This window comes from Podarcis cretensis (assembly GCF_951804945.1).
Source record: "Podarcis cretensis genome assembly, chromosome: 1".
Classification (NCBI taxonomy): domain Eukaryota; kingdom Metazoa; phylum Chordata; class Lepidosauria; order Squamata; family Lacertidae; genus Podarcis; species Podarcis cretensis.
In genome coordinates, this window is record NC_137170.1 from 40,335,424 (window position 1) to 40,467,500 (window position 132,077).

General features: G+C 42.1%; 3 long non-coding RNA genes across 6 annotated transcripts; 1 reads left to right on the forward strand and 2 right to left on the reverse strand.

The window, feature by feature from the left end:
- Positions 1-20,539: 20,539 nt before the first annotated feature.
- LOC307204257 lies at positions 20,540-73,072 on the reverse strand. Of its 2 annotated transcripts, XR_013833550.1 has the most exons (5): positions 73,034-73,072; positions 68,943-69,051; positions 22,702-22,798; positions 21,624-21,828; positions 20,540-20,827 (listed from the first exon to the last, which is right to left on the reverse strand). It is a non-coding gene; the product is annotated as an uncharacterized lncRNA (long non-coding RNA). The 2 variants fall into 2 exon arrangements; XR_013833551.1 differs by having other exon boundaries at positions 20,540-21,828.
- On the forward strand, positions 38,453-112,062 carry LOC307204452. The gene is made up of 4 exons (XR_013833697.1): positions 38,453-38,806; positions 44,421-44,494; positions 110,114-110,237; positions 111,938-112,062. It is a non-coding gene; the product is annotated as an uncharacterized lncRNA (long non-coding RNA).
- On the reverse strand, positions 48,540-68,912 carry LOC307204157. Of its 3 annotated transcripts, none has more exons than XR_013833505.1 (4): positions 68,885-68,912; positions 50,438-50,529; positions 49,355-49,460; positions 48,540-49,005 (listed from the first exon to the last, which is right to left on the reverse strand). It is a non-coding gene; the product is annotated as an uncharacterized lncRNA (long non-coding RNA). The 3 variants fall into 3 exon arrangements; XR_013833506.1 differs by lacking the exon at positions 68,885-68,912 and adding an exon at positions 55,457-55,528; XR_013833507.1 differs by lacking the exon at positions 68,885-68,912 and adding an exon at positions 55,457-55,528 and having other exon boundaries at positions 49,346-49,460.
- Positions 112,063-132,077: the final 20,015 nt, after the last annotated feature.

Consider the following 132,077-nt stretch of genomic DNA (forward strand, 5'->3'; position numbering starts at 1 on the left):
GAATTGCATTGAACTGACAGCTTCAAACACAATATAGCTTACACAGTTTTCAAAGTATAAGATTGTTTCTATCTGTTGTAAAAATTGCGAACAGAGTTTATAATTTAAATACAGCATGGGAAAAATGCCTCAGGAACCAAGAAGAACATGTTATTTGAAACTGACACCATTATTTAGGGTAGATACCATCACCAAGACAAATTGTTGCTTGCAGTTCTCAGCAGGCATTTTAACATCACATTTCCCGGTGGATTCTTATGGCTAGTCAGAAAGCAGAGTTGAGAAGCAAAGGAACTGCCTACTCAGGAATAGCAGTGATGCAGATACTGGATGTGCTAATGCTCAGGTACATTATAAGGCTGGGGGCTGGACCCATCTACAGCCCTTGGTAACCCCAGTTCCTAATAGATGGACATTCTCAGGCCTGGGTCTCTATCTTGCCCTCAGGACTCTCCTCACATCACAGCCTCTCCTCAGCTGCATCCCCTATTCCCAGCCATGTCCTCACCAACCCACCTTTGCACCTTCTTTGAGCGTTTTTGTCTAGCTGGAATGTGTCCCTGAACTCCAGTAATGCCTCTTGCTTGCCTGGACTGAGGCTAGTAAGATGTGTATAGAAAGTAGCCAACAGCAGAAAGGGGAAAATTGTATTTGTTGCTCCATCCACTTTCACCTGTGACCCCAGCTCTCCACTGGCCTGTGGCTTCTCAGAAGGTTACCCAGAAGGGAATGCTGCTCTTGGGCGAAGAAGAAGAAGAAGAAGAAGAAGAAGAAGAAGAAGAAGAAGAAGAAGAAGAAGTTCTCCATCCCTGTTTTAAAAGAACTGTCCACTTTCCTCCTCATATATACTTGGTGCGATTTAGTCCCACTAGGTGTGATGGTTCTCATCGGCTTCATCTGTGTATGTGTGTGTGTGTGCTTGTGCCAGTGAAGGGAAGGTTGTATGTGGCTGTTGTGCCTCACAGCAGTAGTCATGTTCATAGAAGCATAGAACTGTAGAGTTGAAGGGACCCCGAGGACCAACTAGTCCAACCCACTGGATTGCAGGAATCACAGCTAAAGCAGCCCTTACAGATGGCCATCCAACTGAGGGAGCCTACTTCACTACCAAATAGCTCTCATCCTCGGAAAGTTCTTCCTAATGTTTAGTTGGAATCTCCTTTCTGGTAATTTGTTTTCTCTGTTCCAGGCTAAATATACCCAGCTCCCTCAACTGTTCCTAATAAGGCTTGGTTTCCAGACCCTTGATCATCTTGGTCGCCCTCCTCTGCACATGTTCCAGGTTGTCCATATCCTTCTTAAACTGTGGTGCCCAAAACTGGACATGGTATTTCAGGTGTGGTCTGACCAAGGCAAAATAGAGTGGGACTATTCCTTCACTTGGTTTTGAACACTGTACTACTGTTGATGTAGCTTAGAGTTGCATTAGCTTTTCTTAACCTTGTGGTCTACAAAGACCCCATATGCTTTTTCACTTGCACTGCTGTGAAGCCAGGTGCCCCTCATCCTATATCTGTGCATCTGATTTTTCTTGCCTAAGTGCAGAACCTTATATTTGTCCCCAGCTACAAATCCATCTAGGAGTAACATTGTCTAACCCACCTATTACCATCTCCGCTGCAATAATATTATAGGGGACTTTGACCAAAGTTTTACTGAAATCAAGACATGATACATCCACAGCATTCTGCTGATCCACTAAGCTTGTAACTCTATCAAAAAAGAAATAAGATTAGTCTGGCATGACTTGTTTTTGAGAAACCAATGCTGGCTCTAAGTAACCACAGCGTCCTTTTTAAGGCATTGCTCCCAATCAACAGAAAGCTGAACTTACTTGTCTCCACTGAATGCTGAGGTGAAGCAGCACCCATGAGGGAATGGAAGTTTGAGTATTCCACCCTTAGAACCCACAATAATTGAAAATATACAGAGGAGGCACTGCCTTTGCTCCTCCCCAATCAGACAATTTAGTCTGTCTTGTGGAACTAAATTGAGCCATAACAAATTTGCTCTCCTGTGCACACCCCAATCCATCTGTTGCAGTTCAATTTCTTATCTAAGCTAGTATGTGATAAAGAGACAGCTTTTTGAGAACTGGATGTTAAAGACATAGAAAATGCATATTGTGATTTAACAGTGCAGTCTGCTATTATATAATATGCTTCTATATTCCTTATTTTGTTTACCCTCACACCAACTTTGTGAGGCAGGCATACCATTGTTTGCCTTTTTTTTCAGAGACTGACAATGAAAACTGATAGGTGAATTACACAAGTATCTTTAGGGATGAACAATTATTCGATTGACACCAGATATCTGAGGTCGAAATCCAAATCCATAGTTGAGATTCCTGCATGGGGGGTGTGGAGTAGATGACCCTCAGAGTCCCTTCTAACTCTACAATTCTATGATTCTATGTTTCGGATTGAACCTGGGATATTTAGCAACTCAAGTATGTGCTCTGTAGCCCAGTGAATGCAGGTTATTTATCAGGGTGATCAAGGCCACCTTTTCCAAATCCCAAGTGGAAGCCCAAATGAAAGATATCCAGACAATTAAAATTGATAATTCACTCAATGATTTCATAGAGTCATAGAGTTGGAAGGGACCATGAGGGCCATCTAGTCCAACCCCTGCAATGCAGGAATCTTTCGCCCAACATGGGACTTGAACCCATGACCCTAAGATTAAGAGTCTCATGCTCTACTGACTGAGCTATTCAGGAGTTGATGCATTAATAAAATCCTTACCTGACTAGCTTTCACTAGCCAACAAGGATGGAGCAGTAGACACTAAAGAGTTTTGTGTGTATGTGTTTGTGTGCCAAGTACTTTGTTCATATCATCGGCTGAAACTCATCCAATGAGGCTGTGGATGCTCCCCTTATACGTTCTGTCCCCAAAGTGTAGCTGGGTCAGTGTGCTGAGGATGGAGGGGAAGAGCTGTGGCTCAGTGGAAGAGCATCTGCTTTGCACACAGACGGTCCCAGGTTCAATTCCTGGCATCTCCAGGGAGGACTGAGAGACCCTCCTGTCCGATACCTTGAATAGCCAGTCAGTGTAAATGATTCTGAGCAAGATAGATGAATGGTCTGACTCAGTTATAAGGCAGATTCCTATGTTCCCTAGCTTTATGTATAAATATATAAACCCACACTTATTCTGTGCATTGGGCATTCTCCTGATGTCTTGGGGAAATGCTTGAGGGAGGGAAAGGGGAAAATGTATAACAGAATAATGTTGCAGACAATTTAGGCAGACAGCCCTGCTGTCACTAGTCCATTGTAAGCTGTAGGAAGGGCCCTTCCAAGAAAGCCACCTCCAAGAGGGGGATGGTCTGCCATTCAGAGTGGATTCTTGCTGCTTTGCTATTTAGCATACTTAAAACAGTTGGCAACTTGTACTAGCTAATGGCACACACTGCTCCTTTTCATAGCAGCGCTGAAATGAAACCAGCAGCGATTCCTTCCAGTTCATCCCATGGAATCTTGCCCTGACCAGCATAGTTCCTGGAGCAAAACATACATCTTCCAGCTTCCCTGCTGCCCTTGGCAATTCTGACTCCAGCAGTATTTGGCTTTAGTGTTCCAGCATATTCAAAAGCTCAAGAGGAATTTAGCAGGCAAGGTATTTAACATCAATGCTTCCATATTTTTTTTGTGTGCGCTGAGAATGCCGACGAGTGCATAGAGATTTCAACAAATCACAGCCACACTATTAAGAATTTTCATTTGCTCCTCGAGTGTTAGAAACAGCAGGTTTAATTCAGTTAAGGCAAAATGCAATTAGAGGAAAGGATTGCCAGACCCTTCGGAGAAATGAATGGATGAACCCTTAAGTTGCTTTAGCTTCCAACTCTGGCAAACATTTCCCCTTTGGACATGTGTGGAATGAAAAGGGTCCAAGAAAACAAAACACACACACAAGTAAAAATGATAAATGGTGCCAGGACAAAAAAATATTTCTGCAAAGTGGTTTAGTGCAAGGCCCAGCTATTATTGTGCAGCCCTGGCAGTTTCAGCAAGGTCAGCTCACATCACCTCGGGGACATGTAGGTGATAGGCTTGCCTCCAGTCCCTGTTTTGAAACGGTCGTCTTTCAACTCAAGGGGCCGAGGTTGAATTAGTCAGAATGCATTAGGATCATAAGAAAATAGCCTTTCTAACAATCCAATTATTATGGAAGATCCTTTGAAGTCACTGTGATCTGGAATATTAGGGCCAAACTTGACATGAAGATAAATGAGTCACTTGCAACCACACCAGTGAAAAAATAATAAAAACAGCAGGTGAAGGAAGTTTTTTATTGAGAAAACAGTAAGAAGGGAAAGGGTTAAACTTCCCCTCCACACACATTGTGAACTTCATCAAAATCAGTTGCTCCCCATGACTGCTGCATGTGTGTGTGTGTTTATTTGTGTGTTTAGGATTGTTTTTGCTAGTATAGTTAGGCTCTAAATTAACAAGTTACCTGTCGGTGTTGCACCTTTGCCTCATCTGTAATGCTTATACAGAGGAAAGAGGAGCCATGTTGCTTAGGTGAAGATGTTTTCTTCCTGTACTAGCATGGCCTGTGGCAATATTGGCTTGGACCATATGGAAGTAACCTCCATGGTTTCCCATATCTGCCTAACTTTGAATGGTAAATGATTCCAACAACAACACACAGGTTGAAACAACTTAGGCAAAGGAAAATCGGGGGGGGGGGGGACATATTTAGAGATCCACCTCAGCCTATCTCCTTCTCTCAGAGGCAGAGGAAGAAGGGGGATAATAGCAATAGGACTGAGAAAAGGAAGTAGGTTAGACTGGAAGAGGGGATGGTGGCTTATTCTTCCACTTAGGCCCTTACTGAATGCAAGTGAAGCCAAAGATACAAATTTTCCACAAATTTTGGGAAGGGAAAGTGGAAGCTCAGGGAAAGAAGGACTGGAGGGGAGAAGGGTGCAGCTCAGGAGTGCCAAAAGACCAAAAGAGAGAATTGCTGGTGTGTGCAAGCGGTTATAGACTTGAGGGGTTTGCAAAAGAGGAGAGTCTGTGGATGGGACTTCCCAGGCTAAACTAAAAGAAACACCTTTGTCTTGGAGAGATGTGTAGGTGAGTCTACAAAGGAGTTCTCTTCTATTTAGGGTGTTGGGTTCAGAATTGTATGCAGTGCAAAGGGGTTGTGTGTACACCTTTTTGAGTGTGGGTCTTTGACCTTAATAAATGCTAATACATTCATGGTCCTGTTCTAGTTTCACTATGATTCCTATATGGTTTCTTCAACCTCTGGAAAAATAAAACAGAGGTGCTGTGTGGCAATTAGATTGGAACTGAGGAAAGAGGGGGGAATTCAACACATTCCAGAGTTCCTAAGCCTGCTGAATTAAAGGTGGAAAGGTCTAAAAGAGAGAAGCCCATGTATTCTTGCAATGCCTTCTGCCCCTGTTGATCAATGCTAGATTCAATCACATTCCCAAGTAGACTTCTTGCCACAAGTTGCCGCAATAACACACAAAGTAGCAAGGAAATGTGCTTCCTTGGCAACACCTGGCAGACTACACCGCGACTGATGCAGCAAAGAAATAGTTATGCTTAAAGAGAAACCCTGATCCAGACCTTGCGATTCTGTTTCAGCTTTCTCCTTCTCTCCCCCATTCCTGTTGGTCTCTTGTTAGAAACTTAGGACATTTGTATATATTTAAAGTAGATGGATTAAATGAGCAAATTAAGTTAATTAGGATATGCAGAAGATATTAAAAATAAATGTAAGGAACTGCAGAAAGAAATGTTAAAATGATTGTGAAATTAGTGAAATGTATAAACCTGAAAAGTATAAATAATTTTTTTAAAAAAGAAAAGGAAAAAGAAACTTAGGACATTCTTCGCCTGCTCAGGAGACCTCTTTCTCCTATAACTACCGCTTCAGTACCTTTCAGAAATCTAGCAAGCAGGAAGGGGGCATAGCTTGTGTGTGGGGTTGCAATACAATTTCCATTTGTGGACTCAGTTGGCTGCAGTATCCTTTTGATTCTTCTTCTGTTGCCTGGACTATTGCAGATCAGCACACACACACACACACACACACACACACACACACACACGAGGGCATCACTGAACCATCCCTATCAGCAAAAATCCTGCACAAGCATTTTCACCGGAGAAATGGGAATTTCCTCCCTACTCCCCTTGTGTCTCCCTGGAATCGTCTCAGGGTGTGGGGTTCAGGAGAAACCCCAGAACAGCACATAGGGAGAGGAGAGTGGGGACCATTCCATCTGGCAAGCTGCAGTGCTTGAACATATCTGAAGAGCTCAGCATAGAATTCTACCCCCTGTGTCATGCATTGAATGTGTGGAATGGTCACGTTCAAGCCCTGGAAAAACCTCCATATACAGTACATATTTTCTGTTAAAGGCTGTTCCACATATGCCTCTGCCAGCTCAACTGAAGTGAAACAGAACTGGAGGATCAAAGCTGTGGTTTTCTAATGGACTGAGTTTAGCAAGATGAGCAAGCACGTAAAGCAAGAAACTCATATATGACTTATCTATCCTGTCCTATGTCTACATTATATTTCGATAATCTGAGAGCCAGCTTTAGCCTGAGGAAAACTAGCTCCCCTTCTAGTTTTCATTTTTGCACTGTTTGGCACATTTATAGTTGTAAACAAGATAAACATATGGTTACATTTCTCATATGTGGTTTGTGGTTCATCAGATCAAGCCAGGAGAAAATCATTTTCGAAAAACAACAACAACCGAACAAAACTTGTGCTTTCCATTATAACCCTCTATTTGCAGGGGTTTATTACTCATCTGCAGGAGATGGGGGAAGATGGGGGAAGGCTTGAGGCTGAAACTCTGTAGACAAAGTCTCAGGCTAGGGGCAAACATTCTGTATGATATTTCAAACACATGGATAGCGTTGTCATAATCAAACGGTATCGTAATAGAACCCACTTAGATTGAAATTCCTTGTCACACTGACATATTACTGCAAGAGTGTAATATAGTGGGAAAGTAATAGCTTGATCCTCTGTCATGAATGGGGAATTGGTAGGTTTAAACTTCCTCCCTATGTTTTAAAGCTGGGCACAGGAATGTCTAGGAAACAAGGATTAATCTGAGACTCGACTTATCGGAGCTTAGCCTTGGAACCTTTTCCTAGTGAAAGAGTTCAGTCTGCAGCTTCTGAAACCAACAGAGCTCTGGGACACTGCTTGTCCACACTTCTGCTTGTCCCATGCCTAGAAAGCTTGGGTCCAAGAGGTTTTCCACTCATCACATGCTTTCTAGGCATGGTCTGAGAGGTTTTGCCTTTGCCTCCCACTGCTTTTCCCCAAGAATCCCATTCTTTAGGGCTAAATCGGAGCAAACATCAATCTGGAGAAAATCCAATTGACGTTTGCTCTGATTCAGTGGTAAACAGCAGGTTTCCTTGAGGGAAAGCCGTGGGGAAAGTGAAGTATGGATGGCCCTAGAGTGTGTGCAGATGGCTCTCAGCTATTCTGAAACATTAGACAATAGAAAAATTGATTGCGATACATCAAACACACTAGTACTGCCACAGTCTACTCTGGAAATAGGTAAGGAAAATGGTTTATTTTACTTAAGTTCTGGATGTTTGGAACATGATCCAATCTCAAAATTGTTTCCAGAGCAGATCAGACCCTGAAATCTGCAGCAGCTGTTTCAGGGAGACATTCCTGCCACTTTGCCCCCACCCCAAATTTTCTCAAAATAAGCAAAGTAGAGGAGAGAATGGCTTTGGGGAACTGCTGCTGTAGGGCTGAAGTCCCCCCAAAACTGCGTGCAGCTGATGGACTTACGTCATTTTTTGTGTTTCTGTGTTCTGCATGGAAGTACATTGGGAATATGGGTAGAGAATTGATCCCTTTTGCACACATTCGAGTGTGTTTATGAGTGGAATGGGGGAGCTGCTGCTGCAAATACATGCATTCAAGCGAGCATGGATGCATGCAAAGAGGCACAATGCGTCAATGTGTCTTGCTGTTAACCAGAAAGTTGGTGGTTTGAGCCAAACCAGGGATGGCAGTGGGCAGGATTTCTGCACTGCTGGGAGTTGGACTAAATGACCGTTGGGGTCCCTTCCAACTTTACAATTCTATATGTTGCCTCGAAGTAGGTAGGGGTGTGTGTGTGTGTGTGTGCAGAAGCCCTGCCCTCAGTGTCCCTACACATGCTGGCTCCACAACTGGGGACCCTGGAAGCATAGGAGGGTCACTGATAAAGCCAGCATTCACTGGGATGTTTGTGTGCTTGCCCATACCTCACTTTAAGCTTACATCCATTTTCCAGAATGCCTCCATAAGGCTTTGGGCTTTTTACTAATTTGGGGGTGGGGGAGAAGAAATCACCAGAGTTTGGGATTGTTGAGTGAACCAGCAGAGCTGCTGTTGTCGCATGCTGATCATGCGCTTTGTTGGTGCATATGGAAAAGAGACTGAATTGCCTTCTCATGCTCATTTCATGTCTGTTAGCTATTGGTTTTTGGTATATTGTCCACAACCAATTTGAAGTCCATATCATGATATCAGTTGCATATTTTTTGACCTGGCAATATATCGTGAATCATGATGTGTGTGCAAAAAACAATGACACAGGGGAAAACATGAAGCCAGCCAATGCATCTGCCTAACTCCATCCTTATTTCAGACATTGTGATATATCAGTATATTGTGATGTTTAGCTGGTGATATATCATGGTGTTGAAAACCAGATATTACCCAGCCCTAGTTCGTTACCATTTCTTAACTGTCTTCTCTTTTTGAAATTTCTTGCTAGAGCAGGAATATCTCAGTAAAGATGGGCAAACCTGTCCATTTTTGTTTCTTTCTGTTTTTCCAAACCTTAATCCAGTTCTCCACATTCCCACATATATTTTCTTTTAAAAAAGAAAAGTTCTCATGGAAATTTAGCAACATCTTAGTACAAATCTGCTGAAACACTTTTTTTTGCAGATCTGTTCCCTCTAATATAATGCATTTTATTTTCATGAATATATGCATTTTTATGCGCATTTTATTCCAATAGATGCCTGTTTGTACACATTGTGTGCCTGCAAAATTCAAAGAAAAGCAAAGATAAGAAACCTGGATGTGCTTTAGTTTGTGTACTGTTTTGGAAAGTGCACATTAGGTAGGTTCTCTTTAGATGCAAACTGAACCCAATGTCTCCCTCGTCCCTGTAGCTTGACGAACCTTATTGCTGCTCCATAGCAGTGAACACAGGTTTCCCCTCAGAAAGGACTGTCATGACGGGGCTCATCCATACTTCTGCTCTTCCCACACTTTCTAGGCACAGGTCTGAGAGGTTTATCATTTGCCCTGCCGTTCCCCCTGGGCAAACTCACTGTTTACCACTGAATTGCTAACTAATGCTAATTAGGTTTTCTGTGAATTGCAGTTTGTTCCAATTCAGCAGTAAACAGTGGGTTTTCCCAGGAAAGCAGACACATGCCTAGAAAGCATGGGGCAAGCAGAAGGAAACATGGGGCAATCAGAAGTGTGAATGAGCCCTTAGCTAGGTTCAGTTATGCACCCACACATCTTGGCAGGGGGTTGGACTTGATGGCCCTTGTGGTCTCTTCCAACTCTATGATTCTATGATCTCTTACTGAGCATGTCTACACACACAGACACAGACACTCTATTCTACTGGGAGGTGGAGAGAAATCCCTTTCACCCCTTCATAACTAGCTTAAAAATAATCATTCACCACCATTTAATAATCTTTTCATATCTATCCCCCACCCCCTCCAAATTTTATGCTGCAGGCTGCTGTTTTGTTATAAATGCGTGTTTCCACAGCTTTCTATGATACTGTATCATTGTGAGGTAAAATGTCAATATGGGTAATGACACAGCACAGTGAAAACACAATTTAATATTCAAAGGATTTGTGTAATTGTAAATTAGGCAGTGCCACCCGATATCATAACGTATTTCATGAGAAAAAGATGCTAAATTTACTTGACCTACTTTCATCTACATGTTTAGGAAACAGGGTATGATAAGTAAACAAAGTAGTTGAGCCTCATATACGAAATGATTATTGTTTGAATTTATGATTCATGCCTTCGGCAAAATTTTGTTTGTGGCCTCATTTGCAACCCTAATTTACAACTTTTCTAGGGATAGGCTGTGTACTTGGGAGGCTATATATTAGACATGCTTTGTACTGGAACTGTTTTCTAGCTTTGGGTGTAGTATATTCTGTGTTTCTGTTAGCTATAAAAATTCTTGGCATAACATTTATTGTAGTAAATATGGAAATTCTTTTTAAAAATTGCATTCCCCTTAGGAATGTCCTATTGTATTTACATCAGCGTGCTTATTATGGCTAAATCTAACTGGTATTTAAAGGGATTGTTAATCCTATAAAAATCTGTGCATGAATGCAAGAAAAATAACCATTTCAGTATCTCCAGAAGTACCTGACGCATGGATACTTAGTAAAAATCACTTTTTACATCATGAACTATCTGTATTTTAGGCTGTAGATGGCAATAGTAAACTATTATATATACATTAAAATCAAAGGATGTACTAGATACCTTTGGCTGATCCCTGCTTTAGAAAACTAGACAAAATAATAAATCTGGAAAGACAAACACTTGCAGAACATAGCACTTACACTTTTTAATACATGATATAGTCTTATCTCTTGCATTTAAAACACTTCTCTTAAAACCACAAATTCATGTTGTCTCCCAATCACTTGTACTTCATTACGTGCTGATCTTGTGCAATCCCTGCCATGCACTAAATTGTATTAGTGTCTTCTGTTACACAACTGGAAATGGTTCTATGCATGGTTCAATGATTGAGGAATAAAAGATAGGTATAGCACATGTTTGGTGCATGCTGAAGGGGATGCACCATGGACTGGAACTTTCCCACGATCAACAGGCACTGAAATGCTCGCAAAAATCAGGCTTAAGAACAGAAGTGATGTGCCAAATGTATTACAGGATGTTGCACAGTAATAAAATAATATGAACTTCGGTCAAAAGTTTGTAGCATCTAATTAAAGCATCTAATTAAAGTTTGAGTCCCACGTTGGGTGAAAGGTTCCTGTATTGCAGGGGGGTTGGACTAGATGAACCCTGTGGTTCCTGAAAACTCTACAAAGTCTGCCTGTCTATCTGAAATATTTCACAGCTGAGAATAGGGATCATATCCTGGACCCCTGCTATCACACGTAGAAAGCTGCCTCATACCAAGTGAGGCTATTTATCCATCTGGCTAAGTGTTGTCACCACATTCTCAGGCAGAGGACTTTCTACCTGTTATTCTTTTGAGTGGCTTACCAGGCAGTGGCATTGCATGGGGGAAGGGCACAAAGGTGGTTGCCCCGGCTGCAAAATTATTAGGGGTGCAAAATATCAACACCCGTACTGCCTCAAGCTGTGTTCTTCTGTCATTGGGCTCCATTGAAAATGGCTTCTCCATGAGAACCAGGAAGTGACCTCCCCAGACATCAGAAGAACTCTTCTTATTTCTGTGGCTGCGATCTCCTGGGTGACACCAATGCTGTTGGGCAGTTGAATGCGCATGCGTGCTCCGTCCATTCTCCTCTCTCCCCATGTCCCCTCCATGCAGCCCTGGGCACTGGCAACCCACTGGCATCTCAGAATAGAGTGATACCTGGAAAGAAGCACCATTGAACTCAGTGGGACATGTATAGCATTCCTCTGTACATTTCTGTAGAGATTAGGTTGGGGGCTGAAATTTGGGAAATGGCAAATCTAGTGATCTGCATTAATAACATTTTAATAAGGGTAATGACAGCATTAGGAGAAAGATATAGTAGGGGAGATGGGCCAGAAAACAGGGACCAGTCCCTGGTAAGTAAGAATGTTGTGAAAGTTTTATCATCTAACTGCAGCCCCATACTCAGGACCATCCCACAGTTGTTCAACTTTTAACCATCTGTAACCCCTCTTTATTCCTGCCAACCTAGCAGTTCAAAAGCACGTCAAAGTGCAAGTAGATAAATAGGTACCGCTCTGGCGGGAAGGTAAACGGTGTTTCCGTGCGCTGCTCTGGTTCGCCAGAAGTGGCTTAGTCATGCTGGCCACATGACCTGGAAGCTGTCTGTGGTCAAACGCCGGCTCCCTTGGCCTATAGAGCGAGATGAGCACACAATCCCAGAGTCGGTCACGACTGGACCTAATGGTCAGGGGTCCCTTTACCTTTACCTTAACCCCCCTTTATATTGGGACATGGGTGGTGCTGTGGTCTAAACCACTGAGCCTAGGGCTTCCCAATCAGAAGGACGGCGGTTCGAATCCCCGCGACGGGGTGAGCTCCGTTGCTCAGTTGCAGCTCCTGCCAACCTAGCAGTTCAAAAGAACGTCAAAGTGCAAGTAGATAAATAGGTACCACTCTGGTGGGAAGTTAAACAGCGTTTCCGTGTGCTGCTCTGGTTTCGTCACATGACCCAGAAAAACTGTCTGCGGACAAACGTCAACTCCTTCGACCAGTAAAGCGAGATGAGCACTGCAACACCAGAGTCATTCACGACTAGACTTAACTGTCAGGGGTCCTTTATCTTTACCTTTTTAACCCCCCCTTTAATTAATTTAATTAATTAGCATGGAATATAAGGTCATGGTTTGGTGCATAGTGTGCATATAGCCAACAGAAAGAACTGAAAGAACTTGAGATATTAAAAGGGCTAGCAAGTTGATAAACAATGCATGTTGTCTACGATCCAAATGATAGGCCCTTCTTTGTATTCCATTGGCCTCAAAATGGGCAAGAGATGACTGCCCACAAACCCACTGGCACTAGTCACAACCAGCAAGTGCATCTGGTCTATGAAATAACCACTGTGGATATGCAAAAGATGATGCGGTGATACTGTTACAAGGATGTTTGCCCTTTCCTCTCCAACTCGCCACTAGGTAACAGATATTTAGAATGGCCTCTATGGGAAGAAGTGGGTCATTTTACAGCAAGACCAAGGATGTTATATTTGGAACTCAACCTGTCCCAAGAGCCCAGAGTAAACTACAATGCAAGTCAGAGTAAATTACAATACAATGCTGCCTATCTTGGTATTCTTTTTTTAATAAATAAATAAATAAAATGGCTATAAATTCAGTTAGCATTGTGTTTGCACTGAAAGCAAAATGCCAGAATTATTTACAAAGAAAAGCATTTGCATTTTTTAACAAATACATTTCTCGAAAGGGCGAATATGAGGAAACAGCAACATAACAATCAAAAGCATTAGATATAATCGCTGCCATTTCCTTTTAACAAAAGGAAATTGTGGCATTACCTTCAAAATGACAAGTATAACAGCTCAAGGTCAAAATATAAAATCCTGACTTTAGCAGAGAGCATAGTTGGCATCATACACGAAAGGCAGTTGCTGGTTCTGTGCCTTGGTCATGCAAGGAACTGGAAACTGGCAGAGGGACTGGGCTCTGATGGTTAATTTGCATCTCCAATATGGAACTTGCTGCAAACAGCATCTGTAGGTGTCAGGGTGAGTCTTAATGTTGTGTCAGCCACATGGGAACTGGCTAAAATAGATTCAGTGTGATGGCGACCAGCCACGCTCAATACATGTAAGCCTAGCCATGTCCACCTTCTGTAGTGAGGTGAATAAAACTTTGCATGGTGTAGAGAAAGTGATCAGACAGAAGTTTTTCTCTGTGTCTCATAATACTAGAATCGGAGTCTTCCAATGAAGCTGAAGATTCAAGGCCAGGCAAAAGGAAGCTATAATCTTGATAGCTACAGACCCTCCAAGTGCCCCTATTTCCCAAGGATGTCCCTGATTAAGAGAAGCCGTCCCAGTTTCTGATTTGATCTTGGAATGTCCCACTTTTCCTTAGGATGTCCCTATTTTCATTGGAGAAATGTTGGAGGGTATGGAGTTATTTGGTCCCTGAGCCATCTGAAGGCAATCCTGTATAGGGAAGTTTTGTTTTTTTAAATGTTTAATGTTTTATTATGTTTTTATATATGTTGGAAGCTGCCCAGGGTGGCTGGGGCAACCTAGTCAGATGTGTGGGGTATAAATAGTAAAATTATCGTTATGGATGGGACGTCCCTATTTTCATCGGGCAAATGTTGGAGGGTATGTGGCCATATCGCCTCCAGTATCACGACACATTGTGCCTCCAAGAATTAGTTGCTGGGCATTGTGCTGTTGCACTCAAGCTCCGGTTGTGGACTTTGCAGAAGCATCTGGTTGGCTACTGAGATAGGATGCTGGATGAACATAAGAGGCTCGTTATCTGTCCTGCACCTATTACATATGTATTGATTTATAATACCTGGAGAGGGCTATTGCTGAGAGAGATGCTGAGCAGGAGGAAGAGCATCTCATTCCTAGTTCATTAGATGCCGCAAAATCTCAAAGACATGACATGCCCAATCCTGATGTAAGAACAATTTTGAAACTTGGTCCGGTGAAGAGGAAAGAGCTCCTCAGTACGGCTCTGTCAGTGACTGGGCAGAGGAGGAATGGTGGAGACTTCCAGAGAAGAAGAAGACAGTTCTGAATTACAACAGTGGGTTGAGGGACATCACAGCTCAGAGGAAGATGAGGAAGTTGGGAAAAGGAGGAGGAGGCAGAGCCTGAGCAGCTGGCTGACACATTATCATTAGAAAGCATTTCAGGCCCACCATCTCCCAGAACCTGGCAAGCCTTAAAAATAGGAGAGCAAAGGGCTCAGAAGCAAAGGGCCCTCAGTGCCAACTGTAGAAGGGATGACACATGAGAAGGGGAGGGGAGATTTACTAGGAGCAACACCATTACTCCAAGTGGCTGCAGTCTAAGCCTCTCTCTGTGAATATTGAATAAAAAGCATTGATAAGAACTTTCCTTGTCTTATCCTTCCTGGCAACCTGCTGTGGGGGTTGGATCCTCTGATGCCTGACAGGTTCAGTCCGAAGAAGAAGAAGAAGAAGAAGAAGAAGAAGACGACGAGGAGGAGGAGGAGTTTGGATTTGATATCCTACTTTATCACTACCCTAAGGAGTCTCAAAGCAGCTAACAATCTCCTTTCCTGTCCCCCAACAAACACTCTGTGAGGTGAGTGAGGCTGAGAGACTTCAGAGAAGTGTGACTGGCCCAAGGTCACCCAGCAGCTGCATGTGGAGGAGCGGAGATGCGAACCCGGTTCACCAGATTACGAGTCCATCGCTCTTAACCACTACACCACACTGGCTCTCTAGACTCTCTAGACTCTGGCCAGGTAGATGATATACCCTTCCCAAGTATTCTACCTTCCTTGGGGCTTTGTGCTGGTTTCAGAACACGTTTCTTGCACCCTTATGTGGAAATGCAAGGAAACGGACTCACTGACTGTTCCAATGGATAATGTTGCAAATGGTCGCCCAGATATTATCTTGTGTCATTTCATCCATGAAGGATGGACAATAGAGTGAGTAATAACCTTGCCCGGTGCTCTGCTTTTCAGATGTATGAAACACTCACACGTGAAGTTAATAGTCTAGTCTGGGGGAAGCCTAGAGATAGGAGTGCATTAAAATAATACAGTTATGGAAGAGGTTGCTTAAGTGTGAGAATTCCTGTGCTTGGATCCTCTTCTCTTCTGACTAGGCTGTTCCTTCTGCCACTACCCAGCTACAATTGTGACATTTTTCTTCTGAAAGGTTTTCCCTGCTGGACAAATGAGTCTGTGCGTTGGGTATCCAATTTGTATTTTTTTTAAAAAAACACATCAGCTGTTTTTATTGTACCTCTCCTTGAGATGCATGTGTGGAAGGCAAGAAATAAACACATACAAACCCATGCAGCTTTGTCTACTCTTTCATTAAGGCAGAAATGGCTTCAAAGCTGGGACTGGGCAGGACTATTCTCTTGTCATCTCTTTTTTGAAATGCCTACTACAAATACATGGCGGGAGGCTGTGTGTGAAGCTGCCCTGGGGGAGTGGCACATTGAATGCCCCATGATCCATGGCTTCCACGGAGAATGCACTCAACGGTGAGCCCCAGTTGGAGACAGGGCAGGTGAAATGTGGAAATTCCAGATTTATTGAGCTTTAGTTGTAGGTAGAGGCTCAGGCTGCCAATCTTGCCCTCCCTTCCTTAGGCAGTACAGTCCCAATGTCCCACGAGCTATTAGAGCAATAGCTATGTTCCTTCTCAGAACGTTTACCTTGCCCATCAGTGCCTAGTTTCTCTCTGGTGACATTCACTATAGGATCCAAGAGAGGAGGGGTTCCCTGCAGCCTCTGTTCCCCTCTTTTCTTCTCCAGCAGCCCAGTTTCCTTCCTTCCCCTGCTTACTGCCTCTTGGCTATTTAAGTTCTTGATGCCTTAGTGGTAGAATCTGCTTCCTGCCTTCCCTTCCTCTTTGCTGGTCTGACTGGCTCCTGCCCAGGCAGATTGGGGCTTTCTGAAAGGAGGATCTCCACATGGGAAGAAAGGTTTGCTCCCTCTTCTACATGCAGTAACACCCACTTTCCCAGCCACAATCATCTGAAGCACAAAAGTTTGTGTATCTTAAATCATCTGCATGAGACTAGGCATCTTATGCACCAATGCCAATTATGTTCTCTGGGGAGAGAAGAGGGAGGGAGAGAAAGAAAGAAAGGGGGAGATTGCATCAGTGATGGGGGCAATTTTCTATAGAAAGAATCTGCTTAATTGGACAAAAAGATCAATGTGTGATCTGGAATCATACAGCTCATAATTTCTATGGACTGCTATTTCATGATCCTAATTAAATTATAGATGAGAGTCAAAGACACAAGACCAAAACAGGCACTTCTCTTGGTTCACCTGATGAATTAACTGTTTACAAGCAAGCACCTGTATCTGTGAAGTCAATGCCGTTCTGTGCTTTTGTGTGTCAATGAAGGATGCACGACCGAAATATACGGTACATCGCTGTCCTTGCAGCATTTTCCCTACAGGTGGCAGCATTGTAAGGTTTTGCAGTTTGAAAACTAATGATTTTCCTCTGCTTTCCAAGCCTCTCCTTCCTGCTCCCCCCCCAATTGCTACATCATCAGGTCTTAGTTAACATCATTACATGTCTGTCAGGTAACATAAAATGTATTAAAATATCATAACACTCGTGCTCACTTCAAATTAGTTTCTGTTCTCTTTAGCTTGCTTCTGATTATATTTTTGATAATCTGATATGTTTGCTATTCTGACCTGTGTGAGTCTGGCATTAAGGAGTTCTTTCTGGCCTTGGTGTTAATCCGGTGGAAACCAGGGCTCTTCACAAAGACAACAAGGCGTGGTATCAAATTTACACTTTGGGGGTCATGCAGTTCCTTTCAGAACAGTGCAGCCAGAAGCTTGCTTTCAGAAAGCAAGCATGAGTACACGCCGCAGAATTAATCTCATTTACTAAGCATGTACTGTATGCACAATCTGAATTAATTATAATTTTTGCTTAAAGCAGGTCAGGGCACATTGCTTCCACGTGCTGCTTAGTCCAGATTTTGCTGTGGACAGTCATTTCTGCATCTAGCTGTGGTTTGGCTCCTTGTGCCTTTTCCTATAGCAGAAATGGTGTCAACAGAGAGTGGGTTTGTTCGTGTCAGTATATCTAAGGCGATGTCCCAAGAGTAGCCACTGGGACAAGACTGCTGGCAACATTTAATTTTAGGGTTATGGGTTCGACCCTCACATTGGGCAAAAGATTCCTGTATTGCAAGGAGTTGAGCTAGATGACCCTTGTCCTTTCCAACTCTACAGTTCTATGATTCTATGAATTTAATCACCAGATCATCAGATGAGGCCTTACTTCGGATACCATCTTTGTCCATAGCAGGGGTGTGGAAGCAACAAATCTCCAGACATTGCTGGACTACAGCTCCCATCATTCCTGAACATTTTGATTGGGGCTGATGGGAGCTGCAGTCCAATAATATATTGATGGCCAAGGATTCTCCAGCCAGGTCTGGCCCAACTGTTAGCCAGAGTGAGGCAGCTGCTTCAGGCGGCTGGTTTTGAGTGTCACAAAAGGGCAGCAAACTGTTGGTTATTATTGTTGTTGTATTTTACTGTTCGGACGTGGGTGGTGCTGTGGTGTAAAGTAAACCACTGAGCCTTGGGCTTGCTGATCGGAAAGTCGGCGGTTCGATTCCCCACGACGGGGTGAGCTCCCATTGTTCAGTCCCAGCTCCTGCCAACCTAGCAGTTTGAAAGCACGTCAAAGTGCAAGTAGATAAATAGGTACCGCTCCAGCGGGAAGGTAAACGGTGTTTCGTGTGCTGCTCTGGTTTTGCCAGAAGCAGCTTAGTCATGCTGGCCACATGACCCGGAAAAACTGTCTGCGGACAAACATAGGCTCCCTCAGCCAGTAAAATGAGATGAGCGCTGCAACCCCAGAGTCGTTCACGACTGGACTTAACTGTCAGGGGTCCTTTACCTTTACCTTTATTTTACTGTTATGGTGGAGATTTTGTGCCTTAGATTTCAGAAAAACTTGACTGGCCATTTTATGCTTGACTTGCCCCACCCCTGATCTGAAGTTATATTTCATACCCTCCAACATTTGTCTGATGAAAATAGGGATGTTCAAAGGAAAAGCGAGACATTCTGGAATCAAATCAGGAAGCAGGATGCCTTCTGTAAATCTGGGACTGTCCCTGTAAAATGGGGAACATTGGAGGGTCTGATATTGGTGACTATAAGTAGGTGGAGAGGTATAGGACATTTTCAGGCATGGGTCCCCCAATGTAAAACTCCCTTCTTAGTATAGCTTGCCTGTTCTGTTCCTTTTTAATTTTCAGGAAAACAAGAATTTTAAATGCAATTTTAACTGAGAAGCCATTCTTTCTTGCAGTTTCTTTTATTATTAGTTTTTAATTTGCACTTTCATATTACTGTTTTATGCTGTATTTCTGTTATGCTGGCATACCAGAGTTATGCACCAAAGCTATGCACACGTACATGAAAGTCCCATTGAACCAATGGAATTTAATTCCGAGTAGACATGAATAGGGCCTGGGTTTTCTCCAGTCCTGTCCACTAACCACTTCAATCAGGTTTTATACCACATATAATAATCAGGCACTGCTGCTATTGTGCATCTGACAACAGGTGCTGTTGCAGGATTGGCGGGCTTAGGGCGCTACTAGATGGGTGTTTAATATGAGACAGTTGCCTCTCCTGTGTGCAAGGTCTGGGGGTCTCTCTCTCTCTCTCTCTCTCTCTCCAGTGCCCATGCAACATCATTAGCATCAAAACACTAGTCCATATTCCCCCATCCTCAGTTTTATTTGGATTTGTCCTCATCAGGAAAGATCTGATGAATAAATAAATAAATAAATAAATAAATAAATAAATACCTGTTGCCAACTATATCTGAATGACCCTTTGCAATATTAATAAGCACAAATAATGTGCACAATATCTGGAAACACACTCAGACCCTCCAAGTGTCCCTATTTTCCAGGGATGTCCCTGATGTAGAGAAGGCATCCTGGATTCTGATTTGATCCTGGAATGCCCCTCATTTCCTTAGAATGTCCCTATTTTCACTAGAGAAATGTTGGAGGGTATGGCGTTATCCAACCCCTGAGCTGTCTGAAGGCAATCCTATATAGGGAAGGTTTCTTTTTAATGTTTAATGTTTTATTAAGTTTTTATACATGTTGGAAGCTGCCCAGAGTGGCTGGGGCAACCTAGTCAGATGTGTATAAATAGTAAAATTATCATTATGGAATGGGATGTCCCTATTTTCACCAGAGAAATGTTGGAGGGTATGCACACTTAATTTGTGCTTTTGCACAGGTTCAATGCTCCGGGTCAGTTTCTGATGCCCCAAGTTGTAACACATGCTGGTGTTTAATCCAGGTGTTCCCAAGCTGTGGTCCTACCACCAGAGCTCCACAAAGTTCATTCAGCATTTCTGTCAAAATATAATTTAAAAATCATACAGCACCTAGCACAGTGCATTATAACTGCTACAACTGGCGGGGGGGGGGGGGATGAAGTGGTCTACCAGGACCCTCAGCATTTTCAAGTGGTCTGAGGAGGGGGAAGGAGTTAGGGAACCACTGGTTTAAACCTACATGCTGATTTGCTTGTGCAGCAACTTGTAAAATTTAGCCAATTTACTGAACTAGAGTAAAGTAGAGTTCAGTAAATTTATAGAGTTTTCATTCTCAAACCGAAATCTGATCGAGGAAATAGATTACAAATGTCTCCAATTCTTGAAAAAGAAACCTTTTGTCTATTTTACTTCTTGGTTTTAGGACGAGAAACCCTGTGTACTTAATGCAAGTGGCAGTAACATTTGATAAACAATATAAATAAAGTGATTCTGTGAGTGAGGCTGTAACCTTATCCAGTCTTCCCTGCAAGTAAGCCCCACTGAACTCAGAGTTACACACACGGAGTACAAGATTGCTCTGCAAGTAAATGCTGCTGCCTACAGTGATGCATCGTTGCTGGTTCTGCTACGTTTATGATATCATAGACTTCATTGCCTCTTTTGTGATGTCATAAATAAAGACACCATGAGGTCATGTGCCTTCTGATACCCAGGGAGAAGCCAATCTTGAGGTAAGGAATTGACAAAATTGTTTAAGGATTATTGAAAATATAAACCAAAATTGTTTCCTCGATAAATATAATTAGCTGCATATATTGCATTTTCGAGTGGAAGCAGCGATGTTGGGACCAGCTCTTTAAATAAAATAGGACCTCAGTGGTCTCCAGAGAGAACATGCATAAAGCAAAGTAAATGATTTTCTGTCAACACTAAGTAGACAGGTGCTTACATTGAACAGCATCCTAATATGTCTCTGAATATTTATGTCTTCTTTTTCAAATGCATTGCCCATGAATGTCATAGCTGTCAAACGTCTGTATACAAGAAGATAAAAAATGAAATTAATAAAAGGCAGATCAACATTTTGTTTGTTTAGAACACTTTTTCTCCCTGCTGCCTCTTCCTTTTTCTTTTTTCTTTTTAGGTTAGCAATATTTGGGTTTCTTAGTTTGTTACTCTGAAGGGGCAACATTTCCGACTATTCAATAACAGCAAGGAAAGTACAGTTGGTGTGGTAAGCAAAGGATGCCTGTAGTGCTAAATTGGTATGATCCAAATTCTCTGGTTTAACAGGTTTGTCACTTATTTAGCAGATGGCAAAAATCAGTGGCATCTCACATCAATCTAGGACCTCATGTTATTTCTGTGATTTTACTTTGGGTTTGTTGTAATTCAGCCTTGTATTTAAGCACACCCATGATAGTCACTGGTGAAAATAAATTGCATGCAAGTGAGTTTCTCTCCCCTCACCTAAATGAAGAAACCAGGTGAGCTGCTAGAGGAAGGAAGTTCTTGGCTTTGCACCAGCTCTCTCCATCCCTTACCTGCCAACCCCAGCAGGCTAGTAGATATTTTTTTTTACAGGTTATTAACTTCTATGAGTTTGTTTTAAGGCCATTAGAATTGGATTACATATTTTATGTAAACTGATTTGAGTGTTTTGGAAAGGTAGCCTAGAAATGTTTGAAACCAGCAAATAATATAATGCAGTCAGCGCCCTAGATCTCTTGAACATCTATCTTCCTTGACAATAGTTAAGGATATATCACTACCTGCTCCTTGCTTCTGATAGGGAAGGTGATAATAACCCCTCTGCTGGGGCTCGCTCACCAAAGAGCACTTGTCCCAGACTTGGGTCTTGGCTGCCAGGATTCCAACACAAAACCTCAAATGTTGCAACTTCCTCATGCAAAAGCTGCTCCATGCCCTTGATCATTTCCCTTGCCCTGTTCTGAAACTTTTCTAGCTCTGCAGTGTCCTTTTGGAGGTGAGGCAACCAGAATTGTACACAGTATTCCAGGTGTGGTTGCAAGCACTGAAATGACATCGCAGCCAATGCCTGCCTTATTTGAAAGCCAACTTGTTTGGCTTGGATGTAACTGAGAAACAGAGTTGGGATGTCAGCAATGTACTAATGACACCATTCTCCAAGTCCTGTAGGGGATTCTCCCAACAACTTCACGCAGATTATCATGATTATTTATTAAATTTGCAGATCCCAGGACGGTTCACAACACAAAGATACAATATATAAAAAGCCCCCCCCCCAAATACATAATAAAAAGTACCCAAACCCTCCCTCTCCCCACAGCATATTTAAAAGGGTACCAGATGTCATCAGCCAAAGACCTGACTGAAGAGGGATGTTTTTTGCCTGATGTTAAACAGCAGATATGGAGTTTGGAATAATTAAGTGAGAAAGATTTTTTTTTGGGGGGGGGGAGCAGGGCATGGTTGCTTACCTTCAGCTGACTGCAGTGAGTTTTGTTTGTGTGTGGGGAGAGGGGTTGTTGGGTCAAGTTAGCCATATTGATTTGTATGCTGTCGGTGGGTTCTTATCTTGTTGCGCTGTAATAAAAACAAATGAAATGAAATGAAAGTACACAGTATGCGTCATGCATAGTGGTTTTGGTAAAGTAACTACAGCCACAAACTGCCCACTCAAAATTGTGCTCCCAGCCCCACCGACATGATGGCAAAGTTTAGAAAATTGTTCCCATTGGTTCCAATGGGAACATTTTGAATAAGCTTCATAGCCATTCAGGGGGCAATAATCGGGGGAGGGGTGTGTGGCTGGGCTAGGAAGGGAAAAAAACCTCTCCCTGTGCCCTGAAATCCTAATAATAATTGGACACACATGCACATACACACAGAGTGGTAATTTAACAAAACTGAGACATATTTGTACCCGATGCATTAAGCAGAATGCGTAGTTTGTACTTGAATTCTCTGTCTGGACACAGTAGAGCACCTGGGGATTCTAGCACATGGGTCCGAAGAGCATCCTAGAAACAAAACAAAATTCGAATTCCAGTGTTGTTGTTTTTTAACTTTAGTCTTTGGCTAAATATGCTGTCACATTGGGACTGCTGAGTTTGCATTACCTACAGCCAAATACCAAACAAAGAGTAGTTTGTGTTCCGAAAGTGCTCCAAAGTTATACATGTTTATTTTTCATCCTTTTTCTTCACAACTACATGCCAAAAACTGGCTTCTGCATTAATAGGCACAGTGTAGTTTTTGAGGAAATTAGTCATAAGAACCCAATGAACCTTCTGCTATTCAACAACGAGGAAACTACGGCAATGGAAATTCCATCAAAGAGCAGAAAGAAGGGAGAAGAGTCAGCTCAATGTTATTTGTCCATTTTTAAAAACATGTCTCTTTTGTATGCCCATCTTGGGCAAACAACAACAACAACAAAAACCCTTTGAATCCTGTATCACAGAAACTCCATGCAAAATATTCCCCAAACCCCAAGTTCCTCTTTATTTGTGGCTATTGTGGTCATTCATACATGTAACACTTCCCTGGCAGCAACAAGAGCTAGATCTCTCCATCACAAGGCAGTTGCTTCCACACTTATAAGCCTGAACAGCAGTTTCCAACCATGTTTTTATTTAAATAGAAGCAGGAAATAATAGCATAGAGTTTCAACTGATTTTGTAGAATGATCTGCATCTACAAACGTGAAAAGGCCAGCATAGGTTTCTGTTTTGTTTTTAATGAACGACAACAGATCTTGTGGCACCTTAAAATGCTAACAAATTTGTTGTGGCATAAGCTTAAGGAGCCCCAAGAGTCTTTGTTGTTTTTGCTGCAACAGAGTCACAGCGCTACCCCTTTGGTACTTTCCGTACTGAACCTAAGCTTAGACTTCGTAAGGAGAAATTGCTCCTAGGCACACAGTTGATATGCAGCCTCTGATTATTTGGATTGCTGTTTGTACAGCCAAAGGGAAAAGGCATAGACTGGGGCCAAGGGACTCTGTTTTCACTACCAAAAAACCTGGGGGTGAAGGAAGGCCTTGTGAGTCAATTTGAGATCTTTTATTTTGTTTGTGGAAGAGCCAAATACTGCTGTCTAAGCACACACACACACACACACACACACACACACACAGAGAGAGAGAGAGAGAGAGAGAGAGAGATTAGTCCTTCAACTGGTAGGTTCCCAGGGCATCAAACAAAGACTTAACTCTAAAAAAAAGTAGAAGTGTCCTGAGAACTTCTTGGATCTCAGCTCATGAATGACAGCTTGGGAGGGACAAAATTCTAAGTCAACTTGGATTTTTTTTTGTAGTAGGAAACAAGCAAATGCAATGCAATACAGTACAGTACAATACAATACAATACAATACAATACAATACAATACAATACAATACAATACAATACAATACAATACAAACAAGTAGAGTTAGTAACATGTATTGCAGGAACAGAGAGGATCATGCAGTTGTAAGAGAGTGTTGCCATTGAGCAAGACTACCTGCAAGGGAGGAAGGATGAAAGGGTGTAGGCTGGTGGCTGAAGAAGAGCACCCACTGGTAGGGGGCACTAAGTGGTGGCGAGTGCTGGGTCTGAGGCCAACACTGGGTGAGTTTGTACTTGTATTTCATTTGAATGATTCCTTAGAACACCCACATGTGAGAGAATGACAACGCTGCTGCTAACTTGCACCACAACTATTTACCCGCCCCCCCTTCTTAGAGGTTAAGGAAGATAAGAGAATAAATTGCAGAAAGCTTTGCATATCCAGTTCCCGTTCTGCCATTTTCTCTCTTCCTGAAGCTGGGATGATGAGATTCTAGGATTTTCAGTATAAATTGGCCAAGATGAAAAAGCAGATGTTGGCGATGTTTGGCTATGATTAGGACTGGCTCGTGAATTCTAAGGTTCATAAGTTCATTTCAATTCAGACAAACATCCACATGTTTTGTTGCTTATTCAAATGTAACTATTCCTCTTTAAGTTGGATATATGGCTGGAAACATCATACTTCTTGGTACGAGCCATGTCAGTAACACTCTTGCGAAGAGAAGTTCATCTGCTTCTGATTAACAAAACCAGAAAATACAGAAATGCATAAAAATGAGAGACTTCTCTGGATGGGCCTTATTATTTAATCCCTTTTTTCAATGCGGCGGCATATATGATTTTCCTTTTGATCCAAAAAATATGGCTATAGTTTGCAAAATGTGTTTGCCATATTAGGAGAACTGAAATATAGAGGTAATGGGAAGGGTTTCTTTCCTTCTTTCTTTTTTAAAAAGATCCCTATAGACTCTTTGCCACAAACAATCCCTTGCTGTTAAGTGTAAATAAAAAGCTTTTGTGTGGTTTCTAACAGAACACAGCATAAAAATTAGGATTCCATTCTGTTCTTTGTTTCTACAGTATGTAAAAGTAATTCAGCAGAAATACTGATAGCTTGTTCCAACCCTAGGTAAAATCCCATTTGGCCTGAGCAAATTCCCCTGCAGGTGAGTTTAAACCTAAATATAGGTTATGTGAAAATACTCTTAGATGACTATTTAAGAAGTTCTAGACATGGGTCTGCTGCCAAAAACACAGCACAGCTCTGTGTCTCATTCTCTCTTGAAAATATCTAGGTCTTAGTTTTACCCCTAAGATATAAAGGGGGAGCCAGTGTTGCCCAGATGTTGTCACACTGCCCACTCTCATCATGCCTGACTGTTGGTCATGCTGGCTGGAGCTGAAAGGAATTGGAGTCCCACATCTGGAAGACCACAGGTTCTCCATCCCTGCCCTAAAATCTACTGCAACGTATTGTTTGACGTGGCACTGTCATAGTGTGGACATTGTCACACTGGAGGGAACCTCCCACAGTGATAGTTCCATGCAAAGAGGTGGACTGTAGAAGATGTTACAATGGACAACCAAGATGAGGACAGCCTTGTGTAGTGGCAACCATACTTTGTTCTTCGCACTTGAAAAAGGGAGGTGAGAAATGCAGCCTTTCTTCTCTGTGCTGGCATATCGCTGGATAAGCTTGTTTCACTGACTTCTCATATATGTGTGTACAAGAATATGAGGAGTCTTGTATCTCGTTCAGAGGCCCTTGGCTCTCTGACATGTGTGAGTCTCTCGCCCGTGGCAACACTGCCTTGGGGGGGGGGGACAGAAAGACGATGCCAGGGCAATATAAAGGCAAAGCTAAAATGATTGAGTCTAAGTGGCAGAACCTATATGTGTCTTTTAAGAAATCTGACAGCCAAACTGCACATCCCAAGTTATACTCAGGCACATAATTAGAGATGACAGAGAAGTTCTTTAGAGCCAGTCTAAGAGATCAACTCTGAGGGATGGTAAAGCCCCTATCAAACAAGAGAGAAACTTTTAAAGCCCTCAAATTATTTGCCTTCTCAGATCCAAATCTGAGCCGAAGAATTCTGAGTGTCATACCTATTGGATATTCTGTGTGAGAGAGAATAATTTGTTCCCGAAACAGGGAAGAACAGAGAAGAAGTTTCAAGAAGCAGCAAAAGGCTGAGATTGTTTTGTCTATGCAAGGACATTTTCTGTGGGAACTGTTCTTTGGACATGTGCAGTGTGACAGGAAGTACTGATATCAATGGTTATGTGTAACTTGTTGCAACTTGCTGTGAGTCTCTTGCTTGTGTCTTGCGGTGAGAGAAGCAGAGAGAGAGAGTCTTGGACTCTTGTTGGACTCTAAGCATGCCTTGACCATGACAGTCTGTATATATTTGCTACCAATATGCTTTTGTGCCTGTCAAGTAAACCTCTACACATGACTGAATCTTCATGGTGTCCATGAGTGTTTATTGCCTACTGCGTGTACCTTCAACCCCAAAGACCCTTCCAAGGAAGGAGCTGCATTGAGATGTAACTATGCTGAGTAGGGATCCTGGCACACACACACAGCAAAAGTGACGCCAGACCCAATCCTTCTAAATCACCCATCAGAGGTTGATGGATTGATCCAGCAATACCACTCCCTGTTTGCTAGTCCTCACTATTCCCCCCAAACCCCCACCTTGCTCACCCATGACCTCCAAAACACACTCTCCCCCCATACTTACATGAAAAGCAGTAATTGTGGGAATAGCTGTTGGTAGTGAATGGTGAGAGGAAGTAGATTTCTTTCATTCCCACCCTTTTTATTTGTTGCCCTTATGCTCCTGATAGTACAGTACACAGGAAAACCTTCTGAGGACCATGGAATAGCTCCATAGTTCCTAGACTTTGGGTTCTAGGCTACTGTTACCAGTGCATGAGAGGTGCAGAGGGGGGGGAGAGAACAAACCTACCTTTTTGCTCTACGTGCTTCTAGCAAAACAACAAACAAGCCTATGGTCACGTAAAGCATACTCAATAAACACACAAGACGTAACCAGCTGTGTTCTTAGATAAATAAGGTATACTATTCATAGTATCAAATCATAAATTTCAACAGAAGTAACGCATAAAAGTTCAACAAACGAACAAAGCAGAAGACCCAGTGAATCAGATCATGCAGTTCATGCATAAGGTCAATCCGTATAATAGTGTCTATTCCACCTGTCTGTTCATAAGGTCCTAACAAACCACATGTTGTTACAGTTCCACAGAATCCTTTCGCAGCCACTACTTTCAGGGAAGGGAGAATGCGTTTTCCAAGCTCAAGAAAATTATTTCAATTTTCCTGATTCCCCCACCCCTGTAATCCCCCCCCCCGAGTTAATCTAGTGAGAGATTTGGGGAGCTCACTCAGCTTTACACACATTGTACCTCCTTCCAATGGCTTCTATTGTTGGTAGGGATCATTATGCCTGTACTTCCATTGGGAAACCACATATTGTGAAACTATGTGTGATGGCAGAGAGACTTCTGATCTACAGTACTTTATTTTTATTTTTATTTTATTAAATTTCTATGCTGCTTTTCATTCACGGATCATAGCGCTCCATACCAAGGGTCATATTCAGATGTAAAACAGCCATGGTTTGGTGTGTTTTATTAATTTTTATTTATTTCACAAAATTTATATACCACTTGATAAAGCGGTTTGTAAACTGTGTTATCATTAAACTGCTAGTACCTTCAAAACCAATATTTGTCTTAAAAAATTAATTTCAGTCTCTATATTGTAGGAGTCAGAGGATTGAAAGTGTGTGTGTGTGTGTGTGTGTCCCCGACTAGTGTAAAATACAAATGTGCTGAGTGACTTCCGGGTTAGCGCTGCCGATTAATGGCGGATTCCCTCCGAGCTCCGGAGGGAATCGGCTCCGCAGGATCGGGTCTTGTCCGCGCCGGCGACGCGGGGACCCTTAAAAATCACAGGCGCTGATGCCTGTGAACGTGGTGACTCGGCGGGCACCATTTGCGCCCCCCCAAACCGCGAAGGAGCCTTTTTAAAGGCTCAGGAACGGGACGGGGGACAGCGCGGTGCTGTGAGTCGATTGCTCCTTCTGCGGAGCGAAGCCGCATGCCATTGTCGGAGAAGCGCTGACTTTTTCCTTGGAACATTCGGACTTAAAAACAAGAACCCGTGAGTAAATATGGAATTTGGATCTTAAACAAATTTTTTCTGAATTGGGAACGAGCGGGGAAGGGTCAAAAAGGAAGTCGCCCCCCCCCTTTGAGTAGATATTCTAACGCAAAGAGCTTGCAACTTAAGGTCGAGAGAACTCTTTTTTTTATAAAAAAAACAACCTTCACGGCTTGACGCTATAAACTTTACTGGAGGATAAACTTAACGTTTGGAGCTAAAGTTTCACCCCCCCAGAACCCGGGGGCGCCCCGTGAGAGAACCTGTTGAGGAACTATTGAAGATTTTGACAGCTGTCAAAATAGCTGTCAAAAGGAAAGGATAAAGGGAACTTTGTCTTTGTTGCATCCGCTGGCTATATTTGTTGCAACTTCTAGAAAATAAGGGAGAGCAGCTACAAATTAACTTACTGACTGGTTTTTAAACTGAGAGACACTGCAAAAATGGCTGAAAGAAGCAATAATCAGACTAAACTCAACAAAATACTGGCTCTCCTGGGAAAGTTACAAGATCAGACAGATGTTTTGACTACAAATGCGAACACTCTGGCCCTGGCAGTAAACAACATTGTTGAAGCTGACAGGGAGTGGAGGCAGGAAGTTTATATACATCAACAACAAGAGGAATTTGAGAGCCATGAGACTGTGGATTTTGAGGAAAAGGAAGGTGGACTGGTAATTTTGCAGATGTCAAGGGAGAATTACAGTTTGGGGCCTGGCATGCAGACAACAAAGGAGAATAAAAATTTGAGGTGGAAAGTTTGGACTGAGTTGGAAATTGCAAATTTGAGAGTGGAGCACCTCATTAGTATTAATCTTAAATATGGAGGGCCAACTGGAAAAATCATGGATCTTGTTGGGTCAGAGCCCCTTCGAGCCTTGGGGCTTAACCTAAAGGACTATCCAAGAGGCCGGCAGAGAGGAACTGAGGGTGACTTGAGAGCCTCGGACGTGAGATCTCCAGGTTAAACAGTATTGATTGATGAACATTTATTGGGGACCAAACCGGGAAAGGGGGGTTGGAGTTTGGTAATCCAAAGGGTACAGAATTCTTAATTACTTACTTTTAATTTGTTTTGATATTTGTATGGAAGTTGGGAAAGCCATGGAAGGGAAATATTGACTTTAAGAAATATGTTAAAGAATAAGAAATGATGTATAAGATGTTTAAGATTAGATAAGCTAAAATTGGTGTCTAAAATGGTTAAAATGAAATGAAAATGAGGAATGCAATAATAATTTTATGGAAGAATGAGGAAAGGTAAAATTACAGTATGTTAAAATTATTAAGTTTAAGGTTGAGAATTAAGTAATAAGGATTTGCAGGACTAATAACTTGAACTGGAATACAAGAAGGGGAGGGGAGAGGAGGTCTAAGAAAGAAGTTATATGAAAATAAGCAATTGAAATTTCATTTGTTTTTAATTGTTTTCTTTTTCTAAATTCTTGTATTTTTTGTTATTTTTTCTTTTTTGTGTGTGTGTGTCTATGTGTATTATTGAAATGCTAATAAATATTTATTAAAAAAAAATAAAATACAAATGTGCTGAAAGGAAGCAAAGTTTGCAAAATTTAGGAAATACTATAATTAATGCTGTCCCACCAGGGATCATGATGCAGTCTGTGTTTCGTCTTTTGTAAGACACCTTCTATCTTCTGTGCACAGGAAGGACAAACAGGGAAGCAGGAGGTTGCATGGGCAACTATAAATCTGACATTTCCTGACTCAATCTGCAACCTAAACAACATCCTTTTAAAATAGGTGTGGAGCGTTTTATTTAACAGTAATAATATGTACAGCTTCCCCCTCCCCCCCCCCCCCGTTTTAATGGAACTCTGCCAGTTAATACCAGCTGATATGCCGGTCTTTTGATTTTTATTCCCAGAGGCCTCAACTATACACCAAAATTACTTCACCTGCCCCTGAACTGTGGACATTTCTGGTGTTGAATGAACATGGCACCTCTTTAACAGAGCATTTTGATGAATGTGGTCTATATGCTGTTCAATAGGTCAGGGGAGGAAAAGGAAGAGACGAGGTAGCCAAAACTACAGGAAAAATGTTATTACGTAGAATAGATCAACTCAGATTGGAATTCGTCCAGCATGCTGGGGACGGAGGCTGTTAAAACTATTAGCAGAATTGGTAAACTTCAGAAGTTGTAACATTATGTTGTTTATGTGCAGCCAGTTTTTAAACCATCATGTCCTTTCTTGTGCCCTTTTCTTCTATTGATGCTAAGTATTGTCCTTTGGTTTTGAAAGGTTTTCTTTAAGCTGTTTCTTTTTCCTGAAGAGTCAGCTTCCTCTCCTTATGGAAGAATTTAGCTCTCCTCCTTCACTGGTATAGTTGCCTTTGCCTTTTACAATTTGTTTATCCAGTGCATATAATAAACACGGACTTCATGGCTTTGCAATATGAGTCAATGCACTGCAGCAGCAGTTCATGGGATCTAGCATTCAACATGTTAAGCTAAAACTGACTAAAAGTTTGAAACTTGGGATTCATCCATACTTTAATATGGTGTCCATAAGCAATGCCCCTTCAAGGGCCAGCAAGGACAGTTAAGCCTAAAATTGCACATTTAAACAATTTTGGTATGGATCACAATAAGCAATGCTGCCTGGGCTGAGAGTGACATGTGTGCATTTTTGTTCTTTGCTCACTTTATGCTTCAAGCCTGCGATGAACCTCTTGGTGCTATCTTTACACCACAACCTTCAGCCTGCTATACACCACCTCCTCCTATCTGTATCCTGTTACAGTGATACCTTGGGTTAAGTACTTAATTCATTCCGGAAGTCCGTTCTTAACCTGAAACTGTTCTTAACCTGAAGCACCACTTTAGCTAATGGGGCCTCCTGCTGCCGCCGCGCTGCTAGAGCATGATTTCTGTTCTCATTCTGAAGCAAAGTTCTTAACCTGAAGCACTATTTCTGGGTTAGCAGAGTCTGTAACCTGAAACGTATGTAACCTGAAGCGTATGTAACCTGAGGTACCACTGTACTCTCAGCTGCAGCTCTTGTGCTCCACACATTGTAAAAGAGTCGAGATACAGGGCTGTGCTGAGTCCTTTAGGAATGGTTTTGTGTTGCCTTCAGGGGCGTTTTCTACGGAAGAAGGTGCAGAAAGGAATGGTGTTGGCCACACACCAAGAATTCTGCTTTGGGTGGTTTGTGGTGCACAAAACAAAGTACCCATTCTCTACAATACAGAATCAGGTCCATGAACAAGGAAACACCTTGTCCACCTTGTTCATCTCTGGGAAAGACTAAAAGTGAGCTTGGGATGCATGTAACATCACAGATGCATTTCTGACATGGACAGAAGCACCAACATGCATGCTTGACAATACTATGATGCCTCTTGAAAGGTATGTAGTCCTTCTGCATGATAGAACCAATGGATTGTGCAAAGTCAGTGAGGCAAGGCACCATCTGTTTTCAAGAAGGTCACAATCCCCAGAGACTATTCCGCAGGTGGCTCTCAAATAGCACACACTGCATACAATCTGTTGAAGAGATCTATGTTACCAAGTCTTGCAGTCTGGGGTTGGGAAAAGAAACATGGATCTCAGGGGCTGGCAACCAAAGTGGACAATTCTTGACCAAGCTCAGAAAAGGTGGTATGAACTAATATTTCTTTATATATTGCTTGATTGTAATAAAACCTCTAAGCAGTTTATGATAAATATTAACATTATCAATAAAAGCAGCTAAACATAATTAAAAACGGAGGTAATTAAAATCAGCAACAAAAAAGATTAAAACACTTTAACACCTGCATGTCTGGATAGACTTGCCTAAAACACTAATAATGATAATGATAATAATAATAATAATAATAATAATAATAATTTATACCTCTCTCATCTGGTTGGGTTTCCTCAGCCACTCTGGGCAGCTTCCAACAAAATATTAAAAATACAATGAAACATCAAACATTAAAAACTTCTCTAAACAGGACTGCCTTCAGATGTTTTCTCAAAGTCAAATAGTTGTTTATTTCCTTGACAAGCCCTCTACCTGGTTCCCTGTAACCTCACTTCTCACAGTGAGGGAACCTCCAGAAGGCCCTCAGAACTGGACCACTGTGTCTGTGCTGAATGATGGGGGTGGAGACGCTCCTTCAGGTATACTTAAAATACTTTAAGCAGACACCAAAATGATGAAAGCGAAGGCACCTGCCTGGTGTAACCAGGCAGGGAGTTTCAAAGAATAGGTGCAACCACACTAAAATATGTATTTTTGGCTCCCGAAATGGGCCCAGTTCTACAGATCAAAGTGCTCAGGTGTGCATAGATGCGGTAAGACTATCTCACAAGTAAACTTAACCAAGCTATTAAGGGCTTCATATACTACAGGTAACATCTTCAACTTGGCCCAGTGCAGCTCTCAGATCAGAGGTGTTATATGCTGACAGGGTTTCCTGTTGGCAACTGTGCTGCAGGATTCTATACTAACTGCAGCATCCAGATCAAGCACAAAGGTAGCTCCGCGCAGAGCGCATTACAGTAATCCAATCTGGATGCTATAATGGCTGGAATAAGTGCTACAAGGCCAGTCTTAATTGCACTGCTCTTTATCACTGTGAACGAAACCATTTTCAGGAATGATTCAAGTTGAATCCACAGCAGCTACACATTCTTCACAAGAGTGCGCATTTGGCATAAACAGAACACATTTCTAGGTTTCTAGTCGATAAAATAGGTACATGACTATATATCATATTACACGGTATCGATCTATACACACAAACAAGAAGTTTGTAAATTTATTTTTGGATTATGAATCTTTAGTATTAATATTAGCTTGGTGTTTAATATAAACTGGTTTTTCAGAAACAGTACCCAACCCGGTTTAGCCGTTTGTGTATATTTATTGTCTATGCACATCCATTTTGTATTTGTCATCCAAATATTTTCAGTCATGACCGATCACTGTTGGAGACATGTTCTTGGCACAGGGGATATTTGTTTATAAGTGAATTAAAACTCATATATGTCATGGTGGATCCATATCAGGAAACGTTTGGGCATTATCACGGCATGTCCATGATGCCCTATTTGATCAGAAATCCCAGCTGATCAGCTGCACTATATGTGCTAAATACAGACCAGCATTAGGATTCCACACTAGGAAGCAGTCGTTGACCTTGCTGTGCTGTGGTAAAGGAGAGCCGTGCAAAAACTATTGCATCATACCATGAAAGCAAGTCATGTTGATTCCAGAGGTTTATAGATCTGGTTGTCACCAATTGCTTTGGCATTTGAGTACCTATGGACCTAACACTGTGATCTGAAAGAAACATCTGCGACCAAGAAAAGCCCAGTTTGGCTGAAATGGAAAATCTGTGGCTGATCTACAGACAGCAGATGGGGACTAATAAAATGGAGAATTTTGATCATTTGCTCACAACTCTGGTTTAGGATTAAATGTGTGCTGTTTAGGAGAAGGGGAGAAATGTGGATTGCTGTGCATTTTCATGTAAACGTACTGAATTTGAACTTAATGAAGCAATATGCAAAGCGAAACAAAATTCTCTGAATTTCTGAGTGCTGTTCTGCTGCCAAAAATGTGTACCAGAATGAGTATATTAGAAGAAAGCATGCATACCAATGCATATATAAGGGAAAATAACACACAAAACTGCATTATATTTGACAAAATTGCAAAAATGTGCATGGTAAGAGGAATAGACACTAAATTGATGAATTTTCATGAGCAGTTAAAACATTGTAAACTGATGCAGAAATGTGGAAAACTGAACTTAAGGCTTGGAAACTGAGAAACTAGAACTGAAAGATTTGTCCATCTCCAGCTGACACTTAATGTTATATTGGAGGCATCTTATGTTTTCAGCAGATCTGGCTTAGAAACATATATTTATATAGTGAATTTCTACTTAAACAAAGTATGAGTTTTATGACATCTAAGAATATAGTGAAAATATTGGAATCTATGAGAAGGATTAAAGTTGCCTATGAAACAGGGCTGAAATTACACATTTTGTTAGCTCAGTCATCTTTAAGGTCTTCTGGTTTTGCCCAACCACCTCCTGCCCCTGCGGCTGATAGTAAATATGAAGATTAACATTAATGCATTAATACAAATCAAAGGAAAATCCCCCCCCCCCATTCTCATAAATATAGTATGATAGTTTTGTGACTGCCCTTTCTAGCATTTGTAAAACAACCAGACAAATCTAAATGATTTTAGCAAAGGTATTTCAGATGTAATATTTCTGTATGGATGTAATATTTCTGTATGGATAATACCTGCTCGTTTTGTAATTATCATCAAATAATATGAAAATTACATTTTAAGAAACTCAACATGTTCTCAGTAAAAGGGCTGAATAAGGATGGGTTTTTTTAAAAAAAATCTTGACATCAAGCTAATTTGCATGAATTTGCATGGATTTTGTCTAATTCTCATCTTAAATCTCCCTCATCTGTTTCTGCTAAAAATATTCACCATGCTCTCATATTATATGCTTATTATTCTTATAATATTATATGCGTATTATACACATACACACCAGTTTTCCTAAAATAACAATCACATTAAGAGATACAACAATGCAGATATCTTTTAAAAAATACTTAATTATGCTGCGGAAATATAGCAGAGCATGGGGCATTGCTCTATTATATGTATTATATGTATAAGTATAATATATGTAATTTTGCATAGTTAGATTTTTTTTAAACCCCACAGCCAACAATGTACAAGTGGCTCCACATAAGTGGGTCCTTGAATAGTGATGATGATGATGATGATGATGATGATGATATTGTTGTTGTTGTTGTTGTTGTTGTTGTTGTTGTTGTTGTTGTTGTTATCCCCAAGTATTGGCCATGCTGGCTGGGGCAGATGGAAGTTGGAGTCTAACAACATCTGCAGGGCACCGGGTTGGGGAATGCTGCTTTGAATGATATCACAAGTCATTATGGGACTTGGATGCCATCACTGAAAGAAAAGAAGCTTGTGTTGTTATAAATTCAACAGGAAGTTTCCCTAAAGAAGAGTATACCAGAGACTCCTGTTCCAAGTATAGTAAGAAAATGGTAGGAGGATATCTTGGAACACAGTTGCTAGTTCCATTAATTCATTTATGTTGCTAGGCCTAGTTTACTTTTCAGTTTACTTTTCCTTAGGACTATTCTTTTAAAAATGCAGTACTTGTATCCTGGAAAGGTAGCAAACTAATATTGGACTTCCAGTTGGTAGAGCTAAAACCATATACCTTATAGTCTTTCCTGCAATGTATAGGTGGGGCAAAATTATTGTTTGCAGTTCCATGTTCTGAAATATGATGAAAGAGCCATCTAGAGATCTGCTCCTAGGCTCATAAAAGAAATCCAGCTTCATGGAGCTTGGCTCCTTCAGTCTTAAAAGAAATCCCAATCACAAGTATTAGCTCCATTTCTCAGAAAATGGGCCAGGTGGCTGGGATTTCTAGGAGTCCTGGGGGATTGTAAGTCATCTGTAGCAACTAGGGAAAAGCATTGAGTCAGTGATCCATTTGGGACAAGAGAGTTCCCCCAGCCTGATAAGATGTGTCCCTCTTATTTGGTATAGAGCGGCAAGCAGTGGCTAACATGTAGTGCTTGTTAGTCATATGCTCATTTTAGAAATTACTACTATTTCTGAAGTGCTGTACAGGGAAAATAGCAGCAGATTGCTTAGCAATTTCTAAAAGAAAATCATGCAGTTAAAAATGAAACCTGAAAAGCAAAACGTATTATCTATTTAGTAAGTATTCTTGATTGTGCCCGTAGATGAAAAACCATTCAACTACAGTAACCAGCTGGCAAAACTCTGTATTTAATACTCTATAAAAAGTATCAAATGTCTCACAGACTGGATATTCCACTAAGTAAGTAAATGAATTTATATTTTCTCCCCATCTGCTTTATTTAACCCAAATGGCCATAACGTTTCAGTTGACCAGTCAGTCCAGCACTGCTCAGAAGAGCACTTTGAATTTCTTTCTTATTGAAATCAATGCAGTCTTTAATAGTGAACGCTATCTCTGAAAAAATTTGATATTGGATTGTATCCAAAGTTAGCCATTCTCAGAGTGGACCCATTCAAATTAATGGACATGGCTAATTTAGGTCTATTAATCTCAGTGGGACTGCTTTAACTTAGTTGGATATAGCCATTGACACCCTCGTTTGACATTTTCACGCAAAGTGTTAGTGAGAGGAGCATGTAATAACCACCATTAAAAAAAAATCCATTGAAAATATACATCTCTGTTTGAACAATGTAGGATAGCAGTAATGTAGAAAGGCAGTAATTCTTTCAAATATTGGAGACCACAGGAAGGGAAAGTGCCGTTGTGCTCAGATCATGCATATAAATGGCCTCGGTCCAGTATACTGGAAGGAGCGTCTCCACCCCTATCGTTCTGCCTGGACACTGAGGTCCAGTGCCGAGGGCCTTCTGGCAGTTCCCTTGCTGCGAGAAGCCAAGTTACAGGGAACCAGGCAGAGGGCCTTCTGGGTGGTGGCACCCGCCCTGTGGAACGCCCTCCCAAATGTCAAAGAGAAAAACAACTACCAGACTTTTAGAAGACATCTGAAGGCAGCCCTGTTTAGGGAAGTTTTTAATGTTTAATAGGTTATTGTATTTTAGTGTTCTGTTGGAAGCCACCCAGAGTGGCTGGGGAAACCCAGCCAGATGGGCAGGGTATAAATATTATTATTATTATTATTATTATTATTATTATTATTATTATTATTATGCATCTAGTTGCCCACCCTGAAAACAGGATGCTGGACTAGATGGGCCATTGGCCTGATCCAGCCGGCTCATCTTAAGTTCTTATGTTAAGTAACTTTCAACTACACGGTCCATTAAGAAATGGTTGGGGTGTCAAGATTTTCATTCTCTCCCGTATTGCAGAGTGAGTGTGTGTGACTACTAGATCACATGCCCTGTGTGTTGGCATTCCATTCTTTGGAAGCGTGGGAATGGAAGGAACTGTGCGTCTTCTTTGTCCTTTGTTCTGTTCTGTTGTTCTGTCTCGGAGGAGAAGAGACACGCCATAATGGCTCTGTTCTTTATTTCAATCCTGTAAATAAATCACCACACCCAGATACTACATATCCTCAGTCTCAGCTTCTGCTAAGCTCTGCTGCTTGCTTGAACGTCTGGAAGAGTGAATGCTGTGTTATGCTTTCTGGACCGGTGCCGGGAGAAGGCCGTCTCCCACTGAGAAGCACCAACATGGATGGGTTGGTGGGAATATTGGAATTTGCCTCAGTGGACAAGCTGATATGCTACCTCAGAATGCAAAGCAAAGACAAGATACTTTTTTTGTAAGATAGATAGTTTATTAATTATAGTTGCAGAAAAAAGGCTTGTACCAAACATAGGATATGGATTTGCAATTCTTTAAAAAAAAACTACTTAAGATGTAAATGTGGCTAATAGATAAGATACTTCTAGGAATACCCTTATGTTTTCACAAATGAAGTATAAATTCTCATTAGAATATGTTGAATTGTTACCTTGGGTTAAATACTTAATTTGTTCTGGAGGTTGGTACTTAACCTGAAACTGTTCTTAACCTGAAGCACCACTTTAGCTAATGGGGCCTCCTGCTGCTGCTGCGCCGCTGGAGCACGATTTCTGTTCTCATCCTGAAGCAAAGTTCTTAACCTGAAGCACTATTTCTGGGTTAGCGGTGTCTGTAACCTGAAGCATATGTAACCTGAAACGTATGTAACCTGAGGTACCACTGTATTATGAGATTTTACGCTCAAAAGTACAACCAACATTTCAATCCAATGCTTGTAGGTCAAAACTGTGTGGTGGTTCCACCTGATTTATTCATTTATTTAAGTAATTGACCATACAGTTTTTACCTATGCACATTGGTAAAATGTACATGTGTAGGCCATATCAAGACACACTTCTTTGAAGTCTCTCAGCCCCACTTACCTCACAGAGTGTTTGTTGTGGGGGAGGAAGGGAAAGGAGAATATTAGCCGCTTTGAGACTCCTTCGGGTAGTGATAAATCTGGATATCAAATCCAAACTACTACTACTACTACTACTATTCTTCTTCTTCTTCTTCTTCTTCTTCTTCTTCTTCTTCTTCTTCTTCTTCTTCTTCTTCTTCTTCTACTGCAGCCTAAGCTGAACAGGATCCAGTAGGTTCTCTCTGCGATCTTGGTGTTATCAGTGCCATGCTCTAACCAACTGAGCTGTCCAGCTGTTCCCAGTGTTGCGTGACATGGTGATACCTTTGAACCATGCTAACTAAGGATGTTTCTACATATGCCTGGGAAGATGCAGAAGCTGCCTCAGACCAGTAATCTAGACTCTAGAACATGGCAGAAGGTTTAGAATGGAAAATATTGGAAAGCCCCCAAACTTTCTGCAGAGCAGCACTGCTGGTTTTGCCCAACAATAGTTAATGTCCTTGGCTGTGTATAACAGAGGCAACCTGAAGGCTATTGAACACATGCTATGGGAACCTACAGGTATGTGTTTTAAAATAAATTTGTGTACATTGCTTCTTTTTAAACAGCTGTGTATTTCCAGATAAAAGCCACATACACCCATCCAGTCAAGCCTGCATACTTTTCATTATCTGCCTAAAACACTAACAAAATAATGTATCTTCTCCTCAGGACTTATATTGATTCATCCTGCTGTGAATACAAATTATGGGGCTTGACAATAAGATAATAAAAGCGAGAGAGAGAGAGAGGGAGAGAGAGGGAGGAGGAGGAGGAGGAAAGTAGCATATATATATATATATATATATATATATATATATATATATATATATATTCTTTGTTTGCAAATGTGGAGCATTAATTGCATTCCTGTGCGGCAATCTGGACTGAGCTTCTGCTAGGCAAATTAGATATAAACTGAAGGTGAGGGCAAAAGGGTCACCACAGCAAGGGAGCATCGAGTGACAGGCACAGGGACCTCCGATGCATGGCTTGCAGAGCAGATGTTCACAAGGATGCAGTGATTATTGAACTGGTAATAAAAAAGCATCAGCTTACAGGCAGCCACGATGGATGCTGGTAATTATAAAGCATCCCCTGGGAGGAAAATGACACAAGTCAGCCGCATCTCTGCAATCACAGGGGCATAATTAAAGCTCCAGTAACAGTTGTTAATAGGGTGCAAATAAAACAGGGGGAAAATTTGAACGCAGTCTTTTTTTAGACAGACGGCAAAGGGCAATGTAATTACAGGGACTGCACATTTTATAATTTTACTATAGGTAGTAAAACAAAGAGTTTTAATATATATTATGGATACGGCGATAGCAACACGTACAAACACACACATGCAGTGTATAAACAATGCCAAAAGCATTTTGCTCTATGTCGTTTGGATGTAGAGAACAGATTTTTAAACAGAATGTTTATGTTTTTAATTCTTAGAATGAACTAAACAAAAACATAAAGAAAATAGAACATTCATAAATATTTGGCTATTGTATCTTCCAAGGAAGATCCATAAAGGTGCAATGTGCCAAGAGACATGAGCGCTGGCCATATAAATAAGCAGCCTTTGCTTAGGCCTTATTTAAATACGATGCAGAGAAAGCAGGGAGACTATACCCATTGTACAAGCCCCATTTAATCAATTGCTTTGCGTGTGGGTACACTGCTGCTCATAGCCAGGGTGGGCTGTGGCAACAGAATTATTGATAGCATGGGATGGCGTGTATGATATCATTTTTAATGTCAATAAATACTTCATTTTCTAACCTCAAGTAAGGAAATCAGCCCTGAATGCTCACTGGAAGGACAGATCCTGAAGCTGAGACTCCAATACTTTGGCCACCTCATGAGAAGAGAAGACTCCCTGGAAAAGACCCTGATGCTGGGAAAGATGGAGGGCACAAGGAGAAGGGGACGACGGAGGACGAGATGGCTGGACGGTGTTCTTGAAGCTGCCAGCATGAGTCTGACCAAACTGCGGGAGGCAGTGGAAGACAGGGGTGCCTGGCGTGCTCTGGTCCATGGGGTCACAAAGAGTCGGACACGACTAAACGACTGAACAACAACAACAACAAGAAGTTAGAAAAGGTGGTGGTTATTCCTTCATTAGAAGTTTTTAGTGGCCACCTTTCCGTGATGCTGTAGTAGTGGGTTTCCTGCATCAACAGGGGCTGGATTAGATCATAGAATAATAGAATTGTAGAGTTGGAAGGTACCTTGAGTGTCATCTAGTCCAACCCCTTGCAATGAAGGAATCTTAACTAAAACATCCATAACAGATGGCCATCCAAGCTCCGCTTAAAAACCTCCAAGGAAGGAGAGTCCACCACTTTTCATGGAAGTCTGTTCCACTGTCAAACAGCTCTTACCATCAGAAAGTTCTTCCTGATGTTTTGTCGAAATCCCCCCCTTTTGTAACTTGAATCCATTGGTTAGTGTCCTGCCCTACAGATCAGGAGAAAACTTGCTCGCTCCATCTTTCTTGTGACAGCCCTTTAGGTAATTGAAGATGGCTATCATATCTCCTCTCAGTCTCCTCTTTTGCAGGCGAAACATACCCAACACCCTCAGTAATTCCTCATAAAGCTTTCTTTCCAGACCCTTGATCAATTTGGTTGGCCTCCTCTGTACACATTCAGTGTCAATATACTTCTTAAATTGTGGCACCCCAAACTGGACACAATACTCCAGGTGTGGTCTGACCAAAGCAGAACAGAGTGGGTCTATTAATTCCCTTCATCCGGACATTATACTTCTGTTGATGCAATTTAGAATAACATTAGCTTTTTTTTTTTTGCTGCTGGATCACATTATTGACCCATGTTAAGCTTGTGGTCCACTAAGATCCCTAGATCCTTTTCATATGTAGTCTTCGGTAAATTTTTGGTTTCTCACATATCTAATTTTCCCAGTTAGTTTGTCCAATTCCACATAGTCTGTCAGTTTCATTCTCCATTCTTGTATCGTCGGTATTTCCTCTTGTTTCCATTTCTGGGCCAATAAAATTCTTGCTGCTGTAACTGCATACTGAAAAAGTTTACAATCCTTTCTTCTTATTTCTTTTCCTGTAATCCCTAAAAGAAAAGCTTCTGGTTTCTTTACAAAGGTATGGACTTTACATTTGTCTCTATTGAAATTCATTTTGTTAGTTTTGGCCCAGTTCTCCAATCTGTTAAGGCCATTTTGAATCCTGATTCTGTCCTCTGTGGCATTAGCTACCCTTTCCAGTTTGGTGTAACCAGAAGATTTGATTATCATCCCCTCAATTCCTTCATCCAAGTCATTTATAAAGATGTTGAACTACACTGGGCCTAGGACAGAACCCTGCAGCACCCCACTTGTCACTTTTTCTTTTCCTATCTTGGGCTGCAGCTCCCTCCTTGCATTGTTTATTCTGTTATCATCAGGTTGGGCACTGCTTTCCTTTTTGGTGAAGAAAGGGGCAAAGTAGGTGTTGACCAGTTCTGTTTTCTCTCTGTCACCCTATAGCATTTCTCCATCATCTCCACGCAGAGGACCTAGCACTTGCTTGTTCTTACTCCTGCTTCAAACATAGTTGAAGAAAACTTTTCAGGTATTTTAAACCTCTCTTGCAAACATGAGTTCCGTCTGAGCTTTAGCTTGTCTGACCTTGCTGCAACTGTTAGATAATGACAGTGGTGTCTTTAGGATATATGGTTTTATTAACGCATATCTACAACCTGAGTATATGATAGATGGTCTCACAGAATTAACACCCTGAAGATCTTGCTTCCTCATTCAGTTCCTATGGGATCCCTAGTCCAGCTCATAGCAGGACATGTCTGTCCCCAGCTTCTTCCAGCCTGCTATCATACACAACTCTCCATCCCAGCCTCCCTTTAGTCTTTTGTTCTCCATCACTTAGTTGTAGCTATTACAACCTTGCTCATTATTTTAGGTGCTGATGAGGCACTGACTGGATATTGTTTCTGTATGGTCCTTGAAGGGGATGGGTCTGCAACCTTTAGCTCCTGATGCAGGGAGTCAGAGTTCTGAATATGCAGATTGAACCTAAAACTTACTTTCCTTAAATTGACATTTTCTCCCGGATACCATCTGTTTTTGTGAAGGGGATGGTGATTAAGACCTTGGGAAGGTCCCACAGTATGGAATTCACTTCTCCTTGACACTCGGCTGATTAAAGCAACTGTCCCACATATGTTTTGAGTGTGTCCTGCTACTTTCAGAACAGAGTGACTACTAAATTGGTCTGGACATTGCCAAAGCATGTCATTTTGCCCATTTCCCATTAGCATTGGTTGCTATTCAAGATCAACATAGGAGTGAAGACAATGATAGTAGACAAAGACAGAAGCTCACCCGTGACAGTTTCATAATCACTATCCAGCATTTCTTTCCATTTGTTAAGCAGTCTTGAAAGCTGTGATATCTCCAGTAAGGAAAATGGAATTTATAGCAGTTAAGTTTCTCATCACTGAACAACTCACATGAAAATATCCATTGCAGGCAGAAGAAAATACCCATAACCTCTTCACTCCACACCCAGAGTCAAAGGTGCTGTTCATGTTAGGGTTCTCCTTCCTGAAGACGAATAAAGAGATAGCTGAATTTTCTCAGTGACATCTAATTTTATCATCCGGTTGATTTCAGCATCTCCTTGGTTCCCTAGTGCTAATGGGGCTTAAATGGCACATATATTTTTGGCAGCACATTTGGATCTATATTACATGATGTATTATATCCATAATGTATCCAAGCTCATTAAACACCTCATCAAATTCTTTAAGAATATCTTCTCCATTCTATTCAGGAGACATGTTATATATTCATTTGACCATTTCCAGCCTGCCCTTCAACCTAAGCAAACATGAAACTTCCTTTCCCAATATTTCACATACCACTGAGTGATATCGGTTCTTATATAAATATGCTATTAGAATTTTGCTAGTGGTCTCATTCGGAACCTCCAGCACGAAATAAGTTTAGTTTTATAAGTGAGGCACATAGGAGTAACTAATCTTCATTACAGTCTGCTTTCGTTCAGTTTTGAAATTCACATTTCCTCTGTATCTGGTTTCACATGCTAATTCCAAGTTCCAAGCTTCATTCTGCATATTTGTTGAAACCTAATAAAAATAATATCTCTGCCTCATCATCACCACAATCATCTTCAGTGGACCATGCTTGATTTTTCTTTTTTGTGCTTTTGCAGAAGTAAATTGTGAAATGGTTGCTTTATAAAGGAAATCACTTTATAACTTGTACTGGGTATCCTATTTGCAACATGTACAATTCTTTTGCATTCATCCACTTGCCTTCTCCTTAGTGAAGTCAGGTAAATTTTCAGAAGGACCTCTTCTGATCAGATTATCAACTGCACAAGAATTCTGATATGTCACTTTCTAATTTCATGAGTACCAGTCTCAGCTGGCACTATTTTTTTTTTTTTTTGAGACAAATATAAAACTAAATGTATTCAGTTTTATCAACTGTTTTGGATGGTAAATCTAGTAAATTGAGTGGTAAATCTGTATTGCTTCTGGACTTGTAAAAAGGGATGCAGATGGGATATTTAATCATCACCAGTATGAAGGGGCAGGATAGCAGTGACCCTTGATCCTTGTATAGCCCTGATCCAGCTAAAATCTGGTTTGACTAAACACAATGGAAAAGCATGGGAGTAGAGTTATTTGAAATGAATTTATTTCATTGGTCTCAATGGGACATAGTCAGCACTTTGTATATCCAAAGCGTCATCATCACCAGCCTTCAGCTGGCTTGCCTTCAGGACAGAAGCTTCTAAAGTATTATTTTATTCATCACATCTCCAAAACTCTGCTTTTGTGTGGTTTCACCAAAAAATGGGAATCCCTTGAACTGATAGGAGTCACTAAAGTATAATCACATGGCAACATGTGGTTACTTACCAATCTTTTTGGGTGGGGAAAGATGCTCAGTCCCCTCAGGACTATAACATGGATTTTGACTTAACTTTCTGTGATAGCCATACTCAAATAATAGATGCAGCATTCTCATAAAGATTTTGGTAGATGCCGACTTTCAGAATGCAAGATTTGTAGCAGCATAAGAAGAGCTCTTAACTGCGTCTTTCTTCGTATTTATTACTTCTGTATTTTAATTTCAGGTTTAAATTAATAACTGATTTGCCTCATGGAAGTCCGGTGGACTGAGGGAATTACATCTCCAGTCTCTTCACAGGTAGCCTACCTAATTAAAATATGACTCAAGGTATTACAAGTTAGCTTCCTTTGAATTAAAATATTCTGTTTCTTTCCTTTGTTTGAAAAAGTATCCCCCCACTCCCCGCTGCTACTGTAGGAGGATGCATGTGTTACTATAGACTCACATTTCATATGGGACTAATTGCCACTGGCTTAGGGCTGCTTGTCAAAATGCTCCCTCTGTATTCTCTCTCGTCTAAAGGCCAAATCATTGTGGGGGGACATGAGGTTAAGGCCTTCGCTGTATCATTGTTTAACCAAATGCTTGTTCTCAGTGGAAGTCCTTCATAATCCCTGCTTCTTACCAGCATTTTATGTGGCGCGTCTGATGTTAACAGCATCATATTACCTCCAATTTGCTTTGTTTGATATCCTCGTTGCGAACAGCAATCTCTTCTTAGAGCCTAATTTCGATATACTAACCCACAGCAGGGAAGGCTAATGGCACTAGGTGACTTTAGTAGCTGTACTTTATTCCCCCCTTCCCCTCTACGCTACAACCAGTTCTCCTGCCAGGTTGGAACGGCTTTCCCCCAAATGCATAATGGTCACCACCCACTGAGATCTAAGTCAGCCCTTGCTTCCTTGGATCCTGGCCAGATTCACACTGCTGAGAGTGGCACTTTGCTTCTTCCTCTGATGTGGAAAAGGGACTTTTAACAGTCAGCAAATCTCCCTAAATTGACACTCTTACAGTGGGATGCGAGTAGGAAACGTCCCTTAGAAGAAGAAATTGTTCGTATCTCTGTGTAAATGATATGTCAAAGCTGAGATCTAAAGGGAAGTTTTCATAACCAGATTAATAATTCTTTGTAGTTTAATGGGCAGCTAAATTCCCAGTGTTCCACTGAGGCAGTTCTGTAAATAGTGGCTCCCCTGCCCCATCCTGTTCAAATAATATTTCAAAACTTATAATCTGGTGATGCACCGCACCTTGTCAGAAACTGTGCATAACCCCCCCCCCCGAAAGAGAAACAAATAGGCTGAAAAGGCAATGCTGCAAGCAGTAGCGTAGTGTGGGGGGTGCAGGGGGGGCCGGCCGCACCGGGCGCAACATCTGGGGGTTAGGGTTAGAGGGCACAAATCCACAGGTTAGGGGGTGCAAATCCATGGGTTAGGGGGCGCAAATTACTTGCCTTGCCCTGGGTGCTGACAACCCACGCTACGCCACTGGCTGCAAGACCCTCAAGTTTCACTAAGACACTAGTGCCTTCAGCACAAGCATTTCTGCTGTGCCAGATGGAACAGTCTCCTATTTCCTCCCCCTGCACGGTGTCCTGGGGGTTCTCCCAACCCACCCAAGAGCTCATCAGGATGGCTCAGGGGCACATGGGGAGGGGGGGCGCAGAGGGGAATCTCTATTGCCCTAGTTGGACTCAAGGCACTGGCTCCAGCATTTGTTTAGTTGAACTTGGCACACTCTTATTTTTATACTGCTTTTTCCATATACATTTTATACCACTTAGTACCACCTACAGAAGTGGGATGGAGTTGGAAGGGTGAGAACAAGGAATGAAAAGGGGGACTCGCAGCAAAACATTGCACTATGGATCATTGGGGGGGGGGGGAGTGTTAGCCAGTCAGCCATGCCCTCTTCCAGGGCAAACCATTTAATTCCATTCTCCCCCAGTTTCCCATATTACCCTCCCCAGTTCCATCAGTGAGCCCCTATTGCATGGCCACTGAGCATGTTTACTCTTTGTCATTGGACACTTTTGGGGGAGAGGGTCCCCTTTTAGGTTTTTCATGTGCTTTCCTCCAAGTTGCTGATACCTCCTCCTCCTTAGGCATGAGTGGTGACATTTGGTTACACAAGGGTAAACTTGGAAAATGACTTTGCTTATACTATATAGGATTTACTGTAACCAAATGGGGTTCTTCCGCCCCCTGCCTACCAGTGAGCCCCACATTCAGATTACAGTGGTACCTCGGGTTACAGACGCTTCAGGTTACAGACTCCACTAACCCAGAAATATTACCTCGGGTTAAGAACTTTGCTTCAGGATGAGAACAGAAATCGCGTGGCAGCGGCGCAGCAGCAGCAGGAGGCCCCATTAGCTAAAGTGGTGCTTCAGGTTAAGAACAGTTTCAGGTTAAGAATGGACCTCCGGAATGAATTAAGTTCATAACCAGAGGTACCACTGTACTCTTTCTGTGCAGCAGAAGCCAGCCTATAGTGGTTCTATGCAAGCACTCTAGAAAGGTTTCTGTGGCATAGAAACTGTGTATTAGAATAGGAATGTGGTGTCCTTCTCTGACTTCATCTCTGCTAATACATCACAAACAATAATAAAACCTGAAAGCCTCATTATTACCTCATTCACTGGCAAAAACAAGTGGTCCATCTATTACCTAGGTGCCCCAGCAGATGGAGGGGGGGAAAGGCGACACCTGTACTGAGTTGGGAATGCTCCTTTTACCACCATTTTGACAATGCTGCTCTTTGAGGATGGTTGGCTTCCAGAAGTTATCAGGGAAAATGGAAGCACCTAAGTCAGGCTTCCTCAACCTCGGCCCTCCAGATGTTTTGAGACTACAATTCCCAGCATCCCTGACCACTGGTCCTGCTAGCTAGGGATCATGGGAGTTGTAGGCCAAAAACATCTGGAGGGCCAAGGTTGAGGAAGCCTGACCTAAGTAAAGCCTAAGGAATTTGGGGGAGTGGGGAGACTGAAGGGAGCAATAATTGTCAGTGCTAATGTGGGGCACAAATTTGCATGGTGACCACATTTTGGGTCCCCCCCATCTTCTGAGTCTCCATATGTCTGTTTATAAAATAGTCCTGTCAATTTAAAGAAACGCAATAAACACTTCCTCAGATTTGTGAGAATTTTCAGAGGGTCCCTGATTATGGCACAAATGGCAAAGCAATTATGAGGTGAATAAGCATTGTCCGCCATTAATGACTTCAGAACACAAACCTTTTTATTTGCGTTCCCAGTTACGGAAGGGAGGCTTATGAAGCAAAATCACATTTTAACGAAGGAAAATAATGCATGGCCTCATTTTTTAAATTTATTTTTTATTTTTAGGGATTTGATCCCCTGGACATTGCTCCCTTGTGGCTCACAAAAATATGACAAGAAAGCTAAAAATTTCATTTGCAAAAGGAAGTACCTCAGGCAGACCTTGGAATTATACCTTTTAGAGCCTTCTGGAAACAAGTATCTTTTGTGGGGTCTTGAGTATTCTGTGGCAGTACTTTACCAGGCATTCTCTAAATGATTTTAATGTTGTTTTTACTCAGCTTTTACTGTCAGAAAGCAGCTTTCATCACTAGGCCGGGGCCCTCGGTTCAGCATTTTTAGAGCAGTCAGGGGTGAGGGTATGGAATTCCCTTGCTGTTCTTAATAAATTGCAAGTTGGCTGTTCAGGACTGTCCGTTGTTCCCTTTGCAGCAACAGATCATGGACTGATAGTAAATCAGAACCAGTATGTTTTCTTAATTTTACATTTGGGCTAAGTTAATCTATTTAATAGGAAAAACATCTGGCCTAGCTGTGCTTTTATTCTGTTCTTTACAGCAGGAACCTCACCACCATGGGACCAGTGGAGTCAGACAAGGTCAACATTTCGTAGTATACCTGCATGCAGTTAATAGTGAATATATGTGAGCAGTGCAGAGCTTACACACACACACACACACAGAGAGAGAGAGAGAGAGAGAGAGAGAGAGAGAGAGATTTTATGGGCACCACATTAGTGATAAAAGGTTGCTCTCATAATCAGCTGCAGTAAATTCAGGCTTGGTAGAGAATCGGAAATCTGGGGGCATAAATTTGCCGATAGTTGATATAATATAAATAAGGTCATTGATAAAAGAATAGAGGTGTTCAAGTACTGTAAATCATCTGAAATTTAAAATATTCAAATATCTGTGTCCAAGCTTGTACTCATACATCATACATAGTAAAACATGCATTGTGCGGAATTTTTCTCTTCTATCAGATTTAATATCCCGAAAACACCGCAGGAGATGTAAAAAATGTGTAAAGTGCTTTGTTCAATTTAGGATCCTTAAAACAGAGAAATATATCATTTATTGGACTAGTTATAGTGGTTTAAAGTGTTCTGAAAGCCTCTGAACTACACAAATCTCCAAAGGTATATATAAGCAAGTTTATACAGTATAAAGAAAATTCAGTAATGAAGATGATTTTTGTTATTTTTTCTGGAGTTTTTGTTTTTTTAGCTGTTCAGCATTTCTCATCACTTGTGGGTCAAACAAACTAATTATAACCTCATATAGAAATATCACTGGAACAGAGCCATTGACAAAACTAGGTCTGTCCTACATTACTGTGTTTTGCCACCTTTTTTTTTTTTTACACAGAAAGCTTCAGAGAAAACACATTTTTCTTGGCCATCTTTCTGATATTGTGGTGATGTCCATATTCACAAGTTAGGTTTGCCAGGCAAACGCATGCAGGAAGCTGCTTGGGTCAGTTTGCATGAAGTTGTTAGAAGTACACCTGACTTTGTACAAACCTGTGAATAAAAGATAATGTCTTTTGAGCATGTGCAGAGTAAAATCATTCATCCTGTGTTGAATGAATGCCCAAAACGTAAACCCTGTGTTAGTGAAGGGACGCCTGTATATCCCAACCAGACAAGCAAAGCAGTCCAGTGCTCCCCATGCTGCAGTTGGAGAGGTGGGCATTGCAATGAGCAATAGTGGGCGTCCTATTGCTCAGCATTCCCAGCTAAGCCAGATTCTCACCAGCTGCCACTGACTTCCCGCTTTTGCCTGCTCAGTGTGGACTCTGATCCCGTCTCACTGACATGTGCACAGCAGTCAACCTGGATGAGGTCCATCTATCCTGCCCACCTAGCCCACCTTCTGCAGTGTGGATGTGGCCGTGGTCCAGTTGTTCTCTCTGCACCATCTTCTGCGGTTGCTGCGTGAGACAGGGCTGCAAATATGGCGGTGGCCGGAGGGTATGCTGGTGAGGAGAGGAAGCGGAAGTCAGGCTCGTACCCTTAAAACCCAGCACTTACCTTTTCTGGAAAGATATGCCAACAGGAAACATGGGATGCTACAAATAACAGGTAAAAGTAAAGGTGGAGGACCCCTGGATGGTTAAGTCCAGTCAAATTCGACTATGGGGTGCAGCGCTCATCTCCGCTTTCAGGCCAAGGGAGCCGGCGTTTGTCTGCAGAGAGGTTTTCTGGGTCATGTGGCCAGAATGACTAAAAAGCTTCTGGCACACAGGACACCGTGGTGGAAGCCAGAGCACACAGAAATACCATTTACCTTTCTGCCATAGTGGTACCTATTTATCTACTTGCACTGGTATGCTTTTGAACTGCTAGGCTTGCCAGAGCTGGGACTGGCAATGGGGGCTCACCCCATCACACAGATTCAAACTCCTGATCTTCCGATCGGCAAGCCCAAGAGGCTCGGTGGTTTAGACCACAGTTCCACCTGCGTCCCGCTATGAATAACAACAGCAGCAACAAAGATACTTTTAAAACAAACCTGAAAAGAAAGAAAAATGGAAAAGAAATATGAACTCCCTGTCTCTTCCTTGATCAAACTTAGAGGAGTGTTATGGCATGAGACCTTCTCTGCTGTCAAAGCTATTCCTGCTTCCTCTGCTTAGCTTTTCAGATTCTGTGAACTTCATTCAGGGTTATCATGAGGCAATATGGGAAAGCAGAAATAAACTTTCATATAGCCTGGGGGCTTAAAAGGCCCGTCCCAAATCTGCAGTATGTTAGGGGACTTCTGCTCCCCAAAGTAATGTTACTGTTTATGCATTCCTGACTCCAAGTTCCTTTTAACTGGGTCTCAGGGAGGTGTGCATAAACAGCAGCATTATTTTAGTCAGCAGGAATTAATTATTGAAATCAATTATTGCTTCTTTCAGACTGCTGAAGTCAGTCCACAGTAAGCTGACTAAAAAAAAAAAATACTTGCCTTGTTTGCTGCCTTCGTGTGCAAAGACAAAAATAAATGAAAAAACAACGGACGGAAGCTTCCGATGTTCACTCTCTGCCATCACATAGGTTCTTAAAAAGAAAAGGGGGAATAATGTTTTACCTGATTCCTTGTTTGTATTGTCAGGAAATCAGGCCATAGACCTTTGATTAAGTTATTTTGCTCCAGGGTACATTTTTAGAATAAAAAACACACACTTCTGCTTTGCTGAATAGGGGGTGACGAGACTGTGATCTCTGTAATGGGATATTGTGTGCTTTTGACCCACACACTTGTCCCAGGTCAGTCGTCTTCCTAACAGCTGAAACATGAGCCCTGTTTACATGTTACTTGTGTGCAAGGAATACGTATGTAGAGAGAGGAGTGGGGCCAGACCTTTAGCCCCACCCCAAAGAGGCAGAGAAGCATTAAACAAAACTGGGGTAGTTTTGAGATAGACTTATAGAATTGCAAAGGGCTGTGTAAGAATCACAGGGCTAATGTAGGCAACAAAACTGAAATTCAATCCATCTAAGACGAGTGGCCTTGCCCTTGCCTGGTAGTGATGTGTGACACTGGGAACATGGATGAGCAATGCCATGTCAATGGTACTGCCTGAGTAGTCCTGAGCCCTAAGATCCACTTGAGAGGCCACTCAGGTTGATAAATTTAGCAGTAGCAGGGACTGGACCGTTTTTATGATGGCCCCAGACTTGCAGAATTCCCTACTTCAAGTTCTCTACTGACCCCCAACTCCTGCCAGCTTTGAACAGTCCCTAAATACTTTCAGTTACAGGTAGGTAGTTGTGTTGGTCTGCTATAGTCAAAAGAAAATAAAAAAATTCCTTCTAGTAGCACCTTAAAGACCAACTAAGTTAGTTCTTGGTATGAGCTTTCGTGTGCATGCACACTTCTTCAGAAGAAGTGTGCATGCACACGAAAGCTCATACCAAGAACTAACTTAGTTGGTCTTTAAGGTGCTACTAGCCTAAATACTTTATTATCTTGCCAGGCATTTACTGCTGGCCCTCTATATATGATTGCAGTAGCAGCTGGTAGGGAAGCATGGGCAGAGGGGTGTTGCCTACCTGGGTTCCCAATGCCACACGTCACTGCTGGTTACTGGGGGGGGGGGGCAAGGCAGTGCGGGTACAATGGCAGAGCCAATCTGGATACTCCAGCTGCTGCGCTCAAACCAAGCTCCCTGCTGCCTTGCCCCTTCCACTCTTGCTAACAGGAAGTGACGGGAAGCATTGGGAAGCCAGGTGAGCAGTGCTGCCCTGCCAGCTTCTACTGTGTACAGTCATACAGATGCTTCAGGTTGTGCATTTTTGGGTTACGCACCACGCTGAACCTGGAAGTACCGGAACGGGTTACTTTCGAGTTTCAGTGCTTGCGCATGTGCAGAACCACTAAATCGTGCTTTGTGCATGTGCAGAAGCGCCAAATTGCGACCCGCATGTGTGCAGACGCGGTGCTGCAGGTTGCGAACGCTGCAGGTTGCGAACGTGCCTCTCTCACGGATCACGTTCACAACCTGAGCGTCCACTGTAATTGCACCTGTTGTTTTATGTGCATGTTCAACTGCTTGAACATATTTATTTATTGTAAGTCACCTTGTGAGGGCTTATCCTAAAGCTGGGGTGGAAATAAAACAATATCAATACAAGTTCTTGATCAGTGACACACAAAAAAGCTGTAACCTATTTATTTATTTTTTTAAAAAAAATATAACAAAAAGCCTGTCATAATCATGGACGATTTGTGTTTGTTTATGTGGAGGGTTGTATATTATGGGAAACTGGGTAGGTGTGTCCTCTATGCACAGATATATATTGTACATCTTCCCCCTGGGCTTTGTATCTGTGTTAGGGATGGAGGGCAGATTTTGCCCTCCACACAACAGTAACATTAGGTACAGATTTTGCATTTCCCCATAGGAGTTCCCAGAGGCGGGGGGGGGGGGGGGAATAAAGGAGTGCACTTGCAGATACAGTTGTTGATAGAGTAAGCACATTTCTGTCCTGATAACCCCAGCACTGAATAAAACCCTTTCCCCTAAAAATAGGTCCCTGTTTCAACAATGGCTGTTTCAAATCTGCTGCAGCCAGAATTTCCTTCAGCCACCAAAATATTCCTGTGAGTATTACTTGTTTAGGGTTTTTAGGTTACCTTAGGGCTTGAACTTGACATGAAGTGCAAGGAGTAACAACGCAGATGCTACCATCTTGGGAAATTTAAGAGATCAGACCTCCCTTAACACCTGGTCTCATAACCCCTGCATTCTATGAGAGGATTTTGTTGCAATGAATTTATTAGGCCTTGTTGCTGCACAGTGTTTGCTGAACAGATACAATACATGCGCTGGTACGGCAGCTATGCGATCAGGTGCTGTTTGCCCTGTGTATAAAGATGCCATTGTGGTCTATTGTGTGTTAACTAGTTACTAACACACTAAATAGACATTAATTCATTGAAATATTCATTTAGTGATTCAGGTTTTTCTAATGTCTTGTCAATTTGTTTGTTCAGTGAGCAGCTTAATAGTATTTTAATATCATGAGCTAATGGATGCAGAATACTGAAATTAAAGGATAAATAAGGATCAATTTCCCCTACTAATCCTATCAATTCCTTTATAAATGTTCCCTCCCTTAAGATTTACATACAGATAATGATTTCAGAAAAAATTAAATATCTCTAAGTAAGCCTGACAAAGTAACTCTGAGATTGTTCAGAGTTAATCTTACATTTATTATAAGAACCTTTTGTTTCTGTATTTATTTTATGAATAGAAGTACGCTTCTCTGGAACAAGCAACATAGTGATAAGCAAGATAGAAAATCTAAGAGTGGACAGAGTAAAATTTCTCTTGCCCCCACAGATCTCCCATTACACATGAAGGACATCACCTGATTTCTTATTATTTGATATTTCACATTAATGTGCACAAATGGGACATTCTGCAGTTTGATAATACTTAGCTGAGAGTAAGTCTAATTGATTTCATTGTTTCTGGGTAAGCATATGTATGATCATAGCCATGCAGTGTAATCCTATATCTGTATTTATCCACACAGAACTTCTGTGGAACTAAGTGGGACATACTCTGAAGTAAGTGGGCTTAGAATTACAGCCTTGGTGACTTGTATATAATGAAGTGACCGCATTACAGTATTACATGCTAGCAATCACTTTCTAGTGACCAAGTGCATTTGTGAGTCCCAGCTTGTTACCAGATATATAGGATTAAGCAGCTGCATTTCTAGGTCAGATAGTATGTCTTCCAGATATATTTATCCCCACACTTTCAGAAATCAGCACATGGGTAAGGAAAGTAAGCTCACATTCCTTCCTCTTTGTCCCCGCTTCAGCTATCCTCAGATTCAGTGTCGGCTTCAGATTTTGGAGGGTCTTTGGGCAAGACATTCTCCATGGGCTCCATTCCTCAAAGAATTGGTCTCATCAGCAGGACTGGTGGGGTAGGGCAGTGGTGAAGACAAGGCTGTGTGACTGCACCAGTAGAGCCATCCAGCACTCCTACTGGGATGCCCATGCAGTCCTGATCTTGCTACCATCCTATCCCATCCCAGGTAAGCAGCAAAGATGCTGCTGTGGGGAGGGTGGCTCTGCAGGACCGCCCCACCCCACCAGCCAGGCCTGCTGCTCATTCCTGCAGCAAGTCTCGGGGGCTCTTTTCAGCTTGGCTCTTGCTGAAACATGGGTCCTTGGTAAATGTGCAACCATGCCGAGACTTGGTGACAGAATTAGCAATTGATAATGTAAATGTGTCTTGCCACTGAGTGAGAGAGAAGAGGGAGAAGTAGTTTATCTTGAAAGAGCATCCATTTTCTGTCTTGTGTCTATCTAAACTGCCATGCAACTATTGTTTAACCCTTGTCTATGTTGTGTGTGTGTGTGTGTGTGTGTAAGGACATGAAACATTGAGTCTATGCCTTTTTTTCCCTTTGCCTCTCAGTTTAATATTGTGTGTAAACTGCCTTGCAGTTCACATTTGACAGTGCTGTAAGTAATTCATCTTCTGTTTTCTTGATAGATTACTTTACACCTGGTTTGTGCTTGTCCTGCCTTTGCTTCCTGTAGTTCTGCTAAAAGTACTGGATTAAACAAACATAATACATCATCTCCATACCATCTAACATTTGACAAGGGAAAATAGGTATGCTTGTTTTACATGAAGTGAACAAGGGATTCATAGTATAGCAGTTAGCAAATCAAAGGAGAAGGCCACTTCCATGGGGTTTAATGGCAAACGTTTGATGTGTTAACTTTAGATTATATATTTCCTTACACCTGAGAATCCACATCTGTACAATCAAATTTGCACTTTTAAGGTCACAGTGCATAATGTTCAGAAGGGTTATGATATTTAGTTTCTGAGAATATTAGACAGTTTTGTGCCAGGTAAAACAGGTAGCTGACATATGAGATACTGCATTACTTAAATGTTCAGTAGATGCAAGTAACATGTACATAGAATGAGAAAATAGAGAATTGACACAGCTGGAAGGTATCTGTCTTCAATCTTTTCTGACCTATTACAACTTCAAAACTCATTCCCAAAGGACACACAAACTATTCTTCATACACTTACAGTTTTGCTGCACATAGAGAGTATCGATCATGCAAAATTCTTCATTTAATTTTACAAGATTTATAGACAAAAACCTCTAAACAGTTTCCCATAAAACAATATAAAATATTAACAATAAAATCAAACTTTGAATCATGGCATTGTAGACATGGGTGTGGCCAGGATTTATTTTAGGGGGGTAGAACCGAGATATCTGTGATGCAATTGGCTAATTAGTTGCCCCCCTTGCCCCCTGGCTACGCCCATGATTGTAAAGTTGGAAGGGATCCAAAGGATCATCTTGTCCAACACCCTGCAATGCAGGAATCACAGCTTAAGCATCTCTGACAGATTGTTATCCAGTCTCTGTTTAAAAAATCCACAGTCTTCCAAGGTAGTCCATTCCACTGTTGAACAGCTCTTACCTTCAGAAAGTTCTTCCCAATGTATAGCTGGAATCTCCTTTATTGTAATTTGAATCCATTGGTTTGGGTCCTACCCTCCGGAGCAACAGAAAATCCTTGAGATATCATATCATATCTCCTCTCACTCCCCTCTTTTCCAGGCTAAACACACCCAGCTCCCTCAACCACACCTCATAAGGCTTGGTTTCTAGACCCTTTATCACCTTGGTTGCCCTCCTCTGCACACATTCCAGCTTGTCAATATCAGTCTCCCCTTCTCAGTCACGCTGAACGCCCTGTTTTGTTTTGTACATTTTAAAATCTCTGATTAGAAAGTTTGAAGAGGAAGGAGCTCCAAGTTACTGCAGAGCATGGAACGTAGAGAAGAAATTCTCCCAAAGACCACAGTGATCTACTGGGTATATAAAGGGGAAGGTAGTCTCTCAAGTAATCTGCTCCCGAGCACCCCCAAATTATGCATCTGTTCTTTCAAGGAGAGTGTAACCTCATCCAGGACAGCAGTGTACTGACTTCATGGGCTCAGGAACCGCGCACACACAGTGTCCGTTTTGCCAGAATTCAGATGTATTTTATTAGCCCACATTTAGCTCACCACTGCATCCACGCATCGGTCCAAAGGCCTTATCACCCTCTCCCAATTCAGATGTTACAGAGAAATAGTTATTACCAGTGTACTGATCTCACATGCCTCCAAAACTCCTAATGACTGCTCCCTGTCTTGCTGTAGATGTTAAATAGCATCGGCGACAGTATAATGCCCTCTGGCACCCAAGAAATGCCTGCAGCACATTTAGTGTACTGTATATGCAGAAAGGGCAAATGACTGTTGATTTTCAAAAGTCCCCTTGGTTGTTACAAAATTTCAAAGGAAAAAGTCAAGATGCCATTTCAAAAGTGCAGAAAAATAAGCATTTTATGACATGGTATGTTTTTAAGACCCCCCCCCCCCGAGGCACTGATGTACAACCCTGTTTTGAAATAACGGTGTAGGGTATAGTGCATTACATCTAAGTCCCCCTGAGGAAGAATATCTTCAGGACGTGCTGGGCTGTTAAAATGTTTGCTTCTGTACACCTTTCAAATTCCATCTCTCTGTTTTCTCTGTCACATAATTGCATCTGTCTTAGAGGAGGAATCTGCTGTTTATACAGAAGCACCCTACCTGGCCCTAAGATCCCTGAGGGCCAATTCACATGACCACTTCTGTGCTATCATTAAGTACACAAGAAGCAAAAGTTCAGCGCATGGTTTGAAAGCATTGGCATAAGGTTTTTATGAAGTCTGTTCACGAGTTGAAAGGTTCGCATTCATTTCTTTAATTCTTTTTACTTAGTTATGACCATCAGAGTTTAATTTCTGAGGTGTATTTTGGTTCAGACCATTTGAAACAGAAGTGGATGTTGTTTTCTCCCCTTTGCTTCCAAAGGACAGAGGCCAGACATTTCTGTCCTCTGAAGAAAAGCCAGAAGATGCCATTGGTGAAATGTCAGAAATAATTAAGAAGAATTCTACAGTTCAGTCTTACAGAAGAAATCTATCTTTTGGGAGAAAAAAACACAGATAAGGGAAATGAGGTGACAGCTTATTTGATGATATTTACAGTTGAATGTGACGTCAATTTGGAAGGGTAGTAGAGATCAATTTTAATGACAGGCAACTAAGCATGCTTATTGATTTGGAGGCCAGCTAGAGCACAAATGGCAATGACCATTAATATAACCAGCATCACAGCCACTCATGCCACAGAAAAATAATTTATACCATTATATTTTTAAAAAGCAAATGGTTTATGACAGGGGCAACCAATGTGGTACTCCCCAGACATTGTTGCATTGCAGCTCCCATCAGCCCCAGTCACAATGGTCATGGATGATGAGAGTTGTAGTCCAGTAACAACCCTGATTTATGGACAAAATTTAGAAGGAAAATTTATAGATCTGCTGATTTTTTAAAATGGATATTATTAAGTATACTTTAAGGTGTCATTCCTAGCAATATCAACAAGACCCCATGTACAATTGTTTAATTATAAATTATGTGACCCATATATTGGGGCAGTGTGGGATAGTGGTTAAAGTGTTTGGACTGCAGGGAGCCAAGTTCATCCATGAAATGCACTGGGTGATGTTGAGGCCATTCACTTCCACTTAGACTAACCTACCACATGTTATTCTAAAGCAGCAATGCAGCAGCAAGCAAAGGCTATAGCAGCCAAGTCTGCTGCTTGTGGCTGGAAAGCCAAACAGGATGTATGTGACTGTTGCCATGGAAACAAAGGGGCAGTCCATTCTCCTTATTGAGCACCGGATGTTAGCTCAGTGTGTGTGTCATATGACCTGTACAGGATGTACATGGGTGGAGTTTGGAGTTTCTCTCTGTTTGTTGATGAGAGCAGACATGTTTTCTCTATATGACTGCTGAAGACAGGAATAAAAACATGTAGATACGTTTCTGTCTGAGTCTGATTCCCCTCCCTGGGGATATGCAGGGAGCAGGGAGGAAGAGAAGCAGTTGGTGTGTTTTTCTCACAGCCTGAGAAAAATCGCCGGAACGGACCTCGAGTGTTTTTACTGCCGGGAGTCGCCGGAGGGAGGTCAAAAGAATTCAGCCGGTGCCTGGAGAGATAGGCACATACCTCTGACCGAGCCTGAATTCTGACATTGGTAGCAGAGGATGGTTGCTACGATCCATGGGAGTCTGCATCAAGGAGACTGTATTCATCCCTCTCCATGGAAACCTGAGATGGATGCTGATTCTCTGCAGCTAGAAGCTGACCAGAAGAAGCTGAAAGCCAAGCTACGGAGCCCAGGTATGAGATTTTCGGGCTTAAAAGTGTGAATGCAGATTGATTAATTCTCTGCTTCATGGGAGCAACGTTTGGGAAAAACAGCTCCGAGAGAGAAGAGTCTGCATTCCAAACATTCCTGTGGTTTTTTTCCTGTCCAAGGAAAGGAATGTGGTTGCTTAGCAACGCAGGCCAGTTTCAAGATAAGGGCTGGAAGTCAGGCTGTGCCCAGAGACTAGGCCCTTACAAAGGATCTGTTGGAAAGGGACTTTCCAAGCGGCCAGTGTTATTGCTGCCAGGTGCACAGAGTGTAAACAAGCCAGCTATTGGATTTTAGAGGCTTGTGTTTGAGAGTCAATGCAAGGACTCAAAATGGATGCCAAGAAGGGGGGAGGCCTGCCTTCTCCACCCCTTTTGACCAGTGACAATTATGCATCTTGGTCTATTAAGATGAAGGCCTTGCTGCAGAATCAGAGACTGTTTAGGGTGATTGAGAACCCCATCCCTGCAGCACCAACGCGTGCTTGGGAGTCACAGGATGTGAAGGCCAGAACTGCTATAATTCTGTGCGTGTCAGACTCTCAGCTTGTTCATATACAAGATTTAGAGCACGCGAAAGATGTTTGGGACACGCTGAGAAGGACACATCAGAGAGATGCAGGTTCTTCAGCGTTGCTGTATTTTGAAAAGCTGACTAACCTGAGGCTTGCGCCTGATGGAGATGTTCAAGCGCACCTGACGGAAATGAAATTTCTGCGTCAGCAGATGGTGGAACGCAATTTCCGTCTGGATGAGGAAGTGTTTTGCTTCATGGTGATCAACAGCCTGAATCGGACTTACAAAACGGTTGCCAGTCAGCTGGGGTCCCTCCCAGCGCAAGATCTAACGTCGGACAGGGTCTTTGCCGTGGTCCTGAACGAACATGACAGACTTGCCGCCCTGGAAGTCAAGGACAGGGGGAGACAAGAACGGAGTTCTGACAACCCCACTGCTGTAGCTACTGGAGGAGACGCCGTAGCTTTGAACGTTGTCCGATGCCACAATTGTGGACAGACTGGGCATCTTCAGCGGTACTGCAGGAAGCCACGTCAGAACAAAGGAGCCAAGGGAAGCTCCACGAAGTCTGAGGCGTCAGGCAGAAGTCATGCCAAGTCACAGGCGAAGCCTGCAAAGGCTTTGATGTCCCTAAAAGCCACACCACAAGTGGGGAATTCCTTCATTTTAGACACGGGAGCGACGGTTCACATGACCCATCGTAGGGATTTGTTTTCGTCGTTTAAGAAGCAAAGCTTCGTTGTACAACAAGCCAACGGTCGAGAGCTGGAAGCCACCGGAACTGGGACTGTGTATCTTAAAAGTCTGAACTTGACTATAAACGATGTTTATTTGGTTCCAGAGTTGAAGTACAATCTGCTCAGCGTTTCGCAGATTGCCAAAAAGGGACTAAAACTGTCCTATGATGATCAACACTGCGAGATCTACAAAGATGGAGAGTTGTATCTTTCTGCCAAAGAGAAAGATGGACTGTATTTGTTGACTTTTGATCAAAGTGATTACATGGAATGTAATTCTTGTGATTCTAACATGATTTCTTTTGCAGGTGTAGCCAAGAAGAACGCCAAGCAGGTCACCTCGAGGGTTGACAAGGCATTTCAGCGGGTGTATGCTGATGTGATTGGTCCTTTAGCACCATCTAGAGGCAATGCAAAGTATTACCTAATATGTGTTGATTCTTTTACAGGTTTTGTCTGGATTTATCTTTTGGAGAGACCGAAAGAAGCCTTAGAAAGGTTTAAAGAGTTTTGTGACAAGGTTAAAAACATGCATGATGCTGACATAGATTGTCTTTGCACAGATGAGAAGCCAATTTTTCTTTTACAGGATTTCCAGAGGTTCCTGAAGAAGAAAGGGATAAGACACAAAATTGCAGCTTCTGAAGAAGCTTGGAACAGATGTGTTTGTGTTAGGGTGAACAAAGAATTGCAAAAGGGAATGGAAGCGCAATTGCTTAGTTCACATCTGCCACATGAGTACTGGGCTGAGTCGCTAATGTCATTTTGTTATACGTGGTTGAGAAAGGTTTCAAAAGAATTGGGAAGTTCTCCTTTTGAGAAACTGTTCCACAGAAAACCTTCTGTTGCCCATTTCAAGGTTTTTGGGTCTCATGTGAGGACAGAAGCTCCGGGTGGAGTAAAGAATGCCAGAGGCATTTTTGTGGGTTATGAAAAGGGTCTCTACAGAGTAATTTTGTCTGAATCTGGTAAGGTGATTCTCACAAAATTTCTAGAGAGTGCTCCTGAACAGGAGAGAGTGATTGTTCACACATTTCCCACAGGAGATGATGATGATTCTGATGATGATGATGATGAGCTTGATCTTATTGAGTTCAGTAGTACTGATGATGACAGCGATAGCTCAGACAGCTCAGTTGTCACAGTCATTGAGAGGAAATCTCACGTAATGACTAGACCCTCAGAAGAGGAGGATGAACCACTGATTAAGCTTAGTACTGGTTCTCCAGAGAGTTCAGAGGCTGAACCAGAAAGCAGAGGAGAGCAGCACCTCTTACGTAGGTCTGAGAGAGCAACGAAGGGTGTACCACCCAAGAGGTATTCAAAAGAGTTTGCCAACCAAGCTATTGCATGTGTTGCTGTTGTAAACGACCAAGGTCAAATTGAAGCTGTGTCTGAGTCAGAAACAAAGGCACAACAGAGAGTTGCTAACCAAGGTAATGCAGAAGCACTCATTCCTTGGAAGTCACACAACCAGAGAGGTACATTGGTAAAACCAGTGGCGGGTAGTTCCAAGGGTGGAACTGAAACAACAGGGGAGTGTTATAAGTATAACAACTGTTTGTTTTCTTCTCTGGATGACGCTTTGCTCGCTGCACGCATTGATACTTTAGGGGGAGTATGTTATTCTAAAGCAGCAATGCAGCAGCAAGCAAAGGCTATAGCAGCCAAGTCTGCTGCTTGTGGCTGGAAAGCCAAACAGGATGTATGTGACTGTTGCCATGGAAACAAAGGGGCAGTCCATTCTCCTTATTGAGCACCGGATGTTAGCTCAGTGTGTGTGTCATATGACCTGTACAGGATGTACATGGGTGGAGTTTGGAGTTTCTCTCTGTTTGTTGATGAGAGCAGACATGTTGTCTCTATATGACTGCTGAAGACAGGAATAAAAACATGTAGATACGTTTCTGTCTGAGTCTGATTCCCCTCCCTGGGGATATGCAGGGAGCAGGGAGGAAGAGAAGCAGTTGGTGTGTTTTTCTCACAGCCTGAGAAAAATCGCCGGAACGGACCTCGAGTGTTTTTACTGCCGGGAGTCGCCGGAGGGAGGTCAAAAGAATTCAGCCGGTGCCTGGAGAGATAGGCACATACCTCTGACCGAGCCTGAATTCGGGTTGTTATGGAGATTGCTGAGGAAGGGAGTCGTGTACGCAGATTTCCTTTCTTGGAGAAAAGGTGAACTATGAATGTAATAATAAATATAGGGCTTTTTTACAGATGAAGAATCTTTAGAATGAAACAAGAATATAGATGTAGCCAGCCTTTATGGAAATGTCTATATTTTTATAACCAGATCTTCGCTAAAACAGCTTGAATAGCAAGCCACCATTGAAAAACCCTTTCCCCCTTTGCTATAACCAGAGGCTGGGGACAGGTTGTGCTGTTGGCTTCCTTTAAGTTTTATGGGGCACCAGTAGAAAGAGAGCAAGCTAGCAGCCCTATCTAGGAAAAGTCCAACTAATCGGTTTAGCATAAATAATATAACATGTTGTTCAATGTGTAAACAATGTTTACAGAGGCACAAGAAGCCACCTTAGCTAGCAGTATGGAAGCTCCAGGCTGTGAGAATAATTGGGCCTGCAAGATCTTCCCATTTGGCCCATAATGCCATTTTGGCTGACATTTGCCCTACACCTGAAAGACCTGACTCAGCTGAATGGCACTGGATTCTGCACAGCGCTGTATGCTGAGCTTTACAAAGCCCAATGATCAGTGGGTGGGTACAGTTCTGCACAGGATTTCACAAGACTCAACCTTCAGCTGAACATTGGATCTTGTAAAGTCCCACACATAGTGGTCTGTAAGACCCTACCAGCTGACTGTTAGATCTTTGCAGGCTATGCCTTTGCCTCCAGAGTTTGGTGTCATTGTGCAAGCAGAAGTTCTTCCACTCATGCAATTATTTAGCTGAATGCCACCCTGCATTGCCTGCTGTGAAGACAGATGATTCAGCTTCTCTGCAATTTCTTTATCCTCCCTTAGCACACCTTAGACTCCCTTGTCATCCAAAGGTCCAGCCCCTAGCCAGTCTTTTGAGGTATTTAAATAATTTTTGTTGTTGGCACTTTGCCAAAGTTTGTTTCCCCTTTTTGTTCTCATTTGGACATGACTTCTGTTATCAAAAAGAAGCCTTCTTCCATCTAATAGTTTATCTGATTCTGCTCATTAACAGCTCTGGCATCCTCTTGGTCCTGGAGGTACCGTTCTTAATCTGCGACTTATCTGAATGGTCTGCTTGCCTTTGTGTGTACACTGTAGAGGATGAGAGGGGGAGTCAAAGGATATTGCAGTGGATACTTCTGGGAAAAGGGATTTTACATTTTGAGGTACATCTTCTGCATGGATCACCTTGCATAAATTGTCTCAGATTATGTTTTTAGGTCCAGGAGACCACTTATATGAGCTTTTAAAATAATGTGTAGATCAGCTCAGACTGTTCTATTGGGCCTTACGTAGAAGGTTCTGGTTCACAGAAACACTGGGAGATGTTCTTGACCTACTACAGGCTCCAGATTCCCTGCCAGGGGTGTAGGGATTATACCTAATGCATCTACTCTGGAAACCAGGCACAAATATTTAGGACTGTGCTGGCTGATTCATTGTATTTCATCCGTTTAGTTCTAAGAACTCCAGTTTAATTTGCTGGCCTCTTTTCTAGATAGCCTTGCCCAGGCAGGTGCATTATGTGACCCATGAGAGCAGCAAAATAACCAAAATGCACAACGGTGATGATATAAAATCTGGCCATATCTCTCCAGGCATTGGGTCCTAGGATCAGTTCATCATTCCACAAGCCCCTTGTTGATGGAATGGATCCTCTGGGTTTGGATCACTCCAAACCTGTACAATGGGAGTTGGCCAGTGTTGAACCTTGCCGTGGTACAAGCCAAGCAAGCAAAGTCTCACCAGGGTGCAGATTCCAACCAGGCAGATACCAAACCCATGCTTGGGTTTGTCATGGTCAATTCTCCCCTCAGGCCCCTTATGGGGGTGGATATACTATGTTGACCCTGACCAATGCCATTTCCACCCTCATAAAAACAACGTTATTCCGCCTAACAAAGGAAAGCTATAATTTCACTGGGGGAAATCAGGAATAAAACCCCCAACCAAATGCCAGTCAGAGAGAGAGACAGAGAGAGACAGAGAGAGAGAGAGAGAGAGAGAGAGAGAACTCTTTCCAGTCCCTTCAACCAGTGACCCAAAATTTCTCAGTGAAGACTAACCTGAGGGTGGGGCGGGCAGGAAGCTCTCAAAGCAAAATGGCTGTGAGTTCCAGGGGATGCAGCCTTATAGACTTTCCCCTCCCTTCTGCAGCAAGGGATCATGAGACAGTTTTTCCCATCACACAGAAGATACTGAACAAAACCGTGCCCAGGATTCTTCTCCAATCTATGGACCACAGTGCCTCTGGGCAATGGAGTCCCGTGCTTACTGGGCACAGAACAGGGCTTCTAGATCAGTTTGTCATGCTTATCAATCACCAACTATATCTATCTTTCTCTCTAGCTATCTACACAAACACATTCTCCTATTTCCTATTTTCCACATCTTCTGTGGAAGAGAAAATAGCTTCATCTTATTTAATTTAGTGCCTTTATTATAATTGCTTTGTTTTTTCCCAATCAGAACAGGTATCCTGTTTTAATATGGTGTTCAATACTCTCTGGTCTTGATAAACAGGCTAGAGCTTCCTCTTCTGGTTTATGTTGATCCAATCCCCCTTTTATTTTTCTCTCACTCTGAATTAATTTGCCTTGACTGCTTTTACCCACTCTCAATTAATATATTAATTTACAATAAATTAATTAATCCCCCCCTGACAACTGTTTTAGGGGCACCACAACTCATATTAATGGTGGACTGCCCATTCTAATTAAAATCAATACATAGCCCTTAATGCATTTACTCCTATCTTTACCATGAAAACTAGCTCACCAGGAAGAAGTCATTTAATCACTGGACTGGGTTGATACGTGTGATCTTGACGAAAGATTAGATGTTTGCATTTTGCAATGAAAGTACCAGCATGGCATTCACCATGGAAATATTAAATGAGTGTTTTATTTTTGCTGTAGCAGCCTTATGCAGACATTCTAATTCTTACATCCAGGTGCATTCCTACTCATACTTGCATTTATTATGTACAGCAAGGACCACATTCATTGAAACATATTGCCCTGCATAATACTTTCAAGAAGTGTTGTCTTCTCCTCTGTACCACTTCCAGAGATCCCCAATTTTCTCCTGATTATGCTCTGTAAGTGTTTATTTTCTTGGCTTTAGGTAACATTTAGAAATACTCTTTTGACATTATTGTATTATTTCATGGTCTTGTACTTTATTATATGTTTGACGTATGGCTTACAAAACACCTTGAGTTTAAAAACTAGTATACAAGTATACATCTGAAGGCAGCCCTGTATAGGGAAACTTTTTAAGGTTTAATGTTTTTCTATATTTTTATATATGCTGGAAGCTGCCCAGAGTGGCTGGGGCAACCCAGCCAGATGGGCAGGGTACAAAAATAAATTATTATTATTATATTATTGTTATAAGTTTATTAAATAAATAAGCAAGACAGTTTCTTTTCACCACTGGATGACTTTTTCAAATAGATGTGTAGATCTGTAGGCCATTTTGCACACTTACCAGGCTAGCAAGAGTCTCGGAGGAGTCTCGGAGCAAGTGTGCTCCCTTCCACCATGCATATAAAATCTTCCCTTGGGATGAAGGCCAGTTTTAAAATGTAATAGTAGGTAGTCGTAATCATCATATGTGAGACGAGAGCTCTCTGGTGACACCCGATTGTGCACACGTCCAAGGAATGTTTGTCGGGAGCTCCCATGTTTTAGTCACAGATACAGTATATATGGTGGAGACGTAGAAGGGTTTTTTTTTACCTGGTAAATGTTTGAACCTTGCTGCAGAATATATGAGAAGTTCATTATGGCTTACTCTTCTCTAGTTCCTAAGGATACTCAGAGTCTTCTGGTTTATGAGGACATTCTACTGCTTATTTTGTCTGATGCCCACCCCAAAGGTTATTATCCACCATCATTTATGACATTTCCAGGGTTTTAGGTGCTGATAATTTTGAAAGGCTCCTAATAACTTTGAACGGCAATCATCTACAGAAAGAATTTCAACTCCAAACATCCCATTTCTCCACGTGGCAGTTGAGGGGTTGCTCTCTGGAGAGTTACATCAGGGGACACACACTCCCTAGGTGCTAATTGCTTCTCATTCATACTGATACTGTCCTTCATTTAAAAGCACGCAAGGAGTAATGGCCCAGTAAATCTGAAGGCCAGGCCAGTTGGTGCTTTGAGTGAGATATACTGAGGTAAGAAATCAACTTCTTAGGTTTAGGAGCCTCCTGAGCTTTTTCTTTTTAATCAGACTATTGATTTCCCTCCCAACATTCATTGTCTAAAACTTGATCACTGATATACTTTTCACCTTCCTACAATGAAACACTTGGGAAAGCTCCATAAAATACCTGGAAAATGCCCATTGAAAACACAAATCTACCATTTTTTAGCTGGGAAAAAATAGCTCTCGTCTCATAGGTAAACTATGAGAATTGAGAAGTACATTGCTTTGACATTTATGGGTCCTTTTATGTTGCTGTTTACTACTACAAGCTGTGCAAAGCATAGGGGTCTAGCCATTTAAAATGTGCGGCTCGCCTGGTTTCTTATATAAGAATGTTAAAAGTTACACTAGTAAAGACCTGTGCTGAACAAAAAGTATTACGGAATTCTGTATACATAAATGACTTTTGCTCTCTCTAACAGTGGCTTTTAACTTTTAACAGAATTGTTCCTGCTTCTTGGTGACTCCACTGGGGCACAAATGAACAACATAAATCATACGTGTGACATCAGCAAAGTTCTGGGCACTGAAAAGAAGTGAAACAATAATTTATTTATTCATCACCATTGTATGCCATGCCCAAGCAGCTTGGTGGAGCCACACACAGGGCTACTCATTCCCTGTGAGGATGTAGGCTTGACAGGCAGAGAGTGTGAGTTACCCAAAGCCATGAAGTCAGCCTTGTGGCAAAGTGATAATTTGAGAACAGTTTCCTCTAGTTCAGGTATACTGCTGTATCTACTACACCACAGTGGCTGTTCAATTGTGGACAAATGTGTGTCTAGAAATATACAGTGGTACCTCAGGTTACAGACGCTTCAGGTTACAGACACTTCAGGTTACAGACTCCGCTAACCCAGAAATAGTACCTTGGCTTAAGAATTTTGCTTCAGGATGAGAATAGAAATGGCGCTGTGGCGGCGCGGCAGCAGCAGGAGGCCCCATTAGCTAAAGTGGTACCTCACGTTAAGAACAGTTTCAGGTTAAGAACAGACCTCCAGAATGAATTAATTTCTTAACCCAAGGTACCACTGTACAGGCATTTTGCGCGCGTTCAAAGAAAGCGCAATTGAGCATGTAAGCATCACTGTGAACCTGGAAGTTGCAGGAAAAGATTGTGGAACTGGGGTAGGGATGTAATAGAGAGTGCTTATGTGCACTCTATTTTTTTTTTTTTTTTTAATAATTTTTATTAACTGGCCAATCACATCAAATTAAATCACATCATATAAATTCCGAATTACAAAGCCAAATTTTTAAATTTTGTTGGGGGAACCCATACTTCAAGATCCAAAGGGGAATTCAGATCATCTTCTTATTACTGCGTTAATGTCCAAATCAGTCCCAATCAGTCCAAACAAAGTTCATAATTCTATCCAGTCTTATCTTGGTGTTGCCACATCATATCTTGTTCGTATAATTTCTCTTTTTCCTTTACGATCTCTTCTGTTAGTCTCCTTAAGCCGATAGCAAGTGTAATAATCCTGTGTGGATTTCCCGTTCCTCCACTAAGTCCAGATGGTTTCCATATATCTCCTTCGTAGATAACATCACTTTATCCATCGTAAATTTTGGCATTTGTCGCTCTTAAGTCCCACCGAGGAGTTGATTCACGATATGTAAACAACTCTATTTCTCTCTTTCTCCTCCCAGACCCAAGAGCTCCCACAATACCTCACAAAATGGCGAACGGCATTTTTTCCTGACTGCGTCACTCCAAAACTCTTAGCTTTCCAGCTTCATCTTGAAACATTGCTTTGGATCGAAAGTTTATCTCCACACAGCCTTAAATCCACAGCTTAAGTCCTTAATTTCTGACTCATTAGGGGAGGGGGATTCTTGTTAAATCACATAAAAAGGTAGAGGCAGGTTTTTCCCCCCTCCCCCCTCAGTCATTACCGTATCTTGACGTTCTTCTCGTATTTTATTGTTGTCTTGTTATCAGAGATCTCTTCTGTCAGCAGTATTTACTCCCCTTTTTCCTTGATGTATGTGCAATTAATCATGTCCAAATTATTTCTTTTAAAGATCATTGCAACCAGCGGCGCGAATCGGGGACGGCGTCGAGGAGTGCCGAAAATCCCACAGGAGGGCTTTGTGCCTAGTGCCCCCACCCCCACAAATTTGGGGGTGGTATAGGGCACAGCAGGCAAGGGCCGTCCCCCCCATAATCCTGGGGGGGTTAAGGAGGCTAATTACCCCCATCATAGCCTCCAAATTACCTCGTGTGGGTCGGAGAGATGTTATTGTCAGCCATCTTCCGATGCGCCACCCAGTGGCCCCCCTATGGGCACTCTAACAATGCGCATGATAACCTGGAACATAACCTGTGCATGTGGCCATAGTGTAAATGAAGCAGGTGTGTAGTAACCCTGATAAACTAGCATTTATGTCTTTTGTGTTTTTATGTTGTAAACCACCCTATGATCATCATATAAAGGGCGGTATTTAAATATAATTTAAATTATAGTAGTAGTAGTAGTAGGACTAGGAACACTTAAAGCGTGTTTACCCTTCCTTACACTTGAAAAAGTCTGCTAAACACAAAAGAAAAGTGATGTTTAGAGAGGAAGGGGGGAAAGCATTAGTTCTTCTTAATATATATTTGGTTAGCCCCCAGCAATCCAAACACCTCAGAAGAGACTGTCAAATGTTGACCTTACAGAGTGGATCTTCTCAGGCCTAGCAGAAATCTGCAGTCAGCTCAGCAACCTTTTCATGGGAAGCAAGGCTGGGTTTGGGTGGGGACATGACAGTATCATACACAGACCCCCCCCCCCCCCGAGCTACTACGGGGTGTGCATAGTTCAAAAACAAGGCTGCAATGGGTTCTGTGAGCCAGTTAACCAAGTGCAACCACCTGCCTGTGACTGGCATGTGCTGAGATCACTGCTAGATTGTACCATATATGGGGCTGTCTCTGGTTTACCACAATGCTGTGCTCTTTGCTCAAAATAAAGTCAAATAACATACAGTGTGAAGAGTAACAGTTGAACCATACTACATGGCAACACCTGGCTTCTCAATTTGCCTGGAAGTGGCCTTCTGGAGCTTGTTGGTGACTTGTCCAGGTGTATTTCAGGGTAGCATCACACAGCCACTCCCAGAAAAGATGACCCTGGTTCTCTTTTGCACAAGTTCTGATAGCCTTGGGAAGGAAAGAAAGGGGTGTTAGCCGCAGATAGTTGTAATGGTGGTTTGTCTTGCTTCCTGTTGATTCTCTTTTTCACAGGACTGTTGGTAACAGTGACCTTTGGGAGGATGGAGTTCTTAAGCCTTTTTTTTTAAAAAAGTATGAATATCACACTTTTTAAAACAAATACACACATATACACATGTGATTTGGACCAGCAATGGGGAAGAAGTGAAATTTGTTTTGCATTTTAATGCAAACTTCTTATATCTTCATTTTTCCAAATTTTGTGATGCAGTTTTCCAACCAAGTAGGCGTGTACAAAAATATGTTTATTAGGGGAAACCGTGCATAAAAAAATCTCCAACTCCTGCCTTTTTATATATATCTCAAGGCTTTTATATGTTATTTTCCTTTTATGGTTTTACCTGCATAATGCCTAATAAAGGTTTGATAAGTAAGTAAAAAATCCATATATTAGAAAAAAGATTAAGTCATTGTATAAGGAAGAATTGCTTCCCAAACTGTGTAAATTATGAAAAAAGCGCACTGAAATGCTGATGGATTTTTAAGAAGGTATTCCCCTGCCGGCCCACCCCCCAAAATTGCAAACTGATACAGAAATGTGGAGACTTGAACTTCGGATTGGAAAAATATGAGAAACTGAGACAAGCTGAAATTGACAAATCTGTTCAACCACAGTTGGACCTTGGTTTTCTTTTCTAAAATACTGAGAGAAACCTTCACGTGGCTTCACTAAACGAAGTCCTCTTTTTGGGAGACCCTTCCCCCCTTAAGTAAAGGTAAAGGTACCCCTGCCCGTACGGGCCAGTCTTGACAGACTCTGGGGTTGTGCGCCCATCTCACTTAAGAGGCCAGGGGCCAGTGCTGTCCGGAGACACTTCCGGGTCACGTGGCCAGCGTGACATCGCTGCTCTGGCGAGCCAGAGCCGCACACAGAAACGCTGTTTACCTTCCCGCTGGTAAGCGGTCCCTATTTATCTACTTGCACCCGGGGGTGCTTTCGAACTGCTAGGTTGGCAGGCGCTGGGACTGAGCAGCGGGAGCGCACCCCACCGCAGGGATTCGAACCGCCGACCTTTCGATCGGCAAGTCCTAGGCGCTGAGGCTTTAACCCACAGCGCCACCTGCGTCCCTAACCCTTCCCCCCTTACCCCAGGCAAATAATAATATCCATATGAGGAAATGTAACCCCTCCAAAAGTATGTAATGTAGTTCCTGAGAATGTAGACTCATGTATGAGTATTCTGTTGAGTATTCAGTACTGAAAGCAGAGTGCTGCATATGCAGAAACTTTTACAAGAGGGATAGACTGTTCTCTTATTGGGTGTTTAGAATGATTTCAGAACACTAATGGCATGTGTCATCAGTTCACAAAAGGCATGGGGAATAAAGCTTTGGTAAAGAAAAATACATATTTACATTTCTTTTGGGCACATAAGTTGGGCACCTTTATTATGAAGAAATGGAGAATCACTAGATGGTAATGAGATTCCTAGAAGACAGAAAATGCCAATTTACTGAAGGAAAAGAGGCAGATGAAAGGAAGATGTAGTCTATTGGAAAAAAATACACATACATTAAAAATAAGGAATACAGAGGGACTGTCAGCCTGCACTGATCAGGTTAGACAGATAGAAATTAATTATATTTTGTCTAAGAGGCTGCCTCTGTAGCCTTGGTCCATTTTAAAAAGCACATTAGAAGATTTTTCAAACTTGCTTTCCAATTACCTTGGATGGCAGGCAAAGTGCTTTGAAACAAAACTCATTTTAAATTGGTAAATGCAACCAATCCCAACTGACAGCATTTTCAAAATTCATAACATTCTGCTACTGGTCAAACTAATTCTAAAGGGGATACACATTATAACAGTCCTTTATTAAGGAGAGCGCAAAGGGGCCAATAGTACAGAGACACGGCAGAAATTTTTAAGACAGGTAAGTGTGGAAAGGAGAAATCGGTGGAACGTCTGCTGAGGAGGAAACTATTTTTGAGTCAGAAATAGGCACTGGGAAATTAAACATCTATGCACAGTCTAGGCTTATTTTGTTGGCAGTTATTTGGACTGCTTCTACTCCTTTTGTCCCCTCTGAACAAATATATGAAGAAATTGCAATATATGTATCTTTGAAAAAGATATACATGGCATTTCTGTCATGGAAGTCTTAGAAGACACTACTGTCAGTAGACAGTAACTTTACTGTCTCTTCACAAAAAATAGAACAGACACAATAAACCCCTAACTCCACCCAAATACAACTAATTCTAGTACCGAGTAGTGATTAAACTATACAGTGAAAATGATCCACACTTTCTAGTAAGACTATGTGGTAACTCCAAATGGGCCTTGAATCAATTTGGGCCAATTTGGTTTGACCCAGGGTTTAGCTAGAATGGGTTCAGGAAGCCCCAGATTACCCTGGGCCAGATCAGGTCCACCCTGAGTGATCTGGGTATGTCAAAGGGGGCTGTTGGGTGGTGAGCAGTGATGGAAGAGATGCATATGGGCAGCCTACATATGTCTTCTTCTCTCATGTTTATTTGGGGTTTAAAACCCTAATTCAACACCGTGTGAGATGTGGGTGGCACTGTGGTCTAAATCACCGAGCCTCTTGGCCATGCCAATCGGAAGGTTGGCAGTTCGAATCCACATGACACGGTGAGCTCCTGTTGCTTTGTCCCAGCTTCTGCCAACCTAATGGACCTACCCCACTGAGGCATCTAATCATAGCCTGCATTTTTATTAAGGCTTGATCAGGGCCTGTATTTCAAAATGAGCTTAAAGATTTTCAAATGTTCATGCCAGGCAGAAGACCAGCTGCCTAAGAACCTTGGCAAGATGTTTATTCTCCTGGACAAGGGGGCCCCCTGATTTATAGCAGAAAACAATTCTCAAAGTCGTAAAAAGGGAATTACAGGCTGACAGCCAAGGTTACATGACCCTACATATTACAGAAGATAAAAAAGCAGAGAAAAACATAATTAAGAGTGGGTAAATAGTAAAATAAAACCATGTGCCTCCCATTAAACTTGAGCCATATTTTCCTAAGGTTGAAAGGTCAAGAGCAGTGAAAAAGGCAACTGGCTTGGCTGGAGAAGAGGTTTTCTTTCTGTCTTATTTTGAGGCTGGAAACTGTTCCTTCCTTTTTTACTTTGAAAAGGTTTATTCTTCTAAAAAGCTATCTATGTTATGTATTAAATATATTGGTTTAAATGTAATTATGCAAAGGAATTAGAAGCTAAGAAATGTTAAATCCTTATGCTAGATTCTTATTTCATATAGTTGGAAGAGATCACAGGGGCCATCAGCCACCAGCCCAGCCCCCCTGCCAAGCAGGAAACATCATTAGAGCACACATATGGTTGTCAGGCCTTTGTTTAAAAGACCTCCAAGAGAAGGAGATCTTTCAATGATGATGTGAACTCAAGATCCTTGACATCTGTTTAAGATAAAAATTTAAGATTAAACCATTTGTTTTGGAGGGCAATAGGGCGAGGTGAGCTGGTAATTAAGGTTCCTTGTTGAGACACATGTAAGATATATTACTACTTATTTGTCATTTATAGATAGAAGAATATATAGCTTTTTGTTTCCCATAAAAGGGCAAGAGGAAATGGGTGTATCTTTTGTGATTGGTTCTAGCAAACAGCCAATAGGAATTTCAACCAGGCTGATTGGACAGAGGCAGCCACAGGAGGAGCAAGGGGGCTGGATTAAGGAAATACAAGTGCTGGCCATAACGGCAGGAGGCCAGGCCAGAGCTTGGTAACCATATACCACTGTGCCTCTCATTTATTTGTCTGACAAATAAATTATTATTTTAATTTCTCTATTGCTGCGTTGAATATTTCATTCCAGCTAAGCGTTAACCACAAGCAGGGTGCTACATCACAACATAGACCACTACTCCCTATCTGTTTATCAGAAGTTTACAGTTGTGTTCAAGAGCTTTCCTCTTTAGTACAGTCTTATCTTGGTTGTCAAACGCCTTGCAACTCGAATGAACACCGCAAACCCAGAAGTGAGTGTTCCGGTTTGCGAAAGTTCTTTGGAACCCAAATGTCCGACACTACTTCCACGGCTTCCAATTGAGTGCAGGAGGCTCCTGCAGCCAATCAGAAGCCGCATCTTGGTTTTCGAATGTTTTCAGAATCGAACGGACTTCTGGAATGGATTCCATTCAAAAACCAAGGTACGGCTGTAAGTTTGTTTAGGATTGCAACTTTAGAGTGGGAAGATGTACAGTACAGGAATCAGTAAGGATGGTTTTGTTACTTCCACTTGGGTGCTGTCATGTTTAAACTAAGATTATTTTAATACTCTTTGGATTTCCCTGCTTTTCTTTGTAACTTACCTCCTGGCTCAAAACACAAACTTTGCAATCCAGGGTTCCCTTTTATAGAATTGCCAGTAGGAAAAAATCAGAGAATTTGAAAGAATCATTAGCACAATGTACTTTAATAAGGTTGTAATTAAAGCTTACAGGCATTGGAATAATAGGCTGTGTACTGGTTTTACATGGCTGCCTTGAGAAATACATGCATTTATTAACTACTAATGGTGTGATTTACCATTGAGTTGTGTTGCTATTACTACTGCCTCTTTCTGAGCTCCCAGGGCATGCTGTAGGAGGAAGACATCAATCACATTTATGTCATATGGACTTAGATTGTATTGTCGTCTAGCCGCTTGGATTAAAGCTCATTGCCGAAAAGGTTCTGTTGCATTGTGATACTGCTTTATTTACATACTCAAGTGCCCCCTCCCTTCTGTTCCTCCCATTTTAGACACCGATCACAGTATTAAATTTATATTTTCTGTGATACATGTGTTGGTATTTAATATCCTATGTCATTTCACACTCTCTGGGGAGTAAGGCTGGCCACAAAATAAATTTTCTGGGAAAGCAGCTATCAGGACAAAAAGATAGTGATTTGTTTTTATTAAACAGTTTTATTATATGCAACAGAGATTGGTCAACATTTAATTGCAAATCTTTTTTAAAAATAAAAATAAAAATCCCAGTGCTTCTTTAGCATGACAGGGAGCTTATCTTGAAGCTTTGAAGACCCCATTTGTATGGTTGCAAAAGACAACATGCCTCCTTCCCTTTTAACAGTTGTGTAGAAAAGAGAAATTCAGCAGGTGTAGCTGGCATAACAAGTTTTCAAAGTTGCAGGAGAGCTGCTCTGTTTTGCGCTTGATTACCCAAACTACTTCTGCGAAGGTGCCACTGTGACATTGTCAATTTGGCTATCAGGATGCAGGTGGGGAGGAAACTGATACCCAGATGCAGATGCACAGCAGGGCCCACAGATTGGGGCCAAGGAGAGAAAGAGGTTAGTTTTTTCTTTCCTTTTTAGCTTTCCATATTCAGCATGTCCTGCATGCCCCCACACCACTGAAATTGATCAGGGTTTTCTGGGGGGTGGGAGCAGAGCAGGAGAGGGAGAGAGAAGGAGTACTATTCCATCTGGCAAGCAGAAGTCTTTATGAAACGAGGCCTCATTTGTTTACAGGGCTTTAAACACTAATGTGAGCACCTTGAATTGAGGCTGGAAACAAACTTGGCAATCAATGCAGCTGTTTTAAAATAGAGGTTATGTGAGTTCTAAATGGAACTCCAGCCAGTAATCTGGATGCTGCATTTTGGACCAGTTGAAGTTTCCGAGTCTTCTTCGAGGGCAGACCCATGTAGAGCATGTCACAATAAGCCAGTCTGGAAGTTACTAAAGCATGGAGTACAATGGCTGAATCATCTCTTGAAAGGGTCATAGCTGGTATATCAGTGGCAGTTATTCCTAGCCAGACATTCCTAGCCAATGAAGTTTCATGAGCCTCCAAAGGCAATATTGGATCCATTAGTATCCCCAGTCTATGGGCCTATTCCTTCTGTAACCTGGTCCAGAGCAAGCTATCTCCTCACCTCTTGAACCCAAGAAAGTCAGCCCCAGAAGGATTCAGCCAACTTTTTGACCTCATCTAGCCTTCTCATGCTCCAATGAAGCATTAATCACTCCCTTGACCTACCCAGGCAATCCTTTGACTAACTCTAAGAAGTCAAGTTGAGCAAGAGTGAAGAATACAGGTGCTTGACTGCATCGCTGCAAGCACCTTGTCCGCATCCTCAAAAATGATTCAGCTCAGATAAACAGACAGTGCTCTGAATGCTTCTAAAGGACTTGCTCTGTAGCATCAAATTCTATCAGAATATGAGTGGGGTTTTATTACTGAAATGCTCAAAATTTGTCCTAGAAGACTACCAAGGATGTCAGAGCAATGGTCTCCCAGCCAGAAGACAAGATCAAATTCACCACTAAAAAATGGGAACTGCATATGGGTTTTCTGACCTAAAATCTGTAATGCAGCTTCTAGAACAGGACATGTATAACATTGGTCAGACTGGGTTGTATCCAATGCTGTTCCTCCAATCATGTTCCAGTGGAAATCAGCGAAACTACATCCACAGATGTTTTTGCAGGGTTGAAGAGATTTCTGTAATGGAAGGGACTCAGTTAGATACAGTAAAGGTAAAGGTAAAGGTACCCCTGCCCGTACGGGCCAGTCTTGACAGACTCTGGGGTTGTGCGCCCATCTCACTTAAGAGGCCAGGGGCCAGCGCTGTCCGGAGACACTTCCGGGTCACGTGGCCAGCGTGACATCGCTGCTCTGGCGAGCCAGAGCCGCACACGGAAACGCCGTTTACCTTCCCGCTGGTAAGTGGTCCCTATTTATCTACTTGCACCCGGAGGTGCTTTCGAACTGCTAGGTTGGCAGGCGCTGGGACCGAGCAGTGGGAGCGCACCCCGCCGCAGGGATTCGAACCGCCGACCTTTCGATCGGCAAGTCCTAGGCGCTGAGGCTTTAACCCACAGCGCCACCTGCGTCCAGTTAGATACAGTACACTGCCTTTAATGATTTTTGTTGGAGAGAGAGAAATCGGAATCCTCTACTTCCCGTTCGCTTCCTTTAAATATGTGGTCTGCTGTCTCTCTGGCTCATGGGTCGAACTTTTCAGCCTTGTATAGAGAAGCACACACCACACCCATTTACCCTTGTTGGATTGAGACCATTGTGTTTGGAACAAGGGTAAAGTATTAAATTTTCACTTATATCGCACAATAGGGGGTTTTTTAATTACCTATGTTTCAGTAGTTAATAGGACTCACTGAAAACAACCAGTTTTTCTTAATGTTAATTACAGGAGAATTAAGGTCAACTCTATTTTATTTAACTGTCACTACCAAGAACCAACTCTTCTTCATTAATCCAAAACATCCAGGACAGCTTCCCCCCTATTAATATAGGTATATATATGAAGTGCTTATCATTTGTAACCAATCACTGCCTCCTCTAATGGATATTTGAAACCCTTATTGATTTGGTAGATTTGTTTCAACTAAGGTCAATAATGATAAATGACTCGCGTTCTGCATGAAGTGACTTGGGACTTTTGAATTAAATGATTGTAATTATCTGTAGTTACTCTGTAACTGCAACTGTTACTGGTAGTGACACGATGCCCATTTATTTGTAATGAGGACATTTTCTGACCTTTTACTGTTTCCAAGTTCCTTTAAGACTTTTGAAAGTTAGACAAGAGCCGACCAAACATTGGGTGCCTGGAAGGACATGCCTACCTGGTGGTTATTTGTTGAGGTATTTTATGCAGAAAAATTTCACTTTACTGTTGGTCTTGACTATAAAATAGGTGTCTGGAGGACATGTCCTTCTGTCTTGGGTGATAAACTGGTTGATAGGCAATTAGGTAAGCAAGGCTACTTATTATTTCTCTCCCCAATTGTGATTCCCAGAAATTGTGATATTCAGAGGCACATTCCTTCCAACAGCGCAGGTAGAACATATCGTATTTTTCCGTGTATAAGACTAGGTTTTTTCCCCCTTTAAAAGAATGTCAAAAATTATGGGGTGTCTTATGCACGGATAGTGACTCCCCCCATTTTCTTAAATCTGAGTCCTCAAAAATAGGGGGCGTCTTATACATGGGGGCATCTTATAGACAGAAAAATATGGTAACTATCATGGCTGGTAGCCATTGATAAGCTTATTCTTTATGACTAAGGAAGGCAGTTGGAAGTAGTGAAGCATTAACTGAGCAATAAGAAGGAATAATAATAATAATAATAATAATAATAATAATTTATTTATGCCCTGCCCATCTGGTTCAGTTTCCCCAGCTACTCTGGGCGGCTCCCAATCAAATATTAAAAACACAAAACAGCATTAAACATTAAAAACTTCCCTAAACAGGGCTGCCTTCAGATGCCTTTTAAAAGTAGAATAGTTGCTTATTTCCTTGACATCTGATGGGAGGGCGTTCCACAGGGCAGGTGCCACTACTGAGAAGGCCCTCTGCCTGGTTCCCTGTAACCTCACCTCTCACAGTGAGGGAACTGCCAGAAGGCCCTCGGCACTGGATCTCAGTGTCTGGGCTGAACGATGGGGGTGGAGACGCTCCTTCAGGTATACAGGGCCAAGGCAGTTTAGGGAAGAAGGTGAGAAAGAAGAGCCTAGGCTAGCAATCTTCATATGTGCGTGAATTTGGTTGCTTCCATAACAGTTGAAAAAATATCTCTTTACCCAGGAATTTCCCCAACCATTAATACCAATTCCTGCCATTCCTGGTTACCGTGACTGATATTTTAACATTATTTTATTTTGACTGATATTTTATTTTGTGTTATTGAGTTGGTTTTATTCTCAAAAATAAAATGTGGTATACACATTCCTTTGATAAATAAATAAATAAATAATGATTGCCCTTCTATGGTTTGGAAGCGTATACTATTAAATCAGAAGATTTGCTACAGGACTTCAGGTATATGTTGGTCATCAAAGTGCAACTGTGCATAGTTGCTCACTTTGAAAGAATGTGTTCATTGATTGGCTGGTACAAGGACAGGCACCTCTCAAAACTATATTTGGAAGCCACTGTTTGTCTCAATCCATCACTTTCAGTGAGGGAGGGACAAAGTAAATCCATATCATTTAGATTATACATTTATGCTGCAATTATTCTGGTTCAACAAAAATAATATCCAGTGGGATTGCATGAGCCAAGAAAGTGCATGCATTTAAATATAGTACATTTTGAACACAATGACATATGTCTGTCAGTATCAATTCACACCAATAAACTGCAAGTCACACTCCCTCCAATAGGCTTCAAACCTCTATTACAAGGCACACTTAATTTAATTAATCCGCTTGGCTGTCTCTACTCAGCAGGAACCTTGTAATGAAATAACAAGCAATAACATATCCCTCAGTCCCAAGGGATAGAGTCCCTTTGGGTCAAGGTTGGAATCAGTGGAAAAGGAAGGCCAGGGAGGTTATGTTGAAACTCTTGCTATGCCATCAGACTGAACTTGGGCGTTTCTTAAATTCACATGGTAGCCTATTTTCTTTTACTTTTTCAAATACTCATGCATTCTGTAGTCTTGCAGAGCAATTGTGAGCATGAGACAAAGAGTGCTGTGAGATAAAGAGACAAAGAAGTATATGTTTTTTAATTTTTTGTGTACTTTTATTTTACAGTAATTCATATGAATATGTGTTATGGCATCTTGTTGCTTAGGAAACATATTTTCTATTAATCCAGAGAATCACAAATGATTGAATTGTTTGCCTCCAGCTAAGGTCTTAAGATTGTGCTTGAAAACTTCATTGCAGTGAGTAAAATTAGGGTAATGCATTCTTCCTCCTTCCCCCTTCTTCTTTTTTTGAAAAAAGGTTTTTATTTAAAAGATTTTTACACACAGAGAGAACAATAACCAACACACTTGTCTCCATAGATCTAGAAACAGAAGAGTAATACATTCTGGAAACTGGATGATGGTGTGAGAGGCTGGTGTGTAAGACTTTACTTTTTTCCCTATACAGTAGTAACTCGGGTTACATACGCTTCAGGTTACAGACTCCACTAACCCAGAAATAGCAGCTCGGGTTAAGAACTTTGCTTCAGCATAAGAACAGAAATCGTGCTCCGGCGGCACAGCGACAGCAGGAGGCCCCATTAGCTAAAGTGGTGCTTCAGGTTAAGAACAGTTTCAGGTTAAGAACGGACCTCCGGAACGAATTAAGTACTTAACCCAAGGTACCACTGTATTGTTTCCCTTTCAATGATGTCCCATCTTTCTTCCATTATGGAACCTAAAATGGTTCACAGATTGCGCCCAAGAGGTCCTCCATCCAGACACTGACTAAAATCTGACCTGCTGACCTTCAGCAAGGTGGTAGTCTCATGAATCTTTAGACAATGGGACTGAGTAGAATGGTGAGAAAGTAATGGAGAGGTGACAGCTCTGTCTCTCTTATAAATCTAGTTTGGCCCTATGTTGTTGGGGGAAATGGTGTTCCATCTCCTTGCAGGTTCCTTGAAGCATTGTGTTTTCTCAGACTTCTATGAAGACTGTATTGATAACTAACCAGCATTCTTTAAAATGAAGTTCTGCTATCCTTAGTAATCTGCTACTTGAATGTTCTCCTTTCTTGTTTGGTTTATTGTGTTATACACGGTATTGAATATTTTATTGTATAAATATTGCTGAGAAAAAATCCTATATTTGTTTGTTCAGAAGTAAGTCCCACTGAGTTCTATGGACGTTCTCCCAAGTAAGTGTGTACAAGAAGGCAGCCTTTTGGCTTCACCACAATGATGGCTCTCTCTTTCCTTGGAAATCTGCCAGTGCTCGTACCACTTTCTAAAACAGGTCTTTCACGGCTGGTGTTGAAGTTGTTAGCATTTGCTATATTTTTAATCTCCTTAATTAGATTTTATTTGAAGCTTAATGGAATCTTTTACATTTGCTTTTTAATTTTATTACTCCCTGTACCTAGCCCTCAAGGTATGGAGACCTAACCATTCAAATAAATAAATAAATGGAATGAGATTGGACAATTTCAAATTCAAGTTATAAAAGTTAAATTTTTTGTTTAGCTTTGTTCAAACTATCAGCAAGTATTATGCGGTTGAGTACCCACACTTTCTGCTCTTTCACTCATTTTAGCTTCTCTCCCCCTCTTTCAAAAACTCTCCTCTAACTGGAGACTGGCTCCAATTTAGGGTAATTTTATACAACCCCAGTTTCATTTCAATTTATAGAAATAATTAGAGCAAATTAGATCATGGGGAAAGTTTAATTAACTGGGCATAGTTTTGAATTAAAGTCCATTTCGGTGGAAATTGGAAAAGCCTCAGTAATTCAGTACTTCATTATAGCATGATTTAGCATCCTAGATTATGGGGGGGGGGGACTATATGTCAGCATACATGAAGCAGCAGATTGAGTGGCTATACTTCTCTGTGACCCATAGCTTTAGGCGTTACACATACCTACTGTGATACCTTAGGGATAGATTCCACATGCACTCATTTCAAGTATTCTTGAACCAATTTCTTGACTTCCAAACACTCTTCCCAGCTTCATTAGCATACTTGGATAGTCCTATAAAGTGTGTATAGCATACTTATTACTTTTTCCATATAATTAAATATGTACTGAATTTACTGTCAATGCTGGGGTCGGGGTGGGAAATCTATTGCCCAAGAGATTTAATTCAGCAACGCTTTACAAAAGTTACTAATTATAGTTAATTCTATTGGTATTTGAAATTTCATTAATCATGATGACTTAATTTGGATTAATGTGGATGTAATCTTCTAATTTGCTGAGAATTTAGAACTAATTTAAGATCAAATATTGGATAGAGTTATATATTAAAGGAAGTTCATTTTTGCTTTATAAGTCAGTCTTTTGCTTATAGATTTCCATGTAAATTGGTCAATATTGATCAGGAGTGTTTCCAATGGATCATCAGCAGTGGAATCCTCCTTGGCAGAGAGAATTAATTGTATTTTAAGACATGCATAGAGTACTTTGTTCAATACCCAGATCTGCTGCTTTTCACCAATGCTTAGCTATAGGGCAGCTGGAGACATTTTACTGCCTGAGGTCAAGCAACAAATGTCTCTTCCTTTGCCTCTCAAGAAGTGCTCAAAGTTAGCCAAGTTATTTTCTCCCCTGAGGCAGAAAAATCCTACATATACTTCCCAACTCCCATACAGTAAAAATAGAACAACAAACAACAACAAAATCAACCATTTGCTCTTCTTTCATGGCACCCAAGTTAGCTGTCTAATGGTAGAGCTGCGCCTAATTCTGCCACGTACTCACAGCACTCTTATGGGAGTTTCCCATTCAATTAAATAAAACTGATACTTTAGATATTGTTCCCATTAAGTGAAACAGCTGTGGGTGTTAAGTTGTGGGTGAACATATCAGACGACACAGCGATTCTTCAAACAGCTCTTGTTTATTCAAAGGCCAGAACAGAACTGAACTGAAGAGCTCAGTCAGCCTGCTTATATAGAGCTCCAGAACAATGTAACTGTTGCAACTTTCTAAAACTATCCAATCACTGAACGTCACTTTCGATGCTTCATTTGCATAATTATCTACAGTATCCCCCTGCTGGCCCAGGGTGAGAACTTCAGTACATAACAGTGGGCATTAAGACACTCGGACATGGAGTGCCCACAAGAACAGGCTAGATCAGAAGAATACACTTGATTCTGAATGCCAGCTTCAACTGGAGACATTATTGTAGGGCTTCCATTGATGGAAGTTTGCCTCTTAAGGCATTGCACATGCCATTTTTAAACACACACACACACACACACACACACACACATTCCCTGGTCATTGAGTTGGATTTGCTTGCTTTTGTATTTTTTACACCATTCTGTCATTCAAAAATTGACAAGAACTGAAAGAACTGATGATGGGTCAAAGTGATATAATAGTATCATAGAGGGAAGAACCAGCAAGCTGAGCCAAGGGAAACAGACCTGCCCCCCTCTCCCCTCCCCGTTCTTTTTTTTTTTTAATTGAAAAAGTACAAACATAACAAAAAGAAAGAAAGAAAAGAATAAAAAATGTAAACCAAAAAGCGCCACAGCCCAGCAATACAAAAATATAAAGATGCAGTGTAGATCCAAAGGGATAACAATGTATTAACTAATGCAAATATTCCCTTTATGGATAATAAATATTTATAAAAATATTCTCCTTTCTTTTCTTACTTTTACTGACTTGTAGGGCTGGCAAGAAGGAGGCTGCTACTCCAATTCATTTAGCTGATTTTTCACAGCACATTAACTTGGGAGTAAGTCTCATTTGAACTCTTGGATAGATATGCATAGATATACACTGTTTTTTATTTTTGTTTTTATTGAATTTTACAAGCAAGAATTGTTGTTGTTGTTTAGTCGTTTAGTCGTGTCCGACTCTTTGTGACCCCATGGACCAGAGCACGCCAGGCACTCCTGTCTTCCACTGCCTCCTGCAGTTTGGTCAAATTCATGTTCATAGCTTTGAGAATACTATCCAACCATCTCGTCCTCTGTCGTCCCCTTCTCCTTGTGCCCTCCATCTTTCCCAACATCAGGGTCTTTTCCAGGGAGTCTTCTCTTCTCATGAGGTGGCCAAAGTATTGGAGCCTCATCTTCAGGATCTGTCCTTCCAGTGAGCACTCAGGGCTGATTTTCTTAAGAATGGATAGGTTTGTTCTTCTTGCAGTCCATGGGACTCTCAAGAGTCTCCTCCAGCACCATAATTCAAAAGCATCAATTCTTCAGCACTCAGCCTTCTTTATGGTCCAGCTCTCACTTCCATACATCACTACTGGGAAAACCATAGCTTTTACTATATGGACCTTTGTTGGCAAACAAACAAGAATAATGTTATACAAATAAGCATACCATTGGTTCCCCTTTATCACATACACAGCCCAATAAGACAACAACAAGAATCCCTCGACAGCATACAAATCACTCTGGCTAACCTTATTCAAAAATGCACACTCATAGGCCTGCACTGTTAATGTCTGATCCCTTGTCCCTCCCACCCCAACAGCATAGGTTTTTCAAACCTCTGAGTAAAGCATATTTTTTGCAAGGCATCATTATATTTAAAGGGACGCAGGTGGCACTATGGTCCAAACCACAGAGCCTAGGGCTTGCTGATTGGAAGGTCAGCAGTTTGAATCCCCGTGACGGGGTGAGCTCCTGTTGTTCGATCCCAGCTCTTGCCCACCTAGCAGTTCGAAAGCACATCAAGTGCAAGCAGATAAATAGGTACCGCTCCGGCGGGAAGGTAAACAGTGTTTCCATGCACTGCTCTGGTTCACCAGAAGCAGCTTAGCCATGCTGGCCACATGACCCGGAAGCTGTCTGCAGACAAACGCCAGCTCCCTCAGCCTATAGAGCGAGATGAGTGCGCAACCCCAGAGTCGTCCACGACTGGACCTTACGGTCAGGGGTACCTTTACCTTTATTATATTTTAAATATTCTGAACATAAGGTCTGTTTTCCCCCACTAGCTCATAATTAAAAATAGACATGCATGCAACATCACACTGTAACTTTTTTCAGTCACTACCTTTTATTTTGAAGGGTTTTTAACATTGCACCTCTCAAATAAAATGAGGTGTTGGGTGAATGATCTGTCCATTCAGTAAAAGTGTGTGTTTCTCTGTAGCTATTCAATTGCTGTCCATTATAACTGCAGTCGTCATGGTGTGGCAAGAGATTTTCTTTTAAAAGGTAACAACCATTTTGTATTCTCCAATATTAAAAAACACACCTTTGAACAGGGCTCCCTGAGGAAAAGAAAATGGCAGCTTCTCCAGTTTTCTCCCCCAGCCAAAAAAAGTTTGCCTCGCCCCAAGGTATTAGCAAAACAAAGGAGCTGATTTCAAGGTGGGTGAAACAGCTGAGAAATAGCCATCAATTCAGCACTGTTGACTTATATAAAATAGTATCAGTGTTTCCAGAAGTTGATGGTTTCCTTTGTTAGTTTAGCTCCTCATCATGCTGAATGCATATCTCAAAGAAAATCCAATCATTTCTTTTACTCTGGCTACACAGGTGACAAATGTGACAAGTTTGGGCTTTAAAGCTGAAGAGTGTTTGGAATTGGGTGTGCAAAGTATCTAAACTCGTTTGGGATACAGCCACACAGCACCACCGCAACAGGAACACTGAAATCAATTTTTCTTAAGTCCTTTGTGGAGCTTACTCTACATCTAAAGTATGTAGTCACTTAAAAAACACACACTACACACACATACACAAAAAAACCCCCTACTGATTAACTGGAAAATCAGGTACCCATGCTGAAGTCCAAGAGATACCTAATTGTATCATAATACAATGTCGCTGTGCCATAGCGGATGGCTAGCGCAGCTGCCAACTGGAGCTATTCTGAATAAGTGACAAATCATTAACTGCAAGTCTCTGGATCTCTGTGCACTAGGTGGTTACTTGCTGGAGGGGGGGAAAGACCAGACAAGGAACTGTACAGATCTGAGTAGGCAGACGCCGCTAGATTAATGACTGGCATTGTCAGTGCTCAGCTATGGGGATGACTAAAACAGCTTCAGAGTCTCATCCCTACTAGTGGGTGTTGCTATGGGTACCATCTCAGAAATGTCATATAAAACAGGGATGGGGAGAGAATGATGAACAACAAAAGGAAATAAAGGATATGCATGGCATAACAATATGAAGACACAGCCTTCCTACACATCAAAAATGTCTTACATTCTGTTACAGAAAATATGAAAAAAGGAGCAAGATAGAATTGTTGCATTCTCAACAAATTATATAAGGGAGATGGCACCACAGGATGTTTTAAAATGCATGGGTTTCAACATTGTTGCTCACAGATGAAAAGTATGTGGAGGCTGAGAACTGCCTGTCACCTTCAGAACAACAACAAGAAGAAGTTAAGACTTTCCAAGTATCAGTACAACGCACGGGAGAGAGCAATTTTATAAATATGTTTTAAATGGAAGGTGCAAAAGATCAATTAAATACCTGAACAGTTAAGCCTCTATATATTTTTCCTCACTTTGGTGTATGCCATTTAAGCACAATTTTGTATTTTATTATAGCTGAAGCAGCAAAATATGCCTAAAGTAATAATTTAAATGCAATTTATAGCTGTCCATGAAAATGAATGGCACTTTGGGGCCCATGTTCAAGGATAACTTTAGAGAGGTCATTCTGCGGGATTAATTCTCTTGTAAATACTCCCTCACATATTCCATTCAACAGCTAAGGTCCTGATCTATATGTCTACTAGGAAACACATGTCTTCTCAGTGGTGGTGCCAAATTTGTGGAATGCCTTCACTAGGAAGCCTGCCAGACCCCATCACTGTATACTTTCAGTTTCTAGGCCAAAGCCTGGTTTATGAAGAAGGCCTTTGGGCTTAACTGATTTTGCTTGTATAAGTGCTGGTTCCAAATTGCTGGGTGTCATTCTGTTATTCTAATTGTTGAACAGTTTCTAGTAAAGTTTCTGAATAATAATGAAAATGCTAGCTGAATATGGAAAAATTAATACCACTGCCTGTGGTATATAATACAACCATTTATAACTGAGCCTTCATGAGCAGTTACCTTGTCTAGTAGTTTCAGTCGTCTAGTAGTTGTCCAGCCTAGTTTCAGCTAGATAGTTTTATGACTATAAATGTAATTTATTTATGGTCCACCAACCAGAAATAAAAAAATTCCAGAATGTCCAGAATATAAAATACATAAATTCGTTAAAAGAAAGGAAATTTAGAAAGCCAACACAAATTGTCCAAGGATAATTGTCATGCTTAGTAATGTTCAATTGCTTAGTAATAAAAAAGTTAAAGTCCTCTAATAAAACAATCAAGAGAGCCTCTTTAAGATCATCCTGGGAGGGCCTGTGTAATGAGGTACTTCAGAGCTTATTTAGACCCCTGATAAAAAGTACATTTTAAAATAACATGTGGTACTGACTCCACCTCTTTGCTATTAAAGGACATCCTTTGCTATTAAAGGATGCTTTAGCTGAGATTCCTGTACTGAAGGAAGTTGGATTAGATGACCTTTGGGTCTCTTCCAACTCTAAGAGTCTATGATTCTATGATAGTATGTGTTAGGGGCATGCATCACCTCTGGGCATGGGTCAAATAGCAAGGCAAATCAAGGTAATTAGGAAATCCTTTATTTTATTTTATTTTAATTAGTTTTTATGGGGAGGGTTGTGTTACAAAGCAAACAGATAAACACCATCCTTTGTTGAAGCCACGATGTAAATTCCTATCTCAAGCTAGATCAGAGCCCATACAAAGCTTCATGTTGCGCTGTTGTTTCTAATTCTAATTCTCTGTTTCTAATTCTTTCTGGCTATATAGTTCTCTGTTTTCCTAACTATCTCTATGTTTCTTGAGGTCCGTGAGCTTTGCAAGAAGTGAAACTGCCCAAAATGTTGCCTAAAACCTAGCACTAGAAAAGTCTGTATGAAGCTACAAATTTTACATGTACACGCAACTTGGTTGCCTCTTGATTTCAGTAGAGCGGATGGCTGGTCCCTCTGAACTTTTAAGTGGAAGTGTGAACTGGACTTTTTCCAGCTGGTTTAGAGCATGGCTCCCCCCCCCCCAAAGGCAGCCTGTTGTGGAATTCACCAGTCAGGGAGTCTTTGTCCAATGCCTAGCATCTCATTAGACCTTCTACTTTCCTTTTACTTTCCCCACAAACAGTCCCTGTAATTTGGCTAGTTTAATTTGTTCTTTAGGAGCTTCAGTCTCTGAAAATTTCATCCATTTTGGTCCAAAGAGAAACAAAGAGCTTTGTTTCATTTAAATTTCCCCTTTATAGTGTGGGGAAGACTGTGCTTCGTTTTACAGTGTCTCACAACCCATACGCAGGTCAAAGCAGACATGGCACAGAGCAACTCGGAAACAGATTTATTTATTTATTAATGCAGAGATAAGCAAATCTTGGATCCCATGCACAGCCCTATAATCGGTTGTTTAGAGGGATTTCATTACATCTCCCATCTAAAAGGTTTTGAAGGTTAGGCATTAAAATGTGCCAAAGAAAAAGCTTTTCTAGAAATGGATAGCCAGGTCAAATAAGGCATGTCCTACTTAGGCCTGGAACCTGGCAAACCAAGAGATGAGTGAACAAGGTCCCAGAGACACACTATAATGCTCTTATAGATCAACATCCATTAATCTCTGTCTAACAATATGTTTGGCTCAGTGGCGTAGTGTGGGGGGGTGCAGGGGGGCCAGCCGCACCGGGCGCAACATTTGGGGGGGGGGCGCGCTCGCACTCGCAGCTCTCTGCCCCTACCTGGCTCACTCACTCTCTCTCACTGCAGTGCTGGCTGTGCGAATCCGATCCGAGCTGCCGGGTCGCCGCCCACTGTGGAGGGGGAGGGTGCCAGGCGTGCGTTGTGGTGCGGAGCGGAGAGAGAGCGAGGGAGGGACTATCTGGGGGAGGGACAGTGCAGCGGCCGCCCAGCGCAGCGCTGAGCGCGGGAGAGAACTACACCCGACCAGCCCAGGCAGCAGCAAGAAGAAGCTGGCAGCGGTGGCAGGTTAGGGGTTAGGGGCGCAAATTACTTGCCCTGGGTTAGGGGGCGCAAATTACTTGCCTTGCCCCAGGTGCTGACAACCCACGCTACGCCGCTGGTTTGGCTTCCTCAAGTTTATGCATGAGAAGGGGAAAGTCCAACTGAAACAACTTTTTGCAGCAATTCCTCCATTCAGGGAGATGTATAAGAGTCTAAATCACCTGGAATCATAGAAACCTGCTCCTAGGGGCAAAGCAGTCTTTGCCCCCTCCTAAAATATCTGAGGGGGCTGGGCCCTCCAAAGTTGATGGGCATTGCCATTCAAATGGTGTGCATGCACTACACCATATGATCAATTATGTGGTGTGGGGCTTACCTTCCCTGTCCCCCAATCTTTTATTCAAGTTGGCACCACTGCCCAGAATCCAAATGAATTGGAAGTGAGCAGAAGATAGCAATGAAGCCCAAAGGGAATGGGCTAATATCCAAGCCAGGCAGCTCAAATAATTTAGACCACTTTCCATATCAAGAGCAGCACTAGCAACCCATGCCATATAAATCTAAAACGTAGGCCTGAACTGCTTCTACAGTAAGGTTGCCAGGCGTCCCCGTTTCCTGGGCACAGTCCACGGATTTACAAATCAGTCCCCTGACCAAATCCTATCATTCCTACTGAAGTTGAAAAGTGTCCCCGGATTCATTGAAAAAAATCTGGTAACCTTATTCTACAGGAATTTTAAAACATGGAAACCAAAGCACTAAAAAATCTGGAATGTTGGCTTTAACAACAGAAATGGCTGCTGGAAGGTTGTTTTGAGAAGTTAAAGTGTAAAAAATCTAGTTACTTTCCCTGAATTCCTGCCTTTTGCTTATCAAGATGATCATGACTGCTGTAGATTGACCAAAACTTATTACTAAAGATCTGATCTAAAAGTCAGTTAACTACATCAGCTGGTATACTTGCACAATAACAGCTTGTGTGAATGATCAATTTAAGCAGTGTAACGCAAAATAAGGATGCACATGGAACTCCTAGCAGTAGCTTCTGTGAGTGAAGCATGCTGGGAATGAGGATGGGATAGGCTGGACCTGATGAGAGATGTAGTACAAAACATCTGGATGGCACCAGGTTGGGTACAGGCTGCAATGGCTTAATCTATGTGCCCAAATCCTAAATGGTGAATGATGAAGAAGAGAGCTCCAGTAATAGCACTCTGTTATACAATATGGCCTTGGGTGGCCTACATCCATTCCAGGACAGTCAAACAGCAGTGTTGTTGGTATTCAGCTTGATAAACTTCCATTGGAGATCACCAGATTGAACTTTGTAAACTGGATATGTCTTTTGCATTTTTTCTTCAACTTCATATTTATATTCACCAGTTTAGATAGCAGGTCACTGACGTCTCCTATTATTATTGCAATATCTAATGTAGCTGCTACTCTGATTTTTATTTGCATCTCAAGATAACCATCAAAGTTTTGGTTAGGAGGAATCGACAGGAGTATGCCCTCAGAACTATATTCCTTTTTTGGCCTGGAATTTCTACCCATAGTGTTGCTGTGAATAAATTTATTTTTTCTCCATTTGAGATTTCTAATTTATTAGACTCTATCCCTTCTTTGACAAATAGGGCAACACCACCCCTGTATGACCTACCCTGTCTTCTGTAGATTTTATATCCAGAAAGGATTTTATCCAGGAAAAGGTTTTATATCCAGGAAGAGATTTATATTCAGGGAAAGCTGAACTTTATGTGAAAATTCAACCTCCCTTCAACAGTTTCTTTGTTTCAGCAGAAATGTTGAATTTTTTTTCCCATTTCAAGCATGCCAAAGGCACTGAAAATTCCATTCCTATACAAAAATGCTTGCTATAAAACAGTTCAGATTGCAATTTATACTAGAAAATAAAATAAAGGTTTATTTAGTGTATGTCAAAGGACATTTAAAACCAACTCAAGGCAATGGGCACAATCCAACACAAACTTAAACACACTGTGTTGAATTGTGGTCAATATGTTTCAGGTGAACAACATCAGCAAAGGTTTTTTAGGAGTGGACAACAGAATAATTCTCTGTAGCACCTAGAGGAAAAGAGGACCTCAAGGTCAGAAATGCTTTTAAGATGTTAGGACCCTTAGAGGGTGTCCCAACAGTCATAGCATTCATTGGATTGCCATCTCCAAGGGTGGAGAGAGAGGTAGGCCTTTGAATAGGGCAGTTTGACCTCTTTTGTCGCCTTTGTGAGGCTGTGGAACCTGACGCCTCTCTAGAGTTGGAGTTCTGACATTGGAGAGGGCAAAATATTTTCAGCTTTTATTTTAGCAGGATTGGGTTATGTTGGAGCTGCTCTTTTATACATAAGGTATATTGCCAAGCATTTTATGTTCTGTTTACTCTTGTTTTTGTACTTTGTTTTTAATGTTTGTTTTTGTAAGTTGCTTTGAGTTCACCAGGGTGGGAGTGGGGAACAACCTCTAAATGATGATGATGGCGATGATGTGATGCTCTGAGGGCATGTTGGGACTGTGTTGGGAGAGCCCCCCCCCCTGTTCCCCTGCCCTGCCCCCAGAAAGGGTTGTGGAGATTTTTCATTATATATTTAAAAGACCCAGAACAGGAAACAGAACAATGGAAAACCACAAACCTCCATCTTCCACCATGCTGATGTGAGCCCAGCAGGGCATAGGAAAAGGTGGCTTTTCAGCCTTCTGTTCTGCTACTCCCCTTCTGCTTTTGGATTGTTCTGTAAATCCCATTCATATTTTGGCACACCCTTCTCTAGCACACCCCCCCTTTAATACAATGTTTACATGGTAAAGGTAAAGGTAAAGGGACCCCGACCATTAGGTCCAGTCGTGACCGACTCTGGGGTTGCGGCGCTAATCTCGTTTTATTGGCCGAGGGAGCCGGCGTACAGCTTCCGGGTCATGTGGCCAGCATGACTAAGCCGCTTCTGGTGAACCAGAGCAGCACACGGAAACGCCGTTTACCTTCCCACTGGCATGGTACCTATTTATCTACTTGCACTGGCATGCTTTCGAACTGCTAGGTTGGCAGGAACAGGGACCGAACAACAGGAGCTCATTCCATCGCGGGGATTCGAACCGCCGACCATCTGATTAGCAAGTCCTAGGCTCTGTGGTTTGACCCACAGTGCCACCCGTGTCCCTGTTTACATGGTAGGGGCAGCTTATTCTTCATATATGAATGACCAGAGTTAGCTTGTGGAAAGGTTCCATACCAGCAGCTCCCAGAAAGGAGTGGTTCGGGAATGGAGGTTTTTCACTTAATAGGGCCCATTGGGTCAAGCTTACAACCTGAACCCTCACATGGAACCACTGCCGACTGGAAACTCTTTTAAGCAGTAGTAGTGCTGCTCATAACCATAACTGTGATAAGCACTTGCAGCCTCAAAACAGAACACTCTGGTACAGAACAACATTTAGGGTGTCATTTTCAGCACTTCGTTGCAAACGTTTTCCCAAGCGGAATAAGAGCAATCTCTTTGAGGGCATTGGCTCACCAGGAGGTTGATAGAAGCATAATGTTGGGTAACGTGACCCTAACCCAGGGGTTATCAACTTTCTACTTGAGGCATACAGAAGTCTCCACTGGTGCCCACAAAGCCCCGCTCACCCCCCCCCCCCGAGTTCGGCTTGTAAGAAGCATTCTGTTGTAGCCAGAGTAGGCTGTGGAATGTGCTTGGCTGCAGAGTGTGTGTGGTGCTCGCAGTAGCTTATCCAGTTTGCAAGTGTGCCCACAGAACCAAAAAAGGCTGGCAAACCTTTGCCCTAAACCAAGTAAAACTTAGTGAATGGGTCTGATTCACTGTCAATATCTAATTGATTGCTATGTTTACATTTGAGAAGAAATTATATCCAATTAGATGCAGGCACCCTGCCCCGCCCAGTAGGACTTGACTCAGCTTTCCTGATTAAGTAACCATCCTGATTTATGCCGCATTTAGTATGGATTGCATCCACTGATCTCTTGGGGAGGGGTGTTGATGTGGAGGTTTGTTGCCCTACGAGTGGCCACTTTGCCTCTTCCAGCATTTGTGATTCCCTATACCTATCTGCATAATCATTTTCCAAAGGAACCTGGCCCTGCATATTGAATATTCCCTCTCATTTCAAAGATGTTTTCATTTCCCCTTACATACAAATCTACCATCATGCTATATACCACACCAGTAAAATAACATAATAGATGGGGCTTTCCCACAAGCTATATAAAGGATGGACTGCACAAAATAGATTGCGGGGAACATATCACTGATAGCTTTTTGCAGCTGAGCATTGGGTTATAAAACACCCAAGTAGAGGTTGAAGGATTTTTTTTTAACCGCCTCAATCCATTTCTAAGCTTTTTTTAAAAAACTCTGGAATGATGATCTGGCAAATAGGGTCATCTACATAACCACTGAGCTCTTAAAAACCCCCAAACAAACTACTTTCTTTATTGTGTCAAAGAAGGGGTGGAATCTGTGCATCTGTGTACATTGCTCAGAGTATGCAGTTCAAATTAAACCTGTGCACACACAAACACGAAAAAGAGCAAGCTGTACCTTGTATATCATGTGGTACTTTCAGCCATCACAGCAAGATGAGGGTGATAACAGACAAATCCCTCCGGCTACTGCATCTTCTCCTCCGCCTCCCTCCTCCAAATGAGAGACCATACAAGGGAACACAGCAGAACTGCAAATTACTGTACTGCGCAGTTCCTACTTAATAATGACATTCCATAAGTTAGCAAAAAATCTGCCAACATCTGCAAGCTCCTCCACACCGCTGTGAGCCAAAGTTAAAAATCATGTGTGACAGTGCTGTGGAAAATGCAATTGATTCCATTCTGATTGTGTCAGTTCCAAACACAGACAATATTGATGATGCTGTACAGTAATCTTATTGGGCTTGGACCCAACTGAACATTGGTCTTTGTCAACTCATTATTCCTCTATCAGAGGGATCTTGGTAGATTGATCTTGCCAGAAGCTCTTGATGTGTCTCACAAATCACTGTTCTGCTGTTGGCAGGCAGATTCGAGTGCTGCACGGTAATTGCTGTTTTTTTCCTTCCCCCAGAAGACTGTGACTACATATTGCGAGTCATTGTCATATGAGAGAATATAACTGTCCTAACAGATAATGTAGTTAGCTGTGTAGCCTTCAATCAGGCCAAGAGGTGTGGCCATGCTGTGGATGCTCCTGAACAAGGTGAACATTGTCTCCTCACCTACTTAATTAACACAGCTTGATTTGAGTGGGGAAATACATTTGTATTAAATATGAAGCCCAAACCAATGGCCACATGCAAATACGCTTTTTACACACATGTTACTTTTAGGACAACTGTGAGCATTAGTGAACACTGGCACCAGCTTTCCAACATATGCAAACACCAAGCATAATATTGGCCTACGGATCATTAAGTGGCAGTCAACATTACGCAAATATCCTGATGTGGACCACTGCTGTGCTAGCAGAGCTATCATTACATAGTATTAGGTTCCACCAGACGCAATAAGCTTTGCCAACTTGTTAGGCAACTCCAATGCTATCCAGAATGCGGCTATAGAAACAGCAAGTTGTAGTTTGCACAGGCAAAGATTGCCACATGCAGTTCACCACAGCATAAGAAGAATTACACTATGGTGGTCCTGAGTATCTAGGAAGATGTAGCCTCCCAACAAACACTTTGTATGATATCCTATTACCCACTTGGAGTCATTAAATTTATTACAATGCTCTACATCTTGTACATGACATGAATTGGGGAGGATTGGCTGGGAGCATCAGATGCTTCAAAAGCACTATCATTATTTAAACCTCAGTGGTGCATTTGTGCAATGCCTTACTGGTGTTTCCTGATCCTGTCAAGGTGTCAGGAACGACAAGCTTCTGCACTGCTTGTTGGCTCCACTGCAGACCTCTTTACATGCGTTGTTTCACAAAGAAACTCATGAGCCAAGAAAAGGGCAATGGTTTTCAGAAGCTGCTCTAAACCATTCCCTGTACTGCAAAGATCAAATGTCAGAACTCAGGAAAATGATAGGAATGTGTGGGGTGAGAAAGATATTATGAGAATGCATCATAAAATGTTTTTAATATTTGCTGCAGAAATTCCAGACAGCAGACGTCTGCTCTGGTTTTCTTTAGAGCAGATTTACAGCAACTTTGAGATACATCCTCCCCAAACTTCAACTTATCAAAAGAAACACAATCATATCTTGTAGGCAACACAAGACCTCGAGTTTGTCTTCAGCTGGTAGATGTTAGACCACTATACCCACACCATGACTATATGCATGTGAAATTGCTTTGAAAATCTTTACTTTTAATTTAACCCAGAGAAAATGTTTTCTTTCTACCAAGTGTTCTATCCCTCTTTCATGGCAAAAGAAGTGAGTTCTGCTTTGATCTACATAATGGATCTGTTGAAGTGTTTTCTGTTCCCCAGATGTGTGTCAGAGCCCTTTCGATAATGTCAAGGTCATTTGACTAGCAGGCTGGGCTTGAGGCATTCATAAGAAACCAAAGAAAAATATGTATCTTTAGAGGAAAGTTACATTGCTAAAAAAACCCTACCCCACTGATTTGCTGCTGCAAATATGCAAGACGAACTCACTCATTCTGAAAATACTACATTGCTCCTTGATATATGGCTATTTGGGGCATAACTGGGGATGACCTATAACTTTCAGTTCTCCTGGGAATCAGACAGTGTCAATGGAGTCTCTGAAAGCCACAGTAGCTTCCTAAGTTACTCAGTTCTGGTCCTTGGTTTAATCCATTTAATCTTTTTAATAACTTCACATAAGTTTTCCACACATATGATCACTGTTGCAAATCTATTGTATACCTGTCCTAATGTGCCTGTTCTGAAATGGATGACCCAACCTTTATGATAGGCATGGAGAACCCATGGCCCTCAAGATGTCTTTGTTCTCCAGCTCCTATCAGCTCCTGCCAGTAGAGCCAGTGGTCAGGGATGATGGGAGTTGTAGTCCAAAAATATCTGGGAGACCAAAGGTTCTCCACCCTGCTGTATAGAATGCTCAATGCATGGTTAAACAATTGAGATATCACTATGGTGAGATTGGACAAGAGACAGTTATTAGATGATCAATCTATGGAAACACGTAATGAAGTTTGTTATTTTTGTGAGGAACAGGGTTGGTGCAATGAGGTGGAAGTGTTGAAATATGGTGTTTGGGAATATTTAAAGGAAGCTTATTGTGAAATTACGGGGGTATAAGAAGGTCCTAATTTGTAGAAGTTCTCATGTGGATCCCTATAATTTTTAAAGACCAAGGGTATGACCACCTATGTGATATGTGGACAATCTAAAACTAACTGCAGGGCTTATGTGGAAGCAGGAAGTAACAGAAAGTGATGGAGAGAACCTGAAGAGACATATATCCAAATATGGATTTGTAGGAGGAGGTCCTAGTTTTTCTGGTATGGGAGGGGGGGAATCTCAAACTTGTCTCAGCCACTTTCAGACATGGGGAGAACTATTTCTAGTGTTTCAAATGAAAGCAGGCACTGATTAGTTACGCTTGATGTTTGATAGATGAGCATTTCCTGGTTTCTCTAGTAACATTTGGCTATCTCATTTTTGTTCACCATATCATTTTTGTTTTTACATTGATAGGTCAGATGTTTGTATTCCTTGCATTTCATTCCCCTCTGATCTTACTGCTACCATCTGGCCCCCTGCCCCCCCCCCCCGTGTTTATATCTTTGCCAACTTAGGATGGCAATGTATGCATCTGGTGAAGGAGATTATGACCCATGAAAGCTTCTGCCATAATTAATTTGTTAGTCTTTAAGGTGTCACAAGACTCTCCACTGTTTACACTAGCTACAACTAGTCTTCCAGGGGTAATGAAAGACACTGGATTTTGGATGTGACTCATAAAGATTCAAGGAGCCCAGACTAGATGCACCTCAGCAATAGTATCCTTTTCTATGTTTCATCATGTTACATAAGATCATTGGTGGGTGCCCTCCCAATAGTTGTGGCTGTGAGCTAGAGAGAGAAGTATATTTGGAAACTTCCCAACAGCTTGAAACTCTATCCTCTTGGGAACATAACTGAGTAGAGCCTGAGAGTCTGGGAAACTGGTAGAAGGTGAGGACATTCTGTTTCAATAGCCTATAAGATACCCCAAGGCACTTGGGCTCTCAAAATTACTGCAGAAGCAACATTATAATTCTCAGTGTAACTGACTAGAACAAGCTTCTAATACATGTTCTATAGGCTTTTGCACATACAAAAGCTAACAGCTCAGACTTCTGAATCTTCGTTCTGCAGCAGAGATGGAGAGGATCCCCCATCCTGGTGTTGTTGTACTCCAACTCCCATCAGTTCCAAACAGCATGGCTAATTGCCTGGATGATGGGAGTTGCAGTCCAATGACATTGAGAGCCAAAGGCTCCATATGCCTGCTCTGCAGGTTCCCATCTCCTCTAAATCCCTAGACGCAGTTTGTTACTTGGTTCTTTGTGCATACCTCTCCTGACTGCTGACAACTGGTGTCACACACTAGGAATACTTACTTCCTTTTGACCCTTGACTTACACCCTGAATCCTGCCTCCAATTAGTTCTAGTTGTTAAGTTTCATCCTACTTCTGATTCCCTCAGAACCTACCTTGTCCTTTAAGCAAGATTTGGGTGGAAGACACATAATTTAATCTGGCTTAGCTTTCTAATAAGGTTTGAGCCTGAATATTTGTTACATTCTGAAGCTGTTGAATTTTGGAATTTACATGGGAAAGAGTATTTGCCTGTTTGAGTTTTCAGAGCTGTGAACAGCTGGAAATTCTAATATATAAATAAAACAATGCCTTTATTTAAATTACAGTAAGGCTAAGATACACGAGCTAAAGGAAATAAGAAGTCCAACAGTACGACAAGGGTGTGAAGCTTCTTTAATGCAAAATATCCTGAACTTGAAGTACAATTGCTCTCTGAAAGGTCTTACAATATTACTTTATCCAGCTGGGTCCCTGTTTGCAAGCACATAGCATTAAAGGTGAGGCTGGGAACTGGCGGTGTCAGGTTTCATAGAGAAAACTGGTTTATCTTTTACTAACAATCTTTAGCAATGTGCTGTGACCTGCCCTTGGAGTAGTGGTTTAACAACCTTTGCCCGAGCACACTGTGCCTCTTCTTATATCTTTAATAGTTTACTTGATGGACTATGAAGAACTGCTAGATGACAGTTCTATTTCATTTTTGTCACCACATGGCTCTCCGTTTTTCTCTGAGTCTTTTTCTCAAGGGCACAGTTCTATAAGTCAATGTGGCAATATTCAAGATGGGTATTGCTCTTTCTACTACTGTATTTTTGAGGCAGTATGTGGAAGTCAGGGACTTGCCAAGATTACAGGCCTTCTGGAGAAAAAATAATGAAACAGTTTTTGAATTCCAACACATTTCCACTGAAGAAAAATATTTTAAAAAGATTCTACATTTTTGGTTGGGAAAATTCTTAAAAGCATTTTTAAGAAGTCACTGATGGTGGTGGATAGCACAATCTAACTGTTATTATATGGCACTAAGGTGCAACTGACATATATCATAAAGCTGTTTATACATTATTAATCTCTAACGGTAATATTTATTTGCAATAAAAAAATACTCTTCCAACAAACCATAGCTTTGATCCTGTTGCAGACCCCGCTTCTGACACTTCTATTTTGGTAAGACATAGCAGCTCAATGGTAGAATACAAACTTTGCATGCAAAAGGTCTCAGAATCAGTCCCTGACATCTTAAAGTACAGCTGGGAAAGACTTCCATCTGAAAGAGCTGCTGCCAGTCAGTGTGTAGACATTACAGAGCTAGATGGATGAGTTGCCTGATCTACACATGATACAAATAAGAGCATTTGCCAGAGAGAGTTGCCAAATTCTTCTCACTGGTCTTAAAAATAATACTTTGAGAACTAAGCACTTGATTTATTGCCGGCAGAAACAAAATTTGATTCTCCTATCATATGAGCTTCAAAGCTTTAAAGGCAAATAGCAAATGCTCAGATGTTTCATGAACAGAGAGGGGGGAAAAACAAAGGAAGGAAATAATTTGCAACAGCACTTGGGCCATATTACAGAAAAGTCACCTAAAAATATCTATGTGGGTATGGAAGATGCTTTGCAGTTTAAGAAGTAGCTAAATTCTAAAAAAAATCCGTACATCCAACAATTACTCAAATTGGTCAGGTTTCATATGACAGTGCCCTTGAAATTTTAAGGATAACAAAAACCACCAGATTAAGGGCGCCTTCTCACATTACTGGGGCGAAGTGGATTCCCCATCACTTTATTCTTCACTCCTCCAAAAACAGTTTAGGAGCGGGGAAAAGATTTACACTCACCACTGTTGATACTATCATGGGAAGAAAGCATGTCTTCCCCTTTTTTATTTACAGATGGACCACATACAGATGGCCTGTTTGGGGGAGGGGGAGAACCACAGCTCAGTGGCAGAGCATCTACTTTGCATGCAGAAGGTCTCAGGTCTGGTCCTCAGCATCTCCACGTAGGGCTGCATTTTGAAGGAACATGAGCTCTGGCTCGCAGTTAAGGCTGCCAGTTCTGAGGGCCTTCTAGTGGTTCCCTCACTGAAAGAAGTGAAGTTACAGGAAACCAGGCAGAGGGCCTTCTTGGTAGTGGTGCCCACCCTGTAGAACACCTTCCTTTCAGATAAACAACTGCATAACTTTCTGAAAACATCTGAAGACAGCCCTGTATGGGGAAATTTTTAATGGTTGATGTCTCACGGTGTTTTTATATTATGTTGTAAGCTGCTCAGAGTGGCTGGGGCAACTCAGTTGGGTGGTTGGGGTTCTTCTATCTATCGATCTATCATCTATCTATCTATCTATCTATCTATCTATCTATCATCTATCTATCTATCTATCTATCTATCATCATCATCATCTATCTATCATCATCTATCTATCTATCTATCTATCTATCTATCTATCTATCATCTATCTATCTATCATCTATCTATCATCTATCTATCTATCTATCTATCTATCTATCTATCTATCTATCTATCATCTATCATCTATCTATCATCTATCTATCTATCTATCTATCTATCTATCTATCTATCTATCTATCTATCATCTATCTATCTATCATCTATCTATCTATCTATCTATCTATCTATCTATCATCTATCTATCTATCTATCTATCATCTATCTATCTATCTATCTATCATCTCTATCTATCATCTATCTATCTATCATCTATCTATACGTTGTGGGAGAGTACAGGAGCCCACAGCTTGCTTCTGTACACCATGTGTGTGGCAGGATTCCCTATGCTTCTATGCCTTTCATCTAACAAGATATCAAGGCTGTTTATGTTATGGGCAGAGGAGCTCCTTCAGATAACTGGGTCCTAAGCTGTTTAGCTCTCTATATGCCAAAACCTGGCAGCCCAGTGACAAAAAAGCAGCCAGTACAGGCCTTTGAGAACTGGTGTTTTATGGTGTCCTGCAGAAATGCCCATCAACATTCAGGCTGTTGCATTCTGTACCATCCTCTGGGCCATCTTCAAGGGCAGCCCCATGGAGAACAAGTAGCAGTAATCCAGCACAGCACTTTCTAATCTATATTATTAAACATCACAACAATTGTTGGCACTTGGGTCTCTAAGACTGGGACCCTTTGCACACTTATCCACCCTGAGGTGCACAGTGGGACTAAGTTTTCAGTAAACATGTGCAGGATTGTGCTTGCGCATTCCTTTGCAGATGCAATTCTTGTCAGATCCCCTGTTTTAAAGGCATTTCTTCTTTAGCCTGCCTTAGACACTAAGCTTTTTAATGTTCATTCCCTGATGAGAACTATCAGTTTGAATCTAGCTTTTTATCTGCTCTGCATCTGAAATACAAGGAGGCAGGAAACTGCTCTTATTTGTATGCTCCCATTATAATACAGCTTCTGCTTTTGTAAAATGGGAATTATCGGCAGGTTGAGACTACTCTGTCTCAGTTATGCCTAATGTCAAGATAAAATGCAGAAATTGTTAGGAGTTTATATGTCAGGAGTGTTTTCTTCTTGTTGTTTTTTTTTTAGCAGTGAAAAATAAAAATGGCTCAAAACCATATGAATCCTCAAATACCAGCTCAGTTTTGGCTTCTAATCCTGAGGCTTCAGAACTGATCTGGGATTTCAGGTTGTATGTTTGTGAGGGGGGAAATGAATAAGAAGCACTTGAACATGTAGTTCAAAAGGAGCACTGCGGGCAATGAAAGGAAGCACAGACACGCTTCTGGCTTATTCCCAATTACCCCAATTGATGCATGGAGCAGAGAGTCATGGCTTGACGAGAAGCCCTGGCACGACGCTTGTAGAGAAATTTGGAGGGAGGGAGAGCACAAAAGAGCATCACATTTGTGGAGGACAATTTGTCAATATTAACTTATCTCCATATACATTTGATTATTTCCCCCTGAACAGTTTTTCTCTGTTATTTATTTATTCGCAAGCAGTTAAAGGCCAGTGGGGCAGGGTGGAGTCAATGGGATGGTAGATAGGGCACCAACCAGAGCTTCCCTTTGTGGCTTTATTCTACTTCCACAGAATACCAGCTGCTGGTGAGGGGAACACTGTTGCGCTCAGGTCCTGCTCCTGGGCTTCACTTGGGCATCTAGTTGGCCGCTGTGAGAAAAGGACCCTGGACTAGATGGGCCTTTGGTCTGATATAACAGTGCTGTTTTTTTACATTATTATGCACATAGCATGCCATCCCTCACCCTTCTTCTTCCAACCCGTTCAGTATCACCCTTTGCCAACTTCTGCCCCCCAAAATTTGGGAAACATCATAGCAGTGGCGTAGCGTGGGGGGTGCCAGGGGGGCCGGCCGCACCGGGCGCAACATGGGCGGGGGGCACGCTCGCACTAGCAGCTCTCTGCCCCTACTAAAATCCACGGGTTAGGGAGCCCGCGCTCGCTCGGCTTGGCGAGGAGGTCGCGGAAGGGGGAGAGCGAAGCCTTCTGCCGCGGGCAAAAAAAGGAGAGGAAGCCGGGCGGGCGGGCGGGCTGGCTGGCGGGGGTCTGGTTGCGCCTGCTGCTACTGTTGCCGCTACTGCTGGGCTTTGACAGCTTGGCGAAGTGGAGGGAGAGGAGCTTTATGGTAATTGCGGCTCTCTCTCCACTGGCCGCCTGGGTAGTGAGCCGAGCCGAGCAGGGAGTCTGGCGAGGGGGCGGGAAGAGACTTTCCCCCCTTTTTTCCACCTCGCCTGGTCAAAAAGGAGAGCGGAGTCTCCTCAGGGCGCCCTCAGGCAGGGAAGGGCAAGGCAAGCAGAGCGAGGAGGAGAGAGAGGGGAGGGGGGGAGCAGCCAGGAAACGCCGCGGTGTAGAGGGGGAATCAATTAAGGAGAGAAAGCGAAAAGCCTTGGAGAAAGGGAAAAAAGGAAAGAAAAGAGGCAGCTCCGGGAGAGCGCGGGGGAAAGAGAAGCCTCGGTGCTGCTGCTTGGGAGAGTAAATTACTGTACTTGCCTTGCCCCGGGTCAGGGGGCGCAAATTACTTGCCTTGCCCCGGGTGCTGATAACCCATGCTACGCCGCTGCATCATAGCCCTCATGGGCGTGCCAGTAGTGGGCAAAAATGGGGAGAGCAATGAACGTGACTCTTCTTTTTATACACACATATATTCTGCACCCAGGTGTCATGGGCTAGAAGTCAGCTTCACCTTCTGAATAGCCACCCTGAAGGGAGAGGAGAAGGCAGAGTGACTTCACCTGCAGCTGTTCAGCCTTCAAGGACACAGAGGAGAAGGCGCTGGTGAGAACTAGATGGCTGGAGCCTTATTCAGCAGAGCTTTCAGCAGCAGTCAAATGCTGGTTACAGTGATTGGATTTCCTGGCCCTACCTTGCTGCTTCCTGCTTGTCTTGACCCCTGATCCCATGACCATTAGATTCCCTGACCCCTAGACTGTTTGACCACATGGATTGCTATTTGCCTGGCCCTAGGACTTTGGATGCTGCCTCTGCCTCTTGGAAAGTACACCTCAGAGACTCTTCTGGTTGGCTGGCTTCCCACTCTATTGAGCTCTGCACATCGTTGCTCAGCAATGAGACTACTACAATAGATGCACACAAACACACCTCAGCATCCTCCATCTGGGCAAGCAAGAGACATCAGGGCACATTCCAGCCCTGGACCAAAGATCCAAGGACACATTCCAGCCATGCAAAATCCAGCAACAAGGAGTGGACACAGAGCAGGTCTGGGAGGCGATATGGCCTGAAGACAGTCCTGAAGTGGCTAGAGAGGCCTGGAGGACCACATTTGGCTCCAGGTCCTGTGATTACCCAACCCTTCATCTTGATTTTCCAGTTGTTACTGCACTAGAACTCCAATCATCCTTGCCCATTGACCATGCTTGCTGGTTAGAGTTGTATTTCAGCAACATCTGGAGTGCCCTAGGTTTCCCCCTCCCCCAGTCAAGACCATAAAGGAATTCCAGTCCTGTGAGCAACTGCACTGAAGCATCAGCTTATAGGATACGGTATAATGGACCTGACTCCTAAGCTCTGCTCTTGCCACATTGGCAGAACCATGTTATTATCTGGTATGTAGCTGTGCCACACATGCTGCCAGTGGCTTTGGAAGAGGTAAGAGTTTAGGGGAACTACCCTACTCATTGCTTTTTATGTACTTAAAAAAAACTAGTTTGCAATTCAACACTATCCAAAAGTCCATCTAAAGACACCTTTTGCAGCAAAATGGATCAGAACAATACTCACAGAATCATATTTGGAAGGGACCCTGGAAGTCATACAGTACAACCCTTTTAGACTTTATATTTTAGACTTTACTGATTGTGACCTTGACCTAGAATACAGTCATCATTTGATTCTTTAGGTTCACCATCACAACTGTGTTTTTAATTTAGAAACCATTTCTTAAGGATTCTCACTGATTGCCATGTAAGTTTGCCAAACTGTCTAGTAATCCACTTTGTACTGTGGCTGTATAGATGAAAAAGATTCCTCATGCCACTATGATAAACTAATTGTGGATTGAGAGCCGTAGTATGGTTTGGATGTAGTTGAACATTCTCAGACTTCTGAAAATTTTTGCTTACAGATTATTTGCTTTTCCAGCTTTAAATATCAGGTTGTATGATATAACTTTATATCTCAGGTCAATCTGTACCACCAGGTGAGCTATGCACCTCCGTATTTTATTCCTCAGAACTTAACGTAACAATATTAAAATGGAGCCCTGGGGTGTATGATTGAAGATAAATAGCTTAAAGTGTTGTATGGAAGGTAGTGAGCCAAACTGAATTATGTGGGATGGGAGGGGTCTCCTACATAGAAGGTGAAGCAAAGAGAGAGATAAATGCCCATGACAGTAGTTTTAAAGTGTGGAACAATATATACGAATGAAACTATTTATTCTCTTCTCTAAAGTCTACAATTTCTTCTGTGGTTTTCTATTATTTAGTACCCAAAATATGTTAGAATCTGAATCCAAATAAGAACATGAAGAGAGCCAGTTGGATCAGGCCAAAGACCTTTCTTGGTCAGTATCCTGTTCTCACAGTGGCCACCCAGATGCCTATGGAAAGCTTGAACAGCACTTGTCATTTCCTGGCGCTAATATTCAGAGGCTTAATACTTCCGACAGTCGAGGTAGACGTTTCAAGAGCTACTGAGATATATATATATATATATACTGGCATCTTCATATTTTCTGAAGCCAGGCAGATCTGAGCTAAAATAGGCACTTTCCAAATTGGTCCAAGTCGAATTGAGTCTTTTTCTGAGATACTGAATCAGGCCCTGGACTACATATTGTGGTTGAAACACACCACTACAGGGCCACAGGTTCCCTGTGACTGCCATGAGAGATGCAAAAATAGAATCTGAGGACTATGTTTCTGAAACCATTAGGAGCAGCAACAACAATGAAATCTTTCTTTAAATACGTCAGGAGCAGGAAACTAGCAAGGGAGATTGTTGGACTATTGGATGAATAGGGAGTAAAAGATGTGCTAAATAAAGGTAAGGAGACTGCAAGAAAGCTGAATGAATTATTTGTCCCTGTCTTCACTGCAGAAGATGTGGGGCAAATAGTCATAACTTTCTCAGGAAGCGAGCATGAAAGCTTTAGTGCTGTAATGAGTATATAGTAGTACCTTGGTTCCTGAACTTAATCCGTTCAACACCCGAAACCATTCGAAAGCCAAGGCATGGTTTCTGATTGGCTGCAGGAGCATCCGTTCGACTTCCAAAAAACATTCACAAAGCAGAACACTTACTTCCGGGTTTGTGGCGTTCGGGAGCTGATTTGTTCAGCAGCTAAGCTGTTTGAGAACAAAGGTACCACTGTATTCTTGTGTACTATTTTACATGCATACATGGGAAGAGACTGTAATCTCTTTGCAGGCAGAAAGTCCTGGGTTCAACCCTTGGCATCTCAGAGCCAGTGGATCAGAGCCAAATCTGATGAGTTGTAAGCTGTCTTGAGGCCCTGCTGAAATCAAAGGCAGGCTGTACATAGAAACGATAATAATGATCAGAAGACTTTGCAAAATATATATAAAAAAGTAAAATAAAATTGATACAAAAATTCACATTAACCAATATAGCAAGAATTCATTTATACTAATCTGAAGAGCAAGTTTAGAGCTATTTTCAGCAGAGGTACATTGCCATGAAAAGCTATAGAAGTTTATTAGTTTGTGGTTGCAAAACGCCCAATCCCTTGGCCTTAAAACATTGCATCACAGTTCATTTGATGCATTATTTTAATGAGTTCATAACTAATGGGTTGATAGAACGGAATATTCAAATTTGCATGTTGGCTTGTTTTATGTATAACAAAACTGTATCTGAAAAAACATGGCATGTCATAGGTACAGTGCATCTCTGCAGAGGGAGCTTCTTGAGGGAGGGCAAGAGAGTATTAGCATAATATGTATTTCCAGTGTACCTAGCTGACGGGGTAAATTTACAGCTAAAGTGTGTGGACTATAGCTCACAATCACTTGGTTCCACAGTGTTTTACATAACCCCTCAGGTGTCTGAGAACTACACTCCCTCAGTCAATCACTCTTCATAATATATCGGGCACTACCCGACCTGATGGGGAGGAAGCAAAATTGAGCATGTAAAGTACAAAAATACATATTCATAATAGAAAATCCAACATGTTATTTCAGTTTGTTGATGTCTGTAAGGACGTGGTGGGTGAAAGATGGATAGGCCAAGTTAAGTGATGTTCTTGTAGATTCACCATGATGTGTATGATAAAAGAGACCCATTAAATAGTATATCTTATTTATGGAGCAGCAGAAGCAGCCCCTATGGATTGTCAAATACCCTATGAAATATCACCAGGCATGATAATGCGTTCTTGCTAATAGTCCCATTGTTTATCAGACCTCAGCAGCAAGACAGTTACTGAGAAGGTATTTTGAGGGTTTCCCCCCCCCTTCTTCATTATTTCTATATATAACCCACCAAAACAGTTGCAGAGAATGTTGGAAGGGGCTGATTGGAAGAAGAGGGAACAGAAACCCACAAACTGAGTTAAAGTCCCCATAGCATACCAAGGTGATCCATATATGTATCTGGTAAGTGAATGTGAGACATGTTCCCAAAGGAACTTCCCTTCCATCTTTTTTCAGAGCTCTCTAAGCAGGCTGGATGGACTTACAGTTCTTTAAGTGAGTTAGTGTGTAGTAGTGTTTAGAGCATTGGAGGGGGACCAGGAGACTCAGGTTTAAGATCCCCACTGAGCCATGGCACTCATCACTAGGTGACACTTGGGCAGCCTATCAGCCTAACCTGCCACACAGGGCTGCTGAGAGCATACAATTGGTATGCTGCTTTGAGCTCCACATTTCAACTAGAACATGTCCCGGGTCAGCCTTCAGCATCACTTGGAATCCTTTGGACTTTGTTACTCCCTGAAGATAGACCATCCTAAAGGTCCACTGAGACTCCCCTCAGTGTGGCTGCTGCAATCTGGTCCATGCTGTATCAATGACAAAACTAAGGTGCCATCTCATGCAACTCTGTGACTCTGCATAATGAGATATGATGGATTTTCGAATCAGAAGATAATTTCAGTGTTCTTTGTTCCAGCATAGGGACTATATATCCATCTGTGATAATGGAGTGTTTTCAGTATCGATATGGAGCCCTGCAGTATACACACTGGCAGAGAAGCAATCACACATTATGTTTCTCTGAAAGTTTAGGCACAGATATCACTCTCAATAGTGGTGTGTTGACTGACAAAAAGCAACATATGAATTGCCCCTCACAGAGCACTTAAAGTAAAAACTATAGTTTTTTTGCTATTGACTAAAATGGAGGGCTTCTGGGCTCATGCCCTAAAGTAGAAGAAATTTCACTGTTCAAAGATATGACCATTGCATTCATTCTTTGTATATTGAAGCATCAGCATTGCTATTATTTATAACACTGAGCTTTTATGGGCATGGGCCATTGCCTTTACCCCTTGCTTCTGATTAATAGACTAGGCCCAAATCTCTGTGCAAAGTCATGCTAGAAGTTACACTCTCTGACCTCTTCCTTTTGTTGAAAACATATTGCACTGGAATTTTGCATATTGCGTTCTGTGAGCATAATGGTTCACTTTCCAAATCTGGCTGCTCTTTGGCAAATTCCTTTGTTCACTGGGACTACTGTTTAATTTAATGTCCCCAAATGTGACATTTATCCACCTAGATTTTGTTTTCCAGGATTTTGTTAGAGATGGGCTGAAACCGTGTGACATAGTTCATTAACCTATTGGACCCTCTCCCCAGGTTTTCATCGACACCAATTTTACGTGCCATGTGTGTCATAGAGAGAGATTGGGAGCTACACTGTCCCCAGTTGAGATGCCAGCCCATATCTGGAATCATGGCGTGCAAGCACAGCAGACATGTGGCCAGATTTAAAATAGTAGTGTTATTCCACCTTATTAGAAGTGGGCAATCATTAGAAGACCTCTGCTTTCCCATCTAGTCCATCATCCTCTTTTACAGATGCCTCTAGGAAGCCTACATATAGACTATGAAAGCAATAGCCCCATGACCCCTGGGCCTCAGTGGTGATGGCATGTAGCTAACATCCATTGATAGCCCCACACTCTGTGGATTTGTTTAATCCACTTGTAGAGCTGTCCGGCCACCATCACATCTTATGCGAATGAATTCTGGGGATTCATTTTGTTTTGTGTGGAAGAAGGCCTTGCCTTTCTTTGCCTAGAATCTACCTCAGGTCACAGACTCTTCAGGTTACAGACGCTTCATGTTACAGACTTCACTAACTCAGAAATAGTACCTTGGGTTAAGAACTTTGCTTCAGGATGAGAATAGAAATTGTGCAGCGGCAGCGTGGCAGCAGTGGGAGGCCCCATTAGCTAAAGTGGTACCTCAGGTTAAGAACAGTTTCAGGTTAAGAACGGACCTCCAGAACGAATTAAGTTCTTAACCTGAGGTGCCACTATACTGCCAATCAATTGCACTGTTGGCCAAACCATACGCTACATTAAATATGTAGCATGCAGCTATATCAGTTTGTTTGCCTAAAAGAAAGATACCAAAAATGTGTGATTATATTTAAGAATGCAACGTGAAGGGAGTGGAAGCTGCACCTTTCTCTACTGTTCTGTGACCCTGACAAAAACTGTTCCCATGTGGTTTAGCCTTTTCTTGTTAACAAGTTGCTTCAGCCCCTTAATCATCTTTGCCTTGCCAAGTCCTTTACAATTCTTTAATGTGCCTTCAGAGCTTGAGATTCCAGTGGCATAGATACAAACTGAATCCGAGAGACAGTGATTTGTTCACCTTCACTAAATTGGACCCATTTTATTATTTATTTTTATCAACTAGATTTTTTTTGCCTTCCTCTCAGCCGAAGTTCTCAGGGTGATATACAGCACAAAGAAAACAATAAAATCATAAAATTTCAGTTGCCAAGTAGCATCAATGCAGGCATTGCAGTTATTCAGCTGTGCTTCACTGACTCAAAAGTAGGGGTATGGAGTCAACCTTGCGACCTTTTATTTATGTATGCCAAAATGCAAAACTTCAAATCTATGAGTTGCCATCTTTTAGAATTAGACAGAGAATTCCCTGTGTAACTTTATGGCATCCCAATAGCAGTCATCTCATATTTTTCTCCATTCAGAATCTTCTAACGTATCTGCGCTTCCACTATTTCAGATTTTATTGAATGCTGCTCTGAATGAAGCTTTTGAGAACTTGAAGGGGAGCAGGCTGTCTTTTGTGTCTGAAATGGAGCTGAAAAAATCCACGAGAAAACATCCTATTGTACACACAAAGTCTCTCAGGAGAAACACAACACTAAAAAAGAGACATTCATGCTGCAAATTTTTCTGTTGAAATTTACGTGCCTGTCAGTCTCTCCGTTGAAAGGGTTTCCGTTTTTGGCCTAATGCCGGGAGTTTGATATCCAAGGCTTTGGTGGCAAAGTGATTTGTTTCCTTTTGCTCGGGCCTTTTTGGTGGGTGAATTATATTTCAGTTAGCCGCTGTATCCATAGTTACAGTATTTTCCCCCTTTGACGCAGCAACCCTGCCAGGTGAAGTTTCTTCACTTCTCAGCCAACAAGCTTGCCTTAACTCTTTGGTTAAAGCTAATTGCTTTTAATACAGCAGCTCTTTTCCTCTCCCCATAGCATCCCTGGCCTTCCCAAAATCTGCATGATGCCAAGAAAGCTGTTCTGTAACTCCAGGGGAGAAATAAATATATGCATCTATAAACTGGGACCAATCAACAAAGCAAACTTTAATTTGAATGGAAGAGCCAGACCCAGGAAAGGTGTTGCAGAAGTTTAGCACCATGCTGCTTATTAGCAAAAACCATAGAGTGGCTGGTCTGGTAACTGTATTGAGCGATGCACTTCGCAACCTCCAGCATCCTGGGAAGACACTGTATTTAAACAAGGGATCTCTTTCTTCTCGGATTTGCTTATTAAGGGCATGGCCTTTAATTCTTCTTCTCCTTCCCCCACCCCTAGTGCTAATTGATTCTCATAGCATTTGAAAGAATCCATGATTAGCAGTCCTCAGGCTAACCAGTAGCATATTGAGTAGCATGCTAGTAAGCCTAGGTTGGGAATTGAGTCAGAATGGTCGGAGCAATGCCAGCTCCAAAGGCTAAATTGGTTACAGAGCTTGGGGAACGAGGAAATGGGAGGGAGAGGGATTTGCCAACTCACTGCCTGGGCTCTTAGCACCATCTGTTGTTGGCAACAAATCTGAGAGAACTCCTCATTTATCCCCCTCCATCAGCCTATAGGCCACAAGAGTGAGTGAATGGAGGTGCATTAGAAAAGTGGGAGTTAATTGGCATACATTGCCATCATATGTACATTGAAGCCTATCAAATTTTGTTAAGTACTAATGGATCCTCAATTAGGAATCTTTCTTATTAACCCAAGAGGAAATGGCGGTGCCTGCTTTTCTGTTCTTCCTGCTCCCCTGCCCAGTTGAAAGTTAAGGGGATATCTTAGGTATCCAGGGCCCTTTGATTTTACTAATATTATCATGATTCAGTACAGATGTGGAAAAGCATTTGTCATCCCATTTCAAAGCATACACTGGGTTTTGTCCAGAAACATGGGAGGTTGGTGATGTGGGAAGGCTCACTAATAGTTCTTCAACAGTTTGTTTATTTTATTTTTTCATTTTTATATCCTGCTTTTTCATGAAAGTTATTGAATGCACTTAGGTCTAAAATCCCCAAAGAGAAATACTAAAAATATCATCTTAAGACACTCTGCTTCATTTTAAGAGCAGGCTTCATTGATAGATCAATGTAGCACTGTTTCTGTCCCACTGCAGTTCACCTTCCACAAAAAAATCACTTTATTTTGCTGTACCCTGTGGCAAAATTATACGAGTAATTAATTCCATAAATCCTGTAAACTGTGTTTTTCATCATGTCCTTCCACCCCCATTCATTTCACTGCAAGGGAAATGCAATGCCGATGGAGGTAGGTGGGGGCAATGTAACAGACTACGTATCATTTGCAGAATGAAAGCAAGAGCAACTGCAAGTACCAATTGTGTTTGCTGGATTGCTTTCCATTCTGGGCATGGGAAAAATGAGCAAACACCAGCAATTTCTGATCCCTTTTCAGTTTTTGTCGCAATTCTCCAGCATCCCTAGGCATGTCCACCCATTTCTTACAGCATATATTATATATCTAAGTGGTATTCTGTGGCTGTGCTATAGGTATTCTGGTATAAGCTGGCATCTTGCTGTGTGTTCTCAATTGATGAACAATTTCCTCCTCAGCGTTTTGTTCAGTATGTTTCTTCTGTGTATGCGGCTGAAGCAGGTCACTGATCCAATTGGCATCTTCAGCCTCCTTGGAGAATTAACAATGTCCCCCCCCCCTCCCATACAATGGGCCTTGTAATATATATATATGAGACACTCAGAAATGGGTTGTATGGATCAGAGGAGAAGTGTGTGGGGAAGGAGGGAGAGCGGTAGGAATGCAACCTCTTTAATATTAAATGATGCGAATTAATATTTAATGGAGTAAAAGACACATCTTGGTTTGTGTTACTGCTTACAGGAAAATGGGCTGTGTTAATCTGCGCCGAATTGTCCAGAGGATAGTCGAAGTGGTGGAAAGAACAAAGCTGAGAAATGTTGCAGCTCAAGCCTGACATACACTGTAGAGCCCCTTGCCACATCCGGTAGGACAAAATATAGAGTTTCTTCAGAGCTAGAAACACTCTGAGGTTCCGGGTGGGCAGGTGGTGGAATCAGAATCAGGACTTCTGGATTTTGCAGAAGGGCATGATAATATATGCTCGCCTTTATGAAAAAAAAAAGCACTGGGCTATTTGACAGAAAATGCCTACAATCAAATGTTTATGTAAGCTCAGGATGTTTTGTGGTGCGTGATTCATTTCAGCGAAAGGCCCTGGTGTAGCCGTACCGAATCCAACATTACAGGGTTAAGGGGAGACCAGAGTTAAGAAGCAGGAAATATTACGGTAGCATGAAGGTGTTAATGTAATCCAATCAGACATGAAGACATTCTGAACAGAGACAATCTCAAATACCCCCTACACTTAGCTCTCCTCTGCCTCCCCGTTACAAGACATATGGTCCTCTGACAGAGTCTCAGAGCAGCAGGTTAGTTTACATACCATATGTATGCAATTGGTCGGCTCGGCAGGGTTGCGTTAAGGTTACTGCATCTGCCCTAACTCAGAATTTCCTTGTACTTGTAGGTTTTGCATCAGGCAGTTCTGTTATTTTAGCAGCAATTCTGTTGGGTTTCAGTTTTGAAAATCAACACTGGGGTTTCCTTTATTTTCTTTTGATTAATTTTGACTTTGTAATGGTGCCTCCAGAGAGGTAAGAGTCCAGACCATGGTACAGAAACTATTGTCAGAAACTCTATATTCATAGTAATATTTATCTGAGGGGCACAAGGGGAACCAGTCCTGACTGAACTCAATGTACAAGATTGCCTTTGGTGCATCATCAGAGTTGCAGAGAGCTGATCAGTGTTTTCTCAAATGCAGATTGCTGATACAAGTTACTAAAAACAAAACACCCCCCCCCCAGCATTTATCATTTAGGATTTATAATTACATTTTCTGAAGTAGTAAATGTAGTAAATTCCAGCTCTTATGACTAAAGCAGTCTTCCCCAACCAGGTGCCCTTGAGATGTTTTGGACTACAACTCCCATAAGACCATACCAAGCCTTGCTAATGATCAGGGGTGCCCATTGGGGAAGGCTGCACTAGAACATGTAGCTATACATGGCATACTCTTTGTGGCATACTCTTGTTTTTATACACAGTTGCACATCTAAACTTACTGTATTTTTCGCTCTATAGGACACACTTTTCCCCCTCCAAAAATTAAGGGGAAATGTGTGTGCCTCCTTGGCTTCAGCAATAGCAACGCAAAGCCTCGGAAGCGTAGAGGGAGTGCTCCCTCCGCGCTCCTTGGCTTCACGTTGCTTTCGCTGAAGCCTGGAGAGCGAGTGGGGTCGGTGCGCACCGACCCCTCTCGCTCTCCAGGCTTCAGGTATAGCCACCTGAAGCCTTCGGAGTGCAGCGTGAGTTCCCGTTGCGCTCCGGAGGCTTCGAGTTCCTTTTGCTGAAGTCGGGAGAGCAAGACTCTCCTGGCTTCAGCAGAGAGGGAGAACTGTGCAGCGCCCCTTCAGCCAAGCGGGAGGAGAAATGAAAGGGGCTCCGTTTCTCCTGCAGCTTCGCTGAAGGGGCGCTGAGCAGAGAGGGGGAGAATTTTTTTCTTGTTCTCCCCCTCTAAAACAAGGTGCGTCCTATGGTCGGGTGCATCCTATAGAGCGAAAAATATGGTAAATTGGTAACTATGGTTGAATTAACATTGTTGCTGAATGACTCATTTGCTAGGACCCTTAGAAAAAGAAGCACAAAAGTGACTGGAAATCCTCAAAATATGTTTGGCCCAAATTCAGAAAAGTACTTCTGTTCTTCAGTTCCCTTTTAAGTACTACGTACGTCCATACCTCTTGTTAGATGACTGGCATCCTGGCTCACATGATGAGTAGTTTATTAATCGCCTATCAAATGCTACTTGACTGGTCATTTGAATCTACCCCTTATGTGATTTAAATGGATGCAGATGTGACGGCTGCAAATATATTTGCATTTCCAGATGACTATAGGTACATTCTATATGCATTCTAAACTTTGCCCAGATGCTGGCTATTATTATATGACAACATGAACAACATTGAGGATACATCCAAATATCACTTTTTAGGCATGTACAGGAGAGTTCATCAAGTCAATCTGATTTTTTTAAAAAAATTCACACAGCATCAACATTTGCTGTTCAGGCTCCCCCCCCCCCTTTGTTTTTTTAAGGCTCAGAAAAGGTCTGCTGCAATAATGCACATCACAGCAGTGAAGTGTATAGCTCCACAAAATATTGATCTATCTAGTGGGAGAATCAGTTTAAATTTAAAAAGGGTAGGGCTAGCCTTTAAGAAACTAGCTCAGTTTCCCTAGGCTAAAAGGGTTAGGCATTTTTTGTAGGTGAAAAATAGACTCGGCTGAAAGTTTCAGCTTTCAGTTCAGCCTGAAACCAGCTGAGAACTAGCCTAGTTCATCAAAGCTAGAGAGAAAGCAATGCCATAAAGCTGGGCTCAGAGAACCGCTGTCTGAAACCCTGGGCAGCTACTACTAATCAGTGTGGACAAGTCTGAGCTAGTAGACCCAAAGGTCTGATTTGGTGCAAGAAAGATTCCTGTGAATTCACGGGGCCCACCAACCACTTCTGTTTTTGTTTTCATTGTTGTTACCCATGAAGAAGCAATCCTAGTGAGATTTAACTTCTCAGCCAAACTGTCAGGTAAACTCACCGCCATTCATCTGATTTCCTACAGCATAGTAGTAAATGTAGGTTCACTTCCAAATTAGGGATGACTTTGTATGCTACCACCTCCCCCTATCCAACCCACAATTTCTCATATCCATTTAGTTATGTGAATAAGCTCTGCAACACACATTGTATACCGATGAAGGATGAGTGCCTATCGGTTATAGGCCAGGGACCTTACAACTTTGGGGGTCAAAAGTATGTTTCTGTAATGCTGTGTGTTTTGTTTCCTGTACAACTCATACAACCAGAATGATGTTTGTATGGAAAATAGGGATACTTGGAGATCCTGGAGCGTGAAGGAATAGGTCTGCAGGAAGGAGTAAGGAAGTGGGATAGTGAAAGGCTGCTTGAGACAGATTTGCATTCAGGCAAATGAAATCTGTTTCCCCTTAGATAGATCACTTGTTTAAATGTCTGCACGTCATAAGCAGATGACCACCTTGCACATTGTGTGTGTGTGTGTGTGTGTGTGAGAGAGAGAGAGAGAGAGAGAGAGAGAGAGAGAGAGAGAGAGATGGATGGATAGGGACAGAGTCTGACTACAGATGATTCCTACAGAGGGGCAACAGCAGGGAAAACAATATTACTATTGTTAAAAAGCTTTTTCTCTTCTAAGGATCATATATCAGCTTAGGGCCACTTCACACAACCATTCTGCACAGGGCTAGCCATTCATTCTTCCAGTTTTGATTTTACCATGATTCGGGTTGTCCGTACCCTATATTAGGAGAGCATGCTACTCTTTTGCACAGTGCTCCTCACTCCACATTAGAAAGGCTTGCTATAGTATGCACAATTACAAGGTATGCTTGCAATTAATGAGCTGGATGACCCTTTCTTACAAACATGAACACTGCCAAAGATTTCTCCATGCATATCTGGCAACGACAGTCGTATTTACACAAACACTGGAGACTGTGGGGAAAATCCATCTGGGCTAGCAAAGAACCATAGTTTCCATGAACTCATAACTCCAAGGTTATGAGAATGAGTCAACAGGGACATTAAGCAGGAACAGGTTCAGCAGAAATACAAATTTATAGAGAATGGTCCTGGAAAAGCTTAAAGGGCTGAGGGAAGACATGATGGGGAAACCCAGTCAGATGGGTGGAGTATGTATGTATGTATGTATGCATGCATGTATGTATAAATGTAATAATAATAATAATATACTTGAAGGAGTGTCACCCAGGAGTAGCCAAAAACTTGCTCATTGCTGCCTCAGAGTGCAAACCTATATATATATATATATATATATATATATGCTTACTGGAGAGTAGATTTCAACTGAATACATGGATAGATTTATGAACAGCCAGAGCAGTTTGAAAACTGAACCCATTGTCCATGCTCTGTGTCATCTCCCAGTTATGCTACTGTAATGCACTTTTTGTTGGGCTGCCCTTGACGATGGTCCAGAGGTTGCAAGGCATTACAGAATGTGGCTTCAAGGTTGATAAGCTGGGCAACCTAATAGGACCAGTCCTGACAGCTTTGCACTGGCTGCCAGTGAGTTACTAGACCAAATTCAAGGTGTTAGTATGTATTGGCATACGAAGCCCTAAATGGCTTTGGGGTCCAAGTCCCTAAAAGAGTGCCTTCCCCAATATCATCCAGATGAATTCCTGTTGGTGGTGTCACCTTGGGCTGCTGCCCAGTTGGTGTTGACTGTGACAGGGCATTCTCAGGGGCAGTTGCCTGTTTGTGGAGTGTTCTTCTTGGTGAGGTGTGTCTGTCTCCTTCATCAGCAAATTTCAGGAGAAACTGAAAAACATTTCCTATTTACCCAGGCATTTGATGGGTGAAAGAGACCAGTCATGGCAAACTTGAAATTAGTAACCATGAGGATATGTGATTGCTTTAAGTGTTGTTGTTGTTGTTGTTTGAAATAGCCCCCTCCCCCAATAGTACAGTTGTACCTTGGAAGTCTAATGGAATGAGTTCTGGAAGTCCGTTCCACTTCCAAAATGTTTGGAAACCAAAGCACGGCTTCTGATGGGTTGCAGGAAGCTCCTGCAGCCAATCAGAAGCAGAGGAAGCCCCGTTGGTTGTTTGGGTTCCAAAGAATGTTCGCAAACCAGAACACTCGCTTCTGAGTTTGTGGTGTTTTGGAGCTAAAACATCTGAATACCAAGGCATCTAAGGTACAACTGTACTATTCTACATTTTGTTATTTGCCAGCCTGGACTCCTTTGGAAGGAAGAGTGGAATTGAAATTTTATAAACAATAGAAAAATATCCAGTGGTGTGGTGGGCTATGCCACATTGGAGGTCTTCAAGCAGAGTTTGGATAGTGATCTTTGTAGGATGCTGGGTTGCCTGCATTGGAAAGGAGTGTGGGAATTTGTGATACCTCCTTTCAGTTTTCCCTAACAGTTTTAAAGAGATCATACCATTTGCAGGTTTGACATGGAAGAGACACACAGGAACAAGTGAGAGCCTGTGTGGTGTAGTGGTACAAGTGTTGGTTTAGGACCTTGGAGACCAGCCATGAAGCTCCCTGTGTGGCCTTGGGCCAGTCACTCACTCTTCAGTCTCACCTACCTCTCAGGGTTGTTTTGATGATAAAACTGGGAGGAGACCTATGTACGCCACCTTGATCTCCTAGGTAGAAAGGTAGGATATAAATGTAGTAAATAAAAATGTAAGAAAATGAACCCTTCTGTTTCATACCAATGTTGCTCTAAGGATATGAAGAGCCCTGTTGGATCAGACCAGAGGCACATCTGGTCCAGTATCCTGCTTCCTGCAGTGGCCAACCATATGCATATGGGGAAACCCACAAGAAGAACATGAGGAAAATCTCCCTCTCCTGCTATGGTTCCCAGGCAATTGGTATTCCAAGACATACTGCTTCTGAACTTAAAGATAGTATATAGCCATCATAACTAGTAGCTGTTATTATTCTCCATGAATTTGTCTAATTGTCTTTTAAAGGCACCTGAGTTGGTGGCAGCCAACAGTAACCCATGGAAACAAATGTGACAGCCTAAGTATGTTGTGTGTAAAGAAGTGCTTGCATTTGTTTTTCTCAAATCTTCCACCATTCATTGAAGGTGTGGAAGACTCCCTGGTCCTGAATGGAGTACCTGAAGGACCAGGTGCGCAGCCTGGGAGTCATTTTGGACTGTTCATGGAGGCGCAGGTCAATTCTGTGTCCAGAGCAGCTGATACTGTGTCCAGGGCATCTGATACGCAGGCTGAGACCCTACCTGCTTGGAGACTATCTTGCCAGAGTGGTGCATGCTTTGGTTATCTCCCGCTTGGACTACTGCAATGCGCTCTACGTGGGGCTACCTTTGAAAGTGACCCAGAAACTGCAACTAATCAAGAATGCAGCAGCTAGACTGGTGACTGATACCATATCACACAGGTCCTGAAAGACCTACATTAGTAGACCCAGTATGTTTCTGAGCACAATTCAAAGTGTTGGTGCTGACCTTTAAAGCCCTAAATGGCCTCAGCCCAGTATACCTGAAGGAGGGTCTCCACCCCCATTGCTCAGCCCAGACACTGAGGTCCAGTTCCGAGGGCCTTCTGGCAGTTCACTCATTGTGAGAAGTGAGGTTACAGAGAACCAGGCAGAGGGCCTTCTCAGTAGTGGCGCCCGCCCTGTGGAACTATCTGACTTTTAGAAGACATCTGAAGGCAGCCCTGTTTAGAGAAGTTTTTAATGTTTGATTCTATTTTTAATATTCGACTGGGAGCTGCCCAGAGTAGCTGGGGGAACCCAGCCAGATGAGCAGGGTATAAATAAATTACTACTATTACTACATTGTGTTCTAGCATTGTGAAAGAAGAAGAAACACCTTTCCATCTACTTTTTCCACCCCAAACATATTTTTATACATTTCTGTTACACCACTTTGACTTACCCCCCCCCTTTTTTTCATAAACTTAATAAATTCAAATGTTTAAACTTTTCTTAATTGGGTGTTTTTTCCAGCCCCTGGTCATTTTGGTTCTCCTTTACTGAATCAAGGCCATGTTCTATTCTGGTTTCTGAGACACTGAATTAAGTGTGCACTGCCTCTTTGGGTACAGCTTAGTAACCTCTAGACTTTTCCCTGCCTTTTATCTCTTTTAGGAGAAACAGCAAGCAGGCCTGTGTAAAGAGCTCTTCCAGGGAACTGTATATAACCTTGTAAATAAGTTAGTTCAATTACTATCACCTGTGTGGAGCCTGAATTAAATAGGGGAAGTTCAACAGACAACTCAAGGATGACTGTATAAGAAAACTCCCTGACACAACATCTCTGCAAACACCAAAGACAGCTAGGTGTGCAAACACAATCAAATCAAATCTAAAGTCAGACATAACTGTGAAGAGAAGCAAAAAAATTAATATTTCAGTACTTCCTGCTCTAAGACTGTAGTTTCCTTAAGTATTATCTGAATGTTTGCTGGTGGAATAGATATACTGACAGACACTCATTCATGCACACTTCAAAGAACGGGCAATCTACTGGAGGGAATAAGCCCCTTACACTGTGAAAGTTCATTGTCAGCCTGTCAGGCTGGCACTTCATTACAATGCATTGCTAAATCTAAAAGTGTCTGCTATGGTCAGTTTCAAGCCTTGCAATAATATTGCCCCTCTGCTCCATTTGGAAATTCAAAAATGCTCTACATGGAAGGAGCCAGTGGAGCTTGTAATGTTTAAGGTAATGCTCAGATGAGGGTCAATGCTTTACCGAGCTGTTCTGAGAGATTCTGAATCCAGGCGTAAGGATTTCTTTCTTTCCTTCTTCCTTCTTTCCTTCCTTCGTTTATTCTAAAGACTGCAAACAAGAGGTATTCAAATATCTTGATTTTATTTTAGAGGAAGTATTCTTTTCATCTTCTTTCTGAACTTCACCTGAAGACCAAAAGAGGCGCTTCAAAATTATATTTTATATTACTGTGTTTTCTTTTTAAGTCATAGAAGTAACAACAGAAGTAACATTCCACTTGCACAACCTTTCTTGATGAGGCAAAGTCTTAGTGTTGTTGTTGTTTTATCATGTTAAAAAATAAAATAAAATATTGAGCATACATAACCAAAACAAAGCCATGTCACGTGTAATGGTTACTTGTGCGTAAGTTGCCGTTACTTTCGGCTAGATTGCTTGGCTAACCATGCCTTGGCTGACAGCCCTCCACTCCGTGACCGGTCAGTCGCTTGCAGAATCCGTCAGTGGGCGGTTCTTGAACCTTTTCCAGCATAGAAGCTGTTTGACGCCCAGTCTCCGCCTACTCTCCCTGCGCGGAACCCTTCTGTGCAAGGAAGGGCTGGGCAGAGGTGTGCCTGCGCTCTCTCCACTGGTTTCAGGCGAAGAGTCTTGGAGACCCCTCTCCCGATCCTCCATCTCCCTCCCTTCTCTGCTGGTGTTGCGCTGAATTCCTTCCCCTCTGCTGGTCCCCTCTCCTGCATCGCTCTGGAGCCTTGCCTCCACCTCTCTCTCCGATGTCAGTTCCCTGACATCACGTATAATTCCATTTTCACAAATACAGAGTGAATACTGTTTTCTGCATAGACGTTTTACCCCCTGTACCTAATATGTGGAATCTCTTGGCGGAATCTCACAGATGAGCAAACCATCCCAAGGTGAGACGCCGCAGGCTTTCAGTAAGCAGTAGTGCCCCATGTGATGGCATAAAGGTAAAAGTAAAGGACTCATGGACAGTTAAGTCCAGTCGAAGACGACTATGGGGTTGCGGTGCTCATCTCGCTTTCAGGCCGAGGGAGCCAGCGTTTGTCCACAGGCAGCTTTCCGGGTCATGTGGCCATCATGACTAAATCGCTTCTGGCACAACAGATCACCGTGACGGAAACCAGAGCGCATGGAAACACCGTTTACGTTCCCGCCACAGTATTTATCTACTTGCACTGGCGTGCTTTCAAATTGCTAGATTGGCAGGAGCTGGGACGGAGCAACAGGACCCATCACGGGGATTTGAACTGCCAACGTTCCATTCAGCAAGCCCAAGAGGCTCAGTGGTTCAGACCGCAGCGCCACCCGTGTCCTTCATGTGATGGCATAGGTGGGATACCACTACTTTCTTGGCTTCCTAAGGTAGGGTATCACTGGTGTTAACCAGAAAAGGAGGTGCAAGGATCCCTGGACTCTGCAGGCATGTAACAACAAGTGTGTCACACGTACCGGACAGCAACAAGCTCCCTGTACCTCACCCCTGCACACCTTGTAAGCACCCTGCTGTATTCAGAAGCTGTGAGAGCATCAGTGGCTTGCTTACACTGCCACATAGGTCTCTACTGATGGTAAGTAACCATCTGAGTAACAACAGAGAGGTTAATGAATTTCATAGGGTACCTATTTTCCTGGATCCAGCACTGCCTATTCTCAGCTAAATATGCAATCTCAGTAGTCAGTGACATGATTAATAGTATCCAATATGTAAAGAGCTGTCACATGGAAAATAGAGCAAGCTTGTTTTCTCCTGCTCCAGAGGGTAGGGCCCAAGCCACTGGCTTCAAGTCACAAAAAAAGGAGATTCCGACTAAACATCAGGAAGAACTTTCTGACAGTAAGAGTTATTCAACAGTGGAATGGTGGTGCACTCACCTACACTGGCGGTTTTTAAGCAGCTTGTATGGCCATCTGGAGGGACGTGGGTGGCGCTGTGGGTTAAACCACAGAGCCTAGGACTTGCCGATCAGAAGGTTGGCAGTTCGAATCCCCGTGACGGGGTGAGCTCCCGTTGCTCAGTCCCTGCTCCTGCCAACCTAGCAGTTCAAAAGCATGTCAAAGTGCGAGTAAATTTACCTCCGACGGGAAGGTAAACGGCGTTTCTGTGCGCTGCTCTGGTTCACCAGAAGCGGCTTAGTCATGCTGGCCACATGACCCGGAAGCTGTACGCCGTCTCCCTCGGCCAATGAAGCAAGATGAGCGCCGCAACCCCAGAGTCGTTCACGACTGGACCTAATGGTCAGGGGTCCCTTTACCTTTATGGCCATCTGGCATGTATGAATCAGTTGAGTTTCCTTCATTGCAAGAGGCTGGGGTGGTTGACCCTTGGGGTCCCTTTCAACTCTGCAGTTCTATGATGCTAATAGTTCCTGAATTTTAGACAGCTATCTTTCCTTTATTAATTATAATCTCGTATCAACCTTTCTTGCCTGAGGGAAAACCTTTCCCTTCTTCATGCCTGTGCATCTTTCACTAGAAAACTAATATCAGTGATCAGCTAATAGCCTCTCCTGTAATGTGAAAATAGCATCTGAAGACATAGTATGTCCAGTCTAGGTTTAGAGTAAAACATTAGCACCTACTAATTGTATCTGGTTCCAAACTCCATGTTTCTTAATGACTACAATATACCAGCAGGAAGCCAGGACCTTGCTCACCTACATGGCAAATGAATAGAAAATCTGAGGGAATACATACAGTTTCCATTTCAATTTCTGAGACTGATAACGTGGGGGAAATATACTATTAAATATATATCAGTATGTTCATATGACAGCAATAGCTAATATTTCAGGATGGAGGCAAAGGACTATTATATTTCACCATGCCTTGAATCTCTTTCAGCCCTCGCCTATGGCAATGTGTTTTTAAACTGACCAAGTTAATTTTTTAATCTACTATATATTTTGGAAAGTTGTTTGTATGTATTTGGCACTTCTTCAGGCATTGTAACCAAATTTTGTATGATGGTTCCTGAGATTAAGGAGCAGGTTACCATCTATGTTTCAATACAGTTGGCTGCGCTTTTGAATCAAGATGGCAGACTGAACTTTTCAAAACTGTGCTTTTTTAACTACTGTTTTCAAAGCGGATATATTGGTTTCTTAGAATTCCCAAGCTTTGGGGTATTTGGTTTTTATATTGTTGTTTTTACTGTATTTTTGTGGTTTTATTCTGGGAACTGCATCAGCGTTCTTTTGTGGAGCAAAAATGTAGGGTTGAATCTAAAATTCATAAATACATATCAGGGTACTCAAGTTACAGTCCAAGATTTTTAATATACACTGCTTCATACATCTCCAGGATTATCTCATTAGAATTAAAGCAATGGAACAAGTCGACATGTTTCTGTGAGGTGTTTCACTATGTCCTTGTGTTGCAGAAATAAGTATCCTAGATAAACATCAGAACTTTGATATTTTATCCTCCTTCCATTATGCATTGATCCATTAACGTGACCCTTCTATAGTTGCCTGAATCGTCACTTGTCACTCAAGATTTTGAATAAAACCACTAATGTCTCAGAGATTGCCCTGGATTATAATACCTAAGGGTCCTCTGCCTTATAAATCATTAAATTGCACAACATATTTGTTGATCCACCATCTTTCCACATATTTGCCTCTGCATAGGTTTTTTTGGTTTGTTTCTGTGACTGTTCAAACAAAATATGAAAATACAGCCTTCCTTGTATACTTATTAATTTCTTTTTCTTCCTCTGTCCCCTATTTCACAAGCATTCTGCCAGGATTGCCATCATAGGATGGCTGTGATGTCAGGCTGATATATATTTATTGGTTCGCGCCGAAGACATTTCCTGGGGGCAGGAGGGGGTGGAGATATTTGTAGAAAACATATTGCAAGTCTGCTTTTAAATTCCTTGTTTTTATTTCTCACATATCTATTTAAATTAAGCTGGAATTCTTCCATAGTTTTGTTTTCTTTACTACATAGTTTTCAGAAGAGAGTTCAGAGATGCCTGGTATATGTACCAAAGAGATAAATGTGTTAGTTTGGCATATATAGAAACATTGTGTATCCTGTAAGATAACATCATCACTGATTTTCTGAATCAAAGCTAGAATTTGTAAACTGACTATGATTAAACTGATCTTGCTGTAAAGGGAAGTTATTTCAGAACACTTCCTCTCTCTCCCTCCCCCTGCCCCACCCCACCCAAAAGAAGGGGGCTTAAGGGATCTTTTACAGAGATCATGTTCTTATTCTGTTTTTGTTTAGCCATCGTCTGCTGTCAAAGGTGTTCATGCAGGACTGAGCTATGAGTTGTGGCACTCTAGTAAACCATCTCCTTTGGAACATTTTTAGCAGCACTGCTTTGAAGATTTGGCCTTTAGCCTAGGAAGGTCAAAACACATTTGGGAGCTTATATTATTTGTCACCAGGGACAGTCAAGGGTAAACCTAGAAGCACATTTCTCTTCCGAATCCACATGCTTAAAATTAAAGTAGCCTGGCTCAGTATTTGTGCAGGGGGGAAATATCGTCTGGGTTTTCTTATGCCTCTTCATGCCAATCTAGTATGCAGCAGTGTGATTATACTGAAAATATGCAACTCAGGAATAATATATTATGCATGCACATTCAATAGATATATAAGAGTTTTGGGCCAATATAAAAGCACCCTAGTGCACTGCAGAACACAGCTGTCCATAGGTATGAAACACAGCTGTCTATAGGTTAAATTCACCTTGCATCTGAGCATACAAATTGTATAGTTACTTTCTTAGAAAGGTGGTGGTGGATCAGAATATGACATATTCCTGTGTTCCCTAAATGATGATCATAAGAAGATAAGAAGAGTCCCATCTACTCTGGCATTTTGTTCTCATGGTGGCCAACCAGAAAGTCATAGAATCATAGAATCATAGAGTTGGAAGAGACCACAAGGGCCATCGAGTCCAACCCCCTGCCAAGCAGGAAACACCATCAGAGCACTCCTGACATCCTCTCAGGACCTGAGAGGACCAGCATTATTCCCACTTGGGAGTCTCAGGAACTGGTATTCAGATGTGTACTGCCTCTGACAGTGGACATGAGAACTCGATACCCTACTGGATCACTCCAGTGGCCCATCTAGTCCAGCTTCCTTGTCTCACAGTGGTCAACCCGATGCCTCTGGGAAGCCCACAAGCAGGATATGAGTGCAACACCTGCCCACCTACCATTCCCAGCAACTGGTATTCAGAGGCGTACTGCCTCTGACATTGGAGGTAGAACATAGTCATTGTGGCAGGCATAGGTTGATATCTCCCATTTATTTGTTTAATCCTCATTTAAAGCCATCCAAGGTGGTGACCATTACTACCTCTTGCAGTTGATGGTTCACAACCATGATATAAAACCATGAAGATCTAAAACCATCTGGTGGGATCGATTTGAAAATAAAATCCAGCACAAATGGGGGATTCAGATGGAAACCATGGCTGCAGCCAAACATTCCAAAGACTTTATTACATTACATATTTTGCCAAGACTGTAATACATTGAAGGGATGCCTTTGTAAGAAATGCTGCAAAAATGGAAAGTTGCCAGATTGTGGTCTGAGGGTTGGCAGGAATGGAGAAGCACCGCAGCTCCTTAATCTGCTGGAAGTTTGATCACATTGACCATGATAGCAAAAGCACCAATCGTTTTGACCAGAAGTACTTTGGGAAGAAATGCTAATGACAGAATGTGCTTAATGATAAGGGAAATAACTGAGGAAGTAGAAAAGATGGGTCACTGAAATAGCGTGAGAAAAGAGTATAATGATTCATTGAACTGTTATGACTTATTCCTGAAGATTGCTGAATGACCTCACAAAATTCCAGTTCACGGGGCTCATAAATGGAACTGAAGAAAGTAAAACCATTCTATTAACCATTATATAGTTGTAGGGTAGATGGACCAGTTAGAGCTTTAGTGACTGATGGGCCATGGAGAAGGGAAGCCAAGAGACAACAGAGGGCACGTTTGCACTTCTGCTTGTGCCGTGCCTAGAACACATGGGTCCGAGCAGTTTCCCCCTTGCCCCACTCCTTTCCCAGGGAAAACCTACTCTTTAGGTCTAAATCAGAACAAACAGCAATCTGCAGAAAACCGGAATTGCCATTTACTCCAATGGAATGAAGTGACAACGATGTCCAACAGGTGCCTTGTTTTAGGTGACAAGACTGTACCCTCCTGTTCAGACTCATATTCAGTTGCTTATGCCTCCTGTTCAGCCTCCTGCATTGACTGATCAAAGGCCTAATCAACCTCCACTGAGGCTCCTCTCTCCATAGGAGAGTCAGTAGGGAGAGCCAACATTCCTCCTTTCTCTTTCAAAGTGGCAAAGTGGGGAGAAAGTGGAGATCAACCTTCCTCCAATCTAGGTTCTGCAGTTCAGACCATCCCTTTCTTCCCCCACCATCTGGTCCTGCTATTCCAATCCCAACAGCATTCATCCATGTCAAGGAGCATTGAGAGGGAACACTCCCCCTTTTCCCTAACACAGGTATCAGGCAGAGCAACCAAGGCAGTCTCAGTGCTGAAACTCGGCCTAAAGCCCAATCAAAATGGATCTAGAGTAGCAGTTTTTGGATTAACTGGATATCACAAATTGCTTTTGAGAGTTTCAAATGCAAGTTTCCATCTGATAGAAAGGATAGAGGGCTGCTTTTGATAATCACAAAAGCCCCCTGAGCATTCAGAAATAGTTGCGTTTTTAAAATCCTGACCAGTAAAGAGAATCCAAAACATCAACAATTAAACAAAGGTTGTTGATGGGGGTAGGGACTAAAGCCCAAACTAAGTTTGTTTTTGAAAAATCTGCAAAAGAGCAAAAGACCAACTGGACACAGACAACTGATGCTTGAAGTTTGCAAAATCAATGGCATTTTCAACAAAAAAGGTTATGCAGCATTGATAACTTTGGTGTGAAATGAAAATTCAAGGCTTGCTGACAGATTGCTCATTGGATTCATGGTTTCTCTTCAATGAAGTAACGAACCTAAAATATCATTTCCCTCATCCTCTTCACCCTGCTTCTCCCCTTACTAACTTATTTTTTAAAAAGTGCAAATCTCAATTACACCTCTGGGAGAAAGGTCTAGTGTTCACACTTCATCAAAGGGGAATCAAATACTTTAAACTGTTCTTTTCTAAAGTTAATAGTTTCCAGATCATCATTAGCCATATTTTATTTCTGAAGTGAGGGAAGTCAAGGTTCTGAAAATAAAAGCCACATTCAAAAATTGTTGCTAAAATTGCACGCTCTACTTTGATCTAGTTATCTGATAAACTTAAAATGAGACTGGTAATGAGTCTGAATACTGGCACATTGACATGCTTTTATATACAGCTGCAGAGTTTCGTGGGAGTTCAGCATAGTTTTTCCTATTACAGCCTATGGAATGATGTAAGACTCTGTGTGATGTTATTCTGTGACCAGCAGCTTCAGTCAAACCATGCTGACTTGGACAGCCCACTCATTTGAACTGAATGGCAATCCTAAACTGAGCATACTGAGGAGGAAGTGGAGTAGTCATAGAACGTCTTTGCAAATATTATAGTTTCAGGATTTTGTTGCTAGGTCTGCTTCACAAAAGATTAACATCTGTTTTATGAATAATGGGTAACCTGCACATCGATAAATACGTTCAACAGTTGCACACAATATGAGATATGACCATTTACATTTGGGAAACCTGCAATTTCCTACAAAGAAGTGCTGTCTGTGTAGAAAGTTTGTTCTATGTAAAGACGTCCTTAGCATATCATTTTGCACAATGTAATGCCTGGATTTCACAGAGAAATAAACAGATTAAGTGTATAGATAATTTTAAAGTTTTTTTTTATTATTCCAGAAGAAAAGCTTCCTCTGTCCCTGCAAAATCCAAACTTGCATGGGTTTGAAATACGGTCTGAGTTTTTATCTATTTATTTATGTGTTTATAACCCACGCTTCCATAAACATATAGCAAATACAAAATAAGTAAAAATAAAATTAGAGAAGAGCATCCATAAAAACATCCATAAAATTTAAAGAAACACTGATCAGTTAAAAAGAGAAAATTCATATTGCAAAAGCCTGGCTAAACAATATAGTTTTCAAAACACATCTGAAAGGAGAGATGGTCCCTGCTGAGCCTCTTTTAATAGGGAGTTCCACAAGAAAGGGTCCACCACACTAAAGCTGTAGTCCCTAGTGAGTACCAACTGAACCTCAGGAACATGGAGAACCACAAAAGGATCTTAGTGTTGGGATACTGCCAGGGAGATAAAGCCCATCATGACTCCACGTCACCTCCGGATGATCCATCGATCTCTGGTAGTATCAGCAATTAGTGACATGAGCTCCAGAAATAGCTTGCCACATTCCAGAGCTGATGCACGCTCTATCAGCAGAATTCACACAGCGAAAGATGCACGCAGGAGAGCATTATTTAGAAGTTTATTCAGCGTTGATCAGAACAAAGGAAAAAACATGACTGCCTGCTTGCGTGTTCAGGCACAGAGAGAGAGAAACGAAAGCAATAACAAAACATAAACTTCCTGTGAACAGGAAACACGCAGACTCTGTGACTCACAAAGCCTGCTCCCTTTTAAGGTGGAACGGAAATATCCTAACATCCTCCCCCTTTCCGTGTAACCTGTAGTACCTGTGGTTCAACCCAATTGCAACCTCTGTACGTAAACCTTAAGTTGTTCTCTGTTAACAACCTTAGACAACAGATCAGCAGGGATTTCACTTCCTGCCATATAGGACACCTGAATGAGTCCTTTCTGAATACACTCTCTTGCACGATGTAGTTTAATCTGCAAGAACTTGGTTCTTTGCTTGCAACTCTCGGAGTTCAGCAAAGCCAAACAGGATACACTTGATACACTTGTATAGGACATTTCACAGAAACTCTGATGTCCTTAAACAGTTGCATTAACCATTCACAATCCATGAGTGAAAATGACAGAGCATTGAGTTCTGCTTCACAGGAACTTAGGCTTACTGTCATCTGCTTCTTGCACAACCAGTCAAACAGACAGTGGTTGTACATGTAGCATACTCCAGAAGTGCTTGTACCATCCGTGGTGTCACTTCCAAAACTAGCATCGGCAAAGATTTCAAGACCTCCAGTCTTCTGACTGGTGAACCTCAGCCTGTAGTGCAAAATCCCTTTCAAATAGCGGGCTATGCGCTTCAGAGCTTTCCAATCCTGAACAATAGGATTGTTAGCATGTCTGCTAAGCAGGTTAGTGCTTACAGCTATGTCAGGTCTTGAGCATCTAGCAATGAAATTCAACTTGCCTAGAATGCATCTGTACAGCGTAGTGTCAGAAAACGCTTCAGCAGTACTATCTACCTGGTAACCTGTCACCATCGGTGTGTCTGCTGGGTTTGCATCAACCAAATTCAACCTGGTTAATACATCAGCAATTTTCTGTGTTTGGTGTACCAGAAAATTACCTGCTTGGTCCCTCTCCACCTGCAGAGAAAGATAGTTGGATACCTCACCAAGATCCTTCATGTCAAAGTGCTCCTTCAGTTGAGCTAGGGTGCTTTGGTAAGAAGCCTGATTCTTCCAAAACATCAGAAGATCAACAACAAAACATAAACAATACAGTTTGTTTTGCCCCTCCTCCTTGACAAACACACATGGATCAGCTTTGCCCTGGTGAAAACCTAGAGAAAGCAATGTCTCAGTGAGTTTTGTGTTCCAACACCTAGCACTCTGCTTTAGACCATATACAGACCATTCCCTTCTGTATCTGCATCCCGTCAGGTGGAAGCATAAACAGCTCCTCCCCCCAAACCCCGTACAAAAAAGCTGTATTAATGTCATGATGGGAAACATGCAGTTTCTCCTCTGCAGCTATCTTGAGCATCAGCCGAATGCTCTCATACTTGACGGTGGGTGAGTAGGTCTCGTGGTAATCCTGTCCTGGTACCTGTGAAAAACCTCTGGCAACCAATCTGGCTTTGTGTCTGACAACCTTGCCATTCTGGTCTGTCTTGGCCTTGAAGACCCATTTGCTGCCAACCAGTCTCATTCCTGGGACTATCGGTACCAGCTCCCAAGTTTGGTTCCTATTCAAGGAATCAACTTCAGCCTTCATGGCATTAAGCCAAGGCTCAGCATCTTTAGAGGTTAACTCCTGAACCTCTTTGAAGTTTGAAGGTTCCCACACCTTCTCTGAGCTACTAAGAACAGCAGTTGCTGTCTTAGCAAACTCATCAGTAAATCTCTTTGGAGGTCTGCCTTTGGTGGCCCTTTCAGACGTGCGAACTAGACGCAAGTTTTCTGGACTCATCTCCTCCTTCTTAGGAGAAAAGTGACCAATGGTGAACAGTGGTTCTTCCAGTTCATTGTCAGATGCATCAGATGGTCTGACTGAGGCCTTTGTGCTCTTGTAGTCTGCTGTGTCATCACTGTCACTGACATCATCATCAGCACCGCCCACTGAGCTGGAATCTGAACTCTGATCATCATCATCATCATCATCCTCAGCTTCCTCTTCTTCCTCAACACTATCTGCTTTTTTCACATCACCTTCCTCCTCCTCTGGGTAACTCTGGAAAATTCCCACATTCCCCCCCCCACTTAGGATTGTACTCAACACTCTTTGTGAATTTAATGGACTTAGAGTCAGTCATCCACACCCTGTATGAACCTTTTTCGTACCCCATGAACAAACCATGTGCCCCACACTTCCCAAGCTTGTTGCTCTGTGGGGTGTGTACCCACATGTCAGAACCAAGGATTCTCATGTGCTTGACGTAAGGTTTCTTACCAAACAACTTCTCATAGGGAGTACAACCAATAGGTGATGACAGTCTCCTGTTAAAAGTGTAAACATACGAGTTCAGAGCCTCCCCCCAAAACTTCTCAGGGAGATTGGCATCGTGCAACAAAGTTTTTAGGCCTTGAAGCAAAGTTTGGTTTGCTCGCTCAGCAAGTCCATTCATCCATGGCGATCTAGGCATTGACAAGTCATGCTGGATTCCCTTCTCAGTCAGGAAAGCTTCAAACTGCTGAGAAGTGAATTCCCCACCCCGATCAGTAAAGAGACAGCCGATACGTTTACTGTGAACATTCTCCAACCAAGCACAGAATGCCTTGAACCTAGGAAACGCTTCCGACTTCTGCTGCAGCATAAACACATGAATGTACCTGGAAAAAGAATCAATTAGAACCATGAAGTACCTTGCTCCACCCAAAGAGGGCGCAAGTGGATCAACCAGGTCTGCGTGGACTAGCTGGTAGAGTTTGGAAGCCTGCCTGCTAGACTCCTTGCCTTTTGGAGCAACCTTCACCTTGTTCTCTGCACAAGATACACATTTCATGTGAAACTTACAGGGTTTGATGTTCAAACCCTCAACCAACCCAGGCATCTTGGCCAGCGCCTGCCAAGACATGTGTCCAAATCTTCTGTGTGTTTCATGAATACATCCTGCATGAAGAACTTTGTTAGTTTGTGCAACACAACAAGAATCAACATTAGACACACCAACAGCACCATTGTCATCATAAGTTATACAGAACAAACCATCTATAAACTTTGCATGCAAAATGTCCTCTTTGCCTTTCCTGATGACACAGACGCTCCTCTTGAAGGAAATCTCAAAGCCATGCCCAGTCAGCTGTGGGACACTGAGCAAATTGTCTGCAGCACCTGGAACATAAAGTACATCTCTAATGGTAGTGTGCAGACTTGCCAGTTTCACAGTCCCTTCTCCTGCAATTCACAACGTCTTTCCATCAGCCAGGTGGATCTCACCATCTTGAAGTTTGAAAGAGATATACAGATGCTTATCTTTTGCCAAATGGCGGGTGCATCCAGAATCTACAATAAATTTGGCCTTGGCCTTTGGAGCAGCTTTTCCAGCAAGCAAAAACTTGTTTTCCACCGGCGTGGGCTTTGGCTGCTTGCCCCCCCTGCTCCTGGCCATCAAACTTGCCTTTAGCCTTTGGTGAAGCTGTGCCAGCAAACAAAGCCTTGTTTTTCCCTGGTGTGGGCTTTTCACCCCCCCTTCTGCTTCGGGCCATCTGCAGGCATCTGTCTCTGTTTACCTCTGGCCTTCCGGTATCTGTGAGGATGACCTTGGCTCCCATGAGAAACAGAGCTCTCAGCTGCCGACTCCTTGGCTCCTCCTGGAGACTGGAATGCTGCCTGGGATGACATCACAGTCAGCTCCCCCTGCAGCTTACAACCAGTGCCCTCGGCATCCCTGCAAACACTCTCATTCTGGGAAACAGCCAGGACCTCCGATGCAGTCAAACTCTGGGCTGGGATGACTGGCAGATGAGCTACTTTCAAAGCATTCCACATCTGACGTGCAGTCGTGTTGCCAGCTAGCGTAGCAATATCCTCCAGAGAGATGGATAAGACTATTATGTCTATGGCCCTTGAATCTTGGGCCCTCCATCTATCTGTCAGAGGAACTGGAGGGGCTTCACACACAGTATGCCACACTCCAAACTGTCGCAGCAAACTTTCACAGCAACTTGCCCAAGTCTCATAATTGTGCCTGTTTAACTTTGGGCACTCAGTGCCATCATCTGAGGCTTGTAAAAACCCCATTCCAGCTCTTTACTTGAGCCGTGAGTCTTTTTCACTTCAGAGACTCCTTATCTTGGCTCCCATTAATCACGAAGCCTGCTTGGCTCAGCTCCCAGGCCAATTAGGCCAGCCAGACATCAAAGAGACTCTGCCGCGGCAACGAAAAGCCTTTGCTTTCGCTTTTCCCACACATACCTCAGCAGTCTGTCACAGTCTTACTCCTGTAAGTGCTGTGAATCTGGGCCCATAACCTGTTGTTGGGATACTGCCAGGGAGATAAAGCCCATCATGACTCCACGTCGCTTCCGGACGATCCATCGATCTCTGGTAGTATCAGCAATTAGCAACACGAGCTCCAGAAATAGCTTGCCACATTCCAGAGCTGATGCACACTCTATCAGCAGAATTCACACAGCGAAAGATGCACGCAGGAGAGCATTATTTAGAAGTTTATTCAGTGTTGGTCAGAACAAAGGAAAAAACATGACTGCCTGCTTGCGTGTTCAGGCACAGAGAGAGAGAAACGAAAGCAATAACAAAACATAAACTTCCTGTGAACAGGAAATACGCAGACTCTGTGACTCACAAAGCCTGCTCCCTTTTAAGGTGGAACGGAAATATCCTAACACTTAGAACATAAGGAATCAGAGGGTCCTAAAGTTGGGCCCAAGTTGTTTATGGCTTTGTGAATTAACACAAGTACTCTGAACCTGGCTTGGTAGTAAATTGGCAACCAATGCAGTTCTCTCAGCAGCAGAGTAGCATGTAATTTGTTCCAGTGAGCAGTATGGCCCTTGCATTGTGCACTAGTTGAAATTTCCAGATACATATATAAGGGCAACACCATATAAAATGCATGCCACAGTAATCAAGCTTTGGGAATCTCAATGTATGGCCCACTGTAGTTGAACTGTTGTGGTCCAGGAACAGTAACAGATTACATGCTGGCCGCAGCTGATAAGAACCACTCCTGGTCACAGAGGTCACTTGGCCCTCTAGTGACAGAGATGGATTAAAGAGAACATGAGGAACTTAGAGTGATGTTGGACAGAAATTAAGTGGTTACCAGCTGTAATGTAAAGGTTGAGCAATAAGTTATAATAAGTTACAATAAGTTACAATAAGGATTTGCTGAGTTAAGATTTGAACTGGAATACATAAGGGGGAGGTGAGAGGAGGTCTGGGAAACAAGTTAATGGAAATAAGCAATGGAAATTGTATTTGTTTTGTTTTTTTAATTTTGTATTTTTGTATTTTTGCATTTTTGTTATTTTTTGTGTATTTTTGTTTTTGTATTAATTTGGAAACTTTAATAAATATTTAAAAATAATAATAAAGAGAATGTGAGGAACTGCCCACAAGGCCTCTGTCTTGCCAGGATTCAAGGTCAGTTTATTGACCATCATGCATTCCGCCACTTAGTCCACCATTGTTCCATGGCTGACACAACCTGTCCTGAATGAGATGTAATGGAGAAATAGAACTGGGTATCATTATATATTTTAGATCTCATGTCAATTAGAAATTTGCTGGCTAGCTTTGGTTGGCATCACTCTTTCCCCCCCACCTATAAAAAGGGAGTAATAGAGTCTTACTCCAGAGGTTGTTAGAAGAACTAAAATAAAATGAAGATTTTAAGTAATCATTAGTAACACCAGACAAATGACGGTAGTAGTTATTTAGCTGTATAGGTGGACTATAGGACTGTGATGTCTTAGCTATCTAGCTCAGTTGATAGAGCATGAGACTCTTAATCTCAGGGTTGTGGGTCTGAGTGCAGTGTTAGCCAAAAGATTCCCACTTGACCTAGATGACCCCTTTCAACTCTACAATTCTGTATATTTCTGCATATACAAAATACACAGTAGATGGTAATGGAGTATTGGGCTCTGAAATCCATTGGCCCACATGTTCTT